The 144,179-nt window shown below is 43.0% G+C and overlaps 1 protein-coding gene across 2 annotated transcripts; it reads left to right on the plus strand.

Moving 5' to 3' along the window:
- The first annotated feature begins 48,342 nt into the window (after positions 1-48,342).
- Positions 48,343-113,621, plus strand: RFLNA (refilin A). 2 transcript variants are annotated; one of them, XM_040416219.1, is made up of 4 exons: positions 48,343-48,463; positions 53,899-54,255; positions 104,595-104,704; positions 111,239-113,621. In XM_040416219.1, the coding sequence occupies exons 2-4, from the start codon at positions 54,037-54,039 to the stop codon at positions 111,570-111,572; spliced, it is 663 nt and encodes a 220-aa protein (XP_040272153.1). In that variant the 5' UTR covers positions 48,343-48,463; positions 53,899-54,036; the 3' UTR covers positions 111,573-113,621. The 2 variants fall into 2 exon arrangements, with proteins under 2 accessions (XP_040272153.1, XP_040272154.1); XM_040416220.1 differs by lacking the exon at positions 48,343-48,463 and adding an exon at positions 50,210-50,350.
- The last annotated feature ends 30,558 nt before the right edge of the window (positions 113,622-144,179 follow it).

The raw sequence follows: 144,179 nt of genomic DNA on the forward strand, positions 1-144,179 counted from the left end.
AATACATTAGCAGAATAATGGGGAAAACTTGAATTTATTTTTATTTTAGCACAAGGCCGCAACATAACTAAATGTGAAAAAAGTTAAAGGTTCTGAAGAGTTTCCGAATGCATGATAGATAGATAGATAGATAGATTGATACAGGGTGGCCCATGAAAAAGTAGCCCACCTCAAATATCTCCAAATCAAACTGCCTAAAAGTAAATCAGTCTTAGTTGCCCATAGCAACCATTCAGAGCTCAGCTTTCAGTTCCTACAAGGCTCTGAAAAAATTAAAGCTGAGCTTTGACTGGTTGCTATGGCCAACTAAGACAGATTTACTATTAGGCAGTTTGATTGGAGATATTGGAGGTGGGCTACTTTTTCATGGGCCACCCTCTAGCTACATACACACATACCGTATTTTCCGGCATATAAGACGACTGGGCGCATAAGACGACCCCCAACTTTTCCATTTAAAATATAGGGTTTGGGCTATACTCGCCGTATAAGACTACCCCTGCCTGCCCAGCCCTCCCTGTCTCCAAGACGATCTTCTCCAGTCCAGGGAACTGACCATGGCAGCCAGGGCTTCAGTAGCGTCCTGGCTGCCATGGTAACCTATCTTTTTATTTTCATATTCCCAGTTTCCCACATCGGAACTACTAGGGGCTGGGAAAAGATGGTGGATCCATTGCCATGGGGGATCTGTGGATGGCACTGTTATGGAGGGGATCTGTGGATAGCACTGTTAAGGAGGGGATCTGTAGATGGCACTGTTATGGAGAGGATCTGTGGATGGCACTGTTATTGGGGGGGGTCTGTGGATGGCACTGTTATGGGGAGGGGGATCTGTGGATGGCACTGTTATGGGGAGGGGGATCAGTAGATGACACTGCTATGGGGAGCGGGATCAGTGGATGACACTGTTATGGGGGAGATCTTTGGATGGCACTGTTATGGGGAGGGGGATCAGTGGATGACACTGCTATGGGGAGGGGGATCAGTGTATTACACTGTTATGGGGAGGGAGACCAGTGGATGACACTGTTATGGGGGGATCTGTGGATGGCACTGTTATGGGGAGGGGGATCTGTGGATGGCACTGTTATGGGGAGGGGGATCAGTGGATGACACTGCTATGGGGGATCTTTGGATGACACTATATAGAATCTTATGCTATATGTGTCATCCACAGATCCACCCCATGACAGTGTCATCCACAGATCCCCCTCCCTATAACAGTGTCATCCACAGATCCCCCTCCCATAACAGTGCCATCCACAGATCCCCCTCCCCGCCGCTCACAGGAATATACATTTATAAACTGTAATCCATAACTTTTACTTTAAATCAGCGCTCTTCTCTTTACTCCCTTACTCTCAGCTCCGGTAACAGGAAGTGCGGGCGGCGCTCGCTCACTGACATCATGTGCCTGCGCCGCCTAGTGGGAGGATCAGGCGCGTGACGTCAGTGAGTGAGCGGCGCCCGCACTGCCTGTTACCGGAGCTGAGAGTAAGGTAGTAAAGAGATGAGCGCTGATTTAAAGTTAAAGTTATGGATTACAGTTTATAAATGTATACTCCTCTGAGCGGCGGGGCCCTGTATATTCTAACCCCCAGGCAAGCGTCCCCATCACCATGGGAACACCTGGGGGTTAGAATATACCATCGGATCTGAGTTTACACGATCTTACTGAGATCGTGAAAACTCAGATTCGATGGTATATTCTAAATCCCCAGGCAAGCGTCCCCGTCACCATGGGAACGCCTGGGGGTTAGAATATACCATCGGATCTGAGTATACCCGGCGTATAAGACGACACCCAACTTTTGAAAATAATTTCTAGTGTTAGAAAGTCGTCTTATATGCCAGAAAATAAGGTACATACAGTAGATAGATGGGTATCTTTTAGATATCTCACAGCAAAAAACAGCAGGAATATATGGTGAAGGAATTCAGTATTTTGGCAGGTAGGTATTGCCAATGTATTTTCTTTTATATCATTTATATAAATTATATAAAGCAATAAAAAACTATTTGGAATTACCTGGATTTCTGCATTGATTACCAAAAAATGTAGTCACAATTGTAGCTGAATTCTGTCTAAATAATCTAGTAACAAACAGTTGTACCGTTTATGTCTATTCCACATTGTATGGAAAAAGTGAATCATTGTATTTAATAACCTGTAGATCGCCCTGAGCAGCAAAACCATATCACAAATATACCTATAGGGTATGATGCATGAAATCGGATTATATAATTGATTAATATTTTCTCATTGCTAGTATATTCGCATAAACGTCTTACGACTACAAAATCAATTACATACATGTGAATGTTGTTGTTTTATCACCATATGCATGGATTGCTACAATTCCCATTTAGGTGAAAGGGACAGTCAGTCACAGATCTGCCACAAATCTGCTGCATGTGAATATTTCCCAAATGTTCAGTCAATCTTAAAATTGCCTCGCAAGCTAGAAGAGGACGGGGACCTCCACACTAGAGTTTTTGTTACTTTACCAGAATTTTATGTATGGTTTGTTTTTTTTGTTTGACAGACAAAAACTCTGAAGGACATAGACTAATGTCCTCATCAGATTTGTCATGTTCATCACTTCAACAAGTGACTCATAACAAAATGACAGCATTACCATTGACAGGGAGGGATGTAGTTACTGAAGTGCCAGCAGTCTAGACTCCTCCAAGTGATCAGGTTCATGAGCAAAGAATAACATATTGCGAGGTGATCTCCTGGGGCAGCTTTACTTATTCTCTTATACTGAATTAAGTACTTTTGAGTATTAAACAGTATCCTCAAAGAGAAAAACCCACAATGGTCACTGAAATAACTCAAAACTGAATTTAATGAAAATCAGCTAATAAAAATCAGACATTGTTTTTGACTTGTGGTTCAAAAGAATAATTTAAAAAAACAAACTAAAACTACCCTGGTCAAAAATGATAACCCCAGAAAAGACTTGAATAATGTGTCTATAGCGACATGTGAAAGTAAGGTGTGTCCTGTAATTAGCATCATGGTTTTCTTTAAACTTGTAATTAGTGATGGCCTTGCGGTTCGCCAGGCGGTCGTCTCGCGGCGAACTTTGCTCGTTCGCGGTTCGCCGAACATGCGAACATATGGTGATGTCCGCCGGCGCCATATATTATTTTGCATTGTGCCGAACTTTGACCCATAACACATCCATCAGGTGGGACAGGACAGACAATTGAGACGTTTCAGCACATGGACACACCCCCTAACCTATAAATAAACCCGATCTGTTCGCCATTTTACATTCAGTATTTAGGGTACGGAGAGGTTGCTGTGTGGAGCAGGGACATAATGTTAGAGACACCAAACGCTAGCTAATAGTTCCACAAAAGTCCTTTTCAGGATTGTTATAGGTGTGCTATCGATAGGTGTGACATACTGAGGGGTGTGATATACTTATAATATACTTTCTAACATAGAAAGTATATTATAGTGCATTTGTATTGTGCAGCAGTTGTGTGCATTTCTGCTGCGATACTGCAGATATACAGAGGGACAAATGCTATTGGAACAACTAATTGCAACTGGTGTGATATACCAGTTGCCCCCAAAAAAATCAGATTGAGGCAGGGGTTTGATATACCTATAATATACTTCCTATATAGTGCATTTGTATTGTGCAGCATTTGTGTGCGGTTCTGCTGAGATACCGCAGCTATACAGAGGGAAAAACCCTATTGGAACAACTAATTGCAACTGGTGGGATATACCAGTTGCCCCCAATAAAACTGATTGAGGCAGGGGTGTGATATACCTATAATATACTTCCTATATAGTGCATTTGTATTGTGCAGAATTTGTGTGCGGTTCTGCTGAGATACCGCAGCTATACAGAGGGACAAATGCTATTGGAACAACTAATTGCAACTGGTGTGATATAGCAGTTGCCCCCCAAAAAACCTGATTGAGGCAGGGGTGCAATATACCTATAATATACTTTCTATATAGCGCATTTGTATTGTGCAGCATTTGTGTGCGGTTCTGCTGAGATACCGCAGCTATACAGAGGGGCAATTGCTATTGGAACAACTAATTGCAACTGGTGTGATATAGCAGTTGCCCCCCAAAAAAACTGATTGAGGCAGGGGTGCGATATACCTATAATATACTTTCTATACTGTGCATTTGTATTGTGCAGCATTTGTGTGTGATTCTGCTGAGATACCGCAGCTATACGGAGGGACAAACGCAATTGGAATAATTAATTGTAACTAGTGTGATATACCTGTTGCCCCAAAATAAACTGATTAAGGGGTTTGATATACTTGCTTCCAGCAAATACTCATTAAGGGGTTCTATATACCTGCTTCCACAAATACTGCTCTTCTATAGGGACTTTGTCACAGGGTCATTTTGAAAATGACAGGCAGAGGAAGAGGCAGGCAATTCCGCAGGGGTGGTATGGGTCGGACAGGTTCACCAGGCCAGAGCCTAAGTGGGAAGTTGGAGAAGGTGCGTGCGATTATGTCAAAGGACGCACCAGAGTTGGTTGAGTGGCTCACTCAGCCTTCCACTTCTGCACCCTCCTCATCCTCTGTATCAGTTCCTTCCTCACTCTCTTCTGTGTGCACCCCCAAAGACACCATAGCCCCTCCACTCGAGTCAGAGGAATTATTTTCCCATCCATTCCCAGATCTTACCGATGCGCAACCATTCTTGGCATCGGATCAGAAACAGGAGGTAGCAACTGCCGCCACCCAGCTGTCTGACGACAGTACCCAGATCAGCCCAAGGAGGGTGGTCCCCGCTGTTGCTGCCTACTCCGAGATCTCTAATGTCAGTAGTGGTGAAGGTGATGAGGATGACGTGTCGATGGACATCATGTGGGTGCCCACAAGAAAGGAAGAGGATGGGAGTTCAGAGGGAGATACGGAGCAGCAGATAGGGAGGAGAAGGACGCGAAGCAGGCAGAACTCGCAGTGCACAGGAGGCAAAAAGCAGACTGCAAATGTATCTGGAGCGAGCCATCCACCATGCACGGTCACATCTGGCACTCCCAGGACGCTGGCACATATCTCTGCAGTGTGGACTTTTTTTTAACGTGTCAACTGCTGACAATAGTGTTGCCATCTGCAGCATGTGCTGTCAACGCATAAGTCGCGGTAAGCCCAACACTCACATAGGGACGACTGCCTTAACAAGGCACCTGGCCTCCCATCACCGAGCCCAGTGGGAGCAACGCCGTCAGAACCCACAAACCCACACTCCCGACACTCTACGTCCTGCCTCTTCTTCTTCTCCTTCTCCTCTCTCCTCCCATTTGTCCTCCACTCCACCGTTCACCGTACCGTCGTCGCGTTCATCTGGAAAAAGGCAGGCTTTCGTGGCCCAAATGTTCGAACGTAAAAAGTTGATGACACCGGATAACCCTCTTGCCCAACGGCTGACCGCCGGCTTGTCGGAACTGCTAGCCCACCAACTACTGCCATATAAAGTGGTGGACTTGGAGGCCTTTAGAAAATTTGTGGCCATTGGCACACTGCAACGGAAGGTCCCTGGAAGGAAATATTTCTTCCAGAAAGGCATCCCAGAGCTATATGGCCATGTTCAGCGGCAAGTGAATGTATCTCTGGCACACAGTGTCGGTGTCAAGATACATCTGACCACAGACACGTGGTCTAACAAACACGGGCAGGGAAGGTACATAACTTTTATTGCCCACTGGGTGAACCTTCTGACGGCTGTCAAGCATGAAACCCGTGGCACCCATGTGGATTTGGTGTTACCGCCACAGATTGCATGCAGGCCTGCCTCTTCTTCTCCTACTCCTACTCCATCCTCCGTCTCCTCCTCGGCTGCCTCCTCCTTTTTCACTGCTACCGCCTCTTCCGCTGAACCCCCCCCCCCATCTCCCCAGAACCTATTTGACGTGCCAGGTGAGACATTGCCATGCTGTGCTGCGGCTGTTGTGCCTGGAAGCCAAGAGCCACATCGGTCCTGCTCTTCTTTCAGCTCTGCGATCACAGGCCGACAAGTGGTGTGCGACAACGGTGCCAATATGCTGAGCGCGCTGAAACAGGACAAAATTACAAACGTGCATGCCACAGGTCCTGAACTTAGTCATGCAGCGATTTGTTGCCAAATACCCCGGGGTCCAGGATGTCTTGCGGCAGTCCAGGAAAATCTCTGGCCATTTTAGAAGATCTCACACGGACATGGCTCGCCTTGCTGATGTTCAGCGGCGACACCATTTGCTCGTCAGACGTCTGATTTGTGACTGCCCGACACGCTGGAACTCCACCTTGTATATGCTTGATAGGCTTCTCCAGCAAAAACGTGCCGTTAACGACTACTTGTATGAACTCTGCGGCAGGACAGGTTCTGGGGAGCTTGGTTTTTTTCACTGCGCCAGTGGCTGCTCATACGCGATGCATGCAGACTTCTGCGGCCATTTGATGAGATCACCAAACTGGTCAGTCGCAGCCAGGGCGCCATCAGTGACATCGTACCTTACGCCTTCTTTCTGGAGCATGCATTGCGTCGTGTCATTGATCAAGCCATCGAGGAGCAGGAGCAGGAAGATGAGGAAGTCGCAATGCTGAATGAATTCCCATGGGGGGGCTACTCCATCTGAGACAAGTCAGCAGGAGTCTGAAGAGGAGTCAGAGGAGGATGGTGCCTGGGGGAAAGAGAAGGAGGAGCAAGAAGAGCAGGCTTTTCTGGGATCTCTGGTGATATCCGTGGATGGGGGGAGGAGACCGAGGATGACATTCTCCTGGGCGATGAGCAGGAGTCAGGCCGCTCCACCAGTTCCAATTTAGTGCAAATGGGGGCCTTCATGCTCCAGTGTTTGAAGAGGGACCCCCGTATAAAAAGTATAAAGGGCAAGGACCAGTTCTGGGTGGCAACGTACTTAGACCCCCAGTACAAACACAAAATGGTGGACATGTTACCAGCATCACAGAGGGCTGTCAGAAAGCAGCATTTCCAGGCATCGCTTCAAGAGATGCTGCATTCTACTGTTGCGGGTGTTGGCAGAGGAATTTCCACCCACAGAGAAACAGTTGCGATTACCAATCCTACAGCGCATGCAAGAAGAGGGCGGTTTGAAGATAGGTTGGTCACTTCAGATAAGAGATCATTCTTGCAGCCAACCCATCGACATCCGCCCTCCGGATCCAGCCTCAGGGAACGCCTAGACCGACAGGTGTTCGACTACATTGGGTTAACGTCCGACGTGGATGCTCTGAGAAGTGAGGAACCCCTTGACTACTGGGAGTGCAGGCTTGACCTGTGGCCAGAGCTGGCACAATTTGCCATGGAACTCTTGGCTTTCCCCTCGTCGAGTATCCTGTCCGAAAGAACGTTCAGCGTAGCAGGGGAGATCATGACCGATAAGCGCACTCGCCTAGCTCACGACAGTGTGGACTACCTCACATTTCTAAAAATGAATAAGGCATGGATCTCGGAGGAATTTAACATCTGTGATGACCACATTTAATTGAATTTCCTCATGCCAGCCCAAACATATCCGTCACCACCCAGAACAAATAATGGTCCCTGTCTTATGTAAATACAGTGGCAAAAAAAGCCTTTTCTGTCCGGTGAATGCATAATTGTTGGGGCCTCTGAGAAATTCAATACCTGTGACTACCACGTGTTATCGAATTTCACTTATTATCATTTGGGGTTTATTCAAGAGGGGGGATTTCATTAGCCATGTTTTTAATCCAATTTTATATTTTTAGTTCTTTTAAACATATGTATTTGACATTTATTTGTACTGGCCTGCAGTAAAACTGATATCCAATGACCGTCTAATATACCTCCAGCCACATAATCACTTGTTCTTTTCTGTACATTGAATGAATAATTTTTGGGGCCTGTACTCCACTGGCCTGAAGTAAAATTGTTATCCAATGACCGTCTAATATACCTCCAGCCACATAATCACTTGATGTTTTCTGTCCGGTGAATGCCTAATGTTTGGGGCCTGTAGTCCCGTGGGGCCTAAAATAATTTTTTTCTAGGCTCCAGCAGGCCACATTTTTGACAGTTTCCCTTTAAGATGCATAATAATGGCCCCTAATTAAAATACATATTTTTTGTGGGAATTTTTGCCATTGATCCCCCTCTGGCATGTCACTGTCCATGTTGTGGGACGATTTCTGCACTTCTTGTAAGTATTTTGTGGCTGCAATAATGACCTGAAGGTTTTTCAGGTTCGCCTGCCATTAAAGTGAATGAGGCCCGCCGCAAACTTGCGGTTCGCAAACATTTGATTGAGTTCACGAATCTTCCCGGCCGATGTTCGTCCATCACTTTTAATCAGTCAGTCGGCATATTTAAACGGTGAAAAGTAGTCACTGTGCTGTTTGGTATCATGGTGTGTACCATACTGAACATGGACCAAACAAAGCTAATGATAGAGTTGTCTCAGGAGATTAGAAAGAAAATTATAGACAAACAAGTTGAAGACTATAAGAGCATCTCCAAAGAGCATGATCCTGTTACTACAGTTGCACGTATTTTAAGGTCTACAAGACTGTAGCTAACCTCTCTGGATATGGCTGCAATAGGAAAATCGATGATAAATTTAAGAGACAAATAATACGAATGGTAACCAAAAAGCCTAGAACAACTTCCAAAGAGATTAGAAGTGAACTACAAGGTCAAGGTACTTCAATGTCAGATCACACCATCAGTCTCTGTCTTATCCAAAGTTGACTTAATGGAAGATGACTGAGGAGGAAACCACTGTTGAAAGCAAATCATAAAAAAGAGAGACTGGAATTTTCCAAAATGTATATTGACAAGCCACAAAGTTTCTGGGAGAATGTCTTTTGGATAGATGAGAGACATCTGGAGCCTTTTGGCAAGTCACATCAGCTCTATGTTCACAGACACAAAAATGAAGCATACAAATAAAAGAACATTGTACCTACTGTGAAACATGTAGGAGGTTTCGTTATGTTTTGGGGCTACTTTGCTCTATCTGGCACAGAATGTCTTGAATATGTGCAGGGTACAATGAAATCTTAAGACTATCAGGGCATTCTGGAGCAAATTATGCTGCCCAGTGTCAAAGATCTTGGTCTCAGTTGCAGGTCAGGGGTCCTCCAACAGGATGACCCAAAAAATGCAGCTAAAAACATCCAAGAATTGCTAAGAGCAAAGCATTGGACTATTATAGTAGCCTTCTATGAGCCCTGATCTAAATTATTTTGAACATTTGTGGAAGGAGCTGAAACATGCAGTCTGGAGAAGGCATCCTTCAAACCTGAGACAGCTGGAGCAGTTTGCTCATGAGTAGTAGGCCAAAATACCTGTGGACAGATGCAGAGGTCTCATTGAGAGTTACAGAAATTGCTTGATTGCAGTGATTGCCTCAAAAGGTTGTGCAACAAAACTTTAAGTTAAGGGTACCATCATCTTTGTCCAGGCCAGTTTCAGCAGTTTTATAAATTACTCTTTTGAACCACAATTCAAAAGCAATGTCGTTCTGCTTGAGAAAGGTTCCAGTGTGTGGACCGAAACGTTGCTTTGGTGAGTAAAGTCACATCTCTTTTTACTTGTGGAAGTGCCGTGGATTACTCTCTTTCTGTTTCCTGGAGACTGGATCGCTCCAACAGCTGCTGGCACCCAATTTATACTTGATTTGCTGTGCAGCTCACAAGCTTGGAACTGTCTTTACATATGTGTATACAGTGGATATAAAAAGTCTACACACCCCTGTTAAAATGTCAGGTTTCTGTATTGTAAAAAAATGAGACAGAGATAAATCATTTCAGAACTTTTTCCACTTTTAATGTGACCTATAAACTGTACAACTCAATTGAAAAACAAACTGAAATCTTTTAGGTGGAGGGAAGAAAACAAAAAAAAAAAATAATGTGGTTGCATAAGTGTGCATAACTGGGGATGTAGCTGTGTTCAGAATTAAGCAATTACATTCAAAATCATGTTAAATAGGAGTAAGCATAAACCTGCCATCATTTAAAGTGCCTCTGATTACCCCAAATAAAGTTCAGCTGCTCTAGTTGGTCTTTCCTGAAAGTTTCTTAGTCACATCCCACAGCAAAAGCCATGGTCCACAGAGAGCTTCCAAAGCATCAGAGGGATCTAATTGTTAAAAGGTATCAGTCAGGAGAAGGGTACAAAAGAATTTCCAAGGCATTAGATATACCATGGAACACAGTGAAGACAGTCATCATCAAGTGGAGAAAATATGGCACAACAGTGACATTACCAAGAACTGGACATCCCTCCAAAATTGATGAAAAGACGAGAAGAAAACTGGTCTGGGAGGCTACCAAAAGTCCTACAGCAACATTAAAGGAGCTGCAGGAATATCTGGCAAGTACTGGCTGTGTGGTACATGTGACAACAATCTCCCGTATTCTTCATATGTCTGGGCTATGGGGTAGAGTGGCAAGACGAAAGCCTTTTCTTACGAAGAAAAACATCCAAGCCAGGCTACATTTTGAATAAACACATCTGAAGTCTCCCAAAAGCATGTGGGAGAAGGTGTTATGGTCTGATGAAACCAAGGTTGAACTTTTTGGCCATAATTCCAAAAGATATGTTTGGCGCAAAAACAACACTGCACATCACCAAAAGAACACCATACCCACAGTGAAGCATGGTGGTGGCAGCATCATGCTTTGGGGGTGTTTTTCCTTAGCTGGAACTAGGGCCTTAGTTAAGCTAGAGGGAATTATAAACAGTTCCAAATACCAGTCAATATTGGCACAAAACCTTCAGGCTTCTGCTAGAAAGCTGAACATGAAGAGGAACTTCATCTTTCAGCATGACAACGACCAAAAGCATACATCCAAATCAACAAAGTAATGGCTTCACCAGAAGAAGATTAAAGTTTTGGAATGGCCCAACCAGAGCCCAGACCTGAATCCGATTGAAAATCTGTGGGGTGATCTGAAGAGGGCTGTGCACAGGAGATACCCTCCCAATCTCACAGATTTGGAGTGTTTTTGCAAAGAAGAGTGGGCAAATCTTGCCAAGTCAAAATGTGCCATGCTGATAGACTCAAAAAGACTGAGTGCTGTAATAAAATCAAAAGGTGCTTCAACAAAGTATTAGTTTAAGGGTGTGCACACTTATGCAACCATATTATTTTATTTTTTTATTTTTTCTTCCCTCTACCTAAAAGATTTCAGTTTGTTTTTCAATTGAGTTGTACAGTTTCTATGAGGAAGTAAGTTCTAGACTTGACAGCGGCGAATCAATGGATGTCGTGTATCTGGACTTCTCCAAAGCATTTGACACTGTACCACATAAAAGGTTAGTATATAAAATGAGAATGCTCGGACTGGGAGAAAACATCTGTAAGTGGGTAAGTAACTGGCTCAATGATAGAAAACAGAGGGTGGTTATTAACGGTACATACTCAGATTGGGTCACTGTCACTAGTGGAGTACCTCAGGGGTCAGTATTGGGCCCTATTCTCTTCAATATATTTATTAATGATCTTGTAGAAGGCTTGCATAGTAAAATATCAATTTTCGCAGATGACACAAAACTGTGTAAAGTAATTAACACTGAAGAGGACAGTATACTACTACAGAGGGATCTGGATAGATTGCAGGCTTGGGCAGATAAGGTTTAACACTGACAAATGTAAAGTTATGCACATGGGAAGGAATAATGCAAGTCACCCGTACATACTAAATGGTAAAACACTTGGTAACACTGACATGGAAAAGGATCTAGGAATTTTAATAAACAGCAAACTAAGCTGCAAAAAACAGTGTAAGGCAGCTGCTGCCAAGGCCAATAAGATAATGGGTTGCATCAAAAGGGGCATAGATGCCCGTGATGAGAACATATTCCTACTACTTTACAAATCATTAGTCAGACCACACATGGAGTACTGTGTACAGTTCTGGGCTTCAGTGAACAAGGCAGACATAGCAGAGCTGGAGAGGGTCCAGAGGAGGGCAACTAAAGTAATAACTGGAATGGGGCAACTACAGTACCCTGAAAGATTATCAAAATTAGGGTTATTCACGTTAAAAAAAAGACGACTGAGGGGAGATCTAATTACTATGTATAAATATATCAGGGGTAAGTACAGAGATCTATCCCATCATCTATTTATCCCCAGGACTGTGACTATGACGAGGGGACATCCTCTGCGTCTGGAGGAAAGAAGGTTTGTACACAAACATAGAAAAGGATTCTTTACAGTAAGAGCAGTGAGACTATGGAACTCTCTGCCTGAGGAGGTGGTGATGGCGAGTACAATAAAGGAATTCAAGAGGGGCCTGGATGTATTTCTGGAGTGTAATAATATTACAGGCTATAGCTACTAGAGAGAGGTCGTTGATCCAGGGAGTTATTCTGATTGCCTGATTGGAGTCGGGAAGGAATTTTTTATTCCCCTAAAGTGAGGAAAATTGGCTTCTACCTCACAGGGTTTTTTTGCCTTCCTCTGGATCAACTTGCAGGATAACAGGCCGAACTGGATGGACAAATGTCTTTTTTCGGCCTTATTTACTATGTTACTATGTTACTATGTTAGTTTATAGGTGACATTAAAGGTGGAAAAAGTTCTGAAATGATTTATCTTTGTCTCATTTTTTTACATCACAGAAACCTGACATTTTAACAGGCGTGTGTAGACTTTTTATATCCACTGTATATATATATATATATATATATATATATATACTACTACTACTCATAGCTACATATTTGGGACACTGGTGCCATCTCCTAATAAACAGATGATGGCACAAATACACACACATTCACTCAGATAATTGCGGTTCGCAATGCATGGGCATCGGCCGTGTGGCCGCCATTTGCAGATGCGGATCCATTCACTTGAATGGGTAAGTGATCCACAATATTCTGTTCTATTTTTTAGCGGTGAGGAGGCACGGACCTAAATCCTTCGGAAGCACTCCATAGTGCTTCTGTGGGCTTCCGCTCTATGCCTCCACTCCACACCGCTCACATCAGTGATATGGAGCACACACGGCTCCACTGTTTGTGGGCCGCAATACGGGCAAGGGCCACACACATAAGTATACACATACACACAGATACTTATTTAATTACAGGCTTCAGGTTCTCCATTCCTCTCCTTATCTTCTGGCGACTTTTGGAGGCTAAAAGACCTGTGATCATAAGACACGATGACATCATCAAAGGTCCTTTAGCCTACCATTACTTTATTCCAAAGGTCCTTCATACCCTGGTATGTGTACCTATGCCTAGGGGTCATTGTACATTGCAGTTTTGTTGTGGTCAATCATTGTTTCATCAGATCAGAGAATATTGTTTCGTAAAGTTTGAGAATTCTTTAGGTGCTTTTTTGCAAACTCCAGATGGCCTTTCAAGTATCTTTTACTAAGCAGAGGCTTCATTCTGGCCACTCTGCCATAAAGCCCAGATTAGTGGTGTACTACAGTAATGGTTGATCTTCGGGAAGTTTCTTCAATCTTCACACAGGATCTTTGGAGCTCAGCCAGAGTAACCATTGGGTTCTTGGTCACTTCTCTAACCATGGCCCTTCTCCCTCGAGTTTGGTGGGATGGCCAGCTCTAGGAAGAGATCTTGTTCATCCAAACTTTTTCTATTTAAGAATTATGAAGGCCACTGTACTCTTGGGAACTTTCAGTGTAGCATACATTTTTTTGAACTCTTCTCCCCATATGTGCCTTCACACAATCCTGTCTCTGATCTCTACCGGCAGTTCTTTTGTCCTCTTTTGGCTTAGTTTTTGCTCTGATATGCATCAATATAAAGACGGGGTGTGTTTTTCCAAATCATGTCTAATCAACTGAATTTACCAAAGGTGGAGTCCAATAATGGTGCTGAAACATCTCAAAGATAATTATGAGTAATGGGAGGCACCCAGAGCTAAATTTCAAACGTCATACCAAAAAGGTCTGAATACTTATGTCTATGAGAATTTTTTTTTATTTTTAACAAATTTGCAAAACTTTCAAAAATTCAGTTTTCACTTCTCATTGTGGGGTATTGAGTGCAGATTGATGGAGGAAAACTTGACTTTTTTTTATGTTAGCACAAGGTTGCAGCCTAACAATGTGAAAAAGTTGAAAGGGTCGAAGACTTTCTGAATGCATTGTATATAAGGCTCTGCCGATGATTGGACTATATGGAAATTCTGACCTTTCCATCACTGGCATTTTTAGATCAGCTGTTTTGTGGGGAGGAAATCAAAGGTCCTACAGAACCTTGCTCTTTATTATTGCCTTCTCTCACTCGAGGCATCAGAGAAATGGGTCAGAGGTACTTCATTCATCTGGAGTATTGTGTGTGGGATGCTGACTGTTTGACATTTGTGAATAAGATGTGTCCTCTGTGTCCTAAAACACAAATCATTTCAGACTTCGCAGTGTATGAGTTTTAGGTTGCTCTCACTGATCCTCTTTGTGCACTCCAACTGGGTAATTACACAGTTAAGTTTTAATAAGGAGGTCTCTTTTTTAGGTCCAAAGCAGAAAGCCATATATGAGAATACTTTAGTCCACAATGTTAGGGAAAAATGTAACCATTTTAACAGAGACCAATCTGTTCTGAAAATAAATTATTTTTATTTTCTGGGATGTATGCCTCGGGGAACATGGCTGTATGAGTCTAGGGCTGTGATGGCTAACCTCCAGCACTCCAGCTTTGGTAAAACTACGACTCTCAGGATGTACACTTGCTTGGCTGTTCTCAAAACTCCATAGAAATAAATGGAGCATGCTGGGAGTCGTAGTTTCACCACAGGTGAACTGCAGGGGGTTAGCCATCACTGGTCTAGGGTTATCATATCACATGATAAGATGAGATACTGGTCCCGAGGCAAGTCTACACCAAAAGCAGGTGTGACTGAAACAGAAGTCATTCTACAGAGATGTCCTGTACCTATGGTGTCTACAGGTATATGGTAAAGCTGTAAGTTAAATCTTAACTACATAACATATACTGTATTATAATAACCATTACTACAGGTAAATGATATCAATCTTTAAAGAAGACACCAATGTAATTATTTACATTGGTGTTAAGCACACAACATTCTACCCTTTAGTAGACTAACCATAAAAGGGTTTTGTGGGCCTTTAACAGTGATGGCTACAACTGTTGAAATATCTTAAGACAGGTCATCATGAGAATCTGCTTAATAGAACCCTGCCAATGAGCTGAATATTGAGGCTGTGGTGCCAGTATAGGCCATTAATATTACTGTCTCAGAAAACCCCTTTCAATTTGTTCATTAAAATAGGGATTAGTTATAGCATTCAGAGAAGGACCACATAGACTCAGAAAACCCTATTAGTGTGATTGAAAACAGTATTTTGGAGCACTTTTGCTATCCTTTGCGGCTTGTTTTTGTTGTGCTTTGAGTGCCTATTTTATCTTTTAATGTGGTTATATGTTACTGTTTGGACATTTTTGCATTGCATTTTAGTGTTTTGCATTTTTTTTAAAAGGCAGCATGCTGTAGGCATGGCATTTTTCAGATGTTTCTCATACAGAGCAATTTATGGAAAAAATACTTGCTTTAAAAACACTCTTAAAAGCACTAAAAAGTGCTTGCTAAAGGCATTCACTGTGCAAGATAATGTTTTTTATACTTTAATAGTTCATAGATTTTCAGATACCGAAATACCAATTATGTTTACATTTTTTAAAATGGGAAGGGGGTAATTTGAATTTTGAAAAATGTTTGGGGGACATTTACTAAGACCGTCGATTTAGACGCCAATCTTAGTCCATGTCTGCTGCCACCTGATGCACCTATGTTATGCAGAGGCACCAGACTCTACATAACAGGCACTTTACCGGCAACTGTGCGACCTGCTTAAATCCACGCCAGCTCCCTTGCTGGTGTAGATTTAAGTCATTTTCTATGCCAAGCGTAGAAAATGATGATTTAGATGGGCCTGCCTGCCCACCCCCTTCACCACCCACACCACACACCCTTTTTCTGTTACCTTGGAAAAGGTGCATGAGCGGGGAAAAGTCGCAGATTCGGCCGCAAATGCTCTTTGCAACCAAATCTGCGACGAAAGTATGCCAAAAAGTGGCTTACTTCCCATATTAAATGATCCTAAACTGTGCCACAGTAAAAAAAAAAACTCACCCGTATGGGGTGACACCATGCATGTGCTGCTGCTGCTGCTCCAGGAAATGGCTTGGACCCGTGACTTCTACATCATTAGCACAGATGTGACCACAGAGGCCAGTTATTGGAATTATCACAGGACCAAGCTGGGCAACCCGTTTAATTTTTGGTCCCCTTAGTTTACCTGCCTATGGGATTTTTTAATGGATTGGAAATAATCTATAGTCAGAAATGCTAGGCATGGCATTTTTGGGCGTTTCTCCTACAGAGCAATTTATGGGGAAAGATGCATGTTTAAAAAAAACTTTTTTTTTTTATTCCCATTTTATTTTATTTTCATATAGTAGAAAACAACACATATTGTAATAGAAAAAACAGCCAATACAAAGAAGCCACTATACAAAAATAGTCAGCTGTCCTATAACAAATAGCAGAATCCTACAGAAATTATAAATAGGGCTGTAAATTCATACTTACTACATATAATAAAACTATAAGCACCCATCCCTTCCCCCCTATTGGCTGTCGTCACTTCAGCTCCAATAAAAACCGACACAGTTTCACTAGTAGCTATGTCTGAACAGTCATACGTGCCGCTCTCCGTTTCCTTTCCATATCCTCATAAACTTTAATTTGTTGAAGGTACAGAATCCATTCATTTATCGAGGGTGGGGAAACAGAACCCCAATGTCTGACTAAGATAACTTTTGCCACCATCAAACCCCTCATCCAAATCTGTCTAACCCGGGCCGGGACTTCCATATCTAGCGCATAATCTCCCAGCAGCACTGTCACCATCCCAGGGCTATACCTCGAGCAGGACTCCTTTTGTAGGGCTTCAAAAACTTGTTACCAATACCTTTTTATTTTACTACATTCCCAGAGTAAATGTATAATACAGCCGGTGGAGGATCTTAAATTGGATTAATCTATGGGCATTAGAGAATGTAGCCTTTCTTACATTCCTGTAAATACTAGACCATTGTAATGGTGAGCAATGCATTTCTTGCTCCCATTTACTTGAGCTTTTATATAAAGTTACAGTTGCCAATGCTGTTCGAAATTTACTATATAGGCTAGCTATCTTAACCTTCTCATCTTTCTGGGCATAACAATAATCAAAAAATACATTCTCCCGTGGACAAATATAACCTTTGTTCCTAGAGGCCTCATAGGCGTGTTTTAAACGTGAATACATAAACACATCTAATAATGTATTATCAGTGAAATTATAATCAGAGAGGGATTTAAAGTGTCCACATATGAAAAGATGATACACATTAGCCACCCCCCTACGTGACCAGTAAGCAAAATCTGTAATTTTAAAAACTTCCGTCAAGTTCCTATTCTCCCACACAGGGGTGAAAGCAAAAGAGTTGGAGACTTTCAGAATCCTCTTAAGCTTATTCCAAACCTTTTGTAGGGACCAAGGGATCAATAGGGACTTCCTCACCCCCAAATAACCAGACTCCAAACATGTAAAAATATTCTCTATTGGTTTTCCTAGAACCTGCAACAAATATTGTGCTAATAAACTATCAGTAAATCTACAACACCGCTGAACCTGTGCACATAAATAATATCCCTGAAAAAAAGGGAATGATAGCCCACCATCTAATTCCGACAATCATAGATATTTTTGTTTTATTCTCACTCTCTTTCTTCCCCATATTAGATCGTTAATAAGAGTCTCCAATCTATAAAAAAAGATATCATCGATCCAAACTGGGGTGGCACACATCGGGTACATCACAATAGGGAGAATAATCATCTTAACAGCGCTAATCGATCCGTCTGTGCCAGAATCAGTTTCTGCCAGGCGTATATTTTAGACTTTACTTTACTTTATTCAAAACCGGAGCTAAATTAAGCTCATAAAACCTATTTATAGGAAGACCAATCTTAATCCCCAAATAATCCAGGGTATCATTTGGAGCAAGAACCCTTACTCCGCTCCCCTCATCTACGGCCTTGCGGTTAAGCGGGAGGAGCGATGACTTGGACCAGTTCATCAAATAGCCCGAGAATCTACCAAAGTCCTCTATTACTGCCATCACATAAGAGAGGATAAAAAACAAAATAACATCATCGGCATAGAGGCTTATTTTATCGCTTACTCCTGCCACCCCAAAGCCGTCTATACTATTATCTGAACGGATCTTACAAGCCAATGGTTCAATAAATAAGGCGTCGCATCATAATGGGGGAGGAACAGATACCATTGATATTTATACGGGCTAACGGCTGTTCATATAGCATTTGAGTCATCTCTATAAATACAGTCCCTAATCCAAAATGAGACATAGTAGACCACAGAAAAGACCACTCCATCCTGTCAAACGCCTTTGTGGCATATAAAGACAGGATGGAGTGGCCTACACTACCCCCAACCGAGAGGTTCGAATACACCCTATAGAGACTCATCTGTATTTGTCGGCCCGGAATGAATCCCGTCTGATTGATATGTACCAGAGAGGCTATGACCCTTTTCAGGCGATTAGCCAATATTTTGGCAAAGATCTTATAATCTGTATTTAAGAGCGATGTGGGTCTATATGATCCCATATCGCATCTATCTTTATCCTTTTTCAGCACCAAGGTAATCACTGCCTCTCTAAATGATGGGGGCAAAGCGCCAGATACACAGGATTCATTCAAGACCCGCAAAAGGATTGGAAGAAGCGATTTAGCATGGTACCTATAGAGTTCAAACGGCAAACCGTCAGGGCCAGGGGATGAATTATATTTCAGTAATGGAAAAATCGATCGGAACTCCTCCAGGTCAATAGGGCGGTCCAACATTTCCCTATCCTGTAGTTCTAACTGGGGGAGTCCTAATTGTTGTAGATATTGCTCCATATCATCCTGTCTAAGCGTAATATCAGACTGATAGAGCAAAGAGTAGTATTTCACAAATTCCTCCCTAATCAGCTCTGAGGATCTCACCCTATTACCTTTTGAATTCCTGATCTCACTTATACTAGTAGCCTCTCTCTGATTAGCAACCAACCGTGCCAAAAACTTACCTGTTTTACCCGATTCGCAGAAGCGGTTTTGACCCTAGAAAAGAAGCTAATGTTGAGCTTTGCTATATAAGAGTATCTTGAACTGTGCATTGGCCTCTTTTAACTGGGTTATGTTTTGCTCATTATGGTGAGCAATCAATACACCCTGTAGTCTCCTAATGGTCTCTGTCAACTGTTGTTCCCTTTGACGAAGTTCAGATCTATACCGGTTAATTTTAGAAAAATATATGCCCCTTATATGGGCCTTCAATGCATCCCACACGTAATGGATGTGTGTCAAGCCTACGTTGAAGCCCCAGAATTCCTGTATTTCATGGTCTATCTGACCCTGCTCTCCTATCACATCAAGCCAGTGCGAAAGGTTCTGCCTGAGGCTGGAGAATTCATGGACATCTGGACTGGAGAATGATCTAATATTCCATGAGGTTTGTACTTCATTTTCGCAATTTGGTGACACAAATCGCGACTTGCAAACGCCAGATCAATACGGGACATTGACCCATAGGACTGGCTAAAGCAAGTGTAAATTATCTTGTTGCCATAGAGGTAGCGCCAGATATCAACCAGCGCCAGCTCCTGGTAAACCGAGCTCAAACTAGATCCAGTCCAACCTTGCCCAGAAGAGGTAGAAAAACGATCCAACCCAGGATCAAGTACAGAATTAAAATCTCCGGCTACTAGTAACGGACAGGGATTTTTTGTGGCCAGATATTTAGATAATAGAGAGAAAACAGTTGATTTATATGGTGGAGGAATATAGATGAACGCCATTATAATCTTCTGCCCTTTCCAATACCCATGCAAGAAGACAAATCTCCCTTCTTTATCAATCATGTTATCCACCGGTAGAAATTCCATCCCACCGTGGACACTAACCCCTCTTGCATAAGAGGAGAAGTAAGCATGATATTCAAAAGAAGACCATTTTCTTTTCAATGTATAGAGCCTGTCCACTGTTGCATAGGTTTCTAACAATACAACAATTTGCGGAAAATGACGGGCCACCTGATCAAACACCACCGTCCTCTTCACCCTGTCTCCCAACCCTCTCACATTCCAGAATAGAATATTACCTGACATAGACAGTTAATAACTGATAATCCTACCCTCCCATCTAGAAGAGAGACACATAAGGTTATAAAGCGAGTGACCACAGCCAATCCCTCCCCTATACCCACCCCCAAAATACCCCATCCATGGTTGATAAGGAAAGACAAATTACCCATCAACCTCTTCCAATCCACCTAACCTCCCCCAAACCACTTTGCCCCCTAACCTCCCTCCTCCCCACAACCTTATTTTCTTTATAGCCCCGCCGTGTCCAGCCATTGAACAGCCTCCATCCGTGTGAGAAGAAACGGAACATATCATTATGTACCACCCTCAATTTGGCTGGGTACATCATTGAGTACTTAATATTAGCTGCAGCTACAGTAATCTTTTTTTAACCTCCAGAAAGGATCTTCTTTTAATTTGGGTCTCTCGTGAGAAGTCTGGATATATTGATATCAAATTACCATCAAAGTATGTCTCTAATACTTCTCTTTTACGCCTAAGTACCCAAGCCCGGTCTTTTGAGCAAACTAGTTTCGCCAGGATTGCCCTAGGAGGAGCCCCTGGAGGAGGCTTTTTGGAGGGGACTCTATGGGCCCTTTCCACACAGAAAGTAGATGCATCGTGATCTGGCCCTAGATTATCAACCAATACGTTTTTTATTAATACTCTCAAAACCTTCGCACTGGGACATACTGACCTTTATAGTGCCTAGATCTGACCGGTACGTATTAACCACTCCCTGCTCAACCTGTAGAACAGATCTTTGTGTACCTCCCTTAGTTTTAGGTGGAGGGGACTTCAAAAATTTGTCTAAACGAGCCTGGGGGCTTCCCCCCTGACCACCTTTCGGTGAGGCCATCCCTCCTGATTTACGGTACTTAGGCGGCATTTTAAAGGCCCCGTACGGACAATTCACACGGGGAGAGACCAATCTTAGAGCCTGGAAATATGACACACTGAGGGATTTCCAATACCAGATCCACTAGTAGTCCGGATCAGGAAAGGGAGATACCCGTCATCAACTATAAGACCCAGACAGCATATTTCAAAGTCATATAAACACGAATGTCCCACACTTGAATACAGGTAAATATGCCGCCTGGCTTCAAAAAAAGAAAAAAAAAGGCTGAATACATATAGAAGGAAGGCATAGAGACAGAATACATGTTGACTAGGACAAAGACATGCAAATATTCTGCAGTATACGAACACCCTCCCACCGCTATATCAACTTAGGGTCGCACTATACAGGCGAAGGGCTCCTTTAACTCTGGATGGCAGTCTGATTGAAATAGCCCAGAAGACAACAAGCAGAAGTCACTGTAGGTCTGGAGATCTTACTGCATAAGAGTCTTATAAGAGTGAAATGATTTTACGCGTAGAACATCTGCAGTGGATCAGATAGGTGCCTCCTCAGACCTCATGATCTTGCCCGCCAGATGGAGCCCCCAGACAGACCTGTTCCACCCAGCAGACAAACTGACGAAATTGTCAAGTCACCCAGCCAGAATCCTCCCAGCACCTGGTATTTATTCGGAGGGCAAATCCAACCAGGTATACACACAAATATACATGAAAGTCACAGCAGGTCGCGGCACAGCAGGTCGCAGCAGGTCTTCATCCGTGGTCTCAACCCCTCGCAAGCACACCACACAGCGTATCCATGGGGACCCCGCCTCCACAGACCAACAGAATACAGCCTCCACTCAAGACTCCACCGACGTCCACGTCCAGGCACCACCGCTCACCAGAGTCCACCGCAGGGTCAAGAAGGAAAATAGCGCAGCGGCGCCTGCACGCTGTTCACCAGCATCCACTGCAGGGTCAGCAGGGCCAGGGTGGAAAGAAGCGTAGCAGCGCCCACACGCCAGATCCACAAGGGCCCCACCAACTCCCGATACCCACCCAAGGTGAGCGCCTATACCTCAGTCAGTCCAAACCGCGAGATCTATCGCTTTGCAGCTAGGTAGGGAGAGGATATGGCCACAGCGGTTAGGAAAGTTAGGGCATCGTCTTCAGGGCCCACGCCGGCTCCAGCTCGAGGTCAGCGCTACCACGCTCCACATAAAGCGGCTCCCGGCTTACCACCGGCGCACGCTAAAAAAGTGCTTGCTGTTAAAAACACACAGAAAGTTTTTGTATAGTTTGGCATGAACGAGCATTGTTAACCACTGCCCCTTACAACCATGTTTATTTTTGGACTACTCATTTTGAGCAGTTTAGATAATTTGAACACTTTCTTTGTATAATAGTTTTTTTTCTCTGTGTATTGCCTTAAGGACCACTGGATCATGTTTCCATAGAAAGCAATAGGGGATCGCCAACCAGCCTGACCCATAAACAGCTGTATACAGTTCAGAATGATCCTTCTTGCTCAGGCCATCAATATGGAGTAAGCTGCAAATATAGTATACAGGTATTATTAACTACATTGTCAGGGGAAAAAAGTAAAAAAAGCAAAATTTCATGTTGTAAAAGGGTTGTAAATAAAAATCCAAATTTAATAAGCTCATACCTACACGAGAAAAACATTACAATGGGAAGTGCTCTTATGATCTAGTTCAGACAATATTTTTTTGCATGCCAATGTAGGTCAGTATGTCCTTTCTAAATAACAGCATCTGTATAGATCAGAGATGAAGTTGGGTGGCATTCAGTTAGAGCACATTCCATGACTAGCCATCCATCAGTGCATTGGAATCCTAAGCCTTCATCCATTTACTGTGAGACTGTAGGTCACATTAGACTAAAACCTTCCTGAATATTAACTTTGAAATGGTGTTCAAATGTGAATACAGAACCCCATAACCACCGTAGAGCACCATGGATGAAGGCTATCAATGTAAACCCTTTTATCACACTAGATCACCAGGGATGCTAGGTTTTAACTACTAAACCATTAATTAAGTGATGCAGTACACATAGAAAGCTGAGTGAGAAAGTGAGTGGGAAAATTAAAATAATTTCTTCAATGCATATGATAGATAGATAGATAGATAGATAGATAGATAGATAGATAGATAGATAGATAGATAGATAGATAGATAGTAAAATACACATATTGTTACATGTACACTTTGCCAGCACATGACATGGTTGTGACGGTAAGAGATTAATACACTGCTCAAAAAATAAACGGAACACAAAAATAACACATCCTAGATCTGAGTTAGTTAAATATTCTTCTGAAATACTTTGTTCTTTACATAGTTGAATGTGCTGACAACAAAATCACAAAAAAATTAAAAAATGGAAATCAAATTTTTCAACCCATGGAGGTCTGGATTTGGAGTCACACTCAAAATTAAAGTGGAAAAACACACTACAGGCTGATCCAACTTTGATGTAATGTCCTTAAAACAAGTCAAAATGAGGCTCAGTAGTGTGTGTGGCCTCCACGTGCCTGTATGACCTCCCTACAACGCCTGTGCATGCTCCTGATGAGGTGGCGGACGGTCTCCTGAGGGATCTCCTCCCAGACCTGGACTAAAGCATCTGCCAACTCCTGGACAGTCTGTGGTGCAACGTGACGTTGGTGGATAGAGCGAGACATGATGTCCCAGATGTGCTCAATTGGATTCAGGTCTGGGTAACGGGCGGGCCAGTCCCTAGCATCAATGCCTTCGTCTTGCAGGAACTGCTGACACACTCCAGCCACATGAGGTCTAGCATTGTCTTTCATTAGGAGGAACCCAGGGCCAACTGCACCAGCATATGGTCTCACAAGGGGTCTGAGGATCTCATCTCGGTACCTAATGGCAGTCAGACTACCTCTGGTGAGCACATGGAGGGCTGTGCGGCCCTCCAAAGAAATGCCACCCCACACCATTACTGACCCAATGCCAAACCGGTCATGCTGGAGGATGTTGCAGGCAGAAGAACGTTCTCCATGGCGTCTCCAGACTTTGTCACGTCTGTCACATGTGCTCAGTGTGAACCTGCTTTCATTTGTGAAGAGCACAGGGCGCCAGTGGCGAATTTGCCAATCTTGGTGTTCTCTGGCAAATGCCAAACGTACTGCACGGTGTTGGGCTGTAAGCACAACCCCCACCTGTGGACGTCGGGCCCTCATATCACCCTCATGGAGTCTGTTTCAGACCGTTTGAGCAAACACATGCACATTTGTGGCCTGCTGGAGGTCATTTTGCAGGGCTCTGGCAGTGCTCCTCCTGTTCCTCCTTGCACAAAGGCGGAGGTAGCGGTCCTGCTGCTGGGTTGTTGCCCTCCTCCACGTCTCCTGATGTACTGGCCTGTCTCCTGGTAGCGCCTCCATGCTCTGGACACTACGCTGACAGACACAGCAAACCTTCTTGCCACAGCTCGCATTGATGTGCCATCCTGGATAAGCTGCACTACCTGAGCCACTTGTGTGGGTTGTAGACTCCGTCTCATGCTACCACTAGAGTGAAAGCACCGCCAGCATTCAAAAGTGATCAAAACATCAGCCAGGAAGCATAGGAACTGAGAAGTGGTCTGTGGTCAACACCTGCAGAACCACTCCTTTATTGGGGGTGTCTTGCTAATTGCCTATAATTTCCACCTGTTGTCTATCCCATTTGCACAACAGCATGTGAAATTGATTGTCACTCAGTGTTGCTTCCTAAGTGGACAGTTTGATTTCACAGAAGTGTGATTGAATTGGAGTTACATTGTGTTGTTTAAGTGTTCCCTTTATTTTTTTGAGCAGTGTATATTTTCCCCTCACCTTCCACTCCGGTTGCACATTGAGCAAAAATCACACCCCAACAAAGTCCATTCACTCCAGATAAACAACTCGCTTGTACAGGTAACAACGATACACATAATGCTCTCCGCAAGTGTAAGAAAGACTTAAATAGTGTAAGAAAGGCTATGGATTCTAAATACAAGGACTAAACTTATTAAAGTTTTAAGCGTTAGCATAAAAAGAACAATGCTCATGAATATACAAAGAGAAACAAAATAAGATAAAATAAAATAAAGAAATAACAGAAAGCATTAAATACTTACAATTCTTCGCAGTCTCTTCTTGCTCCTTCAGGGTAGAAAGAACAAGGGATACACTGCTGAGACTTGAATCTGACACCCACAATGTAAACCAATTTTTATTATACCTTCAGTAGCTTAGACTTCCTGATGAGATGTCCATTTGCCCACCTTTGAAGTTTGCACCGATCCTGCCTAGGTGTTAAAGGGCTTTCCCACCATATAAAGTGATGGTATATCGCTAGGACCTGGAATCCCCGCCTATCCTGAGAATGCTGCTTAGAACTACACCCTGTTCCAAATTATTATGCAAATTATATTTTTCTCATTTACCTAAATAATTGATGTAAATAACAGTCAGCATAGTTCTTATGTTATCAACTATGAAGAGTACAATTCAAATTTTATTGAACAAACCTCCTAAAGATAACATTATTTTTTTAAACATAAAAAACTTACAATGCACTGTTCCAAATTATTACGCACAGTAAGTTTTAAAACACTTTATTGGTTGTAAAGAACTGAAAATTGTAATTTGTTCTGTTTGCAGCATATTTACTGAAATCAAAAGCTATTTTAATCAAACTTTTAACAACATTTTAACTTTTTAAAAATTTTAACAGGTCACGTTACATTTTAACATAGAACCCATTATTTGATAGCAGCTTCACAAGTCTTGCATCCATTGAACTTGTAAGTTTTTGGACAGTTTCTGCTTGAATTTGTTTGCGAGATGTCAGAGCTGCTGTTTGGATGTAAACTGCCTCCCACCCTCATAGATCTTTTGCTTGAGGATGCTCCAAAGATTCTCAATAGTATTGAGGTCAGGGGAGGATGGAGGCCACACCATGACTTTCTCTCATTTTATCCCCATAGCAGCCATTGATGCAGAGGTATTCTTTGCAACATGAGATGGTGCATTGTCATGCATGAAGATGATTTTAATACGGAAAGCATAGTTCTTCCTTCTGTACCAGGGAAGAAAATGGTCAGTCAGAAACCCCACATACTTTGCAGAGGTCATCTTTACACCTTCGGGGACCAGCTCTCTTCCCATGATTCCGTCCCAAAACATGACTCCACCACAGCCTTGCTGACATCACAGCCTTGTTGGAATAGGGTGACCATTCACCAACCATCCACTACTCCATCCATCTGAACCATCCAGGGTTGCACGACACTTATCAGTAAACAGGACTGTTTGAAAATTAGTCTTCCAGTGCAGGCCGGAAGTGGGGCTGCAAGCCTGGATGCAGGCCTGGCATGACCGAGGCTTGGAGGGAGCTGATTTCTGGGATATGAAGGGTTAAGGAAGGGGAATGATGACGGAAGGGTTTGGGGGTGTGGTTTAGGGCTTAAGAGGGTTAGTAAGGGCGGGAGAAGGGGCCATTTTGTAGGGACAGCAGTGTGGCAGCAGCCCCCACTGACCCCCTCTTTTTTGGGCTGCTGTTGGTATGGGTTAGGTAAAGGTCTTGGAGCGGTTAGGAACGGGGGTGGGGGGCCTGGGGTGGTTGTGAGTGGATTTTTTGTTGGTCCGGCAGTAATGGGTTAGTGGGCTTTGTCCTAGCAGCCTGGGGTGGTGGGGGGTCCTTCGAGTTGGTGGTTCTGGCATGGTGGGGAGGGAGCCAAAAGGAGGCTCTGGACTCCCCAGGTACTGGTTTAAGGTGGGATATGGCGGGTAGCGGCCCACGTTGGTTGCCCTTGGTTACCGGTTCCTGCCTCTGAGCTGGCGTTCATTGGCTAGAAGTAATTTAACGGAGGGTGGGGCCGTTATCCGTCATTTATGGGGCTTCAAGGACCCTCCCCGTGTTGTGATTTTCCTAGGTTATTGGTACGGTTCTTGGGGCGAGGCCTTCAGGTGGGAATGCCTGGGTTTCTGTATTATTTATGTTATTTATTTGTATTTCTATTAATAAAAGGATGCTGTGGCCTTAAAATCCACTTGCTGTGTCTGTCATTATTGGGTTAGGAGCGAGTTTTGGGCGGGAGGGGGGTAAGCGACTTGACAATACGCCGGTCCTGTATTTTTCTGCCCAATGCAGCCGTTTCTGCTTGTGAGCATTGGTTAGTGGTGGCCGAATAGAAGGTTCATGCACAGTTGCAAGACTCTGGAGGACTCTGAACCTTGATGTCCGTGGGACTCCAGAAGAACCTGCAGCTTCAAATATCTGTTTGCTGCTATGTAATGGTATTTTAGCAGCTGCTCTCTTGATCCGATGCATGGATCTGTCAGAAATCTTCCTCAATGTGCCTTTATCTGCACAAACCCGTCTGTGCCCGGAATCAGCCACAAATCTCTTAATAGTGCCATCATCACGCTTATGTTTTCGTGAAATATCTAATGTTTTCATACCTCGTCCAAGGCATTGAACTATTTCTCTCTTTTCGGCAGCAAAGAGATCCTTTTCCTTCCCCATATTGCTTGAAAATTGTGTTCTACTAAGGCTACTTTCACTTGCGTTCAGTGCGGATATGTCTGGTATCTGCACAGACGGATCCGCACCTATAATGCAAACGCTTGCATCCGTTCAGAACGGATCCGTCTGCATAACAGCTTTTTCAGATCTGAGTTTTCACATTGTGAAAACTCTGATCCAACAGTATATTCTAACACAGAGGCGTTCCCATGGTGATGGGGACGCTTCAAGTTAGAATATACTAAGAACTGTGTACATAACTGCCCCCTGCTGCCTGGCAGCACCCGATCTCTTACAGGGGGCTGTGATCCGCACAATTAACCCCTCAGGCACCTGAGGGATTAATTGTGCAGATCACAGCCCCCTGTAAGAGATTGGGTGCTGCCAGGCAGCAGGGGGCAGTTATGTACACAGTTCTTAGTATATTCTAACATGAAGCGTCCCCATCACCATGGGAACACCTCTGTGTTAGTATATACTGTCGGATCTGAGTTTTCACGATCTAACTCAAATCTTATGGTATATTCTAACATAGAGGCGTTCCCATGGTGATAGGGACGCTTCAAGTTAAAATATACCATCAGATTGGAGAAAACTCTGATCCGATGGTATATTAATAGGGACTCCTGACTTACATTGAAAGTCAATGGGGGACGGATCCGTTTGCAATTGCACCATATTGTGTCAACGTCAAACGGATCTGTCCCCATTGACTTGCATTGTAAGTCAGGACGGATCCGTTTGGCTCCGCACGGCCAGACGGACACCAAAACGCTGCAAGCTGCGTTTTGGTGTCCGCCTCCAGAGCGGAATGGAGGCGGAACGGAGCCAAACTGATGCATTCTGAACGGATTCTTATCCATTCAGAATGCATTGGGGATGAATGGATCAGTTCGGAACCCCAAACGCAAGCGTGAAAGTAGCCTTAATAATGTGGAACACCCTCCTTTAGTAGTTTTTCCTTAAATTGGTCTCAACTGCCAATCTAATTATCACAGGTGTCCGAGATTGTTTTCAGTGCTCAAAAGAGCCCTGAGACACAATGCCATCCATGAGTTAAACTGAAAAACAAAATATTTAATCTTTGTGACACTTAAATAGAATTTGCATAATAATTTGAAACAGGGTGTACATCCCCTCCACTGTCTATTCAAGTAAATGGGGCCAAGATTCAGTTCCTGACACAGTGGCGCCATAGCCACCCGCTGAGCAGGGAACGATGGCAGCATAGTCCCATTTGCTTGAATATGCTTCAGTTAAGCTGCACAGTGGGTGGCCAGGGAACTGCTGTGCAGGAAAAGACTGTAAAGGGGGCACAGTGCTGATTCAGTGCTGAACTTCATCACTCTCATCTCCGGGACCCCCACGAATCATAATGTGATAGCATATCCTAGAAAAATTATCTAATATGGAAAAAAATCTTTAAAAGTCACACTGTGTCTTCTCTAATAGACAACCCTTAGGGCTCATTCACAGGAATGTGTGAAGCCCGTGCTGTGGACCACAAATTGCGGTCCGCAATGCACGGGCACCGTCCATGGGGCAGGCGCATAGGGGTCGCAGATCCATTCACTTGAATGGGCCCGCGATCCTTCCGTTCCGCAAAAAGATAGAGCAAGTTCTGAAATTAAATTAATGGGTCCGCATCCGTGATGCGGAATGGCCACGGAACAGTGCCCGTGCATTGCGGATCCGCAAATGCGAGCCGCAATACGGCAATGGGCAGCACACGTTCATGTGAACGAGCCCTTAAGCTCTGGTCGCTACAGTAAACCATGGTCCAATAAATCCAGAACTAAAATAAAAATTTCTAGTCAATTTCTGGTCACTTTGATAAATTTGTAGAATTAACCCTGCTATTACCAATCACAAATGTCTTAATAACTCTTTTATTTTACATATACATAAATTTGCAGTTACCTAATATTTGCAAGTGCATTTTTCATATGTTCAACTTTTCACCCTAGCAGGACTTCACTCTTTTATGCAACTCCTTATCTTTTGTAACATCCTGGCACTTACTGGCACACCTAACCACACAGCCTTATTACAGTGTGCTGGCCACGTTTCCTGAGCCGTTCTATATGTTATTTTGTTAAGCAGGCTAAAATAACTTGAACTGGTAATACTTGCTGAGGCACACTATTATAACTGAATGCTGCTGATCTACTCTTTCATTTGCAAGCTGCCTGATTAAATATGTGCTTATTTTACTCTAATTACATAGTATAAAAGTGTTTGCACAATCAGCCGTGCAGCTGATTTCCTTGGGCACCTCTCCTGGCACAACTATTTTAAATTGCTTTGTGGTATTAAATGGTGGCATTAGTGTTTACTCATATGTTTGTATTGTGAGGCTCTATAAACTCAATGTTATGAAGCTGTAGGATGGCACCCATATCAGTCTATAGGCAGGTATGTACTGACCCACCAGAGTACCAGAGGATCCTCCGGAGAGCCCAAGCTCTGAAACAATAATGGGTCCCTTATAATGCAGGGCCCCCTGAAAATAATTTGGAACTGACCTTGAAAGCAATAACCACCAAATTCTGTTAAACCTTATAGATGATAACAAAAATGGCTTAAATGGGAATGTGCATATGAGGGTGGGCCCTCAGAGTAATTTCTTCTGGTGGGCTCAAGGAACTTCAGTCCAACGCTGACTAGAGGTAAATACTTTATGACTTCATTTTTGTGGAGACCTGGTCATAAGCATCTTAGGCCTAATTCACACGAACATAAGCTGTCCGTGCCTGTATTGAGGACTGCAAACAGCAGGTCCACAATATACAAGCAACGGCAGTGTGAATTCCATATTGCGATGCAGACTCATTGACATGAATGGGTCCGCAATCTGCAAGAAATGCAGCGGAGGCGCGGATCGGAAGCCCACAGAAGCACTTGGAAGAGCTTCAGTGGACTTTTGGGTCCATGCCTCCTATCTTTTGTTGTGTAATGAGGATTGCGGACCCATTCAATTCAATGGGTCTGTGCTGCAATACGGGATTCACACGGCTGGTACCCGTGCATTGCAGACCGCTATTTGCTTTTATACAGCGTTGAGAGGCAAAAGTAGATTACTTTATACAGTGTCGAGAGGAAAGAGTAGATTACTTTTATACAGCGTGGGAAAGTAAGAGTAGATTACTTTTATACAGTGTCAAGAGGCAAGAGGAGATTACTGTTATATAGCTTTAAGAGGCAAGAGGAGATTACTTTCATACAGCGTTCAAAGGCAAGAGCAGATTACTTTTATACAGCATCAAGGCAAGAGTAGATTACTTTTATACAGCGTCAAGAGACAAAAGTAGATTACTTTTATACAGTGTTGACAGGCAAGAGTAGATTACTTTTGACAGGCAAGAGTAGCTTTGAGAGGCAAGAGGAGATTACTAGTGTTAGGCGAGCATGCTCGGCCGAACACCATTTTTACTTGAGCATGCTACGCAGCCAATAAACGTGCGGTGAAGTACTGGCACTCACTGTTATGCCGTAGCCATGTTGGTTACTGGCATTACAGTGATTGGCTGGGTGAAACGCGTCATACGGTGCTATATAGCACCCGATGACACGTGGTTCGGCTCAGTCTTAGGCCGAATGCACATGGCCGTGAACGGTCCGTGGTATCCCTGCCTGGATTCCTGCTGAGAGCAGAAGCGCACAGCGTCATTGGTTGCTATGATGCCGTGCGCTTCATGCCGCCGCTGCACTACAGTAATACACTCGTATGATCTATATTTGTGACATTCAGGGTAATTTTTTCTTAGCCGCTGGTCACAGCGACATTACCTGCTCTACATCTCCTGTATAATGTTTGCACATCCTAAATATCTGTGACATTCAGTGTAATTTTTTCTTAGCCGCTAGTGACAGCGACATTACCTGCGCTACATCTCCTGTATAACATTTGCGCATTCTAAATATCTGTGACATTCAGTATAATTTTTTTTTAGCCGCTGGTGTCAGCGACATTACCTGCGCTACATCTCCTGTATAATGTTTGCGCACCCTAAATATCTGTGTCATTCAGTGTAATTTATTTGCGCATACACTTACAAAACCTGCACTACTGTACGTGTGACATACTTGCAAGCATATATACCATTTAATATGCTCAAGGCGAACAGTAATGGATGGGGAAGTGGCCGTGCTGCTGATGGTGTACGCAGAGGCCGTGGCTCTTGGTGCGGTGAAACTGTGCCTGCTGCCAGAGCACAAGAAACACACTCATCCTCGATACCTAGCTTTATGTCCCAGTTTGCAGGGCGGCGCAGGACACGCCTGCGACCAGGTGGTCGGTTGGATTGCAGCAGATAATGCTTCCAGTCGGTTAAGCACCACCCTGTCTTCCACAAAGTCCAGTCTCAGTAGCCAAGAGTCTGGTCAACAGAATCCTCACCCTGATACTCCTTCTTCCCACCATGGAGAGTCTTGGCAAATAAGTGATCCCACACTCGGATATTCTGAAGAGCTCTTTTCAGCGCCATTCCTTGATTTGGGCCTCTCGCCAAGCTCGCTTGAAGAGGGACATGAGGAGTAGTGATGAGCGCATAGGCAATATTCGAATTCGTGATACTTTGCAAATTTTTGGCCGAATATTCGCCATAAATTCACGAATTCGTGATCTCGTCATTATTTACTTGATTGCGAAAATCGGCAATGTAATATATTCGCGATAAAAAATTGTGATTAGAATATTCGCGATCAACACTAAGGGGTAGGCAACTTTCCTATTGGTTGCTAGGGATGTTGCTAAGTGCCGATATTCGAGATAAATTTGCGATTAGAATATTCACGATTAACACTATTCACGAATACTAATATATAGCAATATATTCTAAATATTCGCAAATTCTCGAAGTGACGATATTCGCGATTAAAATCAGCCATTGGAATATTCGCACTCAACACTAATGAGGAGATCTTGTGCACTGATTCCCAAACTCTTGAGCATCCACAGTCAGAAGATGACGGTGGGGAACGGCAATTAGTGTTTCACAAGGTGGATGATGATGATGAGACACAGTTGCCAGTAAGTCAATGGCAATTAGTGTCTCAAGAGGTTGATGATGAGGATGAGACACAGTTGTCAATAAGTGATGTTCTTGTTAGGTCAACAAGTCAGGAGGAGGACCAGAGTGAGGAAGTGGAAGAGGAGGTGGACGATGAAATCCCTGACCCAACCTGGGAAGGTGGCAAGCCGAGCAAGGACAGCAGTACAGAGGGGGAGGGATCCACAGCACCACAACAGGCTGGAAGAGGCAGTGGGGTGGCAAAAGGGAGAAGGCGGGCCACACCAAACAGGCCCGCAACTGTTCCCAGGAGCAACCCCTTGCTGCAATCTCCCTTGCCAAGGGGTAGGTGTTCCGCAGTCTGGCGCTTTTTTGAGGAAAGTGCATACGATAAAAGAATTGTCATTTGCAACCTGTGCTATACCAAAATGAGCAGGGGCATGAACACTAGCAACCTCACCACCACCAGCCTGATCCGCCACATGGCATCAAAGCACCCTAATAGGTGGGCCGAACGCCTGGGTCCACAATCAGTGTCTGTGGGTCACAGCACTTCATCCTCTTTCCCTGTGTTACATGCTGGCCAATCCCCTGTCCAACCCGTGCCCCGACCAACGACATATTGGGAAGGTCCACTTAACGACTGACACATGGACAAGTGCTTTTAGCCAGGGACGCTACATTTCCCTGATGGCATACTGGGTGAACGTTGTGGAGGCCTGCAGCAAGTCGTACCCTGGGATGCCACAAGTGCTACCGACGCCAAGGATTGCGGGCCCTACTTCCATCAGGATTTTTGCCACCACCTACATTAGTGGCTGCAACCCCCCCTTTTCCTCCTCCACTTCCACCTCTGAATTCTCATCTTGTAGCACCAGTCAGCCATCAGTCAGTAGCTGGAAACAGTGTAGCACTGAAGTGGGGAAGCGGCAACAGGCCAAGCTACAAATAATTTGCTTAGGTGAGCAGAGCTGTGGCAGGGTATAAGAGACCAGACTGAGCTGTGGCTCTTGCCACTCAACCTACAACTAGGCATAGTTGTGTCTGATAATGGTCGTAACTTGGTGGCGGCTTTGGAGCTCGGCAAGCTCACACACATACCATGCCTAGCCCACGTGTTCAACTTAGTAGTTCAGCGGTTTCTCAAAACCTACCCCAATTTGCCTGAGCTACTGGTGAAGGTGCGCCGCATGTGTGCCCATTTCTTATAGTCATCTACAGCTGCCGCCGGTCTGGCAACGCTGCAGCAGCGCTTGCAATTGCCAGCTCAACGACTGTTGTGCCACGTTCCACATGTTGGCCAGGCTTTGTGAGCAGCAGAGGGCAGTAGTGGAATACTAGTGGCAACATGGTCGCCGCCTTTCCAGTCAGCTTCTGCTCTTCACAAGCGATGAGTGGGCATGGATGTCAGACCTCTGTGAGGTTTTACGCAACTTTGAGGAATCAACACAGAAGGTGAGTGGCGATGCCGCTATTATCAGCGTAACCATCCCACTTCTGTGTCTACTGAAACGCTCGCTGCTCACAATGAAGGCGGGCGCTTTGCATGTGGAAGAGGTGGAAATGGGGGAAGACAGTACGCAGGGTGATAGCCAGACCACCCTCAGTTTGTCTTCTCAGTGCGAATTGGATGATGATGAGGAGGAGGAGCAGGAGACGGTTGCCTCCGCTACAAAGAGTAGTACCCATAACAGGTTTATTCCATCTGTTCAGCGTGGATGGGCCGAAGAGATTGAGAATCATCCTCCTGATGACGGCAGCGAAGTCTTGCCTGTTGGTACTCTGGCACACATGGCTGACTTCATGTAAGGCTGCCTTTCCCGTGACCCTCGCGTTATACGCATTTTGGCCAACACTGATTGTTCACCCTTCTTGACCCCCGCTACAAAGATAACTTCTCATCTCTCATTCCTGTGGTGGAGAGGACTAGCAAAATGGTGCAATACCAGAAGGTCCTTGTGAAAAAATTGCTCCTACGCTGGCGGCAGAGTACGTAGTTCCTTGGGCAACACATACTGGGAGACGAGGGAACACACAGCAGGGCAACACTCTCCAAGGCCTGGGACAGTTTCATGACACCCCACAAGCACCCTCACCCTGATGCGTAGCCTATTGTCACAAGAAGGGAAAGGTTTTGGAAAATGGTGAAGGAGTACATAGCAGACCGTGTCAGCGTCCTCAGTGATCCCTCTGTGCCTTACAACTATTGGGTGTCCAAGCTGGACACGTGGCACGAACTGGCGCTCTACACCTTGGAGGTGCTGGCCTGCCCTGCCGCCAGTGTTTTGTCAGAGCGGGTATTTAGTGCTGCCGGTGGCATAATAACTGATAAGCGCATCCGCCTGTCAACTGAGGGTACTTTCACACTTGCGGCAGAGGATTTCGGCAGGCAGTTCCGTCGTCCGACGCAAACTGATGGCATTTGTCAGACGGATCCATCTGACAAATGGATTGAAATACCGTATCCGTCTCTCCGGTGTTATCTGGAAAATCGGATCCGGTATAAATTTTTTTTGCATTTTTAAAGGTCTGCGCATGCTCAGACGGGAAAGCCGGATCCGTTTTTCCGAAACACTCAATGCCGGATCCGGCACTAATACACTTCAATGTAAATTAATGTCGAATCTGGCATTCCAGCAAGTGATCAGTATTTTTGGCTGGAGATAAAACTGCAGCATGCTGCGGTATTTTCTCCGTACAAAAAACGTAAGAGGGATGGAATGCTCTCCATTCAGAATGCATTAGGATAAAACTGATCAGTTTTTTTTCCGGTATTGAGCTCCTATGACGGAACTCAATACCGGAAAACAAAAACGCTAGTGTGAAAGTACCCTGAAAAAGGTTGAGTCTTATCAAAATGAACAAGGCCTGGATTTCCCCTGACTTCTCAACTCCACCAGAGGAAAGCGGCTGAACATAAAGGCACTTCAAATGTGGCTTTTATGGTGTATTGAATACACTGTATTCCCATGCACCCCTTCCACCACAAAAAAGGGTATATTGTTCAATCTTCCTTTTCTCGTCCTTCTCCTCCATCTTATCAACATGCTTATTAGGCTGCCCCCGCCCCTAATGTTTAGAAGGGTCATCTCAGCAGCAGACCCTCACCCCTAATGTTTTAGATGGTCAGATCAGCAGCAGGCTCTCGCCCCTAATGTTTTAGAAGGTCAACTCAGCAGCAGACCCTCACCCCTTATGTTTTAGATAGTCAGATCAGCAGCAGGCCCTCGCCCCTAATGTTTTAGAGGGTCACCAGCAGGCCCTTGCTCCTAATGTTTTTGAGGGTCACCACCAGGCCATCAATCATAATTTTTCAAGGGTGTGTAGGATGCCCTCCTTTATGTGTAATAAAGGGTGTATTGGAGTGCCGGTTCTTTGTAATTTTTGGCAGCCCTTTCACTTAGTACATAGGCTTTATGAGTGTAGGAGTCCCACTACCTGAACAATTGTACCACAATGTGAATGAGGCCCTCCTTTATGTGATATACAGGTTGTATCGGAGTGCCTCCTTGTAATTTTTGGCAGCACTTGCACTTTATATACAAGTAAATATACAGGAAAGAATGTTTCCTAACAATTTTTCACTCCAAAATCGATTTTATCTTCGGTTTTGTGCGTATTATTGTCAGTCTGTAAAAGTGGCATACTACTCGGACAACATCGTTCCCAGCAGCGACCTGGGAGTCCTCCCCATGCTGTTCCCGAACCATTTTTGTGGTGTTTCCATCAATTTCTGACTTTTTCCTGTGACCCAGACACCGTCCCCTCTTCAGAGCAGGGGGTGCCTGGTTTAATGCTCTGTTTCTCTCATTGACTTTCATTGTGCTCTGGTGCTCTGTGTTCTACTGGAGCACCAGAGCACCCAAGCACTTTGGTGCTCGATCAACACTAGAGATTACTTTGAATAAGCATTGAGAGGCAAGAGTAGATTACTTTGATACAGCGTTAAGAAGCAAGAATAGATTACTTTTATACAGCATTGAGGCAAGCGAAGATTACTTTTATACAGCGTCAAGAGGCAAGAGTAGATTACTTTTATACAGAGTTCAGAAGCAAGAGTAGATTACTTTTATACAGCAACAAGGCAAGCGAAAGTAACTTTTATACAGCATCAACAGGCAAGAGTGGATTACTTTTATACAGCATCGAGAGGCAAGAGTAGATTACTTTCATACAGCGTCAAGAGGCAAGAGTAGATTACTTTTATACAGAGTTCAGAAGCAAGAGTAGATTACTTTTATACAGCAACAAGGCAAGCGAAAGTAACTTTTATACAGCGTCAACAGGCAAGAGTGGATTACTTTTATACAGCGTTGAGAGGCAAGAGTAGATTACTTTCATACAGCGTCAAGAGGCAAGAGTAGATTACTTTTATACAGAGTTGAGAGGCAAGAGTAGGTTACTTTTATACAGCGTGAGGCAAGCGAAAGTAACTTTTATACAGCATCAACAGGCAAGAGTGGATTCCTTTTATACAGGGTCGAGAGGCAAGAGTAGATTACTTTTATACAGCATTGAGAGGCAAGAGTAGATTACTTTTATACAGCATTGAAAGGCAAGGGAAGATTACTTTTATACAGAGTTAAGAAGCAAAATGTCACGGATGGTGTTGCAGAAAACTAGAAGTCACAAATAAAGATCCAACTGACTTGATCCCAAACTAAGGAACATATGGGTGAGCCCTATAAAAGTATAAATCACAGAAAAAATGCACCAAACGGATATGCCACTGACTATACTGGCTAGTCATAAATGCAGATATTAAAAGCTGAGACTTTTGCCAATATATTCCTATCAGGAAAATATCGGAGCCCATCATGCACCACGTCACGGTCACTCAGCATGGCAAGGGGTCCTACCACTACGCTAACTATGGTGTGAACAAGGTTTGAAGGTGATGAAATCCAGCTCACAGCCACGCTTCCACACAACCGCCTAGCAGGACAACTAGTGCAATGTGAACAAAGCAAGACTGTAAGCCACACCCATATCAGACCATGTGATGGAGGTTACAGGTGCAAAAGAGTGTTTGAATGCCAGGTAAAGGCACATACACTACATATAAAACAAGACACAAACACGGAAATATAGTGGCAATTCTGGGGGAGTTGCTCAACCCCTAACACTGTAGCGTGTTTTTCATTGGGGGAGCAGCCCCACCACATGGTGCATGATGGGCTCCGATATTTTCCTGACAGGAATATATTGGCAAAAGTCTCAGCTTTTAATATCTGCATTTAGAACTAGCCAGTATAGTCAGTGGCATATCCGTTTGGTGCATTTTTTCTGTGATTTATATGATTATATTTTCATCCGCACAATGCTCTGTTTTGTGTAGGATGCCTTTGTGGTGCATGTGGACCGCGCCGACATCCTCCATTGTATGCATTTTTTTGCTGGGGATAGTCGTTTGCTGCGGTCCACATGCGGTGGGGCTGCTCCCCCAATGAAAAACACGCTACAGTGTTAGGGGTTGAGCAGCTCCCCCAGAATTGCCACTATATTTCTGTGTTTGTGTCTTGTTTTATATATAGTGTATGTGCCTTATGATAGAAAACTGCATGCCCCCGTACCTAGACTGAGTAACACCTGAAAACCCTATAATAGTGAGGGGACATGACCACCGGCTCCCTGCACTCAATACAGAGGGAGTCAGAGTCACCTAGAATCAAGCCAACAGGAAAACACAAATAAAGGAATAGACTTATCTGAGGAACCAGCAGTTGCAGCATCTAGCAGTGAGCACAATCCAGGAAGTAGTATAAACTGCAAAGTGAAGCAGTATGGGAGGGGATATAAAGGGAGGCGATCACTGCTAATAGATGACAGCTGGGAGAGGGAGAAGAGATGACAAAACGAAACCAAAACAAAAGAACATCATGCAAAAGGTACTGAAGAACGTCTGTCAGAACTTCTCAGAGTTCTGGCGGTGACAGTACCCCTCCCTCTACGAGTGGACTCCGGACACTCAGAGCCCACCTTCTCAGGATGGGACCTATGGAAAGCCCTGATAAGAGGAGTGATCTTAATGTCCGCCACTGGGACCCACATCCTCTCCTCAGGACCATAACCCTCCCAATGAACGAGGTACTGGAGAGAACCGTGGATAATACGAGAATCCACAATCCTAGAGACCTGAAATTCAAGATTACCATCAACCAAAATCGGAGGAGGAGGCAAAGAGGAGGGTACAGTGGGTTGGACATAAGGTTTTAATAGGGACTTGTGAAAAACATTATGGATCTTCTAAGTCTGAGGAAGATCAACACGGAAAGCAACGTGATTGATGACGGACAAGATCTTGTAAGGCCCAATAAACTTAGGACCCAACTTCCAGGAGGGAACCTTCAATTTGATATTCTTAGTAGACAACCACACCAGATCACCCACATTCAGGTCCGGACCAGGCACACGTCTCCTATCCGCCACACGCTTATATCTCTCACTCATGCTCTTTAGATTACCCTGAATCTTTTGCCAAATAGCTGACAAAGACGAAGAAAATCTCTCCTCATCAGGTAAACCAGAAGACCCCTCTCCAGAGAATGTCCCAAACTGCGGATGAAACCCATATGCACCAAAAAATGGTCACTTATCAGAGGACTCCTGGCCACGTTTATTCAAAGCAAACTCAGCAAGGGACAAAAAAGAACACCAATCCTCCTGATTCTCTGTCACAAAACAGCGCAGGTATGTCTTCAGATTCTGATTGACGCGCTCTGTCTGGCCATTCGACTGCGGATGAAAAGCAGAAGAGAACGACAACCGAACCCCCAAGCGAGAACAGAAAGCCTTCCAGAATCTGGAAACAAACTGCGTGCGCCTATCAGAGACTATGTCCGAAGGAATGCCATGCAGTTTGACAATGTGATCAACAAATGCTTGCGCCAGCGTTTTAGCATTGGGTAAACCAGGAAAGGGAATGAAATGCGCCATTTTGCTAAAACGGTCCACCACCACCAGAATCACAGTCTTCCCCGAGGAACGAGGCAGGTCCGTAATGAAGTCCATGGACAGATGCGTCCAAGGACGGGAAGGAATGGGTAACGGGAGGAGAGGACCCGATGGCCGTGAATGAGGGACCTTGGCACGAGCGCAGGTCTCGCAGGCTGCCACAAAACCCTCAACTGTCTTCCGAAGAGCCGGCCACCAGAATCTCAGAGCAATGAGATCCACTGTGGCTCTACTCCCCGGGTGCCCAGCAAGGACAGTATCATGGTGCTCCTTAAAGACCTTGTGTCATAAAGCGAGAGGCACAAACAACCTCCCAGGAGGACAAAGATCAGGAGCCTCTGCCTGGGCTGCCTGAACCTCTGCCTCCAAATCAGGGTAAAGAGCAGAGACAACCACCCCTTCAGCCAAAATGGGGCCCGGGTCTTCAAAGTTCCCCCCTCCCGGAAAACAACGTGTCAGGGCATCAGCCTTCACATTTTTAACCCCAGGGCGGAACTTGACAACAAAATTAAACCTAGAAAAGAATAGAGACCATCTGGCCTGTCTCGGGTTCAGACGCTTGGCTGACTCCAAGTAGGCCAGATTCTTATGGTCGGTAAACACGGTAATAGGGTGTCTGGCTCCCTCTAGCCAATGGCGCCATTCCTCAAAAGCTAATTTGATGGCCAAAAACTCCCTATCTCCCACATCGTAATTTCTCTCTGCGGAGGAGAGCTTCTTTGAGAAAAAGGCACACGGTCGCCATTTGGCAGGAGAGGGACCCTGAGACAAGACAGCACCCACACCCACCTCAGAAGCATCCACCTCAACAATGAAAGGCAGAGAGACATCAGGTTGTACCAAGATAGGAGCGGAAGCAAAACTCTCTTTGATACTAGAAAAGGCCTTACGTGCATCTACCGACAAGAAGGAAAAATCTACCCCCTTTTTAGTCATATCAGTGAGTGGCTTAACAACAGAGGAATAATTCAAAATGAACTTCCTGTAATAATTGGCAAAACACAAAAAACGCATCAGCGCCTTCTGATTCTCAGGAAGCTCCCATTTAAGCACAGCGTGGACATTCTCAGGCTCCATGCGAAAACCAGAAGCGGAGAGAAGAAAACCCAGAAATTTAATTTCTGGAACCGCAAACACACATTTTTCCAGTTTAGCGTATAGTTTATTCTCCCGCAGAATGAGCAAGACCTGACGTAGGTGGTCCCTATGACTTTTGAAATCAGGAGAAAAAAATCAAAATGTCATCTAGATACACTAGTACAAATTTCCCCATTAAATAATAAAAAATGCTGTTCACAAAATGTTGGAAGACGGCTGGAGCATTCATCAAACCAAAAGGCATAACCAAATTCTCGAAATGGCCCTCAGGGGTATTGAAAGCCGTCTTCCATTCGTCCCCTTCCCTGACCCTGACCAGGTTGTATGCCCCTCTTAAATCCAACTTAGAAAAAACTTTAGCCCCAACAATCTGGTTAAACAGGTCCGGGATCAGAGGAAGCGGATAAGGGTTACGAATTGTGATACTGTTCAGCTCCCTGAAATCCAGACATGGTTTTAAAGAACCATCTTTTTTCTTAACAAAAAAAAAAACAGCGGCAACAGGTGACTTCGAGGGTCGGATGTGTCCCTTTCTCAGGCTCTCAGAGATATAAGTACGCATAGCGACCCTTTCAGGTTGGGAGAGATTGTATAAACGAGATTTAGGCAGCTTGGCGCCTGGGATGAATAGGGCAATCGTACTCCCGGTGAGGGGGCAGCTCCTGGACACCACTCTCTGAAAACACATCCGAAAATTCAGAGAGAAAAGATGGTACAGTCTTAGTAGAAACCCCTGAAAGAGATGCCGAGAGGCAATTCTCTCTGCAAAAGTCACTCCAACCATTTATTTGCCTCGCTTGCCAATCAATGGTGGGGTTATGTTTAGTGAGCCAGGGTAGCCCCAACACTAGAGGAGTAGGTAATCCGCTTAGGATGAAACATGACACATCCTCAACATGAGCATCACCCACAGTCAAACGGATATTGTGAACTATGCCCTTTAACGATTTTTGAGAAAGTGGTGCGGAATCGATAGCAAAAACAGGTATATCCTTTCCCAAAGTGCATACCTGGAAACCATGTGTAATAGCAAATTGATTATCAATGAGATTGACAGCTGCTCCACTATCTACAAAAATCTCACAAACAATGTTCTTGCTCTCTAGCGCCACCCTGGCAGGTAGGACAAAACGGGAACTGCAAGCAAACGGAAAACCTTCAATTTCCGCATCAACCTTGCCAATAGTAAAAGATGGAACGTTTTTAGAGGACTTTTTTATTTTTGTTTCTTTATTACTCTCGAAAAACTCCCTGAATCTCCTAGAGGGGCAAACATTTGCCAAATGATTTATACCTCCACAACAGAAACAAACCCTCCTCTGAGAGCTGAATCTTTTATAATTAGAGGCAAGCAAACCCAGCTGCATGGGCTCTGGCTCAGAGGGGATTGAGAGAGACTGAGGCCCCTGCGCACTGAATGAGACCGCCCCACTGTCCTTGGACTGAATATGACAGGAAGGAGTGATCTCTTCTCTCTCTCTAAGACGCCTGTCAATACGAACAGCCCGAGACATGGCAGACTCCAAGGAGGCAGGTCTCTCATGAAAGGCAAATGCATCTTTCAATCCCTCCGAAAGACCATGGCAAAATTGACTTCGGAGTGCAGCATCATTCCAACCAGAATCAGCTGCCCATCTCCGAAATTCTGAACAGTATATCTGTGCGGACTGTTTACCCTGGCATAAAAGACGCAGTTTAGATTCAGCCAGAGCAATACGATCCGGATCATCATATATCTGACCCAGGGCTACAAAAAATTCATCCACCGATCGGAGGGGCCGTGCCCCCAGCAGTAGCGTAAAAGCCCAAGACTGATCGTTATCCCTGAGCAGCGAGATGATGATCCCCACCCTCTGCTCCTCATCACCAGAGGAATGGGGAAGTAGGCAAAAATGGAGTTTGCAAGCCTCTCTAAAACGAACAAAATTCTCACTACCCCCGGAGAACGTATCCGGAAGCGAGATCTTAGGCTCAGAACAAACTCCATGAACGCAAGCAGAACCGGTCACCTGAAACTGAGAGACTGTTTACGGAGATCTGCTACCTCCAGTGAAAGACCCTGTACGCGGTCAATCAAGGCTGAAACCGGATCCATGCTTTAAGACGGTTATGGCGGTTTATAATGTCACGGATGGTGTTGCAGAAAACTAGAAGTCACAAATAAAGATCCGACTGACTTGATCCCAAACTAAGGAACATATGGGTGAGCCCTATAAAAGCCCTAGAGCTCTCCCTGACTGCTCAGCCCATGCAAAGATCTTTATGATAGAAAATTGCATGCCCCCGTACCTAGACTGAGTGACACCTGAAAACCCTATAATAGTGAGGGGACATGACCACCGGCTCCCTGCACTCAATACAGGGAGTGCAGAATTATTAGGCAAGTTGTATTTTTGAGGATTAATTTTATTATTGAACAACAACCATGTTCTCAATGAACCCAAAAAACTCATTAATATCAAAGCTGAATATTTTTGGAAGTAGTTTTTAGTTTTTTTTTTTTTTTTGCTATTTTAGGGGGATATCTGTGTGTGCAGGTGACTATTACTGTGCATAATTATTAGGCAACTTAACAAAAAACAAATATATACCCATTTCAATTATTTATTTTTACCAGTGAAACCAATATAACATCTCAACATTCACAAATATACATTTCTGACATTCAAAAACAAAACAAAAACAAATCAGTGACCAATATAGCCACCTTTCTTTGCAAGGACACTCAAAAGCCTGCCATCCATGGATTCTGTCAGTGTTTTGATCTGTTCACCATCAACATTGCGTGCAGCAGCAACCACAGCCTCCCAGACACTGTTCAAAGAGGTGTACTGTTTTCCCTCCTTGTAAATCTCACATTTGATGATGGACCACAGGTTCTCAATGGGGTTCAGATCAGGTGAACAAGGAGGCCATGTCATTAGATTTTCTTCTTTTATACCCTTTCTTGCCAGCCACGCTGTGGAGTACTTGGACGCGTGTGATGGAGCATTGTCCTGCATGAAAATCATGTTTTTCTTGAAGGATGCAGACTTCTTCCTCTACCACTGCTTGAAGAAGGTGTCTTCCAGAAACTGGCAGTAGGACTGGGAGTTGAGCTTGACTCCATCCTCAACCCGCAAAGGCCCCACAAGCTCATCTTTGATGATACCAGCCCAAACCAGTACTCCACCTCCACCTTGCTGACGTCTGAGTCGGACTGGAGCTCTCTGCCCTTTACCAATCCAGCCACGGGCCCATCCATCTGGCCCATCAAGACTCACTCTCATTTCATCAGTCCATAAAACCTTAGAAAAATCAGTCTTGAGATATTTCTTGGCCCAGTCTTGACGTTTCAGCTTGTGTGTCTTGTTCAGTGGTGGTCGTCTTTCAGCCTTTCTTACCTTGGCCATGTCTCTGAGTATTGCACACCTTGTGCTTTTGGGCACTCCAGTGATGTTGCAGCTCTGAAATATGGCCAAACTGGTGGCAAGTGGCATCTTGGCAGCTGCACGCTTGACTTTTCTCAGTTCATGGGCAGTTATTTTGCGCCTTGGTTTTTCCACACGCTTCTTGCGACCCTGTTGACTATTTTGAATGAAACGCTTGATTGTTCGATGATCATGCTTCAGAAGCTTTGCAATTTTAAGAGTGCTGCATCCCTCTGCAAGATATCTCACTATTTTTGACTTTTCTGAGCCTGTCAAGTCCTTCTTTTGACCCATTTTGCCAAAGGAAAGGAAGTTGCCTAATAATTATGCACACCTGATATAGGGTGTTGATGTCATTAGACCACACCCCTTCTCATTACAGAGATGCACATCACCTAATATGCTTAATTGGTAGTAGGCTTTCGAGCCTATACAGCTTGGAGTAAGACAACATGCATAAAGAGGATGATGTGGTCAAAATACTCATTTGCCTAATAATTCTGCACGCAGTGTACGTTGGAGTCAGGGTCAACTAGAATCAAGCCAACAGGAAAACACAAATAAAGGAATAGACTTATCTGAGTAACCAGCAGTTGAAGCATCTAGCAGTGAGCACAATCCAGGAAGTAGTATAAACCGCAAAGTGAAGCAGTATGGGAGGGGATATAAAGGGAGGCGATCACTGCTAATAGATGACAGCTGGGAGAGGGAGAAGAGATGACAAAACGAGATCTGGCGGTGACACAAGAGTAGATTACTTTTATACAGTGTCAAAATGCAAGCGTAGATTACTTTTATACAGCGTCGAAGCAAGCAAAGATTACTTTTATACAGTGTCCAGGCAAAAGTAGATTACTTTTATACAGCGTTGAGAGGAAAGAGTAGATTACTTTTATACAGCGTTGAGAGGCAAGAGTAGATTACTTTTATACAGTGTTGAGAGGAAAGCGTAGATTACTTTTATACAGCGTCAACAGGCAAGAGTAGATTACTTTTATACAGCGTTGAGAGGAAAGAGTAGATTACTTTTATACAGCATTGAGATGCAAGAGTAGATTACTTTTATACAGCGTTGAGAGGAAAGAGTAGATTACTTTCATACAGCGTTGAGAGGCAAGAGTAGATTACTTTTATACAGCGTTGAGAGGCAAGAGTAGATTACTTTTATACAGCGTTGAGAGGCAAGAGTAGATTACTTTTATACAGTGTCCAGGCAAGAGTAGATTACTTTTATACAGCGTCAACAGGCAAGAGTAGATTACTTTTATACAGCGTTGAGAGGAAAGAGTAGATTACTTTTATACAGTGTCAATAGGCAAGAGTAGATTACTTTTATACAGCGTTGAGAGGAAAGAGTAGATTACTTTTATACAGCGATGAGAGGAAAGAGTAGATTACTTTTATACAGCGTTGAGAGGAAAGAGTAGATTACTTTTATACAGTGTTGAGAGGAAAGAGTAGATTACTTTTATATATTGTCCAGGCAAGAGTAATTACTTTTATACAGCGTCAACAGGCAAGAGTAGATTACTTTTATACAGCGTTGAGAGGAAAGAGTAGATTACTTTTATACAGAGATGAAAGGAAAGAGTAGATTACTTTTATACAGCGATGAGAGGAAAGAGTATATTACTTTTATAGTGTCAATAGGCAAGAGTAGATTACTTTTATACAGCGTTGAGAGGAAAGAGTAGATTACTTTTATATAGTGTCCAGGCAAGAGTAGATTACTTTTATACAGCGTCAACAGGCAAGAGTAGATTACTTTTATACAGCGTTGAGAGGAAAGAGTAGATTACTTTTATACAGCGTCAACAGGCAAGAGTAGATTACTTTTATACAGCGTTGAGAGGAAAGAGTAGATTACTTTTATACAGCGATGAGAGGAAAGAGTAGATTACTTTTATACAGCGATGAGAGGAAAGAGTAGATTACTTTTATACAGCGTTGAGAGGAAAGAGTAGATTACTTTTATATAGTGTCCAGGCAAGAGTAGATTACTTTTATACAGCGTCAACAGGCAAGAGTAGATTACTTTTATACAGCGTTGAGAGGAAAGAGTAGATTACTTTTATACAGCGTCAACAGGCAAGAGTAGATTACTTTTATACAGCGTTGAGAGGAAAGAGTAGATTACTTTTATACAGAGATGAAAGGAAAGAGTAGATTACTTTTATACAGCGATGAGAGGAAAGAGTATATTACTTTTATAGTGTCAATAGGCAAGAGTAGATTACTTTTATACAGCGTTGAGAGGAAAGAGTAGATTACTTTTATATAGTGTCCAGGCAAGAGTAGATTACTTTTATACAGCGTCAACAGGCAAGAGTAGATTACTTTTATACAGCGTTGAGAGGAAAGAGTAGATTACTTTTATACAGCGTCAACAGGCAAGAGTAGATTACTTTTATACAGCGTTGAGAGGAAAGAGTAGATTACTTTTATACAGCGATGAGAGGAAAGAGTAGATTACTTTTATACAGCGATGAGAGGAAAGAGTAGATTACTTTTATACAGCGTTGAGAGGAAAGAGTAGATTACTTTTATATAGTGTCCAGGCAAGAGTAGATTACTTTTATACAGCGTCAACAGGCAAGAGTAGATTACTTTTATACAGCGTTGAGAGGAAAGAGTAGATTACTTTTATACAGCGTCAACAGGCAAGAGTAGATTACTTTTATACAGCGTTGAGAGGAAAGAGTAGATTACTTTTATACAGCGATGAGAGGAAAGAGTAGATTACTTTTATACAGCGTTGAGAGGAAAGAGTAGATTACTTTTATACAGCGATGAGAGGAAAGAGTAGATTACTTTTATACAGCGTTGAGGAAAGAGTAGATTACTTTTATATAGCGTTGAGAGGAAAGAGTAGATTACTTTTATACAGCGTTGAGAGGAAAGAGTAGAATACTTTTATACAGTGTTGAGAGGAAAGAGTAGATTACTTTTAGGCCACTTTCACAGTATTTAGACCTGTATTTTGCATCAGTATTTGTAACCCAAAACCAGGAGTGAAAGCTACAAAGAAAAAGTACAATGGAAATATGTGCACCTCTTCTAGATCTAGGACTGACATCTGGCTTCCCTTTACAAATACTGACCATGTGAAAATGGCCTACATACTAAGATGTGCACCTCACAGAACACCAGCCTGTGCTGGAACGATGAAAAGAAGACGATGCACTAGATTACTTTTATACAGCGTTGAGAGGAAAGAGTAGATTACTTTTATATAGTGTCCAGGCAAGAGTAGATTACTTTTATACAGCGTCAACAGGCAAGAGTAGATTACTTTTATACAGCGTTGAGAGGAAAGAGTAGATTACTTTTATACAGCGTCAACAGGCAAGAGTAGATTACTTTTATACAGCGTTGAGAGGAAAGAGTAGATTACTTTTATACAGCGATGAGAGGAAAGAGTAGATTACTTTTATACAGCGATGAGAGGAAAGAGTAGATTACTTTTATACAGCGTTGAGAGGAAAGAGTAGATTACTTTTATATAGTGTCCAGGCAAGAGTAGATTACTTTTATACAGCGTCAACAGGCAAGAGTAGATTACTTTTATACAGCGTTGAGAGGAAAGAGTAGATTACTTTTATACAGCGTCAACAGGCAAGAGTAGATTACTTTTATACAGCGTTGAGAGGAAAGAGTAGATTACTTTTATACAGCGATGAGAGGAAAGAGTAGATTACTTTTATACAGCGTTGAGAGGAAAGAGTAGATTACTTTTATACAGCGATGAGAGGAAAGAGTAGATTACTTTTATACAGCGTTGAGGAAAGAGTAGATTACTTTTATATAGCGTTGAGAGGAAAGAGTAGATTACTTTTATACAGCGTTGAGAGGAAAGAGTAGATTACTTTTATACAGCGTTGAGAGGAAAGAGTAGAATACTTTTATACAGTGTTGAGAGGAAAGAGTAGATTACTTTTAGGCCACTTTCACAGTATTTAGACCTGTATTTTGCATCAGTATTTGTAACCCAAAACCAGGAGTGAAAGCTACAAAGAAAAAGTACAATGGAAATATGTGCACCTCTTCTAGATCTAGGACTGACATCTGGCTTCCCTTTACAAATACTGACCATGTGAAAATGGCCTACATACTAAGATGTGCACCTCACAGAACACCAGCCTGTGCTGGAACGATGAAAAGAAGACGATGCACTTGACAGGGACACAAGGGCACCCTGGGGACTGTTGACACCGTGTAGGTAGACGTGGTGGCCGCACTTTGACATTTGCAGATCAGCTGTGCTGCCCCCACCTCGGCCCCTCCCTCAGTACAGCAGCAGCCTTGTAGTGGATGGGCTGGATTCCCTCCAGATCGGAGAGCGGCAGCTCCAGGGAGCACTCGCCTCCAGCTCTCAGCTTCTAGCAGGCTGCACGTCCCTGGGAGGATCTGCTCTCCACTCCTGGCAGCAGCTGGAGCCCGGTAAGTGCCCTGCACCCCCTCTCGGTGCCCTGCTGCCTGTGCCAGCCATACTTCCCGCTCTCTGCTCTGTATAGTAGCCTGTCTATTGATTTAGCAGAGCTCGGTGTGTCCTTTAACTCTCTGGAGCTGCATGCTCAGTGAATTGGGATAACTGTGTTCTGCAGTCCTATGTAAAATCGCCAAGACCGGTAACTAGGGGGTCTATAGTCCTACAGTAGTGAAGTTTATTCCTCCATTACATGAAAAGTGTTTGGCAGGGCAGGGGTTACATGGCATTGACTTTCATTCACACAGATAGGGGTTAAATGCATTACAGTAATTTATTAGCCTCTTACATTGATTATCAGTGATATAGGGAGCCATCTACATGAGGGGGCTTTCCACTAAAACACTGTGAGAACATATCCTAAACCTGTGGTCAGGTCCCCTTTTCTCCATCCAGGTGTACATGAATATTTCAATCATTCTTCATCATTCCGGTGGCCCTATAGCCATCAGCCTGGGGTCACCACTGTAAAATATTACTCTCATCCAAAATCTCTCCTCTACATTGCATGTTTTCATTTCCTCCGAATGTGTATGGGTATTTTAGGCTTTACCCCTTATTACTAGCTCAGTTCTGGGAGAGTATGGGTTAAGGCAATGGACACAATGATATTCTTTTTCATATGGTTTGAATTGATGTACTGTAAAGGCAGAGTAGAATGAGGGCATTGATCCCGAGCTGGAATTCCCATTTGGTCTACCTATGTTTACAGTACACTGCTTCCCTAACATTGCACAAGCTCAGGTTTCTAGTCCTAGAGATATTATACTGCATTAACCTCTCGCTGGCATGGTACGGTAGCTTCACCTGGATCGCTTCATGGTAAAAGCAATAAAGCACCTGCAGAACCAGTTCCAAGGGACAGCAGAGATCTTTTTCCGGTTTGTATTACTTTTAAATATTATAGAAAATGTCACAAAAAAATAATAATACATTGCACAAATTGTGGCAAAGGCATCAAAACAAACTTCTCTTCCTTACATCGCCCCTTGGCTATTGCACAGGATCTGTACAGTAAGTGTATAATAAGTTTTGTGCCACCATTGCACCTGAAGCTAGCATAAATCATGAAAAAAGATTGTCACTGGCTTCAGTTCTGTAATGCAGGTCACACATCTTACTGGAGTATTTTTTTCATTGACATGCCCCGGTGGACAGACACTGACCTGCAGCAGTTGAAGACATATATATATATACCAACCATCCTATACTAACAGGGTTAGTTATCGCTGAGCGCCTGTATTTTAGTGTATTGAGAGGCTGATGGAAAAGCGAATCATGTAGTCACTGGTTATTATTAATGGAGTAATATTTCTAGGTATGTTCCGCAATGAAAGTTTCCCCTTGCAGTGATTTAATATGGTGCCTCCTGACCAATACTTTTTGCCTACATAAGCAGCACTTCAAGCTTGTTTGGGCCAATGGATCTTCCAGGCTAAGTTTGTTTTTGTTTTTTGCTTAATTATTTTTATTTTACAGTACTTCCTTAGGATATTTTAGGATAATTTTCTACACATTTGCAAACAATTCTTGGATTCTGTTAGCTATTTCGAAGACTGGAGATAGGGTTCTTGCTGCCGTTGTAAATTTTTCATTTATCATATTTTCTATATACTGCCCTGGTTTACCTTTATTTCAGTACTGTACAACATTTCTATTTCTTTTCATTTTTTGTTTGGATTTGTCTCCAGGAAATGTTCAGTTCTCCCTGTGATACGTCCCATGCATTTATGTCCGTACCTGCTATGGAGATAGACCAGAAGGTCTGTACAAGACTTATCTAAGGGAGGCCTGGTCATTTGCTGGAGGGGAGCAGCCAAAAGCAGCAGAAACTCTGGAAGGTGAGACACCAAGCAAAAAGAGAAAATTCAATTTATACCCGTACAACAGCCAATCACCCATTCTTAAAATATTACCTAAAGGGTAACATTTGGGGACATTTATGGATATGTCATAAAACCCCTTTAAAGCAAGCCTGTCACCATAAAAATGCAGTCCAATCTGAAAGTAGCATAGAGCAGGAGGAGCTGAAAAGATTTAGTATAAGAGCTCATGCACATGCGATCCGCATTTTTAGTGTATTGGATGCAACCCCATTCACTTCATAGGGGCCACAAAAGATGCGGACAGCACACCGTCTGCTGTCTGGATCCATATGTCCACAGCCCCGTAAAAAAATAGGACACGTCCTATTCTTGTCCGTTTTACAGACAAGGATAGGACTGTTCTATAGATGGCAGAACCTTCCGTTCCACAAAATGCGGAACACACTCGGCCGGTATCCGTATTTTGCAGAACTGCAATTTGTGGACCGCAAAAATGGCTATGGCCTTGTGCTTTGTTTATGTAAACCTCGGCTCACTCTGGGTTAAGGAGTCCAGTGGGTGGTCCCATCAGTGATTAACAGCTATCTCTCTGTGTATACTTATACATTGAAGGATATTAATCACTGATAGGACTGCCCACAGGACTCCTAAACCCAGAATGAGCAGATATTTAAATGAACAAAATACCACGTATACTGGATCTTTTCCCATAAAACTATATATCAATCTGATGAGCTTCTCCTTCTTTATAACATGCTGCCTGCAGAATACACTTCATTGTCACGGTGACAGGTTAACTTTAAAGGAGTTGTCCATTGAAGCAACCTCCCTTTATAGATATGACCACCCAGACAGTCAGCTTATTGCTAGGGGTTTGGGGTTGCAACCCATGAATATCATTCAATTTTGTGAAAGGAAGCTGATGGTGCCTACACACTGCAATCAATGGTTGATTCATGTAAAACACAGTATGCTAAGTCAATTCAAAGAGCGAGTGGGACACCATGATGGCATATGACATGTGTTGTTCTAAGATTCTAGTATTTGGCCTCTTCTTGACTATGCTGTACCCAGGGCCTCCTTACTGTAGTTTCATGACCTTTTGTACCTTCATGGCCATTTTATTAAGATTTTAAGGAGTTATTGCATGTTTGGTAAAGTTATGATTTACTAGAGCAAAGAGAAGGAGAATAGTTGCTCTTAGCAGTCAGGATGATGCATTAATTTTCCAGAAATTCTCTAAAAGATTAGAGCTCAATCTGATTGGCTATAGGCAACTACTAGACTTTTCATTGGCACCAGTTTTGAAAAGTCTCCCCCAGTGTTTTAAATGGGTAAACAATGTTAGTGCTTTGTATAGCGAGCACCTGAGGAGCCAGTGCAGGAGATGGGAGTGGTAGTGGCCCTGATGAGATGTTGTGTCATGGTGTACTCCCTCAGGCCGTCGCTCTCAGGAGTTTGGTGCAGTAGAAATGTAGTTTGAAGAATCAGGCCAGAAGTAAACGTCTGTTAACTTAGTTCAAAATATAACTTGTGGCACATCCAGCAGTAATAAGTTCAAAGGGCAGTTTTTTGGCAGCAGATGAGGAGGTATGGTGGCTGGTTGGATGGCAATAAGATGGCACAAGCAGACAATTGTGGATATAGGTATCCATTGTAGTATAGGCTTAATGTTAGGCATAGCGATGGTTTAGGTAGGTGGTGGTGTCTGAACTGTTGTCCCTCACCTTGGAGCATTGTCTGTAAAGCTGTATTTCATGGATCACTCTTCTGTCTTGTCTCTCAAGTGTTTTCTTGAGGCAGGATCAAGTTGATCTCTGTGGAGAACCTCTATTAGTAGCAGGAGCTCTGTAGTGTGCCTCCTCATTCCTCTGTGGTTACACAAGAACTCCCTCTTCCTGGCATGAAGCAGGACCAACCCACTCCCAGCAAGAGGGGAGGAGGTGGTTAGACCTGTTCCTGGTTAACCCTTGCCATCCATGTCCTTACTGGAACATACAGCCATAGCATACAAAATTACATAACAATACAATATAAAACACAATACAACACAAAGTATATACAATGTTAGTGCCCCCAGGTCTGGGGTACTGCATATTTGTCAAGTGGAATACATGACATACTGTATTCACGCATATATCCAGATACCATACCTACTGAGCAGATTTACTAATCAAAATGCACCAGAATTCTGGCACTATTCATGCCAAAACCTGGTATAGGTTACTTTCACATCTGCGTTTTTGCTGGATCCATTATGGATCAGTTAAAACACTTCCGTCATGATAATACAACCGTCTGCATCTGTTATGAATGGATCTGGTTGTATTATCTTTAAGATGGCCAAGACGGATCCATCACCAAAACCATTGCAAGTCAATGGGTGACGGATCCATTTTGTTTTGTGTCTAAGAAAACGGATCTGGCACCATTGACTTATATTGTGTGTCATGACGGATCCGTCTTGCTCCGCACCCCACGATGGGGATGCAACCAAACAAATCAGAATGCATTCTGCGTTTTCCTCTGTTATTAAGATCCTATGATGGATCTCAATAGCGGAAAGGGAAAGCGCAGGTGTGAAAGTAGCCTTACGTGCTTTGCACTTCATACATTAAGTTTTGTAGAACATTTTAGACACTTTTTGCAACTTTTCCAGCTATGAGGCGTAGCTTTGTGGATTAGGACTTGACTTCCCCAGAAATAAAATGTACGAAGAATTGGCACATTTTGGTCAACAAATAGGCGGTGTAAAGTTATACTAGACAGTCTAAAGATTTGCCAGATTTATCATCCAACATCAGCTACTGCGATCAATCTAGAGCAGGTTCTAGTTTAACTTTGCACTGTTTTATCTTCTGCCCCATTGTTTCTTCATTTATATTTTATGTAACACTTCATGTTCATCAGAGGTTCTCAGGTATAAATGTAGCTATAAAGAATATAAGAGAGAAGGTTCCATAGCAGTTAAAATGGTTGCTATAGAAAAGCAACTTTGTGAACTCTGCTGCAAAATCATATAGAAGACACTAAATCAGCATTCTCTGATTTCCTAACTGCAAATGACATACTTGACCATAGAGCAGGACAATGTATAAATTGTTCTTTTGAGCTCTGGGCTTCTACCTCAATTTCAGGCCCTGGTGTTAATGCAAGGATTTTACGAATACTAGGAAACCAGAGCAAGGATATATAGCATGTACTGCTTGTATATTTTGTATTCAGTTAACAAATAATCTCTGAAAGCACAATCTCCCATCGTGGTATCTTCAGAATCTGTCACACTTTGGGATAAAATTCAAATAAGGGACTTTCTGTGACTTTAAACTCTCCCTAGATGCTATTTCATAGAAGCAGCATTTCATTCATGGTGGGATCACAATCATTTGGTTGCAGATTACATAACGGAATAGTTTATAGAAGAGTAAAGTCACAGAATTACTTTATTACCATGTTGCCAATGCTAAGGTATTATCTTAACGCTCATGTGGACATGCCGAATGTATATAAACAGATGTTGGTATAGTATCTCCGTTTTTAATATTCATTTATTCTTAACCTAGGGTCTGATCTGAGGGTGGTCTGCATGTGCACAGTGGGAAGATCCCAGAATTGCATCTGATCTGCCAAGCAAGTGTGTGGAAGAAATAAACAGAAATTGGATCAGGTTGTCCTGGGAGTTGGCCTAGGCTCTGCCAGACATGGTAGGACATCTGAATTTACAAGGGATGGAAGACAGTTTGAAGGACAAGAATCGGGAAGGGTTATTGGATAGTCCCGATTCTGGCCTCCCACCGAGCCCCAGTCCTCCTTTCTATTCTATCTCTCCTGGCATTACTGACAGCAGAGCTGAGGGCAGCATTACACCAACACAATACCAAGGATATGCCTACAAGAAGGAAAGCAAAGAGGGAAAAGTGGTATGTACTTTACTCTTGCTTTTATAGCTAAACTGTTTTTTGATTGAACTTGCATTCCTTTATTCCCATATTCTAAGGACTTGTCTTGTGATAACTTGTTCATGGCTTTTTAGCTTGTATTCCATTGTGTTTACACCCTATTAGAGCATGTTAATGATCGCAGGGTGGGGTTTAATATGTTCTGTAGAATGCACTTGAAGTTTTGATGTAAAAAATAAGTGGTTTACTAATCCTTCAGTTTTTATCCCTGTCAAAACTTCTCCCTGTAATGTACTAAAATAGTTATTTGGATGCTTTAGAGCAGAAACTGTCGTCTGTTATGTCTATGTTGCTTTTTTTTTTGTATTGATGACATTTGTACCTATTATTCGTTTGTCAGGGACATATGTATGTGTGGATGAGAAGAAGAATGTAGAGAGCTTAGTGATAATAGTTTGCAAATACGTGACAAGGAAAATTACGAGTATACGGACATGGCGGTGTAGTCTATGTGGATCTTCAACACAGATTTTCGTGCATTTTTTTTTTCTGTGTTTCCGCACCAAATCCACACCAAAATCCACATTAAAAAGAGTGAAAGCTGCACTGAAAATCCAAACAAAAAATTGACATGGTGCATATCTCCAATTCCGTACCACAGGTCAATTTCCAAGTGGAAAATGTCTGCACCATATACGTGAGATTTTGTAAATGTCATATACAGTCATCTAAGTTCAGCTTGGTCCCCACCAGCAGAACTTCTCACACTTGCCACTGCCAGCTGCAGCCCGTCCATACCCTTTTAGCAGCCTCACTTGGTCTCTTAAGTGACCCATCAATGTAGCACTATTAGACAGGGATTACAATGCAGTTACATATGTTCTGATTGTAGTCATCTGCTTCCCAAATAGTGACAGCAGCATCTAAGGCCAGTTGCACACTAGCGTCAGGCTGCCGGATCTCTGACGCGATTGCGCAACTACCCTAAGGTGTTTGACAGAGGAAGGAAGACTTCAAACCACAGTGTGGTTTTTGTGCAGTTCTATGAATGCACTTGCTATCTGGTGTCAGTCAGTGCACAAATATCCAACTTTAATCTACTTGGGTTGTACCCCTACACACCACCACCACTCTAAGTAGAGGTAGGGTTACAGTATATTTTCCTGTACAGCTCCGTAGTATCTTCCATATAGATACAGTGCGTTTGAAAAGTCTTCAGACCCTTTCGCTTTCACTGTACTAAAATAAAAAAAAAGAAAGCCATATTACTGCCTATGAATTAAATAGGTTGTCCGGGCTTTTAATATTGATGACCTATCCTCAGAATAGGTTATCAATATCAAATTGCACGCGCCGTCTCCTCATACAGCTGATCAGCGGAGGTGCCGGGTGTTGGACCCCCACCGATCTGATATTGATGACCTATCCTAAGGATAGGTCATCAATATTAAAAGCCCAGAAACCCCTTTGAGAATGAGATGTCATAAAAGCTCCTATAGGTGTAATGTGTGGGTGCCCAAATACTTTAGTCCATATACAATGCCTTTAGAAAGTCTTCAGACCTTTTCACTTATTTTTAACATTTTGTTATGTTGTGGCCTTGTGCTAAAATAAAATAAAATAACTAATTTTTCCCGACCATTCTGCACTCAATACCCCATAATGATAAAGTGAAAACAGAATGATAGAAATCTTGCATTGACATAGGTATTCAGACTCTTTTCTCAGTACTTAGTTGAAGCACCATCCAGTCTTCTTGGTATGATGCCACAAGGTTTGCACCTGGATTTTGAGGACTTTCTACCATTCTTCGCTGCAGATCTGCAGATCCTCTCGAGCTCTGTCACTACCTGGGGACTCTCAGTGGAGAGCCATTTTCAGGTCTCTCCTGACATGTTTGATTGGGTTCAAGACAGGGGTCTGGCTGGGCCACTCAAGAACATTCACAGAGTTGTCCGTAACCACTCCTTCATTGTTTTGGCTGTGTTCTTAGGGTAATTGTCTTGTTGGAAGGAGAAACGTTGGCCCAGAGCACTTTAGATCAGGTTTTCGTTAAAAATATCTCTGTACATTGGTCCACACAGATTTCTCTCAACGCTGACAAGTCACCCTGTCCCAGCCAGTGAAAAAAAAAACAACTCCCCCACAGCATGATGCTGCCACCAGCGTACTTCACTATAGGGATGGTATTGGGCAGGTGATGAGTAGTGCCTGGTTCCTCCAGACATAATGCTTAGAATTGAGGCCAAAAAGTTTCATCTTGGTTTCATCAGACCAGAGAATCTTGTTTCTCACAGTCTGAGAGTCCTTAAAGTGTTTTTATTTTATTTAAAAAATTTTTAGATGGGCTTTTGTGTGTTGTTTCGAGAGGAGAGGTTTCTTTCTGGAGACTGCTAGATTGGTGGAGGGTTGCAGTGATACTTGACCTTATGGAGGTTTCTCATTTCTGCACACAGGATCTTTGGAGCTCAGGCAACATTGGGGTCACCTCCCTTACCAAGGCCCTTCTACCCAAAATATTTAGTTTAGTGAGGCTGCCAGCTCTAACAATAATCCTGGTTGTTCCAAACAGCTATTCTGCCATTTAAGAATTACTGAGGCCACTGTGCTCTTGGGAACTTTCAGTGGAGCAGAAATCTTTTTGTATCCTTCTTCAGATCTGTGCCTCAACACAATCCTGTCTCTGATCTCTACAGGCAGTACTTTCCTCCTCATGGCTAGGTTTTTGCTCCGATATGCATTGTCAGCTGTGAAACCTTCTACAGACAGCAGTGTGTTTTTCCAAATCATGTTCAATCAGCTGAATTTACCACAGGTAGACTCCAATCAAGGTGTAGAAACATTTTAAAGATGATCAAGAGAAATGGGAGGCCCCCAGAGTGAAATTTCAAGTGTCAGAGCAAAGGGTTTAAATACTGTAGCTATGTTCATCCTTTTTAATAAATTTTAAAAAATCTCTAAAGTTCTGTTTTTACTTTGTCATTATGGGGTATTAAGTGCAGAATAAAGGGGGAAACTTGATTTTTTTTTATTTTAGCACAAGTCTGCAATATAACAAAAAAAAAAAAAAGGAAAGGGTCTGTCGACTTACCAAGTGCATTGTATGTGCTATGAAAAAAACTCTAACCCTTTCAGCTTCCTGTCTGCATATTTCTCCACAGCTTCCCTTCCTTTCCTGTATGCTGACTTACTTTACTGCTACTTTTGGCATTAAAAGGTTCTGACAGTAGGAAATGTCCAGCACCATAAATCTTCTTTTCCTGTCTCCTCCACTCCTGTCTCAGATTTACTGTACTTACAGTAGTATGCCATACGTCAAAGGAAATCAGAAAGAAGGTCAAACAAATAATACGATGAGAGGATCTGTGGGCCCTTCTGGCTTGTGGGCTCAGTTCCAACTGGGACTGCTGCGACCTTTAGGGCCTGTTCAAACAGCGTTTTTTTTGCCGTGCACTTTTGGCGTGCGACCTTTTGGTTTCTGCCCCCCATTCATTTCAATAGAAGGCAGCAGTGAAGATCACAGAGCGGCAGTTTTAAGCTATAGCTTGGCTAGAAGGGACATGTCCATTGTTGGTGCAGCTGCAGCTTTAGACTGCCTCTCCTGGTGAAGTTTTTGCACGGGTGTCCACACAAAATTCTGCCAGCAAAAAACGCTGTGTAAATGGGCCCTTATAGTTACGCCATTGCGCCTTACTGCCCAACCACAGTGAGGAGGAGTATGAATAAAGCAACAGTTGAGCATATGACTTGCCATTTAGCTCAGTGGAAACTGTCTAATAGAAAAAATGTTGTCCATAGCAACCTATTACATTGCAGTTTTCATTTTTCATAGTGCTGTTATAAAATGAAAACTTCACTATAATTGGTTGCCATGGGCAACAGAGTTTTTCTTTTCAGTTTTCAAAATTTTCTATGTAGTGGATAACACTGACATAATGCTGTCATGTTATCCAATACATTCCAGACCTCTAAAGGTTACACAGCGTCATACATCAATATAATGCTATGCGACCCCGGCAATGCTGGAAGTTCAGGACGGAAGCTGTTGCAAAATGCAACTTGCTCGTCTGAAAGTAGCCTATAACACTCATTTATGGTGAAAGTTAGTGAGAGGAAACGTCTTTTTTGACTGGTGGAATCCTTCTTCATCTGTCAGAAATCTGTTGTACTTCCTTTCTAGTGATAGTCGCCATTACTGCAGTGTGTAACGGTTATCCCTAAAGAAGCACTCTGCATGTTTTATGCTAAAGATTCAGAATGCACAGGAGGACAGTGTAAAATGTACACTTCACTGGTATTTGTGTTTGGTGCAACTAATCTGACGCTGTGATCCAGACACTGGTAAACGTTGTGGCATCCATAAAACAGCCTAATTCAACGCAAAGGGGGATTAAATGGGCAAGTGACTATTACATTAGGTTTTTTATCCACATCTGTATAAGAGGATCCATCTGGAGCCTCTGTTGTGGAATCCATAAAAATATGGGACAGAATAGCACAGCATGCTGCGTTTTGTTATCAGATAAAATGCCAATTTCCTAGCCAGATCCCATTATAGTCAGTGGCAGAGGCGTAGCTAAAGGCTCATGGGCCCTGGTGCAAGGGTTCAGCTTGGGCCCCCTTCCCTCAGTTCCTTGTTGGCAAGGGGCAGGGATGCACAAAGCCTTTCTGCTGCCTGAGGCAAAAATTGAAACTCCCCCCATGCCAAATTCTCAACCTAGCCCCTTCCCTCCAGCCCTAATCAAAAACATACTTGGAAAACATTACCTACAGCTCTACAAACATACAGGAGAATACAGTGCACATACCTCTTACATCCAGTGACGTCTCCTCTAATGTAGACGTTCTCTTTCCTCATCTTCTCCATTTGGACCAGACCACCCTGATGACTTCTTTCAGCCATCTCTCGTCTCTGCAGAGTTTGACAAAAATAAATCTTAGTTTTCTACTTTTCCATCATCCTCCCAATATCAGACCTCAGATCAATTGCATCCACTGCAACCCCTATAGCTACGGCACTGGTCAGTGGGTTCATCAAGTGAGGTTCATTTCCCTATTGGATTGTAACAGCACTTCCATTATATTCCTTTTCTCCATCTACAATGGATAGTTTTGTGATTGTCATTTATTTTGCACCATTACATTTTTTGTAATTGCTAAAAAATTATACTTCTTCTTTTATCCTCTAAAAAACAACAACCATACAATGTACTGGTATACATAGTGAGATATCTGTAGATACCAGTGCATTATACATAGGAGGAATGCTGCTGAGGTTTTTAGTCAGACAAAATCCTCCTATTGATAGCAGTGGTCCCTGTGGCTCATTAGTTATAGTTTCTGCCTTCCGTATAGAAGGTCCTAGGTTCAAGATCCAGCAATCGAAAAGAAGAGACAGAATAAAAATTAAATATACAGGGGTGTCCCCAAGCAGATTGCTTACATTGTTCGAAGAACTCCCCCCCTTCATTCTCCCTTGTTAGAGCGCTGACTCTGTAGATGCAGAGCCAAAGCACGGAACTAAAACTTACCAGTGCTTCAATGTGCCTGTAAAAATAAAATACCGGCACCAGCCTCTGGCTGGTGGTTTACTTGTCAAATAGCAACCCTTTGTCCACTACACAATGGATAGTACGTTGTACTTGTGGCACTGACTTCCTGCAACAGAACTACAAAGTAACAGCTGATCAGCTCTCACTGATCTGATATTGTTGGCCTATCCTAACTTAGGATAGCCCATCACTTGTAAAATCTGGGACAACCCCTTTAAGTCCAAGTACAGACATTACATTCTCCTGCTGTGTGTTTTATTGCAAAGGAAACATGTAGTGTAATGTACAGATCTACACTACATGCGATTTGTCCAAAATGTTGCATCTTGCATTTGAAACCAGCAGATGTGAGCTGGTAGAAGAAAAATAACCAAATATATTCTGTATTAGTTTTTGTTTTTTTCAAATCAGGCTAGATCTAAGAGGTTCTGTCAAATTCTATTTCAATGATATTTTCCATATCTATCATATTCAGACTGAACACTGAGCCCTTGGCTTTGAAGTCTATGTCTATCCCTTAGTAGGGTTAATCAGAATGAGGCTACTCAGCCATTTTTACTCCTTTCTGAATTTACAAGTAACGTAGATAATGATGCCCATTAGTGGACCTTCTGCAGCCTCGACTGAGGGCCTGGTTACTGTTAAATTCTTACAGACATTCCTGGTGCACTAGTTGAGAAGGAGATGGTTATATAATATGAGGCACATGGGAAGTGTTATGTCTGAAAGGTATCTGTGTAGCATACTGTGTTGGCAGGGAGCTAGGTGAGTTTAGTATATATTGTGTGTACCTACATACCAGGATATAGAACCTGATATACTTCAAAGGCGCTTATAGAATCAGTATAACTTCAGGCTTTAATTTTTATAAATATTTTTACAATTATGGCTGTTTGTAATGATAATTGCTCAGTGTGCATGCATAAGGACATGTTGTTTCTTGGCGTGGTCGCCGAAATAAACTGTGGTCGCATAAAAAGCATTACAGCACCTGTTGATAGCAGGGGGTTCCACGAAGCTACCCCAGGCTTGTACCATGGTATCAACAGTAAATTCCCTGGTCAAAAAGCTCCATGTGGATGAGGGGTTAGGCAAGAAAAATATGAGGTAGTATTGATCCTTTATATTTAGTATACTTTTATGATCTACAACAGGGGAAAACAACCCCCCTTAAGGGGGCATTTTACACACATAAAGCTGTTCTGGAGGCTGAGAACATCTGGCGATCAGTGCTGCTTCCTCTATTCACTGCACAGCACCTATACTGTAGAGTCAAAGGAAAGGAGAAGGCAGAAACCACTTTTGTTGTCTTCTAGAGGCCAATGGTGTCTGTGATTCAGGGACCTGCTCCTGATAGATTGCAGGAGCAAGAGCTTTAAACCTGTGCCATGCAGGTTCAATGAGAATTGCCATGAAGACATTTATGCCATATATACAAGAGATGCCATCTTATAAATGTGCTTCACATCTCTGGAACCAACACCTATGTTGAGAATAAGGGTCCCTAGACTACTACTGTCCTGTCTGTTTAGGTGACCATCACACACAGAACAATGATTGGGATTTGGCTTCAGTTTCTCTGCCTGTATGTGGTGGCTGGTGACTACTTCACCATGCAGGTCAGAAGACCCCCATTTGCAACGTAGGTACAGGTGTCAGAGGTGGGAAACACATCTATCAGACATTTATGGCATACACTATGCATAGGAATATTCCTTTAATTCTAACCTACAGTATTTATCAGTTCAAAAATAGTGACATTCGCACATCCATGTCTTTGACTATGTCCATGACAAGATTGTCAGTGCTTCATCTGTGATAGTGTCAGGGAAGTGTCCTTGTTTTTTTGCCCTCTGTGTGTCATTTATTTACTACGTGCACTACTAGCTTGAAAAGAGGATTTCCACATCATCTAATTCCAATGGTCCGAGAAAACCACTGACAGAGCACAGATTTATGTATTTATTTATTGTATGCACTTATATAGTGCCACTATATTCCGCAGTGCTTTTACAGACATCCAACTGTCCCCAATGGGGCTCACAATCTAAGGTCCCTATCACTATGTCTTTGGATGCCATATATGTTCTGTCAGTGGTTTTCCCCAACCCATAGATTTCATTAGACCTGCTTGGTAAACAACACCGACCAAAAAGTAGTGCATGCTTCTAAGGCCTCATGCACACGACCGTTGTGTGCATCCGTGGCCGTTGTGCCGTTTTCCATTATTTTTCGCGGACCCATTGACTTTCAATGGGTCCGTGGAAAAATCGGAAAATGCACCGTTTTGCATCCGTAATCCGTGTTTCCTGTCCGTCAAAAAAATATGACCTGTCCTATTTTTTTGATGGACAACGGTTCCCGGACCCATTCAAGTCAATGGGTCCGTGAAAAAACACGGATGCACACAAGATTGGCATCCGCGTCCGTGGTCCGTGGCCGTAGGCTACTTTCACACAGACGGATCCGCAGATCCGTCTGCATAAAAGCTTTTTCAGAGCTGAGTTTTCACTTTGTGAAAACTCAGATCCGACAGTATATTCTAACACAGAGGCGTTCCCATAGTGCTGCACCTGAGGGGTTAATTGTGCATATCATAGCCCCCTGTAAGAGATCATGTGCTGCCATCGGAGTCCCAGTTTAATCGCTGGGGCTCCGATCGGTAACCATGGCAACCAGGACGCTACTGCATGCAGCAATTTTTAGAAGCATTATACTTACCTGCGAGCTGCGATGTCTGTGTCCGGCCGGGCGCTCCTCCTACTGGTAAGTGACAGGTCTGTGCTATAAGCAATGCGCCGCACAGACCTTTCACTTACCAGTAGGAGGAGCGCCCGGCCGGTCACAGACATCGCAGCTCGCAGGTAAGTATAATGCTTCTAAAAATTGCTAAGTAACCATGGCAACCAGGACTGCAGTAGTGTCCTAGTTGCCATGGTTACCGATCGGAGCCCCAGCGATTAAACTGGGACTCCGATCGGTACTCTCTGCTCCCAGCAATGATAGGGGGGGATATTTTAATTAGGAGGGAGGGGGGGGGGGCCGGCCGCACTGGCCACCAATGTGTTAACTACAGGGGAGGGAGGGGGGGCCGGCCGCACTGGCCACCAATGTGTTAACTACAGGGGAGGAAGGGGGGGCCGGCCGCACTGGCCACCAATGTGTTAAATACAGGGGAGGGAGGGGGGGCCGGCCACACTGGCAACCAATGTGTTAAATACAGGGGAGGGAGGGGGGGGCCGCACTGGCCACCAATGAGTTAATGCCTGGCAGCACCTGCCAGGCAGCAGGGGGCAGTCATGTACACAGTTCTTTTAGTATATTCTAACCTGAAGCGTCCCCATCACCATGGGAACGCCTCTGTGTTAGAATATACTGTCGGATCAGAGTTTCACGATTTAACTCAAATCCGATGGTATATTCTAACATAGAGGCGTTCCCATGGTGATGGGGACGCTTCAAGTTAAAATATACCATCGGATTGGAGAAAACTCCGATCCGATGGTATAAAAGGGACTCCTGACTTTACATTGAAAGTCAATGGGGACGGATCCATTTGCAATTGCACCATATTGTGTCAACGTCAAACGGATCCGTCCCCATAGTTTGATCGAATTTACAAAATTGTTCAAAAAGTAAAAATTGAACTGTGCGTTTTTAATAAAATTGGTGCGAAGCACTCCACTGCTTTTTGAGATTAGTCTATACATCTGTAATAGGGCATGTATAGAAATTTATGGGCCCATACTTTACCGCAGTATGCGTCTGATTTTGGAGGGCACAACACAAGGCGTTTTTTTATGACATGGCATGCTCCATATGTGTCACATTATAAAGGAATTCCCCTCTCATTGCTTCTAGGGGAGAATACAATGTCTCACACCATACTGTGGCACACAGAGCGCCCGTTATCGGGACTCCATATATTGCTTAAGGCTGCAATACTAGTGTGTTTTTTTAATCATGTACAGTGTAATAATGTTATAACACATGTAAAGTATCTAGTTTCAATTATTTTTCGAGATGACGATATTAGGGTTTTACAATTGTAGTTCTTTGGAAAACTAGCCAGGGAGTAATTCCTTAAATAGCCATTTCTTGTGAAGGGATTTTTATGTCATGTTGGACCGCTGAGAAGAAACAAGGTACACATGGGTTTCTGACCCGGCTGTTTGGGCTGATATGTTTGTACAGTAATATGATGTTGTCCTGTGGTGGGGTTGGGGGACATATCTGTGTACATTGGCCTTCTCTGAGCTCAGTCATTGGGAATAGCAAAGAAACAGGAAGACATGAGGTGAAAATATGAAAAGTATGCGATCACGATGGCAGACACAGACATGTGATATTTACATCTCGTTTGATGACATTTCCATCACTTGTTTTCAGAGCTATTTCTTGTCTTGTCTGTAGCTGAGAATGTAGCCACATCACAGTAGTGAAAGGTTATTTTAATAAATCTATTCTAAGCTAAAGTGATTCAGGGACCTGCTCCTGATAGATTGCAGGATCAAGAGCTTCAAACCTGTGCCATGCAGGTGTGACATTCTGGATCAAAGTCCAGCACCACCGGTTTAATGAGAATTGCCATGAAGACATTTATGCCATATATACAAGAGGTGCCATCTTATAAATGTGCTTCCCACCTCTGGAACCAACACCTATGTTGAGAATAAGGGTCCCTAGACTACTACTGTCCTGCCTGTTTAGGTGACCTTCACACACAGGACAATGATTGGGATTTGGCTTCAGTTGCTCAGCTGTTTCCATATCTCCCATAGACCCTGCATCCAAAATGTATAGGGAGAGATTTATCAAAATTGGTGTAAAGTAAAACTGGCTTAGTTGCCCATAGCAACCAATCAGATTCAACCTTTCATTTTGCAAAGGAGCTCTGAAAAATGAAAGCTGGAATCTGATTGGTCGCGATGGGCAACTAAGGCCAGGTTCACATCCGCATGATGTCATCTGCAGTGCCATCCAGGTCAGTTTTTCTTTGGAGAAAAAGGTTAGCATTGATGTATACAGATCAGCCATAATATTAAAATCAAGTCCCCTTCATGCCAGACGGACAGCTCTGATCAACCAAGCGTGCACTCCACAAGACCTTTGAAGGTCTCCTATGGTATCTGGCACCAAGGCATTAACAGCAGATCCTTTCATTTAGATCTGATTGAGGTCTGGCAAATTTAAAGACTCTTTGTCATGTTCTTCAAACCATTCTTGAGATATTTTTACATTGTGGCACGGTACTGTACAATATCCTGCTGAAAGAGGCCCCAGCCAATACGGAATACCTTTGACATGAATAGGTATAATTGGTCTGTCACAATGTTTAGGTAAGTGATATGTGTCAAAGTAACATCCACATGAATGCCAGAAACCAATGATTCCCAGAAGACACAAGACCTTTCAGTTTGGAGATGTCTGACCCAGTGACCCTGTCATCTAGCCATCACAATGTGGCCTTTATCAAAGTTGCTGGGAATCTTATTTTTGACCATTTTTCCTGCTTCCAACAAATCAGCTTCAAGAAATAACTTGACGGGGGTATTGGTTATGCCTCGTTTGCCTCCTCCACTTACCTTTAATACACTTCTTTAAATTCCCATTCCCCACCATTACACCTCCTCGCCACCATTCCCCGATCCCAATAAGACTCGGACCACCAATTGGAAATGTAATGGCCACAGCAGCCGTTTATTAAATAACAATTATAAAATAACCATAACATAATACTGATAATCCCCAATGGGGGGAGGTCCTTGAAGCCCCAAAACATTGAGCTGCCGAACCAGGGTGAGCCATTCTTGCCTCCAGCCGTAACCCCCAGCTTAAAGGCACCACCGAATGACCCCCACTCGATTCACCACAACCGCTCGGTCCAGCTGGGAGTCCAGCCCCAACCGTGGGGCCCCCCCAATTGTCCTCAGATTCCACCGTGACCAACTCCAAGGACCCCCCCCCCCCACCGCCACAAGCCTCCCCCAACCACAAAACAAAAGGGAAGGGTGGATGGGAGCTTTTCTTTTCACCTAAAATGGCGCCCTGCCTTCTTCCTCCCTGCCTATTTAACCCCTTAACTCCACCCCCCTTACTCAAACTGCCCTATCCTGACCCTTCCCCTACCTATAGCCCCCCCCCCACCCCTCTCACTCCACCCCAGCCTGCTAAATCCAGGCTCACTAAACCCAAACCCCCGTCATGGGGGCCTCCCCTAAAGGGTTCTCCGCCCCCCCTTCCCCTCAGTCCAGCCATTGCTGATCACCTGCTAATATATCACACCCCAAGACAGGTAGTCAATGATTTAAATGACTGGAAGACAACCACCCAGTTGGGAAATCTACATTTCCTTTTTTCATAATAAAAAAAAAATTATTACAAATTAGGATTTTATTAAGTCATAAGTGTCACTACAGTTCATGTGGTCATGTCCTTGAAACCCTCAATACACCCATGTGCTTCACAGCTGTATGAGGCAAGTTAAGTAATGTTCAGTTCCAAAATATATACTTGTACTCCTACATTAGTGTTTCCTATCTTGGGATCAAACCTGGAACCTAGTCTGGGTTTCCACATAACACAGCAGCAACAGAAGCTGTCTCCTTAGGGATGGAAGACTGATTCCAGGCAATTTTTTTTATATTTTTTTTAAACATATCTTTATTTTATATCCAAAACATGACAATTTAAATAACATGATGGTACTCAAATGCAATAAATATCCCAAAATTTACTTAGCTTATCCATCATGAATACATAATTAATATCCAAAAATCCTATTTAATTCTGATCACCCACCCCACCACCCACCCTCCCTCATTGTCTCGGTGCACATCCATGGCGAGCAGGGCCTTATGGCCATACTGTCCAAGCTCTATCCCATTCTGACTCTTAGGCCTCCTGCACACTTCGTGAAAACTCAAATCCGACAGAATATTCTAACACAGAGGCGTTCCCATAGTGATGGGGACGCTTCTAGTTAGAATATACTACGAACTGGGTACATGACTGCCCCCTGCCCCCCCCGATCTCTTACAGGGGGCTGTGATCTGCACAATTAACCCCTCAGGTTACACACTGGGACACCGATCAGAACTCTCCGCTGCCACCAATGATCGGGGGGGGGAGGGGAGGCCGCACACTGGCCACCAATGATATTAATACAATAGAGGGGGGCGGGGGGGGGGCACACACTGGCCACCAATGATAATACAATAGAGGGAGGGAGGGGGGCCCGCACACTGGCCACCAATGATAATACAATAGAGGGAGGGGGGGCCGGGGGGGGCGCACACTGGCCACCAATGATATTCAAACTGGGGAGGGAGGGGGGTCTGCCCCCTGCTGCCTGGCAGCCCCTGATCTCTTACAGGGGGCTATGATACGCACAATTAACCCCTTCAGGTGCGGCACCTGAGGGGTTAATTGTGCTGATCACAGCCCCCTGTAAGAGATCGGGTGCTGCCAGGCAGCAGGGGGCAGTCATAAACACAGTTCGTAGTATATTCTAACTTGAAGCGTCCCCATCACCATGGGAACGCCTCTGTGTTAGAATATACTGTCGGATATGAGTTTCACGATGTAACTCAAATCCGATGGTATATTCTAACATAGAGGCGTTCCCATGGTGATGGGGACGCTTCAAGTTAAAATATACCATCGGATTGGAGAAAACTCCGATCCTATGGTATATTAACTCCTGACTTTACATTGAGAGTCAATGGGGGACGGATCCGTTTGCAATTGCACCATATTGTGTCAACGTCAAACGGATTCGTCCCCAATGACTTGCATTGTAAGTCAGGACGGATCCGTTTGGCTCCGCACGGCCAGGCGGACACCAAAACGACTTTTTTTTTCATGTCCGTGGATCCTCCAAAAATCAAGGAAGACCCACGGACGAAAAAACGGTCACGGATCACGGAAAAACAGAACCCGTTTTTGCGGACCGCAAAAAAAAACGGTCGTGTGCAGGAGGCCTTATTTTGAATGGCAACTTTCTCGTATTTCTTCACTTTATCAACAAGTTGATGCCATACAGATACAGCTAAAGGGTTATTTGAGCCCCAATTCCTGGCAATTATAACCCTGGCCGGCATCAGCGACTTCATCCAGAACATATTTTCTCGTCCCTGCCTATCAAATAGGGGGGCGCCTAGAACAGCAATTTAAAGATGCTCATTGAAGCAAGTATTTTTTTGGGGGTAACCTTTAATTTTCCAGTTTGTAGAAAAAAAATGTCATGGCTTTCTCCACAGTAGTAAGGTAATAATCACTGTTCTTGATAAATATAATACATTGTACTGTCCCATACCTTCCCTCTATACTGCTGTAAAAGTAATAAAGTTGATAATAACCAAAAAATCCACATAGTAAGAGTCCTCTTATAGGCATTCTTATTCTTAAACCTATTTTCATAGAGTGAGAAAACCACTGGACTCTCACAGTCAGTGTTTAACAGGACATTTTTGGAAAAGGCAAGGACCTATTGCAGACTTCTGAATGGATCCCCCGCCTCTCAGGCATGAATATGTGAAACGTAAGGACACACTTTCCTGCTGAGACACATTAAAATAATAAACTTCAGTAGGTTTTTACTGTTACAGGTATAGAAATAGCATGACAAACAGTTAAGGACTGATAAGTTAAACTCACTTAGACCCCAGACAAGATCCAAGACCAAATCCCTAAATTCTTTTCGGCTCCATACCAAAAAACAACATTAATTGCAGACTGCAGATCAGACCCCAAAATCCACTAAGACTCCTGACCAGACGCCTACATTTACTTGGTTTATTTAATGAAGAGAGCTTGGCATTTATTCTCAGGGATGTTTTTTGCATGCAATTTTAATGAATTGATGTTCCAAACAATAAATAGTGAGTGTATATACAGTACTCCAGAACAAGGTCACTGCAAAAGGTTAAAGGGGTTCTGCAGTTCTTTATCCTCTGGATAAATCATCAGCATCTGATTGGCGGGGGTCCAACACCCAGGACCCCTACCGATCAGCTGTTTGAGAAGGCAGCGGCACTCCAGGAGCGCCGCAGCCTTCTCTCGGTTTCCCTACGACTAGTATCACTGGCCTGGGCGGGGCTAAGCTCTGTTCACTTGAATGAAGCTTAGCCGCGCCCAAGCCAGTGGTGCTATTCGTGACGTCACTGGACCTGCGGTAAACAGCGAGAAGGCCGCGGCGCTACTGCCAGAACCACTGCCTTCTCAAACAGCTGATCGGCGGGGGTCATCAGTTTAAAAGAACTGTAGAACCCCTTTAACTGTTATAATTTTGATTTTGTTTAGTGAAAGTGTTCTGATTTACTGTATTTGTGCACCCAACAGTCAACACCATGACTGAACCTTTTTTTTATGTAGCCAGGAGATGGACCTGGGTCCACCCCTTGGTTAGTCGCGCAATAGAGAATGCGTGTTTAGCTGAGAAAAAGAGAGGACCCACTTGTGCTTACTCCTCCGAGCTAAGCCTGAACTCCATCTCTGAGACATCTACAGCTAAAGCTACTTCATTCAAAAGTGCTCCAGAAAGAGAAAGGAAGTTAGAAAGTCCAGAATCTGCAGGGCCATGCATTGGAGTCAGACAGCAAGTTAATATGCTCGTTAATGGCAGAAAGAGACGCACCTGTCCACTCTTTGAGATTGTTTGGTCAACCGTAATTTAATTCTGTACCCCTCAGAATTCCAGGGAATTGCAGAAATATCTACTAAAAGCCTCAATTGCATGTGTAAGGTTCTACTGAGAGACTTTTCAAAGACATAAAGTAATTACCCCTCAGTCGGTAAAAAACGTCTATCAAAAATCTCATTGCCAACCTAAGGTTCTGCAGAGAGGAAGAGACTTTAGAAAGACAGAGAGAAACTGTTCCACAACCCCAATCATTGCTGCTATCCATACATTGCTATTGAGGAAGAATTGCACTGTGATTTACTTGGAATTGTGCCTCGATACTGGCCAATGTACTACTACTCCTATTCTGTACTTTAGTAAAGAGTAACATATTTATGTCAACTGGTCTAGTCTCTGAGTCCATCACCATCGGCCAGCCACTGCTTCCACACTCCTTCCTTGAACCCTGACAAACACTTAACACCAAGGGCACCTCAATCACCACCAGGCGGGAGGTCAAACATAAGGGTGTGCCCCGAGGTAAGAAAGGGTTCACCCAACAGTCACTGCATGGCCCTAGCGGGTATTGTGAGGATTGCCACTGTGATCCGTGCACTCATTTATCATTGCCAATGCTACTACAGCTGCCATTTTCCGCTTGCGCCTCCTGGGCTTGCTGCACATGTAAACTCCCAAAAGACTTGCAGAAAAATTTTCTTTGTATGGGATTTTAAAGGGATTTAAGAGCAGGATTTAACTGATAGCTGATGGGTTTAAGGTAGGGATGAGTGAAGCAAGCTTCAGATCCTAGATCCAAAGTTGCTTTGCTCAAAATATCTGATTAATTCTGTATGGAGATCCATCTCCGTACAGCATTAAAATGTACGGACTCCGATGAGGCGAAGTCAGTTATTCCCAAAGTCTCGCAAAACTTCGGTGAATAACAGTATTTGATTTTTAAACTGGAAAACCATTTTAAAACTTGTATCTGAACTCGGATTCTGTTCTGACTGGTACCTTGGAACTGAAGCCGAGTTCGGATCCAAGTTCTAAAATGTTTTTCCAGTTTAAAAATCAAATACCGAAGCTATTCCTCGAAGTCTCGCAAGACTTCGGGAATAACTGACTTCGCCTTGTCAGAGGCCATACATTTTAATGCTGTACGCATACAAAGTTTTCAGCAAAGCGACTTCAGAGCTAGGATCCGAAGTTCGCTTCACTCATCACTAGATTAGGGGCTCCTGTGGACACAATAATTGTGATATAAATCACTAATGAGTTTACAGGACTTTATTCGGGAACCTTTACTAGTCTTCAGAAATTGACATCTGAGTGATTTGTGTTTCAGTGTTCACGTGTCACACCATGATAACTCAGGGTATAGAAAATATTTCCATCCAGCTGTTGAGGGCTGAGAGTTCAGGGCCAATTCTGTAAAATCCCCCTTCGTCATCTAGTGAAATGAATCACTCTACAAAAGTTCAAGGCTTGTGACATTCAGTTCTGAGCCTACAGTGTTAAAAGGGCCATGTGATTGATAGATAATCTGCATTGCCAGCAGGCACCCTGGGACAGATTGTGCCAGATGGTTTATGTCTCCATCTACTGGCTACTTCCAATGATTATTTCATGCATGTAAATTGAATCTGGGGTTTATCACGCCTGAGCAGGCAGGAGGAAGAGTGTAAGCTCAGAATTCCACATACGAAGGATCGTCTTTCTGTGTCAATCTCTTTCTTTAAAGGAGATAGTTTAAATATGACAGGTGCCTCTGTGGTAGACCTCACGGAGCCAAGTTGTGTTAACAACCCCACTTTAAAAATGTAACTTGATATTCTGTGATGTCCGTGTTTGAGCTATTTATATATCATTGTAGTGGTCATAAAGGTGTTTTCTGTTATCAGTCTGAACCACCTAACAAGGTACTGAGTGCTGTACATAAGTTTCAATCAAGAGCTCAAAATGGTATTTTACTTAAAGGGAATCTGTCACCAAGAAATTCACAGTTTAATCGGGTACAATGCCATTGTGTCTAGTTTAACAGTGAGTTTCCTGGTGACCGATTCCCTCTAAAGGGGTTATCTCACCAAAAGTCTTACTATACAGTGAATAGGGCATTTCAAATCAAGAATTATTGAAATATACGCGCAAGAAAAATATTGTTAATTTTTTTTTATATACGGTACCTTTTCCTCTCTGGTATCCCCCCCTGCAGTTTATTCTTCTGGTCCACCTTCTGCATTCAGAGGTGGACTTACATGCTTAGTAGCTTAACTGCCCCCCTCCACTCTGGGCTGATGTAGTGATCTCATAGTGAAGCAGTCCATACACTTTTCATTCATTCATCCTTTTTTCTAAGTTCATAGTAATATGTCGCTACATAGTCAAGAAGGAACGTGTAGGGACATTACATACCAAATGTATCTATAGGGCTGTATGTGAGGGACTGTTTTTTATGTAGGGAAGGAAGGCGTTAACAAGAACTAATTGCAGTGCATCCTGAGAGATATAGGTGCTTGATTAGCTTTTGCCCACCCACAGAAAGGGAAGACAGTCTTTTAAATATGTGAGTAAGGCCACTTTCACATGGTCAGTGTTTTGCATCAGTATTTGTAAGGCAAAACCAGGAGCGGAAACTACAGAGAAAAAGTATAATGGAAATGATCGTGCCCCTTCTGTGTTTTGGACGCAATCTTGGTTTTGACTTCTAGATACTTGTGAAAATTATTGACCAAATACTGACCATGTGAAAATGGATTTAAAAACTGTTTTACATTTGTGGCATAACCACTTTAAAGTATTATATTGTTCATTCCCATTTAATAAAGCTTTCATTGATGTATTATGATTGCCTGTCGTCACTTAAAGAAAATGTGTTTAAATTTAGAGATTGAAAATTTGTCCTAATTTCTCTGGACAATCCTTTGAGCTAAAGACTGACAAAAAAAAAAATATCTGTTTTATTTTACTTTGCATACAGTACTATGCCAACGTTTTAGGGAGCTGTTGAAAAAATGCTGCAAAGTTTCCAAAAAGTGGAAACAAGACTTAGGCTACTTTCACACTTGCGTTCGGAGCGGATCCGTCTGATGTTTCATCAGACGGATCCGCTCCGATAATGCAGACGTTCGCATCCGTTCAGAACGGATGCGTCTGCATTAAAACTTAGAAAATTTTCTAAGTGTGAAAGTTGTCTGAGCGGATCCGTTCAGACTTTACATTGAAAGTCAATGGGGAACGGATCCGCTTGAAGATTGAGCCATATAGTGTCATCTTCAAGCGGATCCGTCCCCATTGACTTACATTGTAAGTGTGGACGGATCCGCTCGCCTCCGCACGGCCAGGCGGACACCCGAACGCTGCAAGCAGCGTTCAGGTGTCCGCTCACTGAGCGGAGCGGAGGCTGAACGCTGGCAGGCGGATGCATTCTCAGTGGATCCGCCTCCACTGAGAATGCATTGGGGCCAGACGGATGCGTTCGGGGCCGCTCGTGAGCCCCTTCAAACGGTGCGCACGAGCGGACACCCGAACGCTAGTGTGAAAGTAGCCTAAGCAACTCAACTATGCATGAAAACATAGGAACTGGGATGCAGAAAAATGGCAGTAGGTGCTCTGATGATAAGTCAAATTTCTGGCTATCACAGAAGGCAGTTTATTCACTGTAGTCCCCTGCTTACCACCGCGGTCCCGGGCCCCGTGTTCAGCAGTGATCTGCTGCCATTGCTTCCCCATTCACCGCTGCAGTCCTGGGCTCTGTCCGTGTAGGTACTGTTATTCTGGGATCCGCTCCGCAGTTTCCTTTCAGCCCTGGCCACAGCATGCTTGATGCTTGTTCCCTGCAGCACTTCCTTAAAGGGGTTGGCCACCATAAGTATAAAAACAAATAAAGTGCCCCAGACAATAACTGAAGCCAAGAGGAATTTGTATCATGACAGATATACTGTATATATATATATATCATTTTTCTACTGCATTTAGCATAGCATGCTCCCATTAATGAGGGGCTGTGTGGGTGGAGCAGCTGCAAAGTGAAAGTAAAAATCCCAGCATGCATCTCCAGGGGAGCAGTCACATGACATCTCTGCCTACTTGTGATGCCATAGTGACAACAGCACCTTAGGTGTCATTTCATCAGTGCTTTAGCATACCTCCCAACTTTAGAATAGAAGGAAGAGGGACACTACGTGCCCAAGGCTACTTTCATACTTGTGTTTTTTGCGGATCCGTCATGGATCTACAAAAACGGTTCTGTTACCATAATATAACCGCATGCATCCGTCATAAACGGATCCATTTGTATTAGGTCTTCTATAACCATAACGGATCCATCTTGAACACCACTGAAAGTGAATGGGGGACCGATTCGTTTTCTATTTCGTTTGGCTCAGTTTCATCAGGCGGACACCAAAACGCTGCAGGCAGCGTTTTGGTGTCCGCCTCCAAAGCGGAATGGAGACGGAACGGAGGCAAACTGATGCATTCTGAGTGGATCCTTTTCCATTCAGAATGCATTAGGGCAAAACTGATCCATTTTTGACATACCTTCCCCGTACCAGGACCGCCACTGAAATCCGGGACTGTCCTGCCAGATACTGGAAGGAGGTATGGCTTTAGGCCTCATGTACATGACCATAGCTTTCCTGTGCAGGGAACATGTGACCTCGCTAACCAATCCTAGCCCTCCTGCACATATTTAAGTGTCTCAGCCCCCTTCCCAGATGCCTCAGCATCAAGGTCCTTGTGCCCTGCTAAGGTTGCAGTTATCTCTGCTTGTGGTCCTGTACACCTGACTCCTGCTTGTGTTTCTGGACTCCGCTACCTTTTTGATTCCTGCCTGCTTGCCTTGACTCTCCTGTTGCCGACCCAGATTGCCTGTCCTGTACCTGTGCTGCCTGCTCTGACCTATTGCCTGTTTGACTTCGCCTCTGCCTCATCCTTCGGTCCTGCACTGTTGCTCCTGGTTATGACTCTGCCTGCTGACTATGTCTGTACCTGTGGTACCTTCCTCAGGTACCTCCTGGTCCGCCTGGACGAGCTGCCTCATGTGCTAATTGTTTCCTGAGGCGATCTGAGGTAATTCAACAAAACTTTATTCAGACACAAACAATTTAACAAAGGTTATAAACTGTCATATCTATATAGCCTACAGGTGGCAGTAAACATGTTAACATGTATAACTCCTAACATCCTCCCTTTCTTGTGAAATCAAGTAATATATAACATAAGATGATTGGATACCACAATACATTCCAAAGGTGACAATGTTTTTTATAATGTATCTAGCATACAAAATCCTTATATCTTGTTGGTGTTCTAATAACCCTAGTTCTAGTACGTCTTGGTGTGGCAGGAGCTTCACATTGTTGCATATGATCATCCATCCCTGTTTCTTTGGGAGTTGTCTCATCTGGAGATGTACCTGGTGTAATCACTTCACTTATTTCAATGTCAGATTTGTCATCTGCAGTCCTCAGAAACTTCCTATTCCTTCTGTACAACTGTCCATTTGCTTCCACTTTATAAGATCGTGGAGCAACTTTCTCCAAACAAATACCTTTGTTGACGACGGCGATGGTTGTATTCGCACTGGCTGACCAATGCTTAGTTCGGGAAGTTCCTTGGCTCCTTTATCATAATATGCCTTTGCTTTTTTGCGTCTTTCAGTTAGGTTCTCGACCACTCCTTTTATAACCTTTGGAAACAGCAGTTTCTGAGCAGTCGGAAGTAAAGTCCTGGTCCTTCTTGACATTAGTCGTTGTACAGGACTACTGCTGGTGCCTTCTGATGGGGTATTTCTCCAGTCAAGAACCGCTTTCCAGATATCCTTGTCATCTCGTTTAGCTTTCTTTGAGTGTTTTTGCTATTTTTACAGTAGCTTCAGCTTTACCGTTGGACTGACTGTGATATGGGGATGATGTAAGATGTTCAAATTCCCACTCTCTACAAAATCGTGCAAACCCTGAGCTGACAAACTGTGGTCCGTTATCTGTAATTACAGAATCAGGGATTCCATGTCTGCTAAAATGTGCTTTGCAACAATCTATAACTGTTTTAGAGGTGGTATCAGAAACTAAATCAATTTCCCAGAAATCTGAATAATAATCTACAATTATTAAGTAATCTTGTCCTGTTAAGGAAAATAAATCCATGCCTAGTTTGCTCCAGGGTAGAGTGGGCAATTTGTGAGCCATCAGAGGTTCTTTTGTTTGTTTACGCATATACTCATTGCAAGTATTACAGTTCTTTATTGCCTCTATAATCTCTGGGCCCATGTGTGGCCAAAAGATGACATCCTTGGCCTTGCGAAGGCATGCTTCTATTCCTAAGTGGCTGGAATGAGTGCTCGCTATCATTTCTGGGCGCATGTTTTTTGGTATGATGACTCTGTGTCCTTTATACAGAATTCCATTTTGTATGCTTATCTCATCTCTAAAGCCCCAGTAGTCCCTGATACAAATCAGTATTTTTTCTTTCTGGTCTGGCCATCCTGTAAGAACAATAGTTTTTAATGCTTGCAAGACTTCATCTTGTTCTGTGAACTTCTGAATTTGTTGTAGGCGCAAATCAGACACTATTAGATATTCTGCAAAGTTTATCTCTTCCAGTTCCTTAGAAAAGGCATCCTCTGATTGCATCAAGAAAATCTCATAATCTGGGGTGTCCTTGTCCATTGTTTTGTGAGGTAATGCTGCTCTTGATAAGAAGTCTGCAATATACATTTCTGATCCTTTTTTATAAACCACATTAAGGTTGTATTTTTGCAACTGTAGCATCATGCGCTGTAGACGTTTTGGTGCTACTAGGAGAGGTTTTTTAAAAATGCTCTCTAGTGGCTTATGATCAGTCTCAATGTTAATAATATTTTTTCCATGTAAGTACTGATTAAACTTCTGGCATGCATATACAATGGCAAGACATTCCTTTTCAATCTGGGCATATCTTTGTTCTGTTGAAGACGTGTACGTGATGCAAACGTCACTGACTGACCTCCTTGCAAAAGTGTTGCTCCAAGACCTTTTTCACTGGCATCACATTGGACTGTTACTTCTTCATTGACATTGTAGTATCTCAAAACTGGATGTTTAGTAACAATATCTTTTATTTGCTTGAGGGCTTCATCATGGCTGGATTGCCAGGCCCACAAGCTGTCTTTGTCTGTCAGTCTGCGTAGTGGTTCACATACATCCGAAAGATGCGGTAAGAATTTTGAAAGGTAGTTTACAAACCCTAGCAGTCTCTGAACTGCTTGTACATTGTCAGGCTTTGGTACCTCTAAAATTGCTCTGACTTTTTCTGGATCAGGACGCAGGTCTTCTGCTGTGAGTAAATGTCCAATGTATGGTACCGAAGATAGCCTCAATCTCAGCTTCTTTTTATTGAATTTTAGGTTCACCTTTCACCTTTCGTGCTCTCTCTAAGAGTCCAATCAAATTCTTGTCATGATCCTTTGTGGCCTCCTCTGTAGTGTCACTACAGCCATACACCAATATATCATCTGCAATAACTTCCACTCCGGGCAGGTCTTCTACTGCTTCATGTTGTCTACGTTGATATTCTTCTGGTGCAGTAGCAATCCCAAAAGGCATGCGTAGCCATCGGTAATGCCCAAAGGGAGTCCAGAATGTAGTGAGATAACTGCTTTTAGTGTCCAGTTTTACTTGCCAGAAGCCATCCTTAGCATCTAAGACAGAAAATACTTTTGCATTTGTTAAACTTGGCAGGATTTCCTCTATAGTGGGCATTGGATAATGTGAGCGTTTTAGTGCTTTATTTAAGTCTTTGGGATCAATGCATATTCGCAGCTTGCCTGGTTTCTTAACAGCAACCATACTACTTATCCATGTCGTAGGTTCTATGACCTTTTTTATCACTCCCAGTGTCTCTAATCTCTCTATTTTCGCCTTTAAGTCTGCTTTAAGTGGAGCCGGCTTGCTTCATCTATTTCTAGGTGATACTCTCCAGGTAGACACCCTAGTCCTTTGAAAATGTCTCTATATTCAGTTGTGATCATTTCATAAGAAAAGGGTGAAGTTGTAGTTGTTTGCTGGTCATCATGTAATAATACATTATAGAAACATAGAAACATAGAAACATAGAATGTGTCGGCAGATAAGAACCATTTGGCCCATCTAGTCTGCCCAATATACTGAATACTATGGATAGCCCCCGGCCCTATCTTATATGAAGGATGGCCTTATGCCTATCCCATGCATGCTTAAACCCCTTCACTGTATTTGCAGCTACCACTTCTGCAGGAAGGCTATTCCATGCATCCACTACTCTCTCAGTAAAGTAATACTTCCTTATATTACTTTTAAACCTTTGCCCCTCTAATTTAAAACTGTGTCCTCTTGTGGTAGTTTTTCTTCTTTTAAATATGCTCTCTTCCTTTACCGAGTTGATTCCCTTTATGTATTTAAAAGTTTCTATCATATCCCCTCTGTCTCTTCTTTCTTCCAAGCTATACATATTAAGGTCCTTTAACCTTTCCTGGTAAGTTTTATCCTGCAATCCATGTACTAGTTTAGTAGCTCTTCTCTGAACTCTCTCTAGAGTATCTATATCCTTCTGGAGATATGGCCTCCAGTACTGCGCACAATACTCCAAGTGAGGTCTCACCAGTGTTCTGTACAGCGGCATAAGCACTTCACTCTTTCTACTGCTTATACCTCTCCCTATACATCCAAGCATTCTGCTGGCATTTCGTGCTGCTCTATTACATTGTCTTCCCACCTTTAAGTCTTCTGAAATAATTACTCCTAAATCCCTTTCCTCAGATACTGAGGTCAGGACTGTGTCAAATATTCTATATTCTGCCCTTGGGTTTTTACGCCCCAGGTGCATTATCTTGCACTTATCCACATTAAATTTCAGTTTCCAGAGTTCTGACCATTCTTCTAGTTTTCCTAAATCCTTTTCCATTTGGCGTTTCCCTCCAGGAACATCAACCCTGTTACATATCTTTGTGTCATCAGCAAAAAGACAAACCTTACCAGCGAGGCCTTTTGCAATATCACTTATGAAGATATTAAACAAAATCGGTCCCAGTACAGATCCCTGTGGAACCCCACTGGTAACATTACCTTGTTTTGAATGTTCTCCATTGACTACAACCCTCTGTTGTCTGTCACTCAGCCACTGCCTAATCCACTCAACAATATGGGAGTCCATGCTCAATGACTGCAGTTTATTGATAAGTCTTCTATGTGGGACAGTGTCAAAAGCCTTACTAAAATCTAGATATGCGATGTCTACTGCACCTCCACCATCTATTATTTTATTCACCCAGTCAAAAAAATCTATAAGATTTGTTTGACATGATCTCCCTGAAGTAAACCCATGTTGTTTTTCATCTTGCAATCCATGGGATTTTAGATGTTCCACAATCCTATCCTTTAATAGGGTTTCCATTAATTTGCCTACTATTGATGTCAGACTCACTGGTCTATAGTTGCTCGATTCCTCCCTACTACCTTTCTTGTGAATGGGCACGACATTTGCCAATTTCCAATCTTCCGGGACGACTCCTGTTACTAATGATTGGTTAAATAAATCTGTTAACGGTTTTGCCAGCTCACCACTAAGCTCTTTTAATAATTTTGGGTGTATCTCATCAGGCCCCTGTGACTTATCTGTCTTCACCTTAGACAGCAAACTTAGAACATCTTCCTCTGTAAAGATACATGCATCAAACGATTTAATAGTCATTCTTTCTAGTGGAGGTCCTTCTCCTTTTTCTTTTGTAAAAACTGAACAGAAGTATTCATTAAGGCAGTCGGCTAGCCCTTTATTCTCTTCTACATACCTTCCGTCCTTTGTTTTTAATTTAGTTATTCCTTGTTTTAATTTCCTTTTTTCATTTATATATCTGAAGAATGTCTTATCCCCTTTTTTCATAGACTGAGCTAGTTTTTCTTCTGCCTGCGCTTTAGAAGTTCTTATAACTTGCTTGGCCTCTCTCTGCCTAATCTTGTAGATTTCCTTATCTTCATTGCTCTGGGTTTTTTTATAATTACAAAATGCTAGCTTTTTATTTTTAATGATTTGGGCCACTTCTGCTGAGTACCACATTGGTCTCCTCCTTTTTTTGCTTTTACTGACGAGTCTAATGCAATTTTCTGTTGCCTTCAATAATGCACCTTTTAAGTAGTCCCATTTCTCCTGGACTCCATGTAATCCGTTCCAGTCTGATAAGGACTCATTTATGACTAATTTCATTTTTGAAAAGTCTGTTTTTCTAAAATCTAAAACTTTTGTTTTTGTGTGGTGGGACTCTTTCACAGTTCTTATATTAAACCACACTGACTGGTGATCACTAGATCCCAAGGTTTCGCCTACAATGACATCATATACCGAATCCCCGTTTGTGAATACCAAATCCAAAATGGCCTCCCTCCGGGTTGGCTCCTCAACCACTTGTTGTAGAGATAACCCCAGTAGGGAATTTAGAATATCTGTACTCCTGGTAGAACTTGCTATTTTGGTTTTCCAGTTTATATCTGGAAGATTGAAATCTCCCATAATGATAACTTCTCCTTTCATTGTCATTTTAGCTATTTCTTCAACTAGTAGATCATCTAGTTCTTTAACTTGACCAGGTGGTCTATATATCACACCTACACGAGTTACTGCATGGTTAGCAAACTGCAACGTAACCCAAACTGACTCTATGTTGGCCTCACCAACTTGTATTAGGTTAGATTTAATGCTATCTTTCACATACAGGGCCACTCCTCCTCCTTTCTTGCCTTCTCTGTCTCTTCTGTATAAAGAGTACCCTGGTATGGTTATGTCCCAGTCATTTCTTTCTTTAAACCATGTCTCCGTAACAGCCACTAAATCTACATTCTCAGATGCCATTATTGACCCAAGTTCATTGATTTTTTTGTTCTACATTCAGTGTAAGGAGGCCCATTTTCTGACATGTTTCTGCTGAGAGAAGTGGTTTGTGTTTACCTTGGACAACTTGGAATTGCAGTGTATATGTTTTATCTTTATATGTACAATTTAGATTACATTGGCCCATAGGTATCATATAGGTATCATTGTACCATTTTAATTTGACATTACTCTTCTGTAATGTTGGCTTTCCTTCTTTAACAATTTTGCAATAGTCTTTGTATGTCATAAGGTTGCAGGTGGCCCCACAGTCTAACTGACAGAGTAACCTTTCCCCTGCTTCTCTGTCAATGCTGAGTTCTAGTGGTACAAACCACTGTGATCCTGGACTGCTTACTGCTCCTATTTTATGAATAATAGTGAATACTGATTCTTCTGAGCTGCTGCTCTTGATCTGTGCAGCCATATGTATTCTGGCATTTGCTTTCTGCCTGCATACTCTAGAAAAATGGTTTTGCTTTTTGCATTTACTACAGGTTTCTCCATCTGCAGGACAGTGGTCTCTCCCCCAGGGGTGGTTGTTTCCACAGTATCTACATCTGATTGTTTTTACTTTGCTTTCTTTCATGGGCTTTTTATATGTTTTAGCAGTATAATGTACAGCTTCAGTTTCACTTTTGCTTTCTTGCATTGCTTGTATTTGCATTTCTGTAAGTTCATGGCTTCTACACATATCAATGGCTCTCTGTAGGTTCGGGTCTGGTACTCTGAGCATTCGCTTTCTAGCATTAATGTCTTTTGATCCCAGAACTATTCTGTCTCTGATAAGTTCATCATGTAATACTCCAAATTCACATGTAGCGGCTAGCTGCCTCAGTCTAGTCACATACTGATCTATAGTTTCCAATGGGCCTTGGTTTGTGGTATTGAATATGTACCTCTCATAAATGATGTTACGTGAAGGCATAAAATGGCTCTGTAATGCATCCAGAGTTTTCTCTACGTCCAGCTTGTCGGCATCAGAGAGTGAGAGGTGCTGATAAATACGCCGACAGTCTCTCCCCATCACTGAGCGCAGTGTCGCTATCCTTACCTTGGGGTCTTTCTTATCAAGTTCAATTGCCACCACATAATCTTCCCACTGGGATTTTAAATATGTCCAGTTAACTGCCAGGTCCCCTTTACAGTCCATGGGAGACGGCACAGGGAAGTTGTTTGCAGCCATTTTCTGTAACACGGTGTGTATCTTATTAATAAATTACCAGAGAAACTATTCTTGTTGATCTTTTGTTCTGATATTAGGACTTTAGTGGTTTCTAAAACACCAAAGCCCTCTCCACTTCTGACACCATGTTTCCTGAGGCGATCTGAGGTAATTCAACAAAACTTTATTCAGACACAAACAATATAACAAAGGTTATAAACTGTCATATCTATATAGCCTACAGGTGGCAGTAAACATGTTAACATGTATAACTCCTAACACTAATCCTCCTCAAGAGGTAGCGATCTGGTGTTCCCCTTGGGAAAGTCTATCCCCACCATCAGGGGTACACTTGAGGAGGTAGGACACGTGGCACAGTGGGTTCACACCCACTGGTTCGTGATATTCACCAAAGGGCTGGAGAGTGGTCTGCAGGCAAATAGACATGTTGGAGGATCCTTCCAAGTTTGGAGCTGCATTCAGCATATGGAGTTGGGGGATTTGGTCAGGATTAATGGTCTCATCAATGCTGAGAAATACAGACAGACACTTATCCTTCATGCAGTTCCATCAGTGAGGTGTCTGATTGGCTCCAAATTTAATCTACATCAGGACAAACATACAGCCAATATCATTAAGAATTATCTTCAGTGTAAAGAAGAACAAGGAGTTCTGGAAGTGATGATATGGATATTGATATATTGAGGATCCACAGATCCTGCAAAACAGTGTCATTCCTCACTTAATACCCTATAATGACAAAGTGAAAACAGAATGTTCAAAATCTTTGCTAATTTATTGAAAAGGAAAAACTAAAATCTTGCATTAACATAAGTATTCAGACACTTTACTCAGTACTGAGTTGAAGTGATTACGGCCTCCAGTCTTGTTGGCTGTAATGACACAAGGTTTGCACACCTGGATTTGGAGATTTTCTTCCATTCTTCTCTGCAGATCCTCTCAAGCTTTGTCAGGTTGAATGAGGACTGGCAGATCTCTCCAGAGATGTTCGATTGGGTTCAAGTTAGGGCTCTGGCTGGGACATCCACAGAGTTGTCCTTAAGCTATTCCTTTGTTGTCTTGGCTGTCTGCTTAGTGTAATTTTCTTGTTAGAAGATGAACCTTCGGCCCAGTCTAACTTCCAGAGCACTCTAGATCGGTTTTCATTCATGTCTGTACTTTACTCTAATTAGCCTTCCCTCAAGTCTGACCAGTCTCCCTGTCCCAATGGCTGAAAAACATCCTCACAGCATGATGGCGTGACCACCATATTTCACTGTACGGATAGTATTGGGCATTGCTTGTTTTCCACAAACATGATGCATAGAATTGAGACCAAAAGGTTCATCTTGGTTTCATCAGACCAGAGAATCTTATTTCTCATAATCAAGTCCTTTGCTTTTGCAAACTTTCATGTGTTTTTTTTTTTTTTTACTGAGGAGAGGCTAGGTGGAATGCTGCAGTGATGACTGACCTTCTAGAAGTTTCTCCCATCTCCACACAGGCTTTGTGAAGGTCAGCCAGTGTGACCATTGGGTTTTTGGACACCTTGCTTACCGAGGATCTTTTCCTGTGATTATTTATTTTGGTGGGATGACAAGCTCTAGGAGGCTCTGGAGATTGACAGTAGCCTCAGCCTCAAATAATTCTTCCCCTGAAGGCCCTATGAGACTGCACGAATATTGGCAAATTATTGGAGGAAAAGTCGTTCGCGATAATTGGCTTAAATAATCGAGCAGCTGATGAAGAAGCAAACACTTGTTCAACCGTTGCTGATCATCAATTTTATCAGGATGAAAAAATGCCCGAATATCGGCAGCACATCTCCCTGTGTAATCTGGGATGTGCTGCTGATAATTAGAGATGAGCGAATTTCATATTTTTAAATTCGTTCACGCTTCGTTTGGTGGTAAAAGCAGCATTGCGTTATGGATTCCGTTACCACGGACCATAACGCAATTCTATGACTGAATGCATAGCGGAATGCCTTTAGAGGCATTCCGTTATTCATTCGGTCATAATAGAAGTCTATGGGCTGCAAAACAGATCTGTCCCGTTTCCGTTATTTCATCTCTACTGATTATGAATAGCACAGAATGCAGGAGGAACAAATCGTTCTTTTGCATCAGCCTGTGTAATTAGACCAGTGCAAACAAGCGCATGTGGATGGCACTCACACTGCTCATACGTTGGGCATTGTAATGCCACCATTACTCTGTGACTGATCTCTGTCATTCTTTTATTGCTGCTGTCAGTGTAACAGCTACTTATCTTGACTCTGACAGTGTGATAGACTTGCTACAGCATTTTGTCACCAAATGAAGGGGTAATATTCAGTTTCACTACAAGCCATCAAATGAGATTCGTTAATAGCATTTTGTTATTTAGCCTGTTCCGCTAATGTCTATCGATGAAAACTATGGCTGAACAATGACTAATGCTGTGCCAATATTTAAGGAGGGTAAAAAGGTAGAACTGCGTTATTACCGTCTGGTAAGTTTGACATCTGTGGTATGTAAGGTATTTGAAGGTATTCTAAGGCTACTTTCACACTGGCGTTTCTGGGTCCGCTTGTGAGATCCGTTTCAGGGCTCTCACAAGCGGCCCTAAACGGATCAGTTTAGCCCCAATGCATTCTGAATAGATAAGGATCCGCTCAGAATGCATCAGTTTGCCTCCGCTCAGCCTGACAATGCGGAGCCAAACGGATCCGTCCTGACTTACAATGTAAGTCAATGGGGACGGATCCGTTTTCGCTGACACAATATGGTGCAATTGAAAACGGATCCGCCTCCTATTGACTTTCAGTGTAAGTCAAAACGGATGCGTTGGCATTATCATGCATTGTTGCATTGTTCATGGTAATGCAAACGGATCCGTTCTGAACAGATACAAGCGTTTGCATTATCGGTGCGGATATGTCTGTGCAGACACCAGACGGATCCGCACCTAACGCAGTTGTGAAAGTAGCCTAACAGATGAACTGCAAAAGTATATAGTGGAGAATCTTATAACTGATTAATAACTAATCTATGCCCTACCATCATGCACAGTTTCTATGAGAAAGTAATTGCAAATCTGGATGTTGGTCATGCGGCAGATGTAATATGACAATGGGGGAGATTTATCAAACTGGTGTAAAGTAGAACTGGCTTAGTTGCCCATAACAACCAATCAGATTCCACCTTTCATTTTTCACAGCTCCTTCGGAAAATGAAAGCTGGAATCTGATTGGTTGTTATGGGCACTAAGTCAGTTCTACTTTACTCCAGTTTGATAAATCTCCCCCAATGTATCCAAATGGTTGAACATGTAGTTAAGGGAAATAAAACAAAAGGTTGTGGTAAATAATACATACTTAAAGTGGGCCAAAGGCAGCAGGGGCTACCACAAGCATCTTCACAAGCAATTCTTTTTTATCTCTTTATCAATGATCTTTTGAATGAGAGTAAAATGTCACTTTTTGCTGTTGTAAAACACTTAAAACTGGGCTAGATTATAAAATATTACAAAAAGACTTAGATAAGCTGGCAGCATGGGGAAGATCATGGCATTTGATATATGTAAAGTAATTTCACCTGTAATCCTATGGCTTTATACACATTAAGGCCTCTTTCACACTACCGTATGGCTATTTCAGTGTTTTGCGGTCCGTTTTTCACAGATCCGTTGTTCCGTTTTTTTGTTTCCGTTTTTCCGTTCTGTTTTTCCGTATGGTATATACAGTAATTACATAGAACAAATTGGGCTGCGCATAACATTTTCAATAGATGGTTCCGCAAAAAACTGAACGGATACAGAAGACATACGGATGCATTTCCATATGCATTCCGTTTCTTTTGCGGACCCATTGACTTTAATGGAGTCACGGAATGTGATTTGCGGCCAAATATGGCCTCCTGCACACGACCGTTTTTTCCCCCCGTTTACTGGCCGTTTTTTGCGTTCCGTATACGGTCCGTATACGGAACCATTCATTTCAATGGTTCCGCAAAAAAAACGGAATGTACTCCGTATGCATTCCGTTTCCGTATTTCCGTTTTTCCATTCCGTTTAAAGATAGAACATGTCCTATTATTGCCCGCAAATCACGTTCCGTGGCTCCATTCAAGTCAATGGGTAACGGAACACATACGGAAATGCATCCGTATGTCTTCCGTTTCCGTTCCGTTTTTTGTGGACCCATCTATTGAAAATGTTATGCCCAGACCAATTTTATCTATGTAATTACTGTATACTGTATATGCCATACGGAAAAACAGAACGGAAAAACAGTACAGAAACGGAAACAAAAAACGGAAAAACGGATCCGTGAAAAACGGACCGCAAAACACTGAAAAAGCCATACGGTCGTGTGCAGGAGGCCTATAGGACATGTTCTATCTTTGCACGGAACGGAGATACGGAAACACGGAAACAGAATACATACAGAGTACATTCCGTTTTTTTTGCGGACCCATTGAAATGAATGGTTCCGTATACGGACCGTATACGGAACGGCCAAAAAACGGCCCGCAAAACGGGAAAAAAAAACTGTAGTGTGAAAGAGGCCTAAATGGAATAAAACTCAGGACAACAGAACATGAAAAGGACTTGTATATTCTGGTTATAAGTAAACTAAGCAGCAGCACTCAATGTCCAGCAGCTGCTGCAAAAGAAAGTAAGATTTTAGGTTATAGCTCAACGGTGGCAGCCACTGGCTTTACGGGTCAGCCTGGTTTGGCCACATGCAGCCTGCCACACTGTCAAGGGCATTCTATTAGGGTGTGAGATTTAGACATCAATACTGGAAAGGGTTTTTTACAGTTACAGCAGTCAAGCTATGGAATGCCCTACGAATGCAGAGAACAGCTGATCGGTGAGGGATCGGAGTGTCGGACCCTCACTGATCGGATATGAATGACCTATCCTGGAGGATAGGTCATCATTGTTAAATTGAAAAATCCCTTTAATAGCAAATGACTTGGAGGGTTATAATTAATCTAACAGTAGAGGTTGAACTTGATGAACCTGGGTCTTTTTTTTAACAAATGTTTAAAAAAATCAACCAAAAATAATGATTTTGTCAGAGAAAAATGTTACTTTCTGATGAGAGTGCCTCGGTAACTGGTGGTCAGTTTACACAGTACATGGCAAAGCCTTTTGTCTTTTATTTGACTTCAATAAATATGCTGTGCTATATAGAAGAGGCTATCGCGTACAGTACACATTTAGTAGATGAAAAAATATATTAATATGATATTAGAAGCATTATTTTCTAATCCAACACTAACGTCATTGTTTAAACATTGCTCACTTAGCCCTGTTTGCATAAATAGGCCGTTCAGGGCTGAAACACATAGAATATTCCAAGGTAAATAAGGCAAGCTGCACTGCTCTTGGTGGTACCACTGGCATCTTGTTCCAGCAGTGATACGTTTTATTGGTATTGAACTATAATCATTGTTTCTATTGGAACAGCTTGCTCAGTCTTACCAAAGTATTTTACTTAACCCTTCGCTCTATGGTCATATGGTAACGAATATGAGGGATATGGGGATACATTTCTGGCTTTTCAGCTGTGCGTCTCAAGCCTTCTCTGATATTTCATGCTCAGAATTGTATAAGCCATCAAGGATCCAGCCAATTTGTATTTTCTTAACCCCTTAAGGAATGGGTCAATTTTCTTTCTTTTTTTTTTGCCTGGCCATAACTTTTTACTTTTACTCTCTCATAACAGTACAAGAGTTTATTTTTGGGGAGAAAGTTGTATTTTTTTAATGCTACTATTTAACTTTCCATATTGTGTATTGAAAAACAGGGAAAAAGTCTTTATTGTGTAAAATTCAGGGGGGAAACGCAAATCTGACATGTTTTTTTTTTTTTTTTGTAGTATTCACTGTACACTGAAAATGACATATTGACCCTATTCTGCTGGCAATGACAGCAAAACCAAATTTATTTAGTGTTTATGATGTTTTACTACTTAAAGGGTATCTGTCACCAGTGACCACCCTATCTGATTTAAACACTGTTTTTCTTTTGTTGATCTGAGGCAATGATGGCATCACCAGTTGTTGCACCCAAGCTCTAGTCATTTTTGTGGCCAGCCCCTCCATGTTTGCTTTGCAACTGCCTGGCCTTGTCAATCAAAGCAACAAAGGAGGGTCTGGCCACAGAATGGAGTGGAGCTCGGGTGCGACAGTCTATGGGATTTCTGCTGCCACAGGCAGGGCCTATCAGACAGTTTGCTATTGCACACCTAGGAGCCTTCACAAGGCCCAGACTGTCATAGCAACAAATTTGGACCACTGATATTTCACAGCCAGTGGTCCAACTGAAGCCACAGTCAGTACTGAAGGGTTAAATAAGGGTTTAATAAAGCCACTAAATTGGTTAATAAACCCATCAAACATCAATTCATTTGCTGGGAGTAATTCCACATTAAAGCAAAAAAGTTACAGACAAATCCAATTTTCGGTGTCTTTCCTGCAGTCGTTCAGGAGACAGGCTTCTGTAAACAGTGGTCTGTTTGATTTGTTCTGCCACTGTAGGAAGAAAACCATGTAGCCTTGTTCTACTATTGCTCAAAAAGTGAATTAATTCAATACTAATAGTAATGTAAGTATATTAGTAAATTAATGTACTTATTGGGGCAGATTTGATCATGTATTTTCAACAGTTTTCAGATTCTGTTGATTTTCTGTTCAGGCAGCAGCTAGATAGTTATAAAACACATGAAAGAGCTGGGAAACAACGCCCAGGTCCAACCGGACATTGACTTTAGCCCACACCAGATAAGATTTTGTGCCCATTACAAGGGTACGATACACAACCAGCTCATCATCTATGTAAAAAAGGAACCACAATAATATCTGAAAATCAAAATTGAGACTACCACTGTTATTAGTATCGCTTTAGTATATTTCCCCTTATAACCCTCCCTGGGGAGCATGGCTTCAGTGGAACACTGACTCATGGGGGAACTCCATATAAATTTGTATAACTCTTCCAGGAAACTTTACCTAGAAGACCCTTATTCCCATCACTAAAGTGAGTCAAAGTTCCAGTAAATAGGCAATAAAACTGTTAGTAACCCTATATGGCCAATAAAACTGTTAGTAACCCTATATGGCCAACCGCCTGTTAGCCATTCACCCTTGCAGTTAGGCGCAGTCTTATGAGGTATGGGCAATGACAGTGGCTCAGTCCTAGCTGTATACAGTATATTAACATGGTTATCAGAGCTCTGTAAAAATGGACTATTACCTCCATCGGGCTTATGCTCACACTTCTAATACCTACCGCATCGTGGTTGATCTCCATTTACATTGTCTGGATCTGTGATGTGCTGAACCAACACGGACTGCTCCACTCGATCACTCACTCAAGTACAGCACAGTGGTCTGTTTGATTTACTGATGCTAAATTGGACGTCCTATGGACGTACCAGTCCATTTTTTATAAATTCTTTAATATCAGCTATAAATGTTTACTTTGAATGTGTTTTTTTTTTTGGTCAGGTTCCCACACGGCAGTTTGGTGTGGATTTTATATAATTGTATTTATTTATTTACTTTCACAAACCCAGTTAAGTATTAAGGGGCTACTTTTACTTCTTGTGTTTTTCTCTATGCACTCCTTGTTCTGTGTAAATGAGATGCATAAAAAAGCCCCAGTTTTCCCCTTGGGATTTTGTACTAAAGGAAAAACTTACGGGGGGAGATTTATCAAACTGGTGTAAAGTAGAACTGGCTTAGATGACCATAGCAACCAATCAGATTCCACCTTTCATTTTTCACAGCTCCATTGAATCTGATTGGTTGTCATGGGCATCTAAGCCAGTTCTACTTTTCACTAGTTTGATAAATCTTCCCCATACTTCTATTTTTTTTACACCAATCCAGAAGTTAGTTTGATTTTTTTTTTTAGCTACCAGATAATAAGAACTTCCATAAATATTAATCTAATTGAGCACATTTTTATGAGCATTAGTTCTATTTCCTCATGTCATTTCAGTCATGTGGAATTGCAACATTAAAGGGTTGTCTCATCACAGATATGGGAGCTGTCACCAGAATTAGCTGAATTTGTGAGACAGATGCAGCCAGACAGACAGGACCCAATGTAGGGAAAATCTGCTGTTATGCTATGGTGGCCATTCAGATGAATGCAGTATAAGGCCTCATGCACAGGACCGTTGTTGTGTTTCGTTCTGCAAAATGGGGTTCCGTTGTTCCGTGATCCGTTTCCTTTTTTGTTTCCGCGTGTCTTTCTTTATTTTTGGAGGATCACCAGACATAAAGGAATGTAAAAAAAAGTCTAAGACAGGTTTGCCATGCAAATGATAGGAATAAAACGGACGCGGACGCGGATGACAATCTTGTGTGCCTCTGCGTTTTTTAGCGGTCCCATTGACTTGAATGGGTCCATGAACCGTTTTCCGCGGAAATAATAGGACAGGTTATATTTTTTGGACGGACTGGAACCACGGATCACGGACGCGGATGGCAAACGGTGCATTAGCCGAGTTTTCAACGGACCCATTGAAAATCAATAGGTCCGCACAAAATCATGAAAAACTGCGCAATGGACACGGAATAAAACAACGGTCGTGTGCATGAGGCCTTACTCAGAAGTTCAAGCCTGTCAGACTGATAGCTGCACTTACGTGCCCATAGAGCGGGTCCCAGGCAGAACATCCTACCCCTTTAATCACGTGATAAATGGTATTTGTTTCAGATAAATTGTATTGGGGGGACCAAATGTAGGGATGAATTTGTCATTGCAGCAGTACATTATTTGCATAGTTCATCATCATATACAATGAATGTCCATTAGTTTTCTAAAGGACTGCAGATCTTCCAAGGTATCTTAAAGGGGTTTTCTGGGAGTTTGATATTGATGGACTATCCTCAGGATAGGACATTAATATTTGATCAGAGGGGTCCTGGCACCCGTACCAATTAGCTGTTTGAAGAGGCTGTGGCATTCCAGTTGGCTCTTCTTAGGCCAGTGACATCAGGTTCATCGGTCACATGGCCTAGGTGCAGCTCAGTGTCATTCAAGTTAGGCTACTTTCACACCTGCGTTAGGTGCGGATCCGTCTGGTATCTGCATAGACGGATCCGCACCTATAATGCAAACGATTGTATCCGTTCAGAACGGATCCGTTTGCATTATGAAGAACAAAGTCAAAACGGATCCGTCCTGACTTACATTGAAAGTCAATAGGGGACGGATTCGTTTTCAATTGCACCATATTGTGTCAGTGAAAACGGATCCGCCCCCATTGACTTACATTGTAAGTCAGGACGAATCCGTTTGGCTTCGCATCGCCAGGCGTTTTGGTGTCCGCATCTAGAGCGGAATGGAGCCAAACTGATGCATTCTGAACGGATCCTTATCAAAACGAAGCTGAACTGATCCGTTTTGAACCGTTTGTGAGATCCCTGAAATGGATCTCAAACGGAATTCAAAACGCCAGTGTGAAATTAGCCTTAAAAGGCCTGGGCTGCAAAACCAAGCAGAGCCACTGTACAATGTACGGCACTGTGCTCAGGCCAAAGCACTTACTGAAGCACCGCAGCCTCTTCAAACAGCTGATTGATGAGGGTGTTGGGTGTCAGACCCCCACTGGCCAGATATCGATGACCTATCCTGAGGACAGTATATCGGTGTTAGAACTCCCAGAAAACCCCTTTAACCTGGTCAGTTTGTTCTAACAACAAAGCCGTGCAGAAAGGAATGGGTTAAGTGACATAGTCAGCTATGCAACATAAGCATATATTTTCTGTTATAAGTGTACATTTGTCCTGGTTTATAACCAGGGACAGGTAGACTGTTTGCGTGTTCATTGTCCTTTCTGTTCTTTCTATGGAATAAGAGAAAACCGAAGAGGAATTAAACGTTAAATCTTTTTAAGTGCATTGCTGATTTCAGGAGAAATGTGACACTGCGCAAGAGCTTCAGTTCCATTCTGGTTGGAAAGTGAATTTTTAATGCCAAGACTTTTGCTTTCTTGGCTGTCACCAATGGTCTCATTGCCCACTATAAAGACTTCTGGCAGTTCCATAAACCATGCTGATTTTAAATTGAGAATAACAGTATGCAAATATGCACTGAGGGTTTTCACGCAGAGTTTCTTTTGGCTGTACTCAACATTTTTTACCTTTTAACTTATAAAACATATAAAATGGTATAGACTATAATGCAGGAATACTATAATATGGTCAGATGTATTAAGGCTTCTTTGACACATGAGGCAGTGCAATCCTGCAGTGTTCTGGCAGAGAACAGCCTGCCGGAGTTCTCTGGATCTGGCATAGCCGTATAGTGCCGCATGCTCACCGGCCCTCATAGACTATAATGGAATCCGGCAGGATTCAGCCAGACAAAAATATCTGCACACAACAGTTTTTGTCCGGCTGAATCCAGGCTTAAATGTTAGGGAGTAGCCGATAGTCAATGGGCTCCAGCGGTGAACGGCAGTATCCGGCTAGGAGAACTCTGGCAGGCTATTGCTCTGCCAGCCTGCTAGGTTTCTCTGCCACATGTGTAAAACTAGCCTTAACCCTTATTCTAACATAGTAACATAGTACATAAGGCCGAAAAAAGACATTTGTCCATCCAGTTCGGCCTGTCATCCTACAAGTTGATCCAGAGGAAGGCAAAATAGACAGCAGATAGCATAACTGAATTGTATATTTGTGTTAAAAAGGGTTTTCCAACATTTAAATACTGATGACCTATCCTCCGACAAAAGGGACCCCAGTTTATCAGTGCAACACCATGGCCTTCTCTCTTCTTACCAATTACAGTGCCGTACATTGTTAGCATCAGCCCTCATTCCACATGACCGATGAACGTGTCATCACTTGGCCTAGGCAAAGCAGCGAGAAGGCCGCGGTGCTGCTGTGAGTATCGCTGCCTTCTCGAGAAGCAGATCGGTGTGGGTCCTGGGTGTCAGACTCCCCACCGATCAGATACTGATAATGACCTATCCAGAAGATAGTTCATCAGTATTCAAGTCTTGGAAAACCCCTTCAAGGCCGCTTTTACATGAGCGTATTTGCAATCCGTATATGGCCTGGATATGATTTCAGTCAGTATTTGAAATTCGCAGCATGTCTGAGTTTGGAACGCCCATTATAGTCTATAGGATTGCAACAAAAATGCAGGGAGGAAGGAATACGCATAGAAATCCTGATGAAATACTGATGGTATATCATCTGGAATCTGTGCCTAGGGGCTCATGCACATGAGAGTGTATGCCCCGTGCTCGTGCTTCGGACCGCAAATAGCAGTCCACAATGCACAGGCACCATCCGTGTGCACGCCGTTTGCGGACGCAGACCCATTGATTTGAATGGGTCCCCAATCCACAAGAGACAGTTCGCACCCCAAAATAAAAAAGCTTCGTACTGCTTCCATGTGCTTCCCATCCATGCCTCCGCACCGCTCCGTATCTTGAGGATTGCGGACCCATTCAAGTCAATAGGTGTTTGCGGTTTATAATACAGGCACGCTCGTGTGCATTAGCCCTAAGGCTCAGTTCAGACCTGAGCGTTTTACAGCGCGTTCCTACGCGCTGTAAAACGCTCAACAAGGAGAAACCAATGCTTCCCTATGGGAATGGTTCTCACCTGGGCGTTTTACAGCGCGTACGATCGCGCTGTAAAACGACCGACGCTCAAACAAGTACAGGAGCGTTTTTTTGGGCGCTTGTCGCGCGTTCCCGTACATAGACTTTCGGGAACGCGCGACACTGTGTGTACGCTTGTCTCTGTATGCGCGATTGTAAACGCCCGTACAATCGCGCATACAGAGCGCTCCTTTCAGAACGCTCAGGTCTGAACTGAGCCTAATACAGAGACAGAATACGGACAGATTTCAATACACATGTGAAAGAGGCCTAAGGCTTATAGACAGAGTGATGGTGATTTGTTGCTTATGTGGTACATAGATGCAAACAGTTGCAAGAAAATAATGAGTGCACTGGTAATTACCTAGATGTCTGCATTGATTACTAATAACATTTGGTTTGATTGTTATCTAGGTCATAATTTTAGACTAATACAATCTAACTAAACTAATAACACACAAACAGTTCTACCGATCATGTGGACCTCTGTGGTTTTAACTTTTCCAAGAGCAAATTAGCAAAGGGTGTTCAATTAAAAATTATGAGATTGGAAGTGTGGGCTTCACAGGTACTCACAAATCTGCTCTTCTTAAGAAATATTGGCTAATGTGAACCATGCTTCAAGGCAAACTGCTTACAGAAGACCTTTGAAGACGAGTTATGGATGTGCATTGGAAAGGCAAAAAATGCATTTCTAAAGAACTAGATGGACACTGTATATCAATCCATAGCTAGACAAATTAAGAGCACAAAGGTTAATCCTGAAAGAGCCAAAAAATACTCCAGTTTAACACCAAAATACCTACAGAAGACTGCAAGCTGCAAAACCTCTGTTTAAGTGTCCACTATTAGGAAAAACAACAAACAAGAATGGTGCGCCATGATGGAAGCCGATGCAGACTCAAAGACCAGATACATTGTGATAATTGAATCCATGACCACAAGATGAAGGAACATTGGGTGATGCAACAAGACAGTAATCTAAAAATAAAGACTTGTGTTTTGGCATGGCCAAGTTAGATTCCTGACCTTAACCTTAGGCCTCATGTACACGACTGTGTCTGTATTTAAGTCTGCAAACCACAGATCTGAGAAAATACAAATACCTTCTGTGTGCAATCCACATTTTTCTCAGTCCCATTACTAGAAATGACATGGATGACATCCGTGTGCTGTTTTTTTGTTTGTTTGTTTTTTCTTATTTTTTCTTTGCGGACCCATAGAAATGAATGGGTCCATGTGCAATCCACAAAAAATGTGGAAAAATCCATCTTATTGAGACAAAATATCGCACGACACATGTCTTCGTGTATCCCTAGCATTAAACGGGCAGGGCGCTGTGGAGGTCACTGTTAAATGGGCAGGCACTGTGGAGGTCACTGTTAAAGAGGCGTTCACTGTGGATGTTACTGTTAAGGGGGAAAGCCGCTGTGGAGGTCACTGTTAAAGGAACAGACACTGTGGAGGTCACTGTTAAGGAGGCAGGGGCCACTATTAAAGGGGCAACTGCTGTGGAGGTCACTGTTAAGGCAGCAGGATACTGTGAGGTCACTGTTAAGGGAGCGGGGTACTGTGGAGGTCACTGTTAAGGGGGCGGGCCCCTGAGGAGGTCACTGTCAAGGGAGTGGGGTGTTGTAGAGGTCACTGTTATAGTGGATACTATCGATATCTTTTAACGACACACAAACATTAAATGAAATAGATGAAATATACCCATGCAAAGCCGGGTCCTTCTGCTAGTGTATAATATATAATCAGGTTTATATATCTTGTTTGCTCTACAGATTTTTCCTTAATTGAAGCTGATTATTCCTACTTGAGGTATCAGTTCTTCAGCCATTATCACCCTTAACTATGTGTAAAATGTTATTGCAGAAAGCCTCCAAGTATGAATAATAGCGCTGGTGGCATTTCCTTCGTCAGAAGCCAAGTCAACATGAAGCACTGCATTCATTTGTAAGAATGTTTTGCAAGATAGGCTGGAGGCCATTAATATGACTAGGGGTCTAGAACTGGGAAATGCTTAAACATGTTAGCCTGGTTCTAATTTCTGTATTGCAGATGTGGGAAGTGCCCAGCTTGAGGCTTTTTTCCATCTGCAAAGAACAAGAAGCTTAGGATTTGTTTCTTTAGAACAGTATAACCTTACATACATACTTTCGAAGTCAATACAAATGTGTATTTTCCTTTCAGACGCAATGGCTAGTTTGGAAAATTATTTTGAAATCCATAATTTACTGGCAAAGGAGAAAAGCAATATGTTCCATCTCCAGTAGATCATTACATAACATCTGTAGGGTATGGACTGATGACCATGGGAGCCTTACTACTACCACCACTTTGGAGAAAAAGTTCTGGTTGTTAAAGTGCAGTTTCATATCAGTTTCGTAGATATCTTCTTATAGAAGCAGTGCGTGTCGCATACATCGGTATACATTATGTATGAAAACTGTACCCTGGATTTAATAGCACATTTCAATGGGCATAAATAAGAGTATGTTCATTGTATTAATTGCATTGCTCCTTGCTTTCAGCACCCTATTTTCAGTATAAATATACCAAAGGATGGCATACTGGTTAGTGAAGCATAAGTATTTTGCATGTACTCAGATTTCAGCCACGGATTTGTATTTGTCCTCATGGATATGCACTCAGATTTCGCTCTATTCAACCTGGCTAATCCACTTGTGCCCACCGGCTGCAGTTTCCACATGGAAACCCTGACAAGAATAGACCTGTCAACAGTTAATTCTGCAAAGCAGATTTCAAAACCACACATGAAAAAATCTGCACGGTGTGAAATATAATGTAGGTTCCCATTAAAAGCAATGGGGCGCTTAGGATTCAGCAAGGAAAATGCCTTGTTAAAAATATGCAGTGTAAAAATACCCTTACATGGAAACAGGGCTGTAGTTATCATCTCCATCCATTACACAATGGAGCTACTGTGAAACAGTTGCCAGGCTGGGGAATGCTGGGTGTCACATCGCCGTCGATAAGATATTAATGGCCTATCCTGGCCATCAACAGTAAATTCCTGGAAAACACCGCAAAGACCCAGCTGTGGGACATCCTGTGGTCAGCTTATCATAGGGGACAGCTTCTAAGAGAAAGTATCCAAGGTGGACTTCCTATTTTTATCACATAAACTGACAAACAAATACTTGAAAAATGCAGGTCACCAAGTACTAGCTAGCAGTACACACCTAGAAGCCAGGAGCAATGGCTTGGCTGTCTGAGTGCACTTTTATAATTTTGGCTGCAGGAAGGTAACCTATAACTCAAGTTGTCACTTTTAAGTAAGACATTAGTCTGGAATTTATGCTTACAGTTATTTGGAATAGAGTCTATCATTAAACAAAGCTGCTACTGCTTACCTTGTAACTGGGAAGTTTCAGCTCGCTGAAAATATTCTGGCTTTTCTCTAGAAGAACCAGCATTACCAGGCATGAAATATTGTGAAGAGGGTCCCTGGCACTAGCGTAATCCTCCAAACAGTGCTAGAGCCATTAAAGGGGTTTTCAAAGACTATAAAATGATGGCTTATCCTAAGGATAAGTCATCAACATCAGATAGGTGGGTGTCCAACTCCCGCATGCCCGTCAGTCCACTAACTGGTGATCCTGTCCATTGTTTTCCAAGCACAGCTCTGCATTTTTTTGTACTGGCTGTCTCTGATGCTGCAACCAGTGGCGTAACTAGAGGTCTATGGGCCCCAGGGCAAACTTTGTATTGGGGCCCCCTACCGCCATTAACCCCCAACCTCATTACCCTGCCCCCACCACTTGCTCTGTATATATATAATTTGGCCCCCACCCAGACTATATATATTTCACTTGGCCCCCACCCAGACTGTATATATTTGATTTGGCCCCAGACTGTATATATTTAATTTGGCCCCCACTCACTCAGACTATATATATTTCATTTTGACCCCTGTATTGGTGGGGACCACCACCAGTCTGATATTGATGGTCTGTTGTAATGTTATGAACCATGATCCAAGAAGAATAATAAAGAAAGGTATTTGGAGGATGAATACACACTGCAGAGGGAAAAGAGAAGTACTTGTAAGTCACTGGGCCCACATACTGTACATATCTGCATAATAAGAGAACCTATGCAAACTTTAATATGGTCAATAATTACGGATAATAGGGTGATTCAATATTAAACATCTCCACATCAGGAATCCTCACCTATCTGAAGAATGGACATCCATGGACCCCATTGTCAATTCCCATCCAGTACATTCAACCTACAACTCAACACAGAGAAAGCTGTTGGAGTAACAGAAAGTGCTAAGTTAAAGGAAATCTGACAGCATGTACAGTATAACCACCATAACCTGTTGCAATAGTCCTATATTGTTTAGGACTATATATGTTTTATTATTCAGTTCACCGGCATTCACCCACAAATATGCTGAAGAGTCTGTTGATAATGCGCAAATGACCTTACATTTCCCCTCTCCCATTCTGCTCTTCACTGTCCTTCTTTATAAATATTAATTTACAGGTGAAACTCGAAAAATTAGAATATCGTGCAAAGTTCATTTATTTCAGTAATGCAACTTAAAAGGTGAAACTAACACATGTGATAGACTCATTACATGCAAAGCGAGATATTTCAAGCCTTTATTTGTTATAATTTAGATGATTATGGCTTACAGCTTATGAAACCCCAAAGTCACAATCACAGGTACCCTTTGCTCAGGGGGTATAAATTAATTAGCTGACTAGAGCGTGACACTGAGCCTAGAATATTGAACCTTTTCACAATATTCTAATTTTAAGTTGCATTAATGCAACTCCTTTTAAAGGGGTTGTCAGAGATCATAATTATTTTTTAAAAACATTTACTCACTATTACTAGCCGAGTCAAGGTTCCCCAGATGTATTTAGGTCGTTTTTACACTGCTGCATGGCTCCTACGGTCCCCAACAGATTGTTGACATAGTTGTTTATCTGTCTGATGACTTCCTGCCACACTGCGCTGTGGGTCCCAGCGCAGCACGGCATCTCCCGCTTTCTACAGTCTAACATCTCGTCCATGCACCCGCCCCCCTCATATCGTCCACTCCTCCATGTATCCGCCCCCTTATAGAAAGCTGCATGACCGTTGACGTCACCGGACTGGAGGGGCGTGGCTTAGCGCTATGTCGGCCAGCCTTGTTACCGCCCCTTCTTCAACTCTGCATAATTACTTAGGCTGCCGGTGATGTCACCGGACTGGAGGGGCGTGGCTTAGCGCTATGTCGGCCAGCCTTGTTACTGCCCCTTCTTCAACTCTGCATAATTATTTAGGCTGCCGGTGACGTCACCGGGCTCCCTGAGCAGCCGGAAGAAGAGGCTGCGATCGCCTGCAAGGGACCCGGTACGTCACCGGGTCTAAGAAAACAATCACTGCCGGCTAATAATTTCATATATGAAAACTGGGCTTCACAAATATCTGTCAAGGGTAGGACATGCATGTATGTAATATGTATGTCACTACAGGGAGTGCAGAATTATTAGGCAAGTTGTATTTTTGAGGATTAATTTTATTATTGAACAACAACCATGTTCTCAATGAACCCAAAAAACTCATTAATATCAAAGCTGAATATTTTTGGAAGTAGTTTTTAGTTTGTTTTTAGTTTTAGCTATTTTAGGGGGATATCTGTGTGTGCAGGTGACTATTACTGTGCATAATTATTAGGCAACTTAACAAAAACAAATATATACCCATTTCAATTATTTATTTTTACCAGTGAAACCAATATAACATCTTAACATTCACAAATATACATTTCTGACATTCAAAAACAAAACAAAAACAAATCAGTGACCAATATAGCCACCTTTCTTTGCAAGGACACTCAAAAGCCTGCCATCCATGGATTCTGTCAGTGTTTTGATCTGTTCACCATCAACATTGCGTGCAGCAGCAACCACAGCCTCCCAGACACTGTTCAGAGAGGTGTACTGTTTTCCCTCCTTGTAAATCTCACATTTGATGATGGACCACAGGTTCTCAATGGGGTTCAGATCAGGTGAACAAGGAGGCCATGTCATTAGATTTTCTTCTTTTATACCCTTTCTTGCCAGCCACGCTGTGGAGTACTTGGACGCGTGTGATGGAGCATTGTCCTGCATGAAAATCATGTTTTTCTTGAAGGATGCAGACTTCTTCCTGTACCACTGCTTGAAGAAGGTGTCTTCCAGAAACTGGCAGTAGGACTGGGAGTTGAGCTTGACTCCATCCTCAACCCGAAAAGGCCCCACAAGCTCATCTTTGATGATACCAGCCCAAACCAGTACTCCACCTCCACCTTGCTGGCGTCTGAGTCGGACTGGAGCTCTCTGCCCTTTACCAATCCAGCCACGGGCCCATCCATCTGGCCCATCAAGACTCACTCTCATTTCATCAGTCCATAAAACCTTAGAAAAATCAGTCTTGAGATATTTCTTGGCCCAGTCTTGACGTTTCAGCTTGTGTGTCTTGTTCAGTGGTGGTCGTCTTTCAGCCTTTCTTACCTTGGCCATGTCTCTGAGTATTGCACACCTTGTGCTTTTGGGCACTCCAGTGATGTTGCAGCTCTGAAATATGGCCAAACTGGTGGCAAGTGGCATCTTGGCAGCTGCACGCTTGACTTTTCTCAGTTCATGGGCAGTTACTTTGCGCCTTCTTTTTTCCACACGCTTCTTGCGACCCTGTTGACTATTTTGAATGAAACGCTTGATTGTCCGATGATCACGCTTCAGAAGCTTTGCAATTTTAAGAGTGCTGCATCCCTCTGCAAGATATCTCACTATTTTTGACTTTTCTGAGCCTGTCAAGTCCTTCTTTTGACCCATTTTGCCAAAGGAAAGGAAGTTGCCTAATAATTATGCACACCTAATATAGGGTGTTGATGTCATTAGACCACACCCCTTCTCATTACAGAGATGCACATCACCTAATATGCTTAATTGGTAGTAGGCTTTCGAGCCTATACAGCTTGGAGTAAGACAACATGCATAAAGAGGATGATGTGGTCAAAATACTCATTTGCCTAATAATTCTGCACTCCCTGTATATAATCTAGAATGAAGAATTAAAATCCGGCCATTACAAATAGTTGCAAGAAAAAGTAAGTGCTCCCTTTGGAATTACCTGGATTTCTGCATTAATTACAAAAAGATGTGGTCTGATTGTTACCTTAGTCACAATTATAGACAAACACAACTAAACTAATAACACACAAACTGTTGTACCAATCAAGTCTTTTATTGAGCAAATTGAGAAAAATTTCCCTTTAGCAGCAATCACTTCCACAGCAAATGTTTCCTATATCTGGCAATAACATTTGCACAACATTGAGGTGGAATTTTGGACCATTTCTCCCTGCAAATTTGCATCACTATTTCTGGTGATTTGAGAGCACAGCCGTCTTCTTGTCACATAATCTTGATAGTGTTAAGGTCATGACTCTGAGTTGACCATACCAAAACACAAACCATTCTTTAGTTGATTTATTTCTGTGCTTTGGGTCACTGTCTTGGTGCATCACCCAACATTTTTTTAGCTTTACTGCTGTCCTTACATTCTCTTGTAAAATCTTCACCTTAGAATTAATTGCTCCATCACTGATCGCAAAGTATCCAGGCTCTGAGGCAGCAAAGTAGCTTCAAATCATGTTTTCTCCATGATGCTTCACAGTTGGGATCTTATGAGTGCGGGACAATAGCCCAGCGGGCGGCCCGACATGCACAGTATCATTGTAATCTATGATGCTGTGTACTCCCATGCGCACGATCAATGCTTCTTTGGGACATATGGCTCGCTCACGGACCGTATGTCTCGGAGGGCATACGGTTGTGTGGAAGAGGCCTAAGCTTGATAGCTTTTTCTCCTTGCACTGTGAATGTTACTGTGCTTAATAAAAGACATGAACATTGCAACTGCTAGTGCGTTATTAGTTTTGTTGTGCTTGCCTGTAATGGTGATTTAGATACCAATCTGACCAAATTTTATCGGTAATCAATGCAGAAATCCAGTTGATTCCAAAGGATTCATTTACTGTTTGTTTTACTGTATAAATGACACTGTCCATGCTAATAGTAGTGTGTCTTACAATTATGGTTATTGCAGAATAGAGAATAGAGAAGTTTATGATATCTATTTGCTATAATTATATTCTATGTATCTTTGGATATGATAGGATCCAGCCCACTTATAAACTCAGTATACAAGCACCAGAAGGTCAGGCTAAAATTGAACCTTGAAATGTAAGTAAGTAGAAGCTGGGCATCATGTTGCTCAAAAGGTGGTATTAGAGGGGTTCCCGGAGTAGAATTTTGATGACCTATCCTCAGAATAGTAGAGAAAAAAACAGTCCTCAGAATAGGTCATCAATATCAGATTGTAGGATCTAATTCCCGGCAATCCACCAGTCAGTTGTTTGAAAAGTAAGTGGCAATTCGGTGTGCATTGTGGCCTCGTCCTAGGCCAGTAACGTCACATTCATCAATCGCATGGCTTATGTGCAGCTCAGTCCTATTCAAGTACATGGGCCTGGGCTGTAATACCAAGTATAGCCACTATACAATGTACAGCACTGTATTGGTAACCTGTAAGGAGGCTGCAGCACTCACTAGAGCACCACAGCCTCTTCAAAAAGCTGACTGGAGTGCTGGGAATTTTAAGAACACAAGACATAACTTTTTAAAGGGCGTTCTACATGATGAAGAGTCACAATGCTATATATACAGTGGATAGAAAAAGTCTACACACCCCTGTTAAAATGTCAGGTTTCTGTGATGTAAAAATATGAGACAAAGATAAATCATTTCAGAACTTTTTCCACCTTTAATGTGACCTATAAACTGTACCACTCAATTGAAAAACAAACTGAAATATTTTAGGTGGAGGGAAGAAAACTAAAATAACTAAAATAATGTGGTTGCATAAGTGTGCACACCCTCTTATAACTGGGGATGTAGCTGTGTTCAGAATTAAGCAATCACATTCAAAATCATGTTAAATAGGAGTCAGCATACACCTGCCATCATTTAAAGTGCCTCTGATAAACCCCAAATAAAGTTCAGCTGCTCTAGTTGGTCTTTCCTGAAATTTTCTTAGTCACATCCTACAGCAAAAGCCATGGTCCACAGAGAGCTTCCAAAGCATCAGAGGGATCTCATTGTTAAAAGATATCAGTCAGGAGAAGGGTACAAAAGAATTTCCAAGGCATTAGATATACCATGGAACACAGTGAAGACAGTCTTCATCAAGTGGAGAAAATATGGCACAACAGTGACATTACCAAGAACTGGACGTCCCTCCAAAATTGATGAAAAGAGAAGAAGAAAAATGGTCTGGGAGGCTACCAAGAGGCCTACAGCAACATTAAAGGAGCTGCAGGAATATCTGGCAAGTACTGGCTGTGTGGTACATGTGACAACAATCTCCTGTATTCTTCATATGTCTGGGCTATGGGGTAGAGTGGCAAGACGAAAGCCTTTTCTTACGAAGAAAAACATCCAAGCCAGGCTACATTTTGCAAAAACACATCTGAAGTCTCCCAAAAGCATGTGGGAAAAGGCAATCTGACAGATTTGGAGTGTTTTTGCATAGAAGAGTGAGCAAATCTTGCCAAGTCAAAATGTGCCATGCTGATAGACTCAAAAAGACTGAGTGCTGTAATAAAATCAAAAGGTACTTCAACAAAGTATTAGTTTAAGGGTGTGTACACTTATGCAACCATATTATTTAATTTTTATCTTTTTTTCTTCTCTCTACCTAAAAGATTTCAGTTTGTTTTTCAATTGAGTGGAACAGTTTATAGGTCACATTAAAGGTGTGGAAAAAGTTCTGAAATGATTTATCTTGTCTCATTTTTTTACATCACAGAAACCTGACATTTTAACAGGGGTGTGTAGACTTTTTATATCCACTGTATATACCATATATTTCGCTCTATAAGATGCACTCTTCCCCCCCATCCCCACAACTGGGGTGGAAAAGTCCCAGCGTATTATGGGGAAAATACTAATGAGCACTTCCATGGAGGCCCTGTACTCACAGCTTCCTGGTCCTCGGCCGCTCGCTGTGCTGTGACTGCACACAGTGTGAGGATGTTGGTCTGTGTCAATTCACAGTGCAGCAGGAAGAAGAAGAGTGCCTGGTGTGAGGAGCAGCGGTGACGGCCGAGCAGGAGAGGTAAGTTGATTTTTTTTAAATCTGATCTGAGCATGGGGATCATTCATATGGAGGTCTGATCTGAGGTCATATTGGGGAACTTATGGAGGTCTGATTTTGGGTCATTTATGTGGAGGTCTGATCTGAGGCCTGATTGGTGAACTTATGGAGGTCTGATTGGGGGTCATTCACATGGAGGTCTGATTTGAGGTCTGAATAGGGGATTTATGGAGATCTGATAGGAGGTCATTCACATAGAAGTGATCTGAGGTCTGATTGGGGGATGTATTGAAGTCTGATCTGAGGTCTGAATATGGGTTATTCACATGGAGGTCTGATTGGGGTCTTATTGAGTTCTAATCTGAGGTCTGATTGGGGGTCATTCACATAGAGGTCTGATCTGAGGTCTGATTGGGGGACTCATGGATGTCTAATTGGGGGTCATTTACATGGAGGTCTGATCTGAGGTCTGATTGGGGGACATATTGAAGTCTGATCTGAGGTCTGAATACGAGTTATTCACATGGAGGTCTGATTGGGGGACCTATTAAGTTCTGATCTGAGGGCTGATTGGGGGTCATTCACATGGAGGTCTGATCTGAGGTCTAATTGGGGGACTTATTGAGGTCTAATCTGAGTTCTGATTGGGGGTTATTCACATGGAGGTCTGATCTGAGGCATGATTGGGGAACTTATTAACATTAGGGGTCTGTTCTGAGGTCTGATTAACATTGAGTGGCGTCTTATAGGGCGAAATACTACATGTGTATGTGTGTGTGTGTGTGTGTGTATATATATACTGTATATATACAAAAAAGGTGTAACAAAAGACATACAGAAGTAAATCTGATATTGATGACATATCTTGAGGAGAGTTCATCAGTATTCTAGAGTAAGAAAATGTATTAATTATACAATGTAGATTCAGAATACAGTGATTGTTTAGTATATTGGTAGTCTGCCCCAGGATTACATGTGTCTAGTTTGCTCAGTTGCCAGAAATATCAGATCCTTTTCTATACGTTTCTGGTGCAATATGATTTATTGATTCTCTTATATTTCTTCGGCACTGTTTGCATTTCAAGGGGATCAGATGTAAAGCTACTAAAAATTATCTTGCTGCTCCACTGTACTGTAGATATGGCACTATACAATTCTTTCAGGAAAATATCAACAATTATATGACTCGATGTATTGTGGTATATTAAACAAATTAGGTAAAGAATTTACATGTGGATTTGAATGAGCTGCAGAAAGATTTATTGTCTTTGTTACGCTTATTAATATATACACAGACAATATTTTTTATACCTTGAGAAAGTACTGAGGGGAATATTTAATTGCTCTCCTCTGCAGATTCCATATCTTCTCCTTAACAACTCCCCTCCGGAGTCAAGGCCAAGAATGCACCCGGTTGTGTTTGGGGAAAGCATAGAAGTAAATCCAGAGCCAGTCCAGGAAATCAGGTAAATTACAGTTTATAATTTCTTCTTAGTTCTTAATAGCAGCACAGAGCATTTTATTCCCTTCATCAGTGTTATAATCACCCTCGCTGGAGTTCACATGATGTGTGTGTGTAACTGGAGTTCACAATGCAGAAACACTTGATCTAACTAAATTATTTATATTCCCCAATAGCACCTCAATACTGCCACCACTAAGGTTTGTTTCAAGACTTCACACTCTTATAGAAAACCTTCCGTTAACTCCCTCTTATCTCCACATAATCCCAGTTAGTTACTTAAAAGGGTATTTCCATTACAGACAATGGGGGCATGTCCCACCCCCGAGAACGGAGCAGGGAGAGTGGTGGCTGGAGGACCCTGGGTTTCCCAGGGTCCAGCCACCGCCAAGCGCTCTCCCCATACAAGCGAATGGGAGCGCTCCGCGCTTGCGCTGCCACCGCTCCCATTTATCTCTATGGGGGCCGATGGAAATAACCGAGCCAGCGCTCGGCTATTTTCGGCGGCCCCATAGAAATGGAGGGTGGATGCCATTCACACAGTCACATAACCCTTATTATCCAATAGAAACTTGCAGGCCATTCAGTCTTGACATATACAGTTACACCAGGTTTCCATAACAAGGGGGCGGACCACTGTGAGAGGGTCACTGTTAAGAGGATGGACTGCTGTGGAGATCAGTGTTAGAGGGTAGGGCCCTGTGGAGGTCACTGTTAAGGGGTAGATCGCTGTGGAGGGTCACGGTAAAGGGAGCGGGGTACTGTGGAAGTCAATGTTAGGAGGGTGAGGTGCTTTAGAGGTCACTGTTAAGTGGGAGAGCTCTGTGAAGTACACTGTTAAGGGGGTGGGCCACTGTGCAGGTAACTGTTTAGGTGGCGGTGCGCTGTAGAGGTTACTTTCACGGGGCCGGGGCATTGTGGGGTGACTGTTAAGGGGGCAGGCCACTGTGGAGGTCACTTTTAAGGGGCGGGCCACTGTGTAGGTCAGTGTAAAGGGTGCTGGGCACTGTTGAGGTCACAGTTGAGGGGGCAGAGTTCTGTTGAGGTCATTGTTAAGGAGATGAGCTGCTGTGGAGGTCACTGTTATGAGACGGTGTACTTTGGAGGTCACTGGGGCGAGGTGCTGGAGATGTCATTAAGGGGGCGGGCCTCTGTTGAGGTCACTGTTAAGTGTGTGGGCTGCTGTGAAGGTCAAAGTTAAGGGGGTGGGCTGCTGTGGAGGTCAATTTTAAGGGCAGGGTGCTGTGGAGGTCAGTGTTAAGGGGATAGGGCCGCTGTGGAGAACACTCTTATGGGAGCGGGGGGCTGTGAAGGTCACAATTATTGGGGTGGGGCACTGTGGGGGTCACTGTTGAAGGGGTAGGCTGCTGTGGAGGTCAAATTTAAGGGGGTGAAATGCAGTGGAGGTCAAATTTAAGGAGGTGGAATGCTGTGGAGGTCACTATTAAGGGTGGTACTGTGGAGGTCACTGTTATGGGGAACACTGTGGAAATCTTTTAACATCACACACAAATATTAAATGAAATAGTGGAAATATACCTGTGTGAAGCCGAGTCATCCAGCTAGTGTATATATCTAAAAATGTATTTTTGTCTGTCTGTTGTCTTTCTGTTCTTTATGCGCGGCCAAATGACTAGACTGGTCTGCACCAAATTTGGCACATCGGTACATCACGTGTTTCGGGGAAGGTTTAGACCTGGTCTCAGCTCTCTAGAACTTAAAATTTGTCATCCATAGCACCTCGCCCCATAACAGTGACCTCCACAGCACCGCACCTCCTTAACAGTTACCTCCAACAGTAAAGAAAAATGTGACTGTGTGAATGGCAGTTAGGAATGTGAATGAAGCTGCAAGCTCCTATTAAATACATTGGAGCTTGCAGCTACATTCTAACTGCCATTCACACAGTCACATTTTTCTTTACTGTTGGAGGTAACTGTTAAGGAGGTGTGGTGCTGTGGAGGTCACTGTTATGGGGCGAGGTGCTATGGATGTAAAATTTTAAGGAGGCAGGGTGTTGTGAATGTCTCATATTAGGGGGACTGGGTGCTGTGGAGGTCTTATATTAAGGGGATGCGGTGCAGTGGGGGGGGTCACTATTAAAGGCGAGGGGCCCTGTGCAGGTCAATGTTAAGAGGGTGGGATGCTGTGCAGGGCACTGTGAGGGGTTACTGTTAAGAGGGCGGGCAACTATGGAAGTCACTGTTAAGGGGTGGGCTGCTGTGGGGGGTTCAATTATAAGGGGGCAGGCTGCTGTGAAGGTCAGTGTTAAGGGGGCAGGGCCCTGTGTAGGTCACTGTTATGGGGTAGATCGCTGTGATGGGTCACTGAAAAGGGTGCAGGCCACTGTGGAGGTCGCAGTTAAGGTGGAGGGGTACTGTGGAGCTCAATGTTAAGGGGGTGAGCCACTGTAGAGATCACTTTTAAGGGGATGGCCACTGTATAGATTAGTGTAAAGGGGGCAGGGCACTGTGGAGGTCACAGTTATGGGGGCGGGGTTCTGTGGAGGTCACTGTTAAGGGGGCGTGGTGCTGTGGATGTCATTGTTAAGGGGGTGGGCTGCTGTAAAGGTCAAAGTTAACGGGGTGGGCTGCTGTGGAGGTCAATATTATGGGGCAGGGTGCTGTGGAGGTTTAGTGTTAAGGGGACAGGCCGCTGTGGAGAACACTTCTATGGGGGCAGGGGGCTGCGAAGGTCACAGTTAACGGTGTGGGGCACTGTGGAGGTCACTGTTAAAGGGGTGTACAGCTGTCGACGTCACTATTAAGGGAAGGGGTGCTGTAGAGGTCACTGTTATGGGAAACACTGTCGATATCTTTTAACCTCACACACAAACAATAAATGAAATAGTCAAAATATACCCATGCAAAGTCGGGTCATCCTGCTTATATATATATATATATATATATATATATACTGTATATATCCACATCGCGTGGATCAAAACATCCAGCGACGAAGGGAGGGAGAGGGGGGGAAGCCAATAGTAGGCCATTATTATTGCATTGTACTTATTTTGAGCTAAAAATCTTTTTTCAATTTGTCTTTATTAAAAAATGTTGATCCCTTTTCTCTGTACAGCCTTGTGATTCTCTATTAGCAGGCTCTTTATTTATACTCTTTCCGTCAGACAGCTTAGCTTTTTATCTCTGATGTCCTAAACACTCATTATAGCTCAATTCTTAAGTTAAATATGTGGCTTAAAGTGGCTATAATAAGTATTTATGACCTTTTAGTAATTTAGAGATAATGGTTATTAGTTGACTGTCACAAAGTGAAAGTACGATTCATACAGCTAGACAGGTAACCCTTTGTGACAGAACAGCTAAATATTTTTAATAAAGACCATTTGAAAAATGTTTTGTTAGCCCAAAATAAGTAAAATGCAATCATTAAAAAAAATTGCCCTTGAAGGTGTACATAGCTTTTAGAAGGCCTGTTAGTGTTAAAGGGTTATGCACGTTGTTAGAAATTATACCCTATCCACGGGATAGGAGAAAACTATTAGATCGGTGGGGGTCCTACCGCTGAGACCCCTATAGATCATGAGAATGGGTGCCCCGTATCCTCTGCAGCCCCCTGAAACGAATAGAGCAGCCAGTCAGGCATCCATACGGCCCCTCTATTCATCTCTATGGGAATTCCAGAGATAGCCAAGCGCTGTACTCGGTTATCTCTAGAACTGAATAGAGTGGCAACATGCATGTGCCACCGGCCATTCCGTTCATTTCAGGGGGACTTCAGGAGATACGGGGCCCCTGTTCTTATTATCTGTTGGGGTCTCAGTGGTAGGACCCCCACAGACCTGATAGTTATGCCCTATCCTGTGGATGGGGATAACTACTAATAAACGGAATACCCCATTAAAGCTTGTTTACAGTCATTGTTAGGAAAAGCAAGGTGATGCAAATTTCAAAACTTTATAAATACCCAGACTCCTCTATGGCAAGTTTCACACTAGTATTTACCATCTCCAGCATCCTGTTGCGGCAGGGAGCAGCCTGCTGGAGATGTCTGGATCTGGCAGTGCCGGACACTACCTGACACCCGCCAACATCATTGACTATAAATTTAGACATTTTGCAGTTTTATTCCACTATGTCCAATTTAGAAGTGGGGAGAAAGTGGCCATGGCTGATGAAAGCTAGATTTATTGCCTGAGGTGTTTTAAAAAGTCTCAAAAATAGTCTCATTTTTTCTCCAGTAAAGGAGTGGTGTAGAAAGTGGAGTAACATCTCAAGATAGAAGTGGTAGACTTAAGTGCTATGTACTATGTAAAAATAGTTTTTCATTTGATCTTTAAAGGGGTTCTCCAGGAATTAAGAAAATGAAAATACTTAAATATTGTGTTATTATAAATATATTCCCAAATACATTTCATTAGTTATAATGGCTCATTTTGTCTGAAGAGCAATCATTAGGAGAAATAAAATGGCCACCATCCTATTGGTACACACAAAACCTGTCCTAATCAACCAACAGCAGGACAAGTTACTTCACAACACTGAGATAAATTGCTGCCTCATCCTCCTCTCTGCTCTGCTTGTCAGGAATCATGATCCTGAATACAGCAGATAAGATCTTCAGCTGAATTTCTGTAGGAATGAAGTTCATGAGGAGACATGAAGTACAGAGAGGAGGGTGGAGGTGTGGATAATGAGCAGTAGCATTTGTATGCAGTCTCCATTACCACAGTCTTTCCATCCTCTCTGTATTTTATTTTTTTTATTCCCAGAGAACCCCTTTAACTATTTGTCTAGCTGTGTGAATCTTACTTTAACTTTCACTTTGGGCTACATCTAATAAACCTTATCACTAAATTACTAAAAGGTTATAAACACTTTTTAAGTCACATTCTTATCAGTGAGATAATAATTGAGCTATAATGAGCGTTTAAAGGGTCAGAGGTAAGGAACCGTCAGCTGAGCTGACGGAACACAGTCAAAATACAGAGCTTGCTGTTAGGCTGCACAGAAAAAGAGGTTCAACATTTTTAAGAAAGGCCAATTGAAAAAATTATTTTTACCTCAAAATTAGTACAATACAATAGTAAATAAAATGCCCCCAAAGGTGTACATAACCTTTAAAGATACACCAGCTCATTGAACATTGTGTGAGATTTTGAAATACGTTTGGGCCAAATTATGGTATTTGGCCCAAATTTTGACAATGTAGACTCCTGCAAAATTGATTTCAAAACATTCCTCAAATAATAAATTCCCTCCCACTATATGTTCTCACAATGAACAAGAAAAGGCACGTGGGTGGTGCTGTCTTTGCACACTTCATTATTTATGAGCAGGGACACATTTCTTCCTCATGTAGTTTTGACCATGTTATTAGGGGTGCACCGAAATGAAAATTCTGGTCCGAAACCGAAACCGAAAATTCAGGATGCCCTTGACCGAAAACCGAAACCGAAACTGCCTTTTTGCCCAAATACTTTTAAAATACATTTTTTTTAATGATTGGCACTGTTATGGAGAGGGGGATCTGTGGGTGGCGCTGTTATGGAGAGAGGGATCTGTGGTGGCGCTGTTATGGAGAGGGGGATCTGTGGGTGGCGCTGTTATGGAGAGGGGGATCTGTGGGTGGCGCTGTTATGGAGAGGGGGATCTGTGGGTGGCGCTGTTATGGAGAGGGGGATCTGTGGGTGGCGCTGTTATGGAGAGGGGGATCTGTGGGTGGCGCTGTTATGGAGAGGGGGATCTGTGGGTGGCGCTGTTATGGAGAGGGGGATCTGTGGGTGGCGCTGTTATGGAGAGGGGGATCTGTGGGTGGTGCTGTTATGGAGAGGGGGATCTGTGGGTGGCGCTGTTATGGAGAGGGGGATCTGTGGGTGGCTCTGTTATAAAGGGGGGGGATATGTGCACTGTTATGGGCATAACAGTGCACAGATCCCTTTCCCCAAAACAGTGCACAGATCCCTTTCCCCATAACAGTGCACAGATCCCCCCCTCCCCATAACAGTGCACAGATCCCCCCTCCCCATAGCAGTGCCATAGACCGATCCCCCTACCCATAACAGCCCCGGCCCTGCTGCTCACAGCATCACTCACTGCATCTTTATTTTACCTTACAATCGTGACGCTCCAGTAAGAACTCTGCAGGCAGAGCGGAGGGCGGCGTAACGTCACTTACTCACGTGACGCACCTGCTCCGCCCACTTTATGAATGAAGGAGGCGGAGCAGGCGCGTCACGTGAGTAAGTGACGTTACGCCGCCCTCCGCTCTGCCTGCAGAGTTCTTACTGGAGCGTCACGATTGTAAGGTAAAATAAAGATGCAGTAAACCGCCCGCCCGGCGCCCGCCCGCAGATGGTGGGTGACAAATCCCACACCCCATATTTTCGGCCGATATGTAACAATATCGGCCGAAATGGATTAGGTACATTTCCGGCCAATATTTTCGGCTGCCGGAATTTCGGTGCACCCCTAGTTATAATCAATACTTATATATGCCAGATTTTTTTCAGGCTTGTTGAAAATTTAAATGTTACTTGTACATTGTTTTATCATATTCAAATTTCTATTTCCAGGTGCAATTCAGAAATAAAATATGATTCAGAGAAGCACTTTCGAGATCATGTGTTTTATGCCCCAATTCCAACTGTCACCTCTTTCAGTGAAACAATTATCTCCACCCCAAACTGCACGTGGAGAAATTATAAATCTCAGCTACTTTTTGAGCCACGCAACAAGCCTCTGAGGTTTCAGAGCACAACCATCATCTATCCAAAACATGCCAAGAACATTTACAGAACAACGCTCAACTACAACTGCGGGGGGCCAAAAAAATGGTTTGCCTCCAGTGTACATCTGGAACTGTGTGAGGAAACAAGCCCTTGTATTATATACACTGATGATTTGTAATCCAGAAACAGGTTTATCACCATCTCTTTAAAGAGCCTACATCGTAACATTGCGAACATCGAAGAGAGGCTCTACAGTCTGCATTGGAAATTCTTAGAACTTTTCTGACTATGAGTAAAACCGAAGACTTAGACGCTGGAACTGGGTTAACCAGTATGAATCTTATTGATAATTTCTTGTATTTTTTCCGTTTTTTCATGTTTTTAGGTCATATGTGAAATCATAAAGAATTTGACTCTAATCAGAAGAATTTGTTGAAAGGGTGGATTGAGATTTATTGTTAAGTCTTGAATGGATTCCGAAGTTCCTTTGACTTTCATGCAGTGTGTGATCATCTAACAATCCCTGCAATGACCCGGGGTGAAACTAGGGAAATAATCCCTCAACAGAAAAAGTGCTCAAAGTTCTATAAACTTTTTTGGGGATACAATGTGTACAAGAGAAGCAGGTCGGGTGGTCAGCTCTTATACAGAGGGATCTGTGCAATGGGTGGCTTGGCAATTTATCAGCTACCGAAACTATTAAGAAGTTGGAAACATTTTAAAACTTTTGCAAGTTAGTTAGAGATTAGAAAGGTTGATTTTGGGAAGGAATGGCATGACATTTTCAAGGATAATTTCCTCTACCACTAGTTGAGGAACCAGTACATTTTACCTAATAATACTCTAGATAATATGTTGATGGAGAACTGTGTTTGAGACAATAACTTAACACATTCATTTAAAGGGGAATATATCAGTGGCCTGAACACTGACCCAGGGCAAATATACCGTAAATTGACTCTTTGATTAAGTAGTCGAAAAGATGTACTTTCCTAATAAAACATGTAAATTGCCACCGTTTATCACCATGTAATTTTTAGATGCAATATTCTATGCAAATTAATTTCTTAATCTATCTGTATAGAAGTGGGAACTCACACTAGGGGAAGATATAGACCACAGATAATTAATAATAAAATGGTTATAGAGGGACATTGGAGCTCTTTATGAAACTGCTTTTAATATATTTTAAGAAATTAATCATCACAAAATTGTGGTCCTATGTAGATAATAAGGGGATTTAAGGGCAGATATTCACTTAAGGAAGAGTCTTATTTGTTGGTTTGTTTGGCTTCATTTGTTCTGTTTTACATTCCAGTGTGAAAGAGTCCTATAGTTTTGTACATGTGAGGATTTGTATGTACATTGGGTATTTATTTGTTCCTCAGATTGGACATGAGCTCTCAAATAGCTTGATGATTTCTGATCTACAGCTATTAAAAACTGTTGGAATTCTACATAACATATTTTTGAGGTGTATTCTCCTATTGTCTATAATTGTGGATAATTGCTGTCTGTGTTCTCAAAGTTTGTATTGTGGAATGGTTATTCATGACATGTACAGTATGTTAATAAGTACCACCAGGCAATTCCAAGAAGTGGACAATACATGACTGGTGTACAGAAGATGGTACTTTTCAGAATGACTTTTGAATTGTAAATGGATGAAATGACCTTTTAAAGTAAAATGTAACAGTAACATCATTGAGTGTTAATGAATAATAAACTTTTTTGTTTTTACATACACAAATCAAAAAAAATATATTTTTTTAAATGACCATTTTATAATAGGGAACACAATAGGGAAGATTTATGAATATTGGTGCATTCGTGTACCAGTCTCTGCCCCTGTGAAGCGTGCTCAATGTTGGTGAACCTGACATAGACTTAAAAGGACTTAACACTTTGATCAAAGGGACATTTGATGCATCATTAAAGCCCCGGCCACTTTTTACCTGACTTATTTGTATGTGTGGCACAGGGGATTCATAAATTAGATGTTCGGCCAAAATGTGTGATTTTTTTCAATACATTTGTGCTAAAAATACATTTTTAAACCTTGCCCTTCTGTATGTTTTTAAAATTTAACCAGTTGAAAACACAATGATGTACATACAATTATTACGTTTCTGCAACATGGCTTCTATCAGTGTGTTACTAATTTATATGTTTGCAAAGTGAATTTCCAATGATATGTATAACCACCAATATATTTATTGCATATTCATTTGTTTCCTTCTTGTTATTTAGTTATTAATAGTCTAACACAGATAGAATTTGGGATTGCTGCTGTCTTAGTGAATTATTAGTTACTTCTGGTTTCTCCTGCCCTACAAATTATACATGTTAAGGATGCCACAGTAGAGATGAGCGAGATTCATACAAATCGATTTGTTCATCAACAAGATTTCTTCACCTGCGAGGTGTTCTCTTTGCTGGTTTGATTGACAGGGCTGGACATCTCGCCTGGTCCTGACAATCTCGTGCTTGTGCTACTGTTCCAAGTAGCACACAAGTGCATAGTCTGGGATTCTGCTACCAGAGCAGTGACTGTGCATGCGCCACTACACTCCTGGGTAGTAGTCGCTGCTCCAGAAGTGGAATCAGAGCCTCTGCGCTTGCACCGCTACTTGGAGCGGCAACCCAAGCACAAGATTGACAGGGCCGTGTTAATCAAGCGGCAGGGGGATTCTTCATCAGTGGAGACAGCTACTCACAGGAGAAGAAATCTTTTTGATGAAAGAATTGATTTGTACTGTATGCCACAGTTCATTTTTTGACAATTACCAACACATTTTAGAATCTGAGCACAATAAACACATTTTAATGTTGAAATGATAATATTTTGCAAGATCACGAAGTGTGTAGAAAAAACAGCAGATCTACATATACTTTCAATGTATATTATTAAACAAATGGCTAGAGCAGGGAGGCGCAACGGCATGACGTGAGAAGACGTGTGTGCGGCGGTCCTCCCCCCTCCCGTGGTGCCGGCTCCGGCTCCCGCTCTCGCTGCTACCTGGGCGATGACGCCGACATGACCCGACATGGTGAACAACTCGTCCCCTGGCTGAGGGTCTGAAGCTGAAGATTTACCTGATCGCTGTGTCTGCTGGTCCGCTGGCCCGTCGCCACGCTGTGGAGTGCTGCTGTCCTCTCCGCTGAGTTAGCTCCTGAAGTCGGATATCCGGGGCCCTCTCTGCTGCAGGCTGTCTATCTGTGCCGGCTCACGCCGCTGGAGAGTGGAGGTTCCGCGTGTGTCTGGAGTCCGGGAGGTGTGAGTAGATGCCCCCTAAGCGTTCGGTCGTTTCTGGGAGCCCTGCTTGCTAGGTGATGTCTGCCAGGAGAGGCCGTTTGTAGCCCTGAAGAGAGGGGGGGGGGGGGTGTCGCTTGGAGAGGCTGCTCTGTACCCCTCACTGCTGTGTTGGCCGCCCCTTGCTATGCTCCGCTACATGCTGTCCCACTTGCCGGCTGCCTTATTGACTTGTTTGTGGAGCTGCGGCAATAGCTGTTGGGCTTAAACAGTTTAAACAGCCTCCTTCTTTATGCCTCATATCGGCCATTTCAGTGCACATCACTATCCCCCCTACTATTGCCCCTGCTATGCTGTTGGACCCCGCACTATTTTATGGTAAACTGCTCCTCTCCACCCCTGCTACGCTGCTGGACTCCGCACCATTCTATGGTAAATTGTTCATCGTCACCCCCGATCCCCAGACCCCGGAATGTACTAGCTCCAGCATTGGGCCATACCCAATTAAGGGGCTCTCTTTGATGTAGGAGCCTGGGGGTGCTCATATGTAATACCTCTGATTTATCTTACCCTCTCTGGTAGATATAAGATTTCCACTGCGGTGTTTAGAAGGAATAATGAGATTGGCGCAAAATCAGCTTTGATATCACGGTGTAAGGGGGGGGGGGAAGGAAAAAAAAATAAAAATGGCCCCAAAACCGCAAAATAGAAAGTCGGTTGGAACCTCCTCACCCAAAGGTGGCGCTGTAAGGACACCCCTTGACAAATATCTTAAATCCCCACCCCCACTACCCGAGACAAGGGGTAACCAGAAACAAACACAGATGGGGGACTATGAAGAAAATGGAAATCCTCTAAATAAGGGGGGAGAAAACCGGGTAGCAGTAGCAGAAGCAGACAATCAGATGAGCAATATTGACCACAAACTTGCAGGCATATTGGAGGCAGTTAAAACAACCAACCAATCATTAAGCACTCTAACGATAACGGTGGCTGCAGTGTAGACTGATATCTCGGTAATCCGAGACGATGTAAATAAAATGAGGCAGCGAGTTAAAGAATATGAAACTCTGACTGTGGAGTTGCAAAAAGAATCAAGTCAGATTAAAAAAAGGATGGCAATAGTGGAGAGTGATAACAGGGCACTGAAGGAAAAAATGGCCGATTTAGAGGACAGATCACGGAGAGACAATCTCAAATAAGTTGGTTTCCCTGAAGGAGCAGAAAAAGACGACCCCACAGAATTTATACAAAAATGGCTGTCAGACAACTTAACAGCTACAGGATCGGTCATAGGGCCCACAGTGGAGAGAGCACACCGTATTCCAACAAGAAAACCCCCACTAGGATCAGCACCAAGGTCTTTCTTAATTAAAATGTCCTCCTCAAGGGATCGGGATAATATCCTTAAATGGAAGAGAGAAACCCAAACGGTGAAATACGATGACGTTAATATAGAGATATACCCGGACTTTTCCAAATTCACCCAAGATAAAAGAAGAGAATATAAGGATGTTAAAAAGAGACTGATACAAGCCCAACTAAAATACTCCATGATGTACCCTGCGAAACCACGGGTTATCTACAATGAAACCGTTCAATTCTTTACTAACCCAGGCGATGTAGCTGACTGGATGGATGTCCAGGGGATTAAATAAATAATTTGCTCATGGTGGCGGTGGGGGGTGGGGCCGGGGGGGTTTACTGCGGGGGGGGGGGGGATAGCCTATAGTTAGAGACCTATGAGCCGCAAGCAGCGACCCGCAGGTCAGAATGGGAGTGGGGTTTGGGGGGTTGGGTGAGGGGGTTTCTTTCCGCGGAGGGCTGTCGTGGTGTTGAGAGTAGGTTGCTGGGGGTTCCCCTGCCCTTCTGCTCAGTGCTGCCTCACTACCTTACAATGTCTAGCATACTGACATGGAATATCCGCGGTTTTGCGGATAAAATTAAGAGGTGCGCAGTGTTTGATTTAGTATCTAGACATTTACCAGCAATAGTGGCCCTGTTAGAAACACACCTTACAGGTGAAAAAGTTGCAGCACTGGGCAGAAGGAGATGGGCCTCTCACGAATACCATTCCTGTCACTCTATATACTCTAGGGGAATCAGTGTTTATATTCATAGATTGGTAGATTATGATCCAATAGATCAGCTAATTGATCAAGAGGGCCGGTATATTTTTTTACATTGTCATTGGCAGGGGCAAAGGAGAATTATTGCGTTTATTTACATACCACCTCCTTTCACAACCACTGTACTGTGCAAGTTGATGGAGTATATCGCAGCACGAGAGGAGTGCCCGGTGCTGGTGATGGGCGATTTCAACTCGGTCATGGATATTAAAAAAGATAGGATCTCCACCATATCCAACTACGAACCGAATTCAGGTTCAGGTACAGTACTTTCCAGAATCTGTACAGAGATGGCACTGGTCGATATATGGCGATCTATTTATGGGAATAAGCAAGCATTCTCATGTTTTAGTAACACATACAGGTCCATGTCCCGAGTTGATCTGGCCCTCGCCAGCCCCGGGTTGATCAACAGAGTTAAAAAAAATGAATTATGAATGTCATGGTATTTCTGACCATAGTCCGGTTATGGTTGTACTGGACAGTCCGAATAAACCAAACCCCAATAGAATTTTTAAACTTAATCCTCATTGGTTGACATTGATAGGGGATCTAGGAAAAATTAATGAGGAAATTAAAAATTTTTGGAGGGACAATGTTACTTCATCACATATCCATATGGTTTGGGACTCACTTAAGGCATTTCTTCGGGGTACATATTCACATGAAATTAGGAAACAGAAAAATCTCTTTGCCCAAACCCAAAAAGAAATAGAAGGAACAATGGATCAGATATTGAATGAGATCAGACACGTAAATACCCCAGAAAAACAACTTCAATTTAAAAAAGCACAAGACGAATATAAAAAATATCTATATAAAAAAGCACAAAACAAAATGTTCTTTTCAGGGTTAAGGACCTTCAGTGAGTCCGGTAAGCCAAGTAGACTACTGTCTATCATAGTAAGAAACCAAGGGGGTGGTTCCAACATTACTGGAATTAAGACAGAGGCAGGAGATACCCTCCGAGATACCGACGATATCTTAAGGGAATTTACCAGGTATTTTTCGACGTTATATCAATCTGGATCCAAAAATCAGGGGGGGGAAATAGATCAATACCTGGATAATATCGAGATCCCTGAGTTTGGTCAACAAGATATCGACTGGCTGAATAGACCTATTCAACTGACCGAGCTACAGATTACGTTGCACTCCATCAAGGGCAATACATCTCCAGGGGTGGATGGTTTTCCATTTGAACTATACCGGAAACATGAGGGAACCATTCTCCCTCAAATGCTGGAGGTGCTAAATCAATCTTGGACAATGGGTTCCCTTCCACCCTCATGGATGGAGGCCACTATCACACTAATCCCCAAGAAGGGGAAGGATCCGCTGTTGGTCACTTCCTACCGCCCCATCTCTCTGTTGAATACAGACTATAAAATTCTTGCAAAATTGCTAGCCAACAGATTAAAAACCGTCATTCATAAAATCGTTCATGCAGACCAAACCGGGTTTATCCCCAAAAGGAATATACAGGACAATATACAGCTGGGGGATGGGGAGGACTGCTCCATCCTGTCACTGGACGCCGCTAAGGCCTTTGACAGGGTGGAGTGGCCCTTCCCTTGGAGGGTAATGTCCCGGGTAAAGATAGGCGAATACTTCTCCAGATGGGTGCGTATTCTGTACCAAACTCCGGTATCCAGGGTCCGAGTTAATGGTGAATACTCTGCCCCTTTTTCTCTGACCCGAGGAACACGTCAGGGCTGTCCCCTCTCCCCCTTGCTCTTCTCACTGTTCCTGGAGCCAATTGCATGTAAAATTAGATCAGATGTGGAAATATTTGGCTTCGGGTGCGAGGGAGAAGCTGATAAAATTAGTTTATACGCGGACGATATGCTGCTCTTTTTGGGGAAGGGGTATACAAATTTACCCAGGGTTATGGAAAGTCTGGACGAGTTTGGATGCCTGTCTGGATACGATATAAACTGGTAAAAATCAAAATTTCTTCCATTGAGACGCCCGGTTCCACAGGGCCATAATGTTCGGGTCAGTATACTGACCCCAGCAGACTCCCTACTTTACCTGCGTATCCAGATAGGGACCAAGTTGGAACATTATAAGAAACTGAATATACTCCCAATAATAGATAAAGTTAAGGAAAAAATTAGAACATGGCTTAAACTTCCCCTGTCACAAATTAACCGAATAGCCCTCATCAAAATGACATTACTACCAATGTTACTATATGTTTTCAATGCCAGTCCAATTACGATAGAAGATAAATTCTTTACTAAGTTAGAGAGCCTATTTAACGAACTGATTTGGGGCCGTAAACGAGTCAGAATCAAGATACGGTATCTGTATAAAGAAGGGGGTGGAATGTCCATCCCGTTCATAAAAGGATATTATCTTGCTGCTCAACTGAGATGGTGTGTGAGGAATCGAAGGAATAAATGCATTCGGCTCCTTTTTGGGGAGCATTGTAGACCATGGTCGGACCTCTTCCATATTCTCGAAACCGGTATTTTTAAGAAGAAAACAATAACAAATCCGTTTAGTAGAATGCTTGGTTACATCTGGCAACAGATTAGTGATATGGTAGGTGCATCTGATGCAGTTCAGTACACCCCACTGTGGGGCAATGCACACTTGCCACAAGTTATGCAATTGGGTCAAGCTGAATATTGGGAAAAATATGGGATACACTTAGTAACACAAGTTTTTCATAAGGGACAGATTAAGCCCCTAAATGAAATACTACTAGACACTAAACTAGGATTTATGGATAAATTTAGATATGAACAATTACGTCACGCTATACACCACACGGATAATAAGAACTATTTGAAGATAGTAAAAAACACTTTTTTAGATGATTGTCACGACATGACATTCAACACGTTTATATCGCACATTTATGTTAAGTTAAAATATGAATACACAAAAACTATCACTTTTAGAGGTGAGGATAAATGGGAAAGAGATTTACAGAAGGGGGAACCCATTTTTTGGAATATTGTTTATAGAAATATTAAAAGATCGACTGTGTCGCCCGCCCATGCATGGATTCTTTTGAAAATCATACACCGCCTTTACTACACACCAGCATTACTCCATACCATTTATAAAGATAGGAAACAGAACTGCTATAAATGTAACAAAGATAGAGGAGATTATAAACACCTGCTGTGGGAATGCCCAGGGATAAATCAATACTGGATCAAAATATTTCGGAAACTGCAGGACTGTTCCCCGATGAAGTACCAGGCATGCATTGATTATGCTATTCTGGGGATCTTCCCAGAGACAGATCAAAATAAAACCGAGCAGACACTCTGGTTACGGGGCACAGCACTAGCCAAAATAATAATTGTTAAACATTGTGGCACAATGAAATACCCCAGTTTTTGGGAGTGGATGGAGTGGATGAACAGGGTTAGGCAGTATGAACACATATTAGCCCAAACAGCTCGGAAAAGGGTAGTCTGGCAGCGGATCTGGGGTAACTGGAAACAATGATAGTTGATGTAGATATGGAACAGAAAGGGGACAACTAGAAATAATAATGAATTAACAATCAATGTAGACACGGCAGCTCCGCGGAAAGAAAAGGGGGGGTGGAGGGAGGGACAGGGGGGATGATTAGTAAAAGAGAAATTTAATACAAGATGAATCTAATATACTAACTCTATTATTATGTGACACTGAAGTGGAAGATTGTCGTTTTTTCTTCTTGTTTTTGTCTTTTGGAAAATAAAATATATTTAAAAAAAAAAAAGTGGTAGGTCAGATGCAGCTGCTGCAGGGAACAGCTAATTGGTGGGGATGATGGGTGATGGACAACCACCAATTGTGTTTGGAGGGCCTGTCCTGAGGATAGGTCATCAATACCGGAAGCCCAGAAAACCCCTTTAACCTATAAATTGGAGGAGGGCATGGGAAGGAATAGTTTTGCACATGGTAGCCTGAGCAATTAGGTTTTCAGGACCCCAACTTATTGATAGAAGAAGCAATCTTGTAAATAGCAATATATGTGTATTACATGTACCACAGCCATAAAATATATGTGTAACCTGCATAATAAGAGGCCTTCCCTCCCTATACGTTTGTAAATGTACATTTTTTCCATAACTGTGTCTTTTTTTGCTCGGGGCAGAAACAGTACAATACATCGTGCCCCTTAGTTTCCAATATATCACCACAGAACACCACTTGTTTTTTTCTCTCTTCCATTACGGGCTCATGCACAAGGCTGTAAATGTTCCCCAAAACACAGATCCCAGCCCAGTGCATGCCACCATTTATTTTTTAATTTCTGTAGACGTAAAACAGATAAGAATAAGACATGTTTTTTTTGGGGGCGGGGCCGTGGAATGGATGCGCAGATGCGGACAGCACACGGTGGGTGAGTGAGGACCCTCATGCATATTGTTTTTTTTCTTTTTTTTCTGTTGAGCTGAGCCTTTTGGCTAAATCTGCCTGGGACATTCTCTGGTAATACTTTGATGGGCTTTTTTGAGTAACACCTAGATCTGGGGTCTATAATTGCATATTGCACTTTATTCTATTGCAATACCAGATTTTATATGTTCTGTAGCTATGCTTGCTTCCCCTTAATTGTCTGTATCGAGGCTGCCCCTCACATAAACTGTACTTACCTACTGTTGTGTGGACTCCTCCTATTTTAATGTTTACCTACATGTATTTTAATGAATTTGAATAAAGGATATACAGTAAAAAAAACACAAAAAAAAAAACCAAATGGCTAGAGCATACGTATTGAGGCTCATGTTCAAAAATATATATTTACCAACCATAAAATGAAAGAGAAAACACACAGCCGGAACTATCCTTTTATAAGAGAAAACATACACTAGTGATCGGTGCCACAATAATTTGGTGGTACTCAATGCAACAGTGTTAATCCAATGTGAGTCCAGAACAAAAGAGATCCAAAGTGTGACACTCATCATAAAAATCTTCCTTTATTTAATCCAGAGTGCACATACAGCAAGGACAGGAGGGTGATGCAGGAGAGCAGCCCTACTCATCTGCATCAACCTCCTGTGCTTGCTGTATGTGCATGCTTGATTAAATAAAGAAAGATTTTTATGGTGAGTGCCATGCTTTGGATATATTTATCAACTAAGTGAAAATACAGTAGGTTAAAGGAACCCTCTAGGCAGAATTCATACACTTTACTATGCCTAGTACAGGGCATGAGGGGGTGGAGCATGACACAGGGATTCAAATAACACAAGGGAAGTCACGCACCTCCCCTCAGTTCCAGAACTAGTCATAACAGAGTGAGTCAGATTTTGTCTACAGTTCTGCTTTAAAAAATGATAAAAAGTGTTTCCTTATTATTGGACATGTGTCAAACTGAATAGTTTCTGATCTTTAACCAGTTTCCAATCACCCATAGACTATAAATGTCTGGCTGGTTGGGATATATCTCTGCACTGACATTTCGGCTGTACATTCTGTCTGGGGGCTGTATTCCACCCTGTAACTGGGGCTAATATGTTAACCCCAGTTACAGCAGAAGTCAGCAATAAAAATAAAAATGTCATTTTAAATGTCCCCCAAAGGTATTATGTTACCTTATGCGGGCACAAAGTATAAAATTATATATATATACACATATATGTTCTTGTGAGGCGAGGTGACCAAAAAATGGCTGTTCTGGCATAGTTTTTTTTATGGTGTTCACCTCACTAGGTAGGTCATGTGATATTTTTATACAGCCTATATATATATATATATATATATATATACATACACACAGTCAGGTCCATAAATATTGGGGCATCAACACAATTCTAACATTTTTGGCTCTATACACCACCACAATGTATTTGAAATGAAATGAACAAGATTTACTTTAACTGCAGACTGTCAGCTTTAATTTGAGGGTATTTACATCCAAATCAGGTGAACGGTGTAGGAATTACAACAGTTTGCATATGTGCCTTCCACTTGTTAAGGGACCAAAAGTAATCGGACAATTGGCTTCTCAGCTGTTCCATGACCAGTTGTGTGTTATTCCCTCATTATCCCAATTACAATGACCAGATAAAAGGTTCATTTCAAGTGTGCTATTCGCATTTGGAATCTGTTGCTGTCAACTGTCAAGATGAGATCCAAAGAGCTGTCACTATCAGTGAAACAAGCCATCATTAGGCTGAAAAAACAAATCCATCAGAGAGATAGCAAAAACATTAGGCATGGCCAAAACAACTGTTTGGAACATTCTTAAAAAGAAGGAACGCATCGGTGAGCTCAGCAACACTAAAAGACCTGGAAGACCACAGAAAACAACTGGTGGATGACCGAAGAATTCTTTCCCTGGTGAAGAAAACGCCCTTCACAACAGTTGGCCAGATCAAGAACACTCTCCAGGAGGTAGGTGTATGTGTGTCAAAGTCAACAATCAAAAGAAGACTTCACCAGAGCGAATACAGAGGGTTCACCACAAGATGTAAACCATTGGTGAGCCTCAAAAACAGGAAGGCCAGATTAGAGTTTGCCAAATGACATCAAAAAAAGCCTTCACAGTTCTGGAAGAACATCCTATGTACAGATGAGACCAAGATCAACTTGTACCAGAGTGATGGGAAGAGAAGAGTATGGAGAAGAAAAGGAACTGCTCATCATCCTAAGCATACCACCTCATCAGTGAAGCATGGTGGTGGTAGTGTCATGGCGTGGCCATGTATGGCTGCCAATGGAACTACTTCTCTTGTATTTATTGATGATGTGACTGCTGACAAAAGCAGCAGGATGATTTTCTGAAGTGTTTCGGGCAATATTATCTGCTCATATTCAGCCAAATGCTTCAGAACTTATTGGACGGCGCTTCACAGTGCAGATGGACAATGACCCAAAGCATACTGCAAAAGCAACCAAAGAGTTTTTTAAGGGAAAAAAGTGGAATGTTATGCAATGGCCAAGTCAATCCCCTGACCTGAATCCGATTGAGCATGCATTTCACTTGCTGGAGACAAAACTGAAGGGAAAATGCCCCAAGAACAAGCAGGAACTGAAGACAGTTGCAGTAGAGGCCTGGCAGAGCATCACCAGGGATGAAACCCAGCGTCTGGTGATGTCTATCCGTTCCAGACTTCAGGCTGTAATTGACTGCAAAGGATTTGAAACCAAGTATTAAAAAGTGAAAGTTTGATTTATAATTATTATTCTGTCACATTACTTTTGGTCCCTTAACAAGTGGAAGGCACATATGCAAACTGTTGTAATTCCTACACCGTTCACCTGATTTGGATGTAAATACCCTCAAATTAAAGCTGACAGTCTGCAGTTAAAGCACATCTTGTTCGTTTCATTTCAAATCCATTGTGGTGGTGTATAGAGCCAAAAATGTTAGAATTGCATTGATGTCCCAATATTTATGGACCTAACTGTAAATATATATATATATATATATAGGCTGTATAAAAATATCACATGACCTACCCAGTGAGGTGAACACCATAAAAAAAACTATGCCAGAACAGCCATTTTTTGGTCACCTCGCCTCACAAGAACATAATATCTAACAATAAAAAAGTTGTATGTATCTTAAATAAGTAAAAATGTCAACCCATCCCTAAAAAAACGAGCCCCCACACAAGACCATCGCCAGAAAACAAAAAAAAAAAATATATGGCTCTCAGAAAATGGTGACACAAAATATGGTTTTCTTTTCCCAAAAAGTTTTTATTGCATAAAACTGAATAAAATAAAAAAGATACATATGTGTATTTACGTGTATTTAGTATCACCTTGTCCATAATGACCTGCTCTGTAAAAATATCAAATGATCTACCCCATCAGCTGAACACCATAAAAATAAAAACTAAGCCAGCCTTTTTTTGGTCACCTCGCCTCCCAAAAAACATAATATCAAGCAATCAAAACGTCGCCGGAACTGCCTGCAGATCCGTCTCACAAATGCATTGCAATACCAGATCCGTCTCTCCAGTTGTCATCCGGAAAAACGGATCCGGTATTTATCTTTTTCACATTTTTAAAGGTCTGCGCATGCGTAGATCACAAAACCGGATCCGTTTTTCCATAACACGGCAAGTGTTCCGGAATTTTGGACGAAGAAAATATCGCAGCATGCGTCTAAAAACCGTACAGTGACTGAACTGAAGACATCCTGATGCATACTGAACGGATTGCTCTCCATTCAGAATGCATTAGCATAAAACTGATCCGTTTTTTCCGGTATTGAGCCCCTAGGACGGAACTCAATACCGGAAAAGTTTAACGCTAGTGTGAAAGTACCCTAATGTGATGTTATGTAGCAAGTATAAGTGAAGTGAAAAGAAAATGATGCATGGTTTTTCAAAATTTTTAATAATTCAAAATATGGAAAGTGTGTAGTGCATTTGTATTCAGACACCTGTACTCTAGTACCCCTAAATAAAATCCAGTGTGACCAATTGCTTTCAGAAGTCACCTAATTAGTAAATATAGTCCACCAGTGTGTAATGTATTCTCAGTAGAACTACAGCTGTCCAGTGAAGACCTCAGAGGTTTGTTAGCAAACATTAGTAATCAAACAGCATCATGAAAACCAAGAAATGCTCTAGACAGGTCAGGTATAGAGTTGTGGAGAAGTGTAAAGTAGGGTTACAATATAAAATCATGTAAAGCATGGTTAGGTCATAAAAAAAATATCCTAAGCTCTGAACATCTCACAGAGCACTGTTCACTCCATCATCCAAAAATGGAAGGAGTATGGCACAACTGCAAACCTACCAGACATGGCTGTCCACCTAAACTAACAGGCAAGGAGAGCACTAATCAGAGAAGCAGCCAAGAGGCCCATGGTCACTCTGGAGGAGCTGCAGAGATCCATAGCTCAGGTGGGAGAATCTGTCCACAGGACAACTATTAGTCATGTATTCCACAAACCAACACTGCACATCACCCTGAACATACCATCTCCACCGTGAAACATGGTGGGGGCAGCATCATGTTGTGGGGATGCTTTTCTTCAGCAGGGACAGGGAAGCTAGTCAGAGTTGATAGGAAGAGGAATGGAGCTAAATACAGGGCAAATCCTGGAGGAAAACTTGGTAGGGGCTGCAAAAGACTTAGAATGCAGGTGGAGGTTTACCTTTCAGAAGGACTATTACCCTAAGCATACATCCAGAGCTACAATGGGATGGTTTAAAATTTAGATCAAAGCATATTCATGTGTTGGAATGGCCCAGTCAAAGTAAAGACTAAATCCCAATGAGAATCTGTGGCAAGACTTTAAAATTGCTGTTCACAGGCTCTCTCCATCCAATTTGACAGAGCTTGAACTATTTTGGAAAGAAGAATGGACAAACATTTCAGCCTTTAGATGTTCAAAGCTGGTGGAGAAATAGCTTTGAACATCTGCAGCTGTAATTGAAATGAAAGGTGGTCCTGCAAAGTATTGACCCGGGGGCTGAATACAAATGTATGTCACACTTTTCAGCTTTTCATTTATTAAACATTTTGAAAACCATGTATCATTTTCTTTTCACTTCAAGCATACTTGCTACTTTACATTAATCTATCACATAAAATCCCTCTAAAATACATTTAAGTTTGGGGGTGTAATGTGAAAATATGTGAAAAAGTTCAAGGGATATGAATGCTTTTTCAAGGCAATGTACCTCAGGGTCTATGCAAATGTGATGTAGCACCCGAAAACCATTCCAGCAAAATCTGCTCTCTAAAAGACAAATCTGCACTCCCCTTCTGAGCTCTGCGATATGCCCATACAGCAGCTTACATCCACATTTATGGCATTTCTGTTCCCAGTAGAATGTGCCTATCAATTCAAGAAGTATGGTGTGAGTCTCATGAGTTGGGCACAGCATATGGGGTACCTAAATGCCATATCTGTTGAAAAATTGCAAATTTAATTTAGCACGGACTGCTGCACATTCATTTTTGTAAATACCTGTGGTGTCAAAATCCTCACCCCACCCTCTCAATACCTCAAGGGGAAGAGTTTCTAAAACGGGGTCACTTATTGGGGTTCCATTTATTAATTCACCCCAGAGCCTGTACAGTTGTCAGCACTAGCTGTGTAAATCACATTGGGCTTCAAAATGTGTATGATTCTCTTTTACTCCTGAGCATTCTCATACATTCAGGCAAAAAAATAGGGTCACATGTCAGGTGTTTCTAGAACTAGGAAGCACTGTATAGAATTAGGAGGGCTGACTTTTCATACTGGCACACGCTAGACACAATATATTGAGCACTAAAATGGCATATCTGAATAAAAATTGCAATTTTTACCTCGCACCATCTACTTTGCGTTTATCTGTGGAATCAGAATACTCACTCCACCCCTTAATAAATACCTTGAGGGGCATGGTTTTCAAAATGGGGTCACTCCTCAAGGATTCCATTAAATCTCTCCAAAGCCTCTACAGCTGTCAGCACAAGTTGCTTAAATCATCACACTGGGCCTCAAAGTGCACATGATGCTCCTTTACTCTTCAGTCCTGTTGTATGATCAAGTAAAAGATTAGGACCCCATGTAGGGTGTTTCTGAAACCAGGAAGCACCGTATAGTAATAAGATGGCTGACTTTTTTACGCTGGGGTCAATATAGTGGACAATGAATTGCCACCTCTACAGTTGTCAGCCAGTGCTGTACAAATCACTAAACTAGGCCTTGAATACACATGGTTCTATTTCGAACCCTGCAGCGTGCCTAAACAACAGTTTTTGACCATATAAGGGGTATTGTCATACTTAAAAAAAATTATGTAACTAAATTTGGGGTGCTTTTTCTCCTGTTACCACTTGTGAAAATTAAAATCTGGGGCTAAAACATCATTTTATTGAAAGAAATTACATTTTTCATTTTCACAGCCAAGTGTTTTTAAGTTCTATGAAATGCGTGTGTAGTCAAAGCACTAACTATACCCCTCCATAAATTCCTTAAGGGGTGTAGTTACAAAATAAGGTCACTTATTGGGGTTTTTTACTGTAGGAGTACCTTAAGGTCTCTTCAAATGTGACATGGTGCCCGAAAACCATTCCAGCAAAATCTTCCCTCCAAGAGGCAAATGGCACTCCTTCCCTTTTGAGCCCTGTGGTGGGCCCATACAGCAGTTTAAACCACATATGGGATGTTGCCATATTCTGGAAAAATGGGTAACAAATTGTGGGGTGCCATTTTTCCCTGTAACCTCTTGGGAACATGAAAAATTTGGGGCTAAAGAAACATTTTATTGGAAGAAATGGAATTTTGATATTTTAGATATTGAGGTTTGTTTTGCTGTGTTACAGGAAAAATGTGAAAAATTGCTTTTAAAATTCTAAGCCTTCTAACATGCTAAAAAAAATAAAAATATTATATTTACAAAATGATGCCGACATAAAATAGACATGTGGTAAATGTTAATAACTATTTTGTGTGGTATTACTAACTGTCTTAAAATCAGAGAAATTATAATTTTGCTAAATATTTAATAAATGTAAGATTTTTTTTATAAATAAAGTTAAAACATGTTGACTCAAATTTGACTCAAATCTCAGAATTGCGTCGATAAGTAAAAGCTTTGCAAATTTATTACCTCATAAAGTGACACGTCAGATTTGCAAAATTTGCCTTAGTCAGAAAAGCAAAATCTGTCTCAGTCAGGAAGTGGTTAAATAAAATGTTAAATTAAACACAGTAAACCTGAGCAACCACATAGCACTGGTTTTGACTGCAATTATTTAATCCCTTCCAATGCAGCTAGAATTGAAATATACACCTCAGCAGATGTTGCTGAGGAATGCTCTAAGGGTTTGGTAGCACTGTTTAACATCAGTGTTGAGTTTTAATCCAGTGTTCTTTTCATATAAATTGGCTGAATGGTGAACAGTATGGTAAGGAACCAAATTGGTGCCCTATATTTCCCCACCATATCCTGTGCTACTGAGTACCATGTACTGCAGCTAAAAAAATAATACTTGGTGTAATCTATAGACACGCTAACATCACAGAGAAGATAGTAGTTCAACTGTATAACCAAATAGAGCTGGCTGCACAGGCTTGTACAGTGGTCATATTGGGAGATTTTAACTTCCCAGATATTAACTGGGGTAATGGTTCTGCCTCAACTGCAAAGAGGAGAAAATTCCTCAACTTGCTGCAGGACCACTTTTTGGGCCAGTTTGTAGAAGATCACACTAGGGGGGATGCTCTGTTGGATCTAGTAATTTCTAGTGATGCAGAGCTTGTTAGAAATGTTCAAGAAACACTAGGTATAAATTTATTCCCCCTAAACTATAAGAAGGAAACTGGCTGTTAGGGCAAAAACACTGAATTTTAAAAAGGCCAGTTTCCCTGGGTTGAGGGCATCAGGGTATAGACTGGGAAAATATGCTGTTACATAATAATACTGAGGATAAATGGGAGAGCTTTAAATGAACATTGAGTAATTGCACAAAAAAAACTATTCCTGTAGGTATCAAGTATAAACAGCTAAAATTAAACCCCCATGGCTTACAGCTACTATAAAAAGGGCAATAAATGACAAAAGATTACAATTACTTACCGGTAATTGGTTTTTCCTCTAGCCTCCACAGCAGCACTGATTCACAGGAGGGTACCCCGCCTCCCCTAGGGACAGGAAACAACGTGGAGATCTTTAAGTAGCCCCCTCCCCTTACCTGCTCCAGTAAATAACCGAGAAACTCTGAAATGGATGCAACATAATGTTATTTATCTATTTTTAAAATAACAAAAGAAAATACCAGAATACCGCATCAAATTATTACATAGTGGGAGGAAAATTTCCTGTGCTGCTGTGGACGCTAGAGTAAAAACTAATTACCGGTAAGTAATTGTAATCTTTCCAAATGCCTCCACAGTGGCACGGATTCACAGGAGGAATAACAGAGAAATTAACTAGTTAGGGTGGGACTACAGCAGATAACACTCTGCGAGAAAATGATAAGTCCCTATTTTTTAACACATCTAATTGATAATGTCGAAAACAAAGCAGAAGACGAAGCCCAGGTGGCTGCCTGGCGTATATGTTCCAGAAAGATGTCCGCTGACTCAGCCCAGGAAGCTGCGACTGATCGAGTTGAATGAGCTTTTAGTCCCTTTGAAGGAATGACATCTTTGAAGCTGTAGCAAAAAAGATTGCTGGTTGTTTTGCTTGCTGTCTGTCCTCTATTTGGCCCAGCAAAACTGAATGAAGTGTCTGTCTGTCTTCCTGAAAATTTCTGTTGCCTTAAGGTAAGCTAACACACACCTTCGAACGTCCAGATTATGAAAATGCCTCTCTTCCGGACAACCTGCTGGAGAACCGGATGATAGCAATGAAACTTCTTGCAGACAGTGACATTTTGAGACAACCTTGGGTAAAAAAAGAGGGAGAGTGTTTCAGCACTATCCTGTCATCTCTTACAGTGAGATAGGGGGGTCTACATGAAAATGCTTGTATTTCGCGCACTCTTCTAGCTGTAGTAATTGCAACAAGGAAACATTTTTAAAGGACAATTTGTGGCTTTTTCAAGGATATCATCGAGTAGGGACCCGTATACTCTATCTCCCTCACAGGGGATACCACATAATTTATTTTTAGAGGCTGAATACCCCGACCACGACCTTAGCCACACCGCTCTTCTAGTGGCATTGGAGAGGGCTGCAGATCTGGCCGCCAATTTTACAGTATCTACAGAGGCATCCGCCAGAAAATTTGCTGCCTGTTTAAACATGTGCAGGGAAGCAATAATATTTTCCCTTGGGGTTCCTGCCACTAAATGCTACTCCATCTGGTTAATCCAAATGGCCATGGACCTGGCAGTATAAGTGGCTGCTACACTTGGTCTTAAAATGGCCATAGAAGCTTCCCAAGATCTTTTTAAAAGAGCTTAATTTTTTTTGTCAATGGGGTCTTTTAGAAGACCTACATCTTCAAAAGGGAGAGCCGATTTTTTGGTTATTTTTGCAACCGGAGCATCAACTTTAGGACATTTATCCCAAAGGGTGGTATCTTCCTCGGAAAATGGATACTTCGCCAGGCTTTGTCACGCCTTGCCCTGTGAATGTGCAGAGATCTGCCAGGCTGGCTGCACATGTTTGACTCTTCTCTTTGTTTTGGTTTGAGTTGAGCTGGATCCACCTTCCCTCAGGTGTACTGGGTTGATTGTTAGCGAGGCTATTTATTCCTCCTTCTCCCAGTGGCCTGTGCAGGTTATAGTTCATTCCTGTGGGCTTTGGATGTGTTGTGGATTGTCTGCTCCAGCTCAGCTCAAGATAAGTCCTCTCTGTTTCTTCCCTTGTTGTCTTTTGTCTAGGCCTCTAGGGAGACAGGTCGCATCTTCCCCTTTCCCTTCTGCTCAGGGTTTTCCCAGGGTATATAGACGTAGGCACGAGGGCATGTGCATATTCACCATAAGGGTATGCACATGTGCACAGCAGTATGGGGAAAGCCTTAGGGATCACTAGGAGGTGACCCTTTCTCCCTAGCTTTTGGGCCTAGTCTATTGTTCTGTTTGTTTTCCCTGTGTTTGGTTATTTCTCTGCTTACATACCTTCCGAGTCCGTCCATTTTTTATTAATAAGTTTGGTAATATTAGAATGCAGGGGAAAAACCCTTTTCCATTTTTCCCCCAAGCCTCTAAACATAAGGTCCTGTATGGATTTTGGTTGTGTAGAGTCTTCCAGATTTAAAGTCGTCCTTATGTTTTTTTTGTTTTTTTTTATAATTGTATATTTATTATTAAATAAAAAAGAAATGAAAATACCCTTTTACAATAGAATAATGCAGAAAAGTACAAAGTAATTATGAAACATGAAATACATCACATACATATTGGACGAGCATTTGTATCACTTGATAATAGTCAGTGATGGAAAATGAGAGACCGAGCAGAAATAAAGCAATAAAGTGATGGAGACTAATGGAGACTGTGTCTATCTGTAATCAGTCCAAAGAAGGACTACTAAGCAATGTATCCTAAACAAAAAGACATCAGGTAATAGCGGGAGAGCCTTAAAGACCCAAAAGCCTGGAGCTTCTCAGCTAATCATGCTTAACCTAACAAATACCCAACAGACAAGACAAATAACATAGACAAAGACATAAGGGGGGGGGGGGAGCATTCCTTTCACATGAGGTCGTCACGGTTGCCTAGTGGCCTAGTAATTATCCCATAGGTCCCATATGGCGTTGAAGAGTGCCATTTTGTCCTGAAACATAGCAGTGGAGTACTCCATTGTTCGAACCTCCATCGCCCTAGCATACAAATCAGAGACCCGAGGTGGTTCGGAGCTTTTCCAAGCTCGGGAGATTAGACAACGAGCTGCTGTTAGTATCAATAGCAATAGCTTGAGTGCTTTTTTTTTCTAACTTGGATGGGGACCACATTGAGCAGGAAGGACATAGGATCAGGTCGGATTTCAATTCCAAAGATATCACTCAGGAGGGCGCCTACTCCATTCCAGTAGGGACATATCTCGGGACAGTCCCAAAAAATATGAGGCAATGTACCCCTATGTAAGCCGCATCTCCAGCAATCACCCGGGACTACTGGATTCATTCTATGGAGGAGGTCAGGAGTGTGATACCAGTACATTAAGATTTTATATTGGCTCTCCTGATGAAGTACCGACATAGAGGATTTCGCTGCCCTCCTCCATATAAGGTGCCAGAGTGAGTCCGGTAAGGCCCTCCCCAGATACTCCTCCCACCGCACCATGTAGGAATGCCTTTGAACCCGATCAGGGAAGGGAGTAAATCTCTGAAATTAGACCTTTCGCATGTACCCCTTCCCTACAAAGGTGTTCAAAGGGAGTCGGAAGGGAAACTGTGACCCCTGAAAAAATGGACCGAGCAAAGTGACTAATCTGGAAATAAAAGAAGTTGGAGGAGGGAGGGAGATCATATTTGGTCTGCAGGGTAGAAAATGGCACAAGGTCCCTAGTGAAGGGGTCCACAATATCAGCAAACCGAAACACCCCCCGCTGAAACCATGGTCTCGTTGTGGACGTGGTAAGACTAGCAGGAAGCGTGGGGTGATATAAGAAGGAGGTCATGGCGGAGTGATTGGAAACCAGAGGGAATTTGCTACTGCACTGCTGCCAGATGCGTCTTGTACAAGCCATGGGCCCTAGGAGATCCTTGACTGGCAGAGTCCTGTCAGGTCCAGACCATAACATGGAATTAGGATGTACAGGAGCTAGCCAGAGTCTTTCTACCTGCATCCAGACAGAGTATGGGTGCAAGGAAGCCCAGGCTGTGACAGAATGTAGCTGGGCCGCCCAGTAATATTTGGACAGATCCGGGACCCCTAGACCGCCCTGGTGCCTACTAGATAGAAGGACCGACCGTGGGATTCTATGCCGCCTTCCCGCCCATATGAATCTAAGGAGGTGAGATTGAGTGGATCTCAGATCTTTAAGGGGAACTTTAATCGGTAAGGTCTCAAAAAGATACAGAAGCTTGGGCAAGATCGTCATTTTAGTCGCAGCAATACGCCCATGAGAGAGAGTGGGAGAGGATGCCACTTATCTAGAAGACCCCTAATCTCAGCATATATATGTGGGAAGTTAGCTTTGTAAAGCTCCCCATATCGGGGAAATATCGCAGTAAGTCCGTTTTCCAATGGAAAGAAAAGTTAACCCTGAGAGAGCCCAGGGCCGTCTGAGAAAGATTAAGAGGGAGAGCCTTAGTTTTATGGGTGTTGACCTTATACCCCGAGAGTCGACCAAACTCCTGTAGGATGGAGTGGAGGTTTGGTAGGGAAATGTAAAGCTTGGTAAGGGTAAGGAGGATATCGTCTGCATATAGCGATAGCTTAAACTCCCTGTCCTTGACCATAACACCTCTGATGTCTGGGCAAGCCCTGATCTTGGCCGCCAGGGGTTCGATACACATGGCAAAAAGTAGGGGAGATAGAGGGCAACCTTGTCTCGTTCCATTAGCAATGCGTATGAGTCGAGATTGAGCATGAGGTAGTCTGATCGTCACTGTGGGGGAGGAGTATAGCCTATGAATGGCCCTAACAAAGGGCCCAGAAAGGCCTTAAGCCTGCAGGGTAGCAAAAAGGAAAGGCCAACCCAAACAGTCGAATGCCTTTTCCGCATCTAAACTAAGAATATATATCACCTATAACGCTCAGAGAGCTACCACACAAGTAAATATAGTCAATTAATCCTTTATTAGACATCCATTTACAATACATTAGCTTCACGCTTCCTCTAGGGGCATACTCCACTCACCAACAATCCACTCCTATATACTCCTTTAGTTTAGCCTCAGCCAATGAGTACGCCTCTAACCAGCTGTCCGCAGTCACACAATCACCCAGGTACCTTTTCGGGGGGAATGAGTGTTTAGGAGTCCGATCACGTGTCATTCACACAGCTAACACGTCACCCGCCTCGCGACCCGTGACATGACACAAGGCCGGAGTCATGCGACGCAGCAGGCCGCGTCAAGCAGCGCGGTCTGTCCCATGGCAACTGGGTCACGAGGCGGGTCACATGATCAACTCACCACTACTAGGTGACGTATACACCGCTCCTCCCACATACACCGCTCCAATCGCACAGACCAAGAGTACATGGTATGTAACCCCATCAACACCACGTAGTTGGACCTATCAGAATAACAAATCAGAGTCCTATGATTAGGCAGACCGTTGCCAACCATTATTCTATGTATATGTCTTACACACCATGATTGAGAAAACATGAAGTACATCATTACAATACAATTATACAGAGTGCAATTATAAAGAATACATGATTACAATCCAGTTTAAAAATATAATTATAAAAGTATATTGTGTAATATATATTAAATATGACATATAATAAATACCAATCAATACTAGTTATTCTCTGCTGAAGCCTATGCTATGTTGTGCACTACCATTAAGATACCCACCACCAGGTGTAGGCAGTGGACAAAATCTTCCACTGGCATAGTGTATACATATAAAACCGACATGCCATATGCATATAGCAAATAATGCATAATGACATATTAATCAAAAACCATCATGATACATAGTAAGATCAATATATGACACCTAATTTGTTTAGTCCCACTTATAAAATATTTATATGGAAACCATATATCTAGAAGCGATATATGTTGTATACTCTGATGTCATCATTCTCAAAAGTGCAAGTGCATGTGAAAACAGAAAAGAGGGGGAAAGGGAAGAAAAAAGAAGAGGAATTGTGAAGTGCCATGTGCAGAGTGCTCGGTGAACAGAGTGCAGAGAATGATGGTATCAGGGTTAAAGTTCACCCTTCTCAATTCATTAGTTAAGTCATGTAAGTGTCATATACATTGGTGCTGCAGCCTACATTCCCTAAACCAGCAGGTTATTCCTGTATCTTATATCAGCGGCATAGGGAGCATAATAATTCATATACATCTATCATCCCACTTTCCAATTGAAAAATAGTTACAAAGCAACATAAGACTCCCCCCCCACTCACCTGCCAAATTCCGGTATTGTGTGTGCGTGATGATATGTTGTCCAATCTCATCATCCCATCGGCTGCTTGGTCCATATACTGAGGTAGATAATGCTATATCAGTCAAAATAAACTAGAAGAAAGGAGAGAAATATGGCAATAAGTAATTATATATTTCAAACCACCATGAATCTAAAAAAGAAAGAAAAGCTACAAAGAGGGCAACTGTTAAAAGACACCTTATTTTATAAACAAACAACAGTTAAAAGAAACCCATCCTACCTGGTGGTTCCACGATGATCCTGGTCACTAGAAGTAATATGGGCAACAATCTATAAGAACGGAACATAGCTGTTATAATCATTTAACCCTAACGGGGCCATAGTTTTCAGAGTATATATCCAGCGTGTCTCTCGTTGGGCCCGTAGTTTCAGTTGCCGCCTCTTTGGGAGATCATTACATGATCAATCCCTCTGAAACGTAGAGCTGATCCGTCACAGGCATGCTCTGCCTTGAAATGCCTTGGTATTGTCGTGAGCAGTTGTACATCAGTCACCTCCTTAGCGGCTTCAATCGACAAGACGTGAAACTAAAAGAGCATCCAAGTATTACCTTTAGGAGGGGAAAAAACTTAAAAGACCATTTATGAAGTCATCCCCACATATATTTTCTTGCAGGGGCAAATGGCCCAGTAGATCACCCCTATTGTTGCACAGTCAATGGGGTATGTGATTTTATATTCTTTCTGGTGTGTGGCATCCCAGAAGATCTCACTTCTATCCATATTCACGCACTCTTGATCCAAACGGATTTGGGGAGCGTACTACATAGTGGCTCTTTACTAAATGGTCTTTTTTTATTTATTTTTTATTCTTTATTTAAATAAATACAAAAGTCCAATTATGCATTAGTAAAGTCATACAATACAATCCTTGTATCAGACATATAGGACATCAATGATATCCCATCATACATCAATTCCCATAATAATATCTTATGGCACTTGTGGTATAATGAAAGGAACCTCGTCGGAGCGAGGACCCTTTTCGACTGGCCCATAACCATATCAGGCTAAGAAAAAAAAAACCAAATAAGAACATAATCCTAGCATTAAAACAACATTACCAGTATGAGTAAAGTGCATAAATGGACACAGACTAGGAAGAGCCGCTTTTAGACAATAACAACAGTAGGAGGATGACAATACACACAGACAATAGACACTAAGGGGGGGGATGGGTACTGAATATGGGGTAAATCAAAAGTATAGAGTAGAATCCGCAGCTTAGACCAGAAGCTCCTGAAACTCCTGAGACTCCTGAAAAGAAAACCAGGGGGCCCATGAATCAAGAAAGGCTTTATGCTTGGCTCTCAGCTGTGAGGTAAGTTCCTCCATTCTCCGGATCTCCTCCACCTTTTGGATCCAAAAACTGATAGTCGGAGGCACCGAGAGCTTCCACCTCGCGGGGATACATGACCTAGCCGCTATCACCAGGGAGCACAGACAAGACTTCCGGAGAACACTCATTGGCAGATCCGAGAGAAATAATAAAAAGAAACCAGGAGTGTGTGGAATCGTAAATCGGAAAATTGAAGACAAGGTCTTATGGACCAACTGCCAAAAAGGACGAATTTTTGGGCAATCCCAGAAAATGTGTAACATGGAGCCCATATCGGAGTCACAGCGCCAGCAATTAGGAGACGCAGATGGGAACATTTTCTGCAATCTAGTTGGAACATAGTACCACCTGGACATTATCTTGTAGCCCGCCTCTTGGAACCTACTCGCTATGGATGACTTGTACAGTAGAACGAAGAGTTTTAACCAGTGGTCGGGAGGGATCTAAATGGTCTTTTAAGTTTTTTCCCCTCATAAAGGTAATAATTGGATGCTCTTTTAGTTTATCCTTTAGACATGGGTCGAGTTTTAAAATATCCCAATGTCTGGCTAATATGTTGGTAATCTCCTTACTCTTATCATTAAATGTTGTTACGAATCTGACCTCCTCCACGGTCTCCCTTGGTTTCTTATCTTGTAGCAGATTTGAGCGTCTAGATAGACTTGCCCATCTATGTGCCCTTTCGACTGATCTCTTCGTATAGGTTCTGGCCTGAAATCTGTTACGCAAATCTTTTGCCTGTGTCTCAAAAAGTTGATCCGTGGAACATATCCGCCTCGCCCTCAGGAATTGCCCCACAGGGATGTTATCAATCAATATCCTGGGGTGTGCGGATTTGGCTGATAGTATACTATTAACAGAGGTCGGTTTTCTGTATAAATCTGTTACTATTTTCCTCTTCTCACCCACGTGAATTTTTACATCGAGGAATTCCACCTCCGTCCGACTCACGGTAGAGGTCAGTCGAATATTCAGTTTGTTCCTATTCAGTTGGTTCATGAACAGGCCGAACTCCTCACTGGTACCCTGCCATATGATTAGCAGATCGTCAATATATCTGCCCCAATACTGCACCTTCTGTGCCAATGATCTCACTTCTGTTTGGAGTATTTCCCTTTCCCACAGCCCCAGGAACAAATTAGCGTATGAGGGCGCACTCCGGCCTTGTGTCATGTGACTCTGCTGTTCCAGTGGGCAGGTCGCAAGGCAGGTGACGTGTTAGCTGTGTGAATGACACGTGATCGGACTCCTAAACACTCACTCCCCCCGAAAAGGTACCTGGGTGATTGTGTGACTGCGGACAGCTGGTTGCTGCTTTATGTAATTTTTTATTAATGTATTGTAAATGGATGTCTAATAAAGGATTAATTGACTATATTTACTTGTGTGGTAGCTCTCTGAGCATTATAGGTGATATACGAATAACTCCACGCGAGATATTTACGGTATTTATTTTTTGGTGTTTTATCTAAACTAAGAAGTAATGCCTCCTCACCCAAGCAAGATATGACATCTATCAAGTCAATGTTTCTTCGTGTGTTGTCGGCCCCCTGACAAATCCCACCTGGTCTTTATGAATCAGGGAGGGGAGAAAGAGGTTTAGTCGGGAAGCTAGGCCGAAAGTCCGGGGCGGCAGGTGAAAGCCCCAGCCCAGGGGATCCGTGCGTGGACACTGCCAGCGGCAATCCGGTTCCCTGGAGAGATCCAGCAGGGGTATGTAGCGCTGTGTCCTTCTCCCTGCTCTGAGCGCGGGAATCAGGCGGGGGGAGGGATGAATGGTGGGAGGCCCTCTGTGCCTTGGTGCTGCGTGGTGGAAGCGCCGGACCCGGAGCGCAATGCCAGCACTGTTCAAGGGTCCTGGCAGGTGAGGGGGATCGGGGAGCAGGGACGGACTGGCCTGCCGGGATACCGGGAAATTTCCCGGTAGGCCGGCAGGCCTGAGGTGCCGCAAGGCCGCAGCCCTGGTGACAAGTGGGGGCGGCCGCGGCCGGCGGCAGGGCAGAGCAGGAGATGAGCGCTTCCGCAATGGAAGCCTCAGGACGGCAATACAGATGCCTGTGCTGCGGCAGAGGAGGGAGAGGTGTGTCCCCTCCTGTTCCTCTGATAGGCTGCCGGCCTAGTGCTGGCAGCCTATCAGAGGCCGGTGCAGGCGGCGCGATGACGTCATCGCGTCGCCTGAGCCGTATAGCGAGGGACACAGGCCAGAAGAGGCGGCCTGCATCGCATCACATCGCTGGAGGTAAGTATAAGTGTTTTCTTTTTTTTTTTATATAGGTACAATACTGGGCTGGGCTGGCACATGATAAGGGGGCTACTGGGCTGGGCTGGCACATGATAAGGGGGGCTACTGGGCTGGCACATGATAAGGAGGGCTACTGGGCTGGCACATGATAAGGGGGGCTACTGGGCTGGCACATGATAAGGGGGGAATACTGGGCTGGCACATGATAAGGGGGGCTACTGGGCTGGCACATGACAAGGGGGGAATACTGGGCTGGCACATGATAAGGGGGGCTACTGGGCTGGGCTGGCACATGATAAGGGGGGCTACTGGGCTGGGCTGGCACATGATAAGGGGGGCTACTGGGCTGGGCTGGCACATGATAAGGGGGGCTACTGGGCTGGCACATGATAAGGGTGGAATACTGGGCTGGCACATGATAAGGGGGGCTACTGGGCTGGCACATGATAAGGGGGGAATACTGGGCTGGCACATGATAAGGGGGGACTACTGGGCTGGCACATGATAAGGGGGGACTACTGGGCTGGCACATGATAAGGGGGGACTACTGGGCTGGCACATGATAAGGGGGGGACTACTGGGCTGGCACATGACAAGGGGGACTACTGGGCTGGCACATGATAAGGGGGGACTACTGGGCTGGCACATGATAAGGGGGGACTACTAGGCTGGCACATGATAAGGGGGGACTACTGGGCTGGCACATGATAAGGGAAGACTACTGGGCTGGCACATGATAAGGGAAGACTACTGGGCTGGCACATGATAAGGGGGGACTACTGGGCTGGCACATGATAAGGGGGGCTACTGGCCCATAAAGGGGGCTACTGGCACATGATAAGGGGGGCTACTGGCACATGATAAGGGGGCTACTGGCACATGATAAGGGGGCTACTGACACATGATAAGGGGGCTACTGGCACATGATAAGGGGAGCTACTGGCACATAAGGGGGACTACTGGCACATAAGGGGGCTATTGGCACATAAGGGGGGCTACTGGCACATGATAAGGGGGGCTACTGGGCTGGCACATGATAAGGAGGGCTACTGGGCTGGCACATGATAAGGGGGGCTACTGGGCTGGCACATGATAAGGGGGGAATACTGGGCTGGCACATGATAAGGGGGGCTACTGGGCTGGCACATGACAAGGGGGGAATACTGGGCTGGCACATGATAAGGGGGGCTACTGGGCTGGGCTGGCACATGATAAGGGGGGCTACTGGGCTGGGCTGGCACATGATAAGGGGGGCTACTGGGCTGGGCTGGCACATGATAAGGGGGGCTACTGGGCTGGCACATGATAAGGGTGGAATACTGGGCTGGCACATGATAAGGGGGGCTACTGGGCTGGCACATGATAAGGGGGGAATACTGGGCTGGCACATGATAAGGGGGGACTACTGGGCTGGCACATGATAAGGGGGGACTACTGGGCTGGCACATGATAAGGGGGGACTACTGGGCTGGCACATGATAAGGGGGGGACTACTGGGCTGGCACATGACAAGGGGGACTACTGGGCTGGCACATGATAAGGGGGGACTACTGGGCTGGCACATGATAAGGGGGGACTACTAGGCTGGCACATGATAAGGGGGGACTACTGGGCTGGCACATGATAAGGGAAGACTACTGGGCTGGCACATGATAAGGGAAGACTACTGGGCTGGCACATGATAAGGGGGGACTACTGGGCTGGCACATGATAAGGGGGGCTACTGGCCCATAAAGGGGGCTACTGGCACATGATAAGGGGGGCTACTGGCACATGATAAGGGGGCTACTGGCACATGATAAGGGGGCTACTGACACATGATAAGGGGGCTACTGGCACATGATAAGGGGAGCTACTGGCACATAAGGGGGACTACTGGCACATAAGGGGGCTATTGGCACATAAGGGGGGCTACTGGCACATGATAAGGGGGGCTACTGGCACATGATAAGGGGGGCTACTGGCCCATGATAAGGGGGGTTACTGACCCATGATAAGGGGGGCTACTGGCCCATGATAAGGGGGGCTACTGGCACATAAGGGGGGGCTACTGGCACATAAGGGGGGGCTACTGGCACATGAGAAGGGGGTGCTACTGGCACATGATATGGGGGGGCTACTGGCACATGATATGGGGCACTCTGGCTACTGGCACATGATTTGGGGGGTGTAACGGGGTGCCAGGAGATCCGTTACAGGGGGGCTACTGGAACATGATATGGGGGGGCTACTGGCACATGATATGGGGGCACTCTGGCTGCTGGCACATGATATGGGGGGCTCTGGCTACTGGCACATAATGGTGGGTGGGCTCTTATTACTGGCACATGATTGGGGGCATCTATGGGGGCACATCTTACTAGCAGATTATTGGGGGCACTATAGGGGCATCTACTGAGGCTAAAAAGAAGGGGAATTTTATATGGGGGCTCTGTATAGGGGCATTTTATACTGGGACACATTATGGTGGGTACTATGAGGAAGGGGGGAGGAGCACTATGGGGTCATCTACGGGGGCACTGAGAAGGGGTATTTTATATTGGCACATTATGGGAACATTAGCTCAACTGGGGGCATTACAAGGGGGTTTGTTTTGCACATTATAAGGAGAATTATTTCTACTGGGGGGGGCATTATGGTGGGCTTTATTCCCCCCCCCCCCTCCATGGTATGACCCCCTAGTAGCAGCACCAGCCTCTCCCTGCTCTGCTATCCCTCTGCCCCTTCTCCAAATCCTTATTATGAAATCTTTCTCATTAGGATAAAACACAACATCAGCTCCGCCGAGCCCCCGGCCAAAGTGTGGAAGTGGCGTCCGAGATCCCCAAGGGTCAAGTCAAGTAATTGTAAGTTTTTATGGGGGTTCTACAAAAGAGCTATCGTGGGGCAAAGTTCATATTCGTGTTTACACACGTGTTTTAAAATGAATGCTTTCTCCAATTATAAACAAGTAAATAATGACGCAATGCTGTGGGGCTGGTATGCAACTTTTTCCAGGGCTGGTTTTTATCCCCAGTCCGGCCCTGTCGGGGAGGGAGAGGGGTTTTCTTTGGAGCCACTTTTTTCCCCATATGATCCAGAGTCGCTGGCCAGTAAGTTGCGGTGCAGGCAGGAGCAGCTCTTTCAGGCAGCCATCACAGTCAGCGTCCGGACACGCCCCCCTTATGGTTTTTAATAGAGAATCTGTCTCTTCAATGGAGCAAAGGGGACGACCGGACTCGTCTTAAGAGGAATCAGTCGGACCTGGAAAGTAACTCCCCTTTATCAAAATCTTCCGCATGCAGATCTGTTTCAGAAGGGGCGGATATTGCAGACAGGGAGGTGGAGGTTTTTGGAGATATGGATGCCATTTTACAGTCCACAGCACTGCTCACTTCCTCTTTTATAATGTTTCAGATATTATCCAGAAGGGAAGAAGATTCTTCTGATACAATTTTTTCCAAACATTTCACACAGAGGGTTTTTTTATGACTGGAAGGCAGTCCCTTTTTGCAAATTGAAAATTTTTTGTACGCTGAGGAGATTCAGACAATTTTTCCGCATCCCTGACCTAGGGGAAATATTAAAATACATTTTCAGAAGTAAGCAGCCTTTAGTTATAAAAAGGAAATACGTATATCCCCTCACCCGTGGTAAAACCGAAAATTCCCTGCCACCTCCAAGTGAAAACACAGCTAAAAAAAATAATATTTTAATCCCCTCAGGGGGGGAGAGCTTACCGGGCTGAGGGCTTTGGTCGGGTCTGCAGACCTCCGGACACTGGGGTAGACAACTTCTGTTGTGGGAAAAACTTTCGAAGGACTCTTAAGTGACTATATACAGGTTGCATGAGACTGTAAATAATATTATAAGTGATAACCAGCATGGGTTTACCAAGGACTGAAGTTGTCAGACTAACCTGATATGTTTTATGAGGAGATGAGAAGAGCCCTGGACAGAGGGGTGGCTGTGGATGTAGTCTTCTTGGATTCTACAAAGGCTTTTGATACTGTCTCTCATAGACATTTAATAGGTAAAATAAGGTCTGTAGGCTTGGAAAGTATAGTTTGTAATTGGATTAAAAACTGACTGAAGGACCGTGTCCAGATAGTTTTGGTCAATGATTCCTATTCAGAATGGTCCCACGTTATAAGTGGGGTACCCTAAGGTTTAGTGCTGGGTCTTTTATTATTTAATTCATTTATTATGATATTGAGGATGGAATTAATACCACCATTTCTATTTTTGCAGAGGACACTAAATTGTGTAGTACTGTGCAGTCTAAGGAAGATGTCCAAAAACTACAAGCTGACTTGGACACTCTGAATAATTGGGCATTAACTTGGCAAATGAGGTTCAATGTGGGTAAATGTAAAGTTATGCATCTGGGTAGTAATAATCTACGTACAGTGCAGACCAAAAGTTTGGACACACCTTCTCATTCAAAGAGTTTTCTTTATTTTCATGACTATGAAGGCATCAAAACTATGAATTAACACATGTGGAATTATATACATAACAAACAAGTGTGAAACAACTGAAAATATGTCATATTCTAGGTTCTTCAAAGTAGCCACCTTTTGCTTTGATTACTGGCATTCCCTTGATGAGCTTCAAGAGGTAGTCCCCTGAAATGGTCTTCCAACAGTCTTGAAGGAGTTCCCAGAGATGCTTAGCACTTGTTGGCCCTTTTGCCTTCACTCTGCAGTCCAGCTCACCCCAAACCATCTCGATTGGGTTCAGGTCCGGTGACTGTGGAGGCCAGGTCATCTGGTGCAGCACCCCATCACTCTCCTTCATGGTCAAATAGCCCTTACTTTCAAAGTTTTCCCAATTTTTCGGCTGACTGACTGACCTTCATTTCTTAAAGTAATGATGGCCACTCGTTTTTCTTTACTTAGCTGCTTTTTTTTATGCCATAATACAAATTCTAACAGTCTATTCAGTAGGACTATCAGCTGTGTATCCACCTGACTTCTCCTCAACGCAACTGATGGTCCCAACCCCATTTATAAGGCAAGAAATCCCACTTATTAAACCTGACAGGGCACACCTGTGAAGTGAAAACCATTTCAGGGGACTACCTCTTGAAGCTCATCAAGAGAATGCCAAGAGTGTGAAAAGCAGTAATCAAAGCAAAAGGTGGCTACTTTGAAGAACCTAGAATATGACATATTTTCAGTTGTTTCACACTTGTTTGTTATGTATATAATTCCACGTGTTAATTCACAGTTTTGATGCCCTCAGTGTGAATCTACAATTTTCATAGTCATGCAAATAAAGAAAACTCTTTGAATGAGAAGGTGTGTCCAAACTTTTGGTCTGTACTGTACATCATATGTCATAGAGGAGGTAACACGGGGGGAGTCACTTATAGAGAAGGATTTGGAT

The sequence above is a fragment of the Bufo bufo genome, chromosome 2, assembly GCF_905171765.1.
Source record: "Bufo bufo chromosome 2, aBufBuf1.1, whole genome shotgun sequence".
Classification (NCBI taxonomy): domain Eukaryota; kingdom Metazoa; phylum Chordata; class Amphibia; order Anura; family Bufonidae; genus Bufo; species Bufo bufo.

Excerpts from the sequence above, each read along its gene's own strand:
- RFLNA (XM_040416219.1), top strand. The coding sequence starts at position 54,037 with ATGGTAGGACATCTGAATTTACAAGGGATGGAAGACAGTTTGAAGGAC. Across the intron at positions 54,256-104,594 it reads AAAGCAAAGAGGGAAAAGTG|ATTCCATATCTTCTCCTTAA; the intron begins GTATGTACTTTA and ends TCTCCTCTGCAG. Across the intron at positions 104,705-111,238 it reads GAGCCAGTCCAGGAAATCAG|GTGCAATTCAGAAATAAAAT; the intron begins GTAAATTACAGT and ends TTCTATTTCCAG.